Source organism: Ornithorhynchus anatinus, chromosome 4 (genome assembly GCF_004115215.2).
Source record: "Ornithorhynchus anatinus isolate Pmale09 chromosome 4, mOrnAna1.pri.v4, whole genome shotgun sequence".
In the NCBI taxonomy this organism is placed as follows: Eukaryota; Metazoa; Chordata; class Mammalia; order Monotremata; family Ornithorhynchidae; genus Ornithorhynchus; species Ornithorhynchus anatinus.
In genome coordinates this window covers 36068530-36191313 of record NC_041731.1, presented here as the reverse complement: position 1 = coordinate 36191313, position 122784 = coordinate 36068530, and the positions used below count along the sequence as shown (strand labels likewise).

At 46.6% G+C, this 122784-nt stretch overlaps 1 protein-coding gene and 1 long non-coding RNA gene across 2 annotated transcripts; one reads left to right on the top strand and one right to left on the bottom strand.

The window, feature by feature from the left end:
- Window positions 1–3233: 3233 nt before the first annotated feature.
- On the bottom strand, window positions 3234–67027 carry CFAP77 (cilia and flagella associated protein 77). Its single transcript, XM_029063561.1, has 6 exons — window positions 66995–67027; window positions 61614–61713; window positions 58963–59191; window positions 33332–33437; window positions 30641–30742; window positions 3234–4276 (listed from the first exon to the last, which is right to left on the bottom strand). Exons 1-6 carry the CDS (start codon window positions 67025–67027, stop codon window positions 4154–4156), a joined length of 693 nt encoding a protein of 230 aa, XP_028919394.1. The 3' UTR covers window positions 3234–4153.
- On the top strand, window positions 16839–23476 carry LOC114811083. The gene is made up of 3 exons (XR_003758785.2): window positions 16839–17020; window positions 19185–19366; window positions 23322–23476. It is a non-coding gene; the product is annotated as an uncharacterized LOC114811083 (long non-coding RNA).
- Window positions 67028–122784: the final 55757 nt, after the last annotated feature.

Genomic DNA, 122784 nt, shown 5'->3' with positions numbered 1-122784 from the left:
GGTGAGGAAGAGATCAACGATAAAAGGGAGTTTCCCCAATATGGATTGGGGATTCCCCATGCCGCGTCTTGATGGGAAATGGACTGCGGGGGTGGAGACAGGACAGGATGTGGGTGTAGGTGTGGTGAGCCCACAACAAGCTGCCTTATTAGTGACTGATTTCACAAACAATAAGAAAGAGACTCCGGAAAGGATGCACTCCACTGAGACAGATGATTGCTGGCCTGTGGGGGGTGGAGCACGAAGGGAGGTGGGACTTTCTCTCCCTGTTCGACCTAGTAACCGGCCTGGACCAATCAATGACTGATACATAGAGCCACAGCTGCGATGCTTAAGGCTGATACAAGGTGGTCTCGTTGAATCACGTGGAGGCACGCAGGAAGCACGGAGAGAAGAAGGTTAGGAGGGCAGCATTCAAACAGAAGCAACAGGAAAGCAGCAGAAGGCAGCAGCACTTGGAAGCAGACAGAAGAACGGGTTCCTTCGGTCAGCAGACTGGTACCGGGCCCTTGGTGGAGTGAGTGAGAGTGCGTATGTGTCACTCCCTTGCACGTCGGTAGAAGTAAGTAAGATCTTTCCACAGTAATCTTGGTGGTCCGTGGAGTGGTTTGACTCTACAAAGTGTCAGTGAGGCTCCCCAGGTCCAGGAAAGTCCCGGTCGATACAAGCTGAAGGCTCATGACAGTGGGCAGGTCGGATGGGAGTGAGCCGATGGGGTGCGATGCCGAGAGAGGAGAAGGATGTAGTGAGCTGAAAGAAGTCATGGTGAAGTCCCGAAACCTCAAGGCCTGCAGCTTCCTGTGCCTCGTCCAGAGTGATCCAAACATTCCCTGGTTTGAGTAGCTGGCCCTGGTATTCCAACATCCTGAATGGACACAGCTTCCATTCCCTGGTCCCGAGAGAGTGCGACTTCCCAAGGTTTTAACATCGATAGGAGACACAGTGCACGGTTTCGGGGTAAGCAGTCAGCGAGCCGGTGACGAGCTGGTGACATCCTACTTTCTGGGTGACTACCGTCCTCTTTGTCACGCGGACCCCCAGTCAGAAGCAGCCCGACACTGAAGTGACCCCTGCCTTTTGCCTTCTGAAGGGCTCTCTGACCGGTGGCAATCCCCCAACACCTCAACGAGGTGGCCAGCCGTCACAGATGGCCCTCAGGAAGGTCTATTTGCCATCTAGTAGGAACCAAATTAATGGACTCAAACCAGTCTGGGAGCAAGGTGAGGAAGGGGTGGGGAGGGAAGGTTAGATAGCGAAGGGGTGAGAGATTTAATAATAATAATAATAGCAACTGTGGTATTTGTTAAGCATTTACTCTATTTCAGGTATTGTACTCAGCGCCGGGGTGGATACAAGCAAATTAGGTAGGGCACAGTCCCTCCCCATGTGGGGCTCACAGTCTCAATTCCCATTTTACAGATAACGGAACTGAGGCACAGAGAAGTGAAGTGACTTGCCCAAGGTCACACAGCAGACTAATGGCAGAGCTGGGATTAGAACCCATGATGTTGTAATCAAGTTGTAGGGGTGAGCCTCCCAGCTTCACTCATCCCGGCTCTCTAACAAGCCCTGAAAGCTTCTGAGCGGGGCTGGAAAGAGCTGACAGTATCCAGATGGGGTTGAAAAAAATCCAGGCGTCTCCCTGACCCGAGGACTCTCCGAAGGCCGTTTGCTATTTCCAACTCCTGTGGTGCCAGTTTCCTCGGCGAGCCCCATTTCCTTTGATATAGAGTTGGAAGCTCTGCTGGGCTGTGAAGTAGTGTGGCCTAGTGAAAGAAGCACCGGCTTGGGAGTCAAAGAACCTGGGTTCTAGTCCAGGGTCCACCACTTGCCTGCTGTGTGACCTTAGGCAAGTCATTTCACTTCTCTGGGCCTCAGTTTCCTCAGCCGTAAACTGGGGTTTCAATACCTGTTCTCCCTTCCTCTTAGATTGGAAGCACCTGTGGGACAGGGATTGTGACTGACTTTACCTCGGAGCTTAGTACAGTGCTTGACAGAATAAGTGCTTAATAAATACCACTATTATGAGTGGGGAATGAATCATTTTAAAAGGCTTCCTGCCAAGATTTCATTTCTTTGCCAGAGGTCCTTAGTATAGTACCCTGTGGCACTCTTGGGACAGCTTCATGGTCTGGAAGAGTTAATCCACAAATTTTGGATCCATCTCTCAGATTGGGATGAAAGAGCCCCAGCTGAAACACTTTAGGTGGGAGCATTATAGCCAGCAGGATTAGGATTTCCTTGGAGCTTCCCTGAGAAGCACCGTGGTGTAGTGGATAGAGGAGGGGCCTGGGAGTCAGGTGGTCAGGAGTTCTAATTCCGGCTCCTCCACATGTCTGCTGTGTGACCTTGGGTAAGTCTCTTCACTTCTCTGTACCTCAGTTACCTCATGTAAAATGGGGATTGAGTCTGTGAGCTCCACTTGTGTCCAACCTTATTTGCTTGTATCCATTCCAGCACATAGTACGGTCCTTGGTACATAGTGCTTAACAAACACCATTATTATTATTATTAGCTGGAATTTTCATTCTTCCTGCAATCCTGGCAGTTCTGAGCACCCACACTGTGAGAGGTCAGACTAATTGAGACCACGCAGGGGTTATGGTGGATGGGAATGAATTCTAGGTAGTCAAGGAGACAGGAAGGTATGGAACTGGGCCACTTAGGAGTCGAGTCGGCATTTATTCTAGGAGCCAATACAGAAATTTCACTCCTTCCCCATTCAAATTCTCCAGTCCGCAACTCTGCCCAACTTCAAGGCCCTTTTGAAATCTTACTTCCCTCAGAAAGCTTTGACTGATTTATTATTATTCTCCCAGAGCATAAGCCTCCCAAATCTCACCTCAGCATTTATGTACTGATAGCCACTAGGAGCACCTTAACTCCTATTGGTTTATCAATCAGTGGTATTTACTGGACTACTTTGTGTGCAAAGCACTGTACTAAACGTCTGGGAGAGTACAATTCAACAAAGTTCTTAGACACGTTCACTGCCCACAAGGAGCTTACAGCCTAGACGGGGGTTTATGTACTCTACTACATCAAAACGTTCCAATCTGGTGTCCCCTTTAATATTGGGAGCTCCAGGAGGGCACAGTTGGTATTTTCTGGTTCGATCGTATTCTTCTGCCACTTAGTGCGGTCACCTGCATGCAGTAGGTGTTCAAGAAATATCGATTGATTGGTTCTCCATCCCTTCCCAACACCAAAGTATATATATGAAGACAGGAGAGAGGATTTGCAAATGAAACTGTTTTATTAAAATCGAGGGGTGAACTCTGTCTCCAGACCCGCCAGGCCGATGCACCAGAGGAGCAGAACCCTAAGGGTCGATGCCTTCATTCAGTGGCAGGAGGGTGATGAAAATGGAGAGAACCACCACCCAGTGGATGGTCCTTCAGGCTCTCCCAGGAATCGGAAATTTCTCTTTTCATGAGTGGATATGAATATCGAGAGAGTGGGTGACCGTACGGTGCTTTAGGAATGTCAACATGGATATTGAAGTCCCCAGGGACTTCAGGTGATTGGTTCAGGTAACAGCTTGGGAGAGCGGGCCAGCTCTGTCATTCCCAGAGTGCGGCATTCAGGGAAGCAGATGGGCTACTGCCTTTGGCTGGCTCACAGGAATAGATGATAAGCACTAAAATGGAACGGGCTTAGCAGGTAACATGAGGGTTATGGAGGGAAAGCAGGGAATTTCCAAACACGGCATTGACGAGCTGGTCTTTGCAAGGAAGCACGTTTGTACTTTTTGTCAGCGTGGCGGGGATGTAGGGTCTGACGGGAAGGAATATCTTTCGTCTGTCCCTGCCCTTTCACCTGTCTTCATGAGAAGCACGTCGTAAGTGAGTTTGAGGAAAATGGGGGTAAGGGAGACTAAAGGCCCAAGGGAAGATGATTCTAAACTGAATGAGGGGAGGGAAGTGATGGTCATTTGGACGGGAACATTGCAAGGACTGATGCTCGCTAAACTAAAAGCAACGGACATTGGCAGCAAAGGAAACGGTCCTTTCTAAGGGCCTTATCCAGAGAGAACCTCCACTAAGAGACCCAGGCATTGTGTCTGTGTAAGGACAGGATAGTGAGGCCTAGAGTGGTCTAATCTAAAGGAGGAAGTTCTACTGTTATAAGGATTTCTTGGAAAGGTGATTGCCTAGAGGGTGGTGAAGTTGCCTAGGCGTAGGGTGCCCCGGAGCCCTGGCATCTCGTTCCGATGGGCTTTGATCGCCCGCTGGCGAGACTTCTCATCGGGGAATGTATCAAGATGACGGCCCACCTAGGAGGAGGAGGAAAAAATGGGTTAGAATGTGAGACGGAGAGCAATGCCGACATTGGGTCAGACCAACATTTAATCTGACCCAGTGTTCTGATTCCCACTGGGGAAACAAGACATTTGGAGGATGATTTGTGATTAGTGGAATAAAGCTGTTAGTCTGTTAAGCGGTGGTCTGGTACTGAGCACCCGTTTTGAAGAGATCACTTTACTAGGCCCTTAGAGTTATAGACTCGATATGGGCAGGGAATGTGCCTGTTTATTGTTATATTGTACTCTCCCTAGTGCTTAATACAGTCCTCTGCACATAGTAAGTGCTCAGTAAATACGATTGACTGACAAGTCCTTGGCCTCTAGTTGCAACGTAATGTGGGGGGGGGGGGGGGCGGAGGGAGACTGGACATACATATTTAAATAGACATAACTCTCAGGTGGATGGAATGTAAAAGGTACTAGGAGCAAAGATATAACGTGATTGTATATTCTACACATTATTATCAGTACACCTACACAGTGTTTGGAGGACCTGAGTAATCGGACTGTTTGGAGCCAGATGGAAGCAGAAACCAGTGTGGACTAGTAGAAAGAGCATGGACCTTGTAGTCAGAACCCCTGGGTTCTAATCCCTGCTCTCCCATTACCTGTTGTACCCCTTGAGCAAGTCACTTAACTTCTCTGTGCCTCAGTTCCCTTATAAGCAAAATGGGGATTCAATACCTGTTCTCCCTTCTGCTTAGACTATGAAACCCAAGTAGGACCCCATTGTCTTGTATCTACTCCAGTGCTTGGGATAGAGTAGGTGCTTCACATGTGCCACAATTATTATCATTGTTATTAATCTGGGGAGACTTCATGGGAGAAGTGGGATTCCAGTAGAAGTCTGAGAGAGGGGTTGTGGTTTGGCTAAACGGAAGGAAGAATGCGTTCCAAGCAGGGAATAACATGAGCTCTAGTTTGGAGGTGGGAGACTTGGTCGCAGGGTGGAAATCCCACCTCTTTGGTGAAGTGATTCCCTCCTCACCCCAGTAAGGTTTGATCGCATCTCCCAATCCATCCACCACTACTGCCTCAGATTGGACAACTCACATTGTGGAAATCACTTGTTCCAAGGGCTCAGTCATCTGGCGAATAGTTTTCTTTCTCCAACTTACTGGCTAGCTGGCATTTGATGAGTTCTCTTTGGTTGTGAGCAGGGAATGTGTCTGTTATATTGTATTCCCTCAAGCACTTAGTACAGTGCTTTGCGCAGAGAAAGCGCTCAGTAAATACAACTGACGGACTGACTATAAGCTTGACTGCATCCCTGAAACACAGTAGGGATTGCCGGCTCCTAGAAAGCAGGGATCAGTTCAATCAATAATTAATCAATGATTTTTACTGAGGGCTTACTGTGTGCAGACCACTGTACTAAGCACTTGGGAGAGAACAGAGTTGTTAGACAGGGAACTTGTCTGTCTAGAGGGGGAGACAGATAAATTATGGATTTGTACATAAGTGTGTGGGGCTGAGGCTGAGGTGAATATCAAGTGCTAAAAGGGTACAGATCTAAATCCATAGACGACACAGAAGGGTGACAGAGTAGGGGAAATTTGGGCTTAGTGAGGGAAGGCCTCTTGGAGGAGGTGTGGTTTTAAATAAGGCTTCGAAGGTGGGAAGGGTGGTGGTTTACCATTTAGGAAAAGGGAGGGAGTTCCAGGCCGGAGGGAGGACTTGGTTAAGGGTCGGCAGGGAGCTAGAGGAGATCGAAGTACAGCGAGTAGGTTGGCATTAGAGGAGAAAAGTGTGTGGGCTGGATTGTAGTAGGAAATCAACAAGGTGATATAGGAGGGGGTGAGCTGACTGGGTACTTGGGAGCCAGTGGTAAGGAGTTTCTGAGGTAAAGGTGAATAGACAGCCATTAGAGGTCAGGGAGAAGTGAAATGAAGGCTTTTTAGAAAAATGATCCCGGAAGCAGCGTGAAGTAAGGACTGGAATGGGGAGAGACGGCAGGCAGACAGGTCAGCAAGGATGTTGATGCAGTCGTCGTTCTATTTATTGTCTTGATTTTATTTATTGCCATTGTCCTTGTCTGTCTGTCTCCGTCTCCCGCGATTAGACCGTAAGCCCGTCGAAGGGCAGGGACTGTCTCTATCTGTTACCGAGTTGTACGTTCCGAGCGCTTAGTCCAGTGCTCTGAACATAGTAAGCGCTCAGTAAATACTATTGAATGAATAAGTGCTTGGATCAGTGTGGTAACAGTTTGGATGGAGAGGAAGGTGTGGATTTTAGCAATTTTGTGCAGGTAGAATCAATGGGATTTGGTGACAGATTGGGAGCAGGGAACATGTCTAACAACTCTGCTGTATTGTACTCACTCCCAAGCACCTAGCACAGTAAGTGCTCAATAAATAGCATTGATTGATTGAATGACAGAGGTGAGATGAGGCTAAGGCCAAGGTTATGGGCTTGTGAGACAAGGGAAGACAATAATGCTTTCTACCGTGATGGAAAAGAGAGGGGGAGGACAGGATTTGGGTGAGAAGATGAGGAGTTCGGTTTTGGGCATAATAAGTTTGAGGTGACGGCTGGACATCCAAGTCAGGAAGCCAGAGGAGATCAAAGAGGATCAGATGGATGACCACATGTGCAGTGTGGCCTAATGAAAAGAGCACTGGCTTGGGAGTCAGTGGACCTGGGTTCTAATCCCAGCTCCTCCACTTGTCTGCGGTGTGATCTTGGACAAATCACTAAACTTCTCTGTGCCTTAGTTCCCTCTTTACAATGGAGATTAAGTCTGTGGGCCCTATATAGGACAGTGTCCCACCTGATTATCTTGTATCTCCCCCAGCGCTTAGTACAGTGCCTGGCACATAGTAAGTGTTTAACAGATACCATTTTTAAGAAGTGCTCAATAAATACCGGCTCAGTTGACTGGCTAAATTACAGCTGTAGGTCAGCTCTCTGAGAGATGGATTCTCCCAGTGCCCACAGTTTTCAAATGGATGCAAAGCACTTTGGGAAGTTATGTGACTCTTCCAGGCCCCAGGGGGGCAACTAAATTAGTTGGGGTTGGTTTATTTTCCCTCCACACTTCCCTGCTTCATTAAATTTGCAGCTTAGATTGTCAGCCTTGAATAAGTTGTTGCAACTGAAGGAGTGAACGCAGTTTCCTGGTGGCTTAACACACAACTAGGGAGGGAGTAGCTTTGGTCTGAAGAGAATTTGGCTCCAAATACACCCCATCTGAAGTCACCTTCAGTTCATCTGCATTATTGCTGGCCATGTTCAAGTACTCTCTCTGCCGTACAGGCTTGTTTGTATTTATTGAGTGCCGATTGTGTGCAGAGCCCTATTCTAAGGGGTTCTCCTTAGAACAAACCACACCAAAACAGGTAGATTCAAGGGTGAAATAAAACATTTCCCTCCCAAACCTCCGGGGCTTCGTTGTGCTTCAGAGATCTCTGTGCTCTTTTGACTCTTTGCATTTAAAAAAATACATCCAAGGGTTCATCATTCCCAAACGTAAGAGGGAAAAGAAAAAGTCCACATCCTGCATGGCAGGGTAATGCTCTACTGTCTTATGCATCCTAGGGAACAGATTTATTTTCCCTTTGACTAATGCTGGCCCTTGAATTTTACATGCCACACCATTCCCCCCGAGTACCATCATTAATTATGGAGAAGTTGTGCAGGGCTCAGGTAGGCAGTGAACAGGTATAGCTGCCCCATTAGCGACCAGTTTCAGATTGGGCTGTCCAATGAGGAACAGCTCCTAATTGGAGGAGTGCGGAACAGGGACTGTGTCCAACCCGATTTGCTTGTGTCCACTCCAACACTTAGTATAGTGACTGACTCATAGTAAGCCCTTAACAAATACCACAATTATGATGATTAATAATAATAATAATGATAATGTTGGTATTTAAGCGCTTACTATGTGCAGAGCACTGTTCCAAGCGCTGGGGTAGACACAGGGGAATCAGGTTGTCCCACGTGGGGCTCACAGTCTTAATTCCCATTTTACAGATGAGGGAACTGAGGCACAGAGAAGTGAAGTGACTTGCCCACAGTCACATAGCTGACAAGTGGCAGAGCTGGGATTCGAACTCATGACCTCTGACTCAAAGCCCGTGCTCTTTCCACTGAGCCACGCTTATCCCTCCTTGATCCCCACTCCCCTCCTTGATCACCGCTTCCTGGGCCCCCAGTGTTGTCAGCAAAATGGCAGGAAAAGGCAAGTCCTAGGGGCCTGGGAACTGTTTCCTTCCTGCCGGATGTTTGGTTCCTTTGCTCCTGGAAGGGGGTTAAGATGACTGACCACCAAACAGCCCATCTGACTCAAACTCATTTTCCCTCTGGGGCAGCAGGAAATCAAAACTCCAATCTGAAACAGACGAGCTGAAGCTCGGATACCTGGGTTGCTTCCTTTAGCTTCTGGAAGTGCTGGTTGGATGCGCAAAGGTTCATTCCCGCAGACCAAGGAAATGCAGCAGAGTAACCAGGAAGGGACTGGTCGGGAAGAACCTTCTTCCCCTTTAGAAGGCAGGCTTAATGAACCAGAGGATGCTAAATGAACCTCAGACTTAAGACGTCCAGGAGAGCTTGGCCCAAAAGATCTCAGAGCCCAAAGATAAAGCATCAACTCGATGTCATTATGGTGTGAAGGATTCTTTTCAGAGGAGTGTCTAAGTCATCTAGAGACCAGAGCTGCCTGAAGCTAAGAAACTGTAAAGGCTCAGGCATGAGGCAGGCTCACAGAGGGGCCCAGAAGCTGGAGTGAGGTCAACACAGGTAAATAGACCCAATTTCCGGCTGTCTGGGAGTGGAGTCGACAGCCAGTCTCTAATGCCTGTTGAAAGGCTGCCTTGGGCAGGGTTGACTGTACAGAGCACCCTTTGAAATTCAGGTTCTCATCAGTGGTAGTCAGTCATTTGTATTTACTGAGCACCGTACTAAGCACTTGGGAGAGTACAATATAACAATATAACAGACACATTCCCTGCCCACTGCCAGCTTACATTCTAGAAGGGGAGACAGACATTAATATGAATAAATCATAGATATGTACACAAGTGCTGTGGGGCTGCGGGGGGGAAGGGGGGTGATGAATAAAGGGAGCAAGTCAGGATAACACAGATGGGAGTGGAAGAAAAGGAAAAAAGTACTTAGTCTGGGAAGGCCTCTTGGAGGAGAATGCCTTCAATAGTGCTTTGAAGGCGAGGAGAGTAATTGTCTGTGGGCTATGAGGAAGGAGGGCATTCCAGGTCAGAGGCAGGACATGGGTGAGAGAGCAGTGGTAGGATAGATGAGATTGAGGTACAGTTAGTATTAGAGGAACAATTGCCTTTGACATGGTAGTTTGGAAAATGGCTGTGTATCCTTTGATTGCATTCAGTTGATTTGGGGGTTCTGTTTCTCAATTTTTTTTATGGTCTTTAAGCACTTACTCTGTGCCAGGCACTGTACTAAGTGCTGGGGTAGATATAAATTAATCAGGTTGGACACAGTTCATGTCCCATATGGGGTTCACAGTCTTATTTTACAGATTAGGTAACTGAGGCACAGATAAATGAGGCACAGAGTTGCCTACCAACTCTATTTAGCCCTTGGGTCCCCTCATCCCATTCGTACCACCCATATCCATAACTTTATAGTCTATTGCTTCCTCCTACCTGTTTATTAAACCTCTGCCTCCCCTGCTAAATTGTAAACTCCTTGAGGGCAGGGACCATGTCTAATTCTTTTGTAAGCTCCAAAGCGTTTAGTGAAGTGTTCTGCACACAGTCTTAATAAATACTAATACTAATTCTAATGGTACTTAACTGCTTACTATGTGCCAAGCAGTGTTCTAAATGCTGGGGTAAATGCAAGCTCATCAAGTTGGACACAGGTCGTATCCCACAAGAGGCTCACACTCTTAATCCTTATTTTCCAGATGAGGTAACTGAGTCCCATAGAAGTGAAGTGACTTGCCCAATGCCACCCAGCAGACACGTGAGATTAGAACCAGGTTCCTTCTGACTTGCAAGCAATTGCTCTATCTTCTAAGACATGCTGCACTACTGATTGATTGAGTGATGGATGGAGAGAAGGGAGGAGGGAGGACAGTTTTGCCACTCCAAATATGACTGGAGTGTGTCGCGGTGGGGCAAGGAAGGAGACAGAAGCCCTCACCACCCACCAGGCCCTGCCTTGACTAGAATTAGGGTGAGAAAGCGGAGGGCGGGGGGGGGGGGGGGGGGGGGTTGGAGGGGTGTTTGTGTGTGTGTGGTGGGGGGGCATAGAATTGGGGAAGGGCACCCATCTGCCTCCTGAGGGCTTTCCTGCCCTAGAATTAGGCGATTCCCTAATGCCCTAACCCTCCCAGCTCCTAATCTGGGGACAGTGAGGGAAGAAGGGGAAACGTGAGAGAAATTAACCAGGTAAAGAAAAAAAGTTGCCCAAAGATCTGAAAAAGCCCACACAACTGTCATCTGTGTAGATTTCAGTCAAAAAAAAAAGTGACACGATCTCTGTGGGAAACGAGAGAGAGGTGAGAGAGAAATTCCGCTTCCCGGATGGAGGGGCTGTCTCCTATAATGAGTCCTTGAAAAGTATGGATTACTCCCATGCCAGTAATTACTATCATGTTCAGGGTGTCTGGGGGTCAGAGGCCCCGCACGACACAGATCAGTCCCGGGCACCGATGTGGGTTGGGCGGCTTCCTAATCTCCGACTCGGTTGTTAAACAATTAACATTTTAAGTGATTAACCGGGGTAGCATTTTCTCCAGAGATATCTGATCGCTTAAACCGTTATTATTTCTCTGTCTGTTGCTGAACACAGCGACACTCGCCCCTGCTCTTCCGACGAACTCCCTACAAATTAGCGGGGTGCTGGAGGATTGGGTGGCTGAGGGTTAAAGCCACTGGTTTTCTCCTGTAAATTCTACAATCCTGTCAGAGCGGCACGTTGTTTAGTATGTTTCCTCACTCCTCAAGAACCACCAGTGGTTGCTCATCCACCACCACATCAGACAGAAACACCTTACCATTGGCTTTAAAGCAGTCAATCACCTTGCCCCCGCCTACCTCACCTTACTGCCCTCTTACTACAACCCAGCCCACACACTTCGCTCCTCCAGTGCCAACCTATTCCCTGTACCTCAGTCTCCTCTCTCTCGCTGCCGACCTCGCCCACATCCTGCCTCTAGCCCGGAACGCCCTCCCTTTTCACGTCCGATAGAGAGTAACACTCTCCATTTTCAAAGCCTTATTGAAGACACATCTCCTCCAAGAGGCCTTCCCTGACTAAACTGTGTTAGGTACAAGATAATCAGGTTGGATAGAGTCCCTGTCCTACACAGGGTTCACAGTCTAAGTAGAAGGGAGAATGGGAAACAAATCTCAGTTTTACAAAGGAGGAAACTGAGGCATGGAGATTACACAGCTTGTCCAAGCAGGGAAGCAGTGGATCTGGATCCGGATTGGAACCCAAGACCTTTGATTCCCAAACTATTTTTGCTAGGCCACAGCTGCTTCTCCCATAAATGCTAGGGGGGAGGGGAGAATTCCCAAGTGCTTTCGTGGCAAAGAAGTGCTCGACTGGCAGTAGTGAAGGAAATATGACGAAAGACTAATCAGAAAAGGCCTCCTGGAAGAGATGTGATTTCAGGAGGGCCTTGAAGATGGGGAGACCACTTGTCTGCCAGATTTGAAGAAGGCAATTTGTGATTACAAAGCCAGACAAATCATTCCTGCACAATGTGTCCAATTGCAGTTGATCAGTCTCCGTTAATCTGGCATTTAGAGGAAAAGAATTTGAGGAGTCACTGTCTCAGTCTGTAGGGATCTCTTTAAAGGTTCAAAATGGATTCCCAAAGAGCAAATTCAGTGTATCAATAATCTCTGGAAAATCCAGGTGGAAAGTCAAGACCATTTTGGCTTGGTGGAAAGCCAAGCACTGTCCTCATCCCACATGGGTCTCACAGTCTTAATCTTAATTTTACAGATGAGGTAACTGAGGTACAGAGAACTTGAATGACTTGCCCACGGTCACACAGCACACAAGTGGTGGAGTCAGGATTAGAACCCAGGTCCTTCTGACTTCCAGTCCTGTGCTCTGCCAACTAAGGCATACTGCTTTTTATTGCTCAGCTCCCCTGCCTCCCTAATCAGTGGCCCTTTGCAAACTACTAACACTGAAGTCAACTCCTTCCTACAGGTTTGTGGTCCCAAACTCATCGTGCCTAGGCTCAGATTAGTCTCTGTTTATTATTGGGATATTCTGCCCTCTTCATCACCCTTTTGGAGGTGAGGGGATAAGTCTTTAATCAATTAATCCAAAAATCATTGGTATTTATTGAGTGTTCAATGAATGCAAAGCACTGCACTGAGGGTTTGGGAGGATGCCTCAGAAACAAGATGCATGTTCCCTTCCCTCCAGAAAATCTACAATCTACAGAAAGGATTGGATAAAGGAACAGGGCAGCTGCTCAAACCATGAAATCTCCACAGGTGTGGGAACTGGGACAGCAAAGGAGAGGGACATACCAGATTGAGATCAAAAGTAATAAATGGCGGGTTTTAGAAAATGCTCATTTCCCCTTGGAGGAAGTGACTCGAGTGTGCTGAAGATTCCTTGTGAGTGTGGAAGCGAGTCCAAGACTGAGGCTCTCGGACCCCAAATCCCACTTCTCAACCAATCGATGCATTGATCGTATTTATTAAGTGCTTGCTGTCTACAGACTACTGTATGAAGCACTTGGGAGAGTGCTAAAATTCAAGGTTGGTAGGCACGTTCTCCTCCTAAAGTGAGCTTACAGTTTAGAGGGGAAGATGGACATTTAATATAAATAAATTTTATGGATATGCACGTAAGTGGTGTGGGGCTAAGGGAAGGGTGAATAAAGGGAGTGAATCCAAGTGCAGGCTGATGCAGAAGGGAGTGGGAGAAGAGGAAGCAGCATGGTTTAATGGATAAAGCACGGCCTGGGAGTCAGAAGGACTGGGCTTCTAATCCTGGCCCTACCTTGGGCAACTCACTTCAATTCTCTGGGCCTCAGTTCCATCTTCTGTAAAATGGGGATTAAGACTGTGAACTCCACGGGGGACAGGGACTGTTTCCAACCTGATTAACTCGTATCTACCTGAGTGGTTAGAACAGTGCTTGGTACCTAAGTGCTTAACAGGTACTATTATTATTAGGAAATGAAGGCTTGGTCAGGGCAGGCCTCTTGGAGGAGATGTGCCTTCACTGAGGCTTTACAGGTGGGAAGAGTGATTGTTGGATATGAAAAGGGAGGGTGTTCCAGAGGCAGGATGTGGGCAAGGTATTGTCAGGGAGAGAGATGAGATTGAGATACAGTGAGTAGGTTGGCATTAGAGGAGCGAAGTGTGTTGGCCGGGTTATAGTAGGAGAGTAGCGAAGTGAGGTAGGGAGCAAGGTGATTGGGTGCTTTAAAGCCTACGGTAAGGATTTTCTGTTTGATGCGGAGTTAGACGGGCAACCACTGGAATTTCTTGAGGAGTGAGGAAACATGGACTGATCGTTTTTGTAGGAAAAAACTCTCTCTCACATTCTCTTTTCTCTCAATCAGTCAATCATATTTACTGAGCACTTATTTTTTGCAGAGGATGTTACTGAGCACTTGGGAAAGTACAATACAACAATAAACAGTCACATTCCTGCCCATATGAGCTGTCATCTGCCTGCCACTTACACCTCTCCGGCCCGACCTCCGTCGTGCCGCGCTCCCTCCAGGCTTTCCCCTCAGGCTCCATTCCAGAGACTGTAAGATCATTGTGGGCAGGGATGTGTCTGTTTATTATTATGTTGTACTCTCCCAAGCACATTAGTACAGTGCTTTGGACACAGTAAGCGCTCAATAGATAGGCTTGATTGAATGAGTAAATGAACAGGGAGGGACAGAGGTAGCTCCCACCCAGCCCTAGGAGTCGGGGGCATCTCTGTTTTCCCTCACGGCATCTGCCATTCCCCCTCTAGATTGCAAGCTCACTGTGGCCAGGGAATGTGTCTTCCAACTCAGTTGTATTGTACTCCCCAAGTACTGAGAAAAGTGGTCTGCACGCATTAAGGGCTCAATTAATACTACTGATCGATGGAATGATTACCAGACTGAAAACAAACCCCAAGAGGGGAAATTCTGCTTCAAACTCCAAGGCCTCCCAAACCAGGCCAGGTTGGGCCAAACTGTTGAGGAGTCCCGTCGAATTGTGCCACTCCCCTTCTCTCTCCCTCACAAAATGGTTCTAATATCGCCACGCTTCCCACTCTGTCCTCCCCGGGACCCCGCTGAGAAGCAGCGGGGCCTAGTGGATGGAGCCCGGGCCTGGGACTAAGAAGGACCTGTGTTCTAATCCCAGCTCTGCCACATCTCTGCTGAATGACCTCAGGCAAGTCACTTCTCTAGGCCTCAGTTCCCTCATCTGTAAAATGGGGATTCTGACTTTGAGTCCCATGTGGGACGGGGACTGTGTCCAAACTGATTAGGTCACATCTTCCCCAGAGCTGATCATGGTGCCTGGCACGTAGTAAATGCTTAACAAAAACCGTAGGGGAAAAAACACCCGCCGCCCTCGCCCAACACACCCGCCCGCACCCACGCACGCACCTTCACCCAACACACACATGCACGCACACGCACATATGCACACACGCCCCGCACGCGCGCACACTCACGCGCGCAGCCCGGGATGCAAATGATAGCGGTGGTGCCATCACTTGTGAAGCTTGACAGAAAATAATGAGAAACACTAAATCTTTTATAAGGTCAACACTCGCCTTTCCCGAGCAGCTGTCAAACAAGAAAAGAATTTAGCGCGGGCGCTGCGAAACTTCCATCGGCTCATTAAACCCAACAGGGCCCGGGCCTGGCGCGGGCGAAGGAGGTGCGGGGGCCCTCCGTTTTGTGTCAGTAATTTGCGGCAGAGGAGGGAGGAAGAAACAGCCGGCGCCGAAGGGGCCAAGGGGGGAGGCCGGGGAATCGTTAGCGCGCCCAGGAGCGGCCTTGGCTCCTAATTGGAAGCATTGGGCATTATCAACGGAGGATTTGCCTCAGTTCCCTGACAGCTACTGGGTCCAGAATGATCGTCCACTTGTCAGTGTAAAAGACCATTAAAAACAAACCATTTTGATTTAATTGGAGGCGGTGCGCTGAGGAGCCAGGTGAAGAGACTCATCAGCGATCGCTCGCTGCTGCCTTTCTCCCTCGGAATTGATGGGGTGGGGGAGCCCGGGTGGGGGTGCGTGGGTATGTGTGTGTTTTCAGACTTTTTTGCCTTTCAAAACCTGTCTGGGAAAAGAGAGCAGAGAGATCCTTCACAGTCACAATGAGAGCTGTTTTCAATAGGGTTGTCAACAAATGCCATGACAAGGTAGGAGGAAGAAGGAGGTGCTTTTTTTTTTTTTCTAAATGCACAGACACAGTTTTATTCCCCTCCTTGGCTTCACTCTGAGAAGTGGACGGGTAGCAGAAGGGCGGTTTGGGTCCGGCTGAGGCTCCACCAGGAAGAAAACGGGCGACTCTCCTGGCCTCTTCTCCCTGCTCCCGTTTTAAAGAGGTTTCTGCATGGAGATTCTGGGCAATTTCAACCAGCTCCTTGTCTTGGAGCACACTTTCCAAGAGCTCTAGAAAAGGATCATTTCCCACATTTCCAAGCAACAATAGAAAGAACATGGGGCAGGGAGTCATAGGGACTGGGTTCTAATTCTGGTTCTGCCACTTGCCTGTCACGTAATATTTAGGCAAGTTAGTCAACTTCTTAACTACATCTGTAAAATGGAAATGAAATCCTACTCCCTCCTACATAGACTGTGAGTCCCATGTGTGATTAGGACTGTGTCCAACCCGATCATCTTTTGTCTACCCCAGTGCTCAGTACAGTGCTTGACACAAAGTAAGCACTTAATGGCATAATTTAATTATTCTCAACCCATTTCTTCACTGTGCTTCTGGAATTCAACTAGGTAAATATTAATGGTCCAAGGGAAATTCTCATTATGGGCAGGGAACTTTTCTATGAATTCTGTTGTATTTTACTCTCCCAAGTGCAGTGCTCTGCACACAGGAAATACTCCATAAATACAAATGATTGACCCAGAATCCTGAAGGATGATCTCTCCCAGAATCCTCTGAGAATTGGCCTCTTCTAGGAGGAGTAAGCAGATCCAGGTGGAGGTCGTTGTAGTCTGAGAGGATCACGGCCAATTAATAACTTAGGGAGAGCTCCTTTCCTCACTCAGTCCTCTGAGGTGACCCTCTGCCTCAGTAATGTTATTGCTTCCTGAGTATCGAGTTGAATACGTGTGCTGAGATCAAAGAAAGTTCATTTCATTATTAGAGTATAATGTCCAGCCAACTGGAGATGGTTGAGAACTGGCGACCTGGCTGAAGAACCCTGCAGTGATGGTTTGCAGTTTGCCCCAAGGGCAACTGATTGCCCCATTGAGCTCAGAACCTTGAGGGAATTCTGTCTCCTACAGCAGGAAGGCTGCCGTTTAGATTCGAATCGTGGAATCCTGAATTTAGCTTCCTCTCTTTGTCTGATTGAATTACATTAGAATTCCTGGGTCTATCAGTGTTTCACTGGAAATGATGTAGGGCAATTATGACGCCTCGTACGGCTCCAAGACCACCATTCGTGGTTGATTTTTCACACAGTACTCTCTGGATTGGAGTCATCCTCTCATGGTGTAGAAGCCTGACCCCAAAGATTCTGAAGATCACCCTGGTGTCCTTGAGAAACGGATGGTGAAGGAACTTCAAGGGTGGGTTTGGGGGAGAATGATGTGGTTTTGATTTCTTGAAGTTACAGCCAAAGAGGGAGAATTCTATAGAATTTTATGACTCCATGGCCCACATGGAGCTCTCTTAAGCTGGGAGTCCCATATGGGACGGGGACTCTATCCAACCTGATTATTTTGTGTCTGTCCCAGCACTTAGTACAGTGCTTGGCACACAGTAAGTACTTAGAACATGCCGTCATCATCACTGAAGGCTTAGCCACCAACTAGTATTCCAGAGGTTGTGAGTTCTAATTCCGACACTGGCTGTCATCCACTAAGTGCAAGTTATTTGCACATTTGTGTAAATAAGAGTCCCTTACGTCTCTTGTGAGGGTGAGGGAGAATATAAGTGATTGTCTCCAATTCTGGATACTCTCTAAAGAGCTACAGAAAACACCCCACCAAGGGGTTCGTTTAGAGCCACCCGCAGGTCAAATGAGCCGAAATAGATTCTTGAGGGTGGCGGTAACAGAGAGGAGACTGATTCCCGCGAAGCTGGCCAGAGTGACTTGGCCTTAGTTTCTAAGAAAGGGCCCGACGACCTCTCGAGGCCCCTTTCAGCTTTAGGAATCTGTGATTCTATGAGAATGCCGCCAGTGTCATGCAAATCCGAACTGACTGTCATGGCAGAGAGGAAGAAGGACAGAGGTGGCAAAGTCAAAGAAACCTGGGCCAGTGCTGAGAATCGTGGGAATGTGGATATGGAAGAGATAACACTGCGAACTTTCCAGTGGTTCCTTAAATATCCAAGGGACTTCAAGGAAAGAGAGCCCACTGGTTGACAATCGGACCTGCTGTGGAGGCTGATGATTCAGCCGAGATTTTAGATGTGTCTTGGCAGATTCTTTACAGAGATCGCCAACTTGGGGATAAAACAACACAAAATGAACTCACTGCAGTAGGAGGAATTTAGGCTAAAAGGTATCTAGGATTCCCATGGTCTGTAAACACCTTGAGAGCAGGGATCGTTTCTTCCACCTCTATTGTACTGAACTTCCCCAAGAGACCTTCCTTGACTACACCCTCGTAACCTCTTCTCCCACTCCCTTCTGCATTGCCCTGATTTGCTCCCATTATTCACCCCTCAGCACTTATGTGCATATCTATAATTTATTTGTATTAATGTCTGTCTCCCCCTCTAGACTCTAAGCTCAGTGTAAGTAGGGAGTGTGTCTTCCAACTCTGTTGCACTGTGTGCTTAGTACAGTGTCTTGCACACAATAAGAGCTCAATAAATTGAACTTTCTCAGGTGCTTAGTACGGTGTACTGCACACAGTAAGTGCTCCATAAATACCATTGATTGAAAGGGAGCCAGAGGGAAGTTATGGAATCTTCTTCTTCCGAGGGGTTTATCGGCAACAGAGAAGCAGCGTGGCATAATGGATAGAGCATGGCCCTGGGGGTCAGAAGACCATGGGTTCTAATCCTGATTCCACCACTGGTCTGTTGTGGGACCTTGGACAAGTCACTTTTCTTCTCTGTGCCTCAGTTACCTCATCTGGAAAATGGGGGTTGAGAATGTGAGCTCCATGTGGGACAGGGACTGAGTCCAACCTGATGATCTTTTATCTACCCCAGTGTTTAGTACAGTGCCTGGCACATAGTAAGTGCTTAACAAATACTATCATAATTATTATTATTATTTCTTGTCTGAAGGTGGGGGATGGTGGATGAGATGACCTCTGTCCTAAGGATAAGAAGAACTACTTAAACTGTGAGCCCCTTCTGGGACAGGGACTTGGTCCAACCTAATTCACTTGAATGTACCCCCGTGCTTAGAACGGTGTTTCACACATACTGAGCACTTTAACAAAAATAACTAAAAAATAACCTATCCTGAACCCGAGCAGCCGAGTTGTTCACCATAATTGAGGGTTATTGATCTGGATGTACATATTTAGAATACCTTCCTGGATCTCAGAATTTCTTAGGAGTGGAAACCCCCTAAAGGTTGGGATCCTCCCTCTGACCCGCACCATTTTTCTGTAGCATATTTACCGCTCCCTGGGTGCTCAATGCATATTCATTGCATTGGGTCAAATTGCATTGTCCCCAAAGCTACAGCTACCCACCTTTTTATATTTAATCACACATTGTGCTTCCCTCATTCACAGCTTACTGCCTTTTTTTTTTTTTTTTGACAAGGCAACAGATGCAAAACTTTCCAAGGCTTGTCAGTTCAGTACGTAAGTGAAAAGAGGAAATCAGAGCTTCTCTTCAAAAATCTCTACCGTTAATTTTTATGAAGGATCAGGCTGGGAGCAGATACCAGATCCCTGGTGGGACTCAAATTCCAGGGCCCGGAATTTTGTTGCCGAATTTATACGGTGGGGATCCTTTAATTACTTTCACTGGAAATTTACCTGACAGGGCTTTCGCGGGGAGTGCAAGGCGGCTTCGAGGAGAACTGTTCGTCGGTTGACAGAGTCTTTGATTTTGTGCTTGGTTGCAAATTAAGTCCTTTGCCAAGGTATCCTAACGGCTGCTCGTCAGTTGCTTATGGCTCATTCATATGGAGTATTGAACACAGGCTGTTTTATCTATTTAGGAAGCTAGGAATGGAGACAAATGCTTTTGTCCGTAGTTATTGTGGTGGGTTTTTGTTTTTTTTCTCCCTTTGCAAAATAAACAGGAATATTTTGTTTTGGAGGGTAAGAAACAAACAACCTCACGGTTTGCCTGGTGTTCTTGTAAAGAGTCAGAAAACCAAACAAACCACGATTAAATAGGCAAAATCCATGAAAGCAGCAGAACAGGAATTCGGTCAGCTCTTATTCACAAGTGAAATCTATTGTGAGTGGATTATCTGCGGCAGATTTTTTTTCAGCGCTCATCAGCTGGGATCCTGCCTCTCCTCTGGTCACCTCCCATGCTGGCTCAGTGGAAAGAGCACGGGCTTGGGAGTCAGAGGTCATGGGTTCTAATCCCAGCATGGTCCTTTGTCAGTTTGGGTGACCTTGAGCAAGTCACTTCACTTCTCTGGGTTTGTTCCCTCATCTGTAAAATGTGGATGAAGACTGTGAGCCCCACGTGGGACAACCTGATCACCTTGTATCCCCCCCCAGCACTTAGAACAGTGCTTTGCACAAAGTAAGCGCTTAAATGCCATTATTTATTTATTTTATTTATGCCGTCACACTCACGGTCTGCAGGAGCCGCTCTCAACAGGTGCCCCTGACCCTGGGCCGTCTACCTGCTGTCCCAGCATGTCCCAGGCTTACCTCCCCCTGGTTGCAAGCTAAGGTTCAGCTGCCTCCCCTGCTTTCTTTATTTTAAAAGATATTTGTTAAGCACTCACTATGTGCCAGGTACTATTCTAAGCTCTGGGGTAGATACAAGTTAATCCATTTAAATGGAGTCCATGTCCCAAATGGGGCTCGCAGCCTTAATCCCCATTTTACAGATGAGGGAACTGAGGCACAGAGAAGTGAAGTGACTTGGTCACGGTCACACAGCAGACAAGTGGCAGAGCAGGGTTTAGAACTCAGATCCTTCTGACTCCCAGGCCCGTGCTGTAGCCAGTAGGCCATGCTGCTTCTCTGGTTCACATGATACCCTTTTTGTATTCAGTGTGTTCTTTCTTGGGAGTGGATGGCACTGAAAAGCCAAATCCAGGCTACCACTGAATTCAAATTCCATAAAGATGGAGAGAGGATCTGGTGCTGAATTAGACGGGGCCAAAGTTTGTAGCTGTGAAGGACAAGAGGTATCATCCACCATTTTAAAAACACTGCGTGATTTTCCCTTTGGGTAGAGGGAAGGGGTCATCAGGGACATGAGTTCAAAATTGGGGGCCCACGAAAAGCCAAGCAAGGGGAGTGAGCTGGTAGGAGGCTCTGAGCCGATGCCTGCCTCCTCCCCAGCCGGAGAACTCGGAAGCAGAGAAGGCAAGAGCACATAGACTTTCTCTTCCAGTCCTTCTTCCCTCTCTCTCTTTCTCCCCTCACCCTATTTTCCTGGGAGAGTTGCTTGGGTAGAATCCAAACCCTCGTTTCCCCACCGTGGTGGTCACTGCCAGTTATGAGCTCAGAAATCAGAAAGAAAATCCATTTTTCTTTTTCCTTTTTTTTTTTTAGTCTTAGCAGCACTCACTAATCGACTGCATCTCCAGGCTGGCTGGCTGGTTGGTTGGGCTGGTATTGCTTCCCCTCTTGGGACCCAGGAGACCGGAACCAGGGTTAGTCATCCACAAAGAGACTAAGTCAAGATGCCCTGCACAGAGCATGAGAGCTTGTAAATCAAGCAGTTAGTTTAATAGCATGTGCCATTATTCTAAAGCAGTGGGGCTGAAACGCAAAGCCAAATGGAAATAGTCAATTTGTCTATCCTTTAGTGACTGAATGACTATGTAATGTCAAGGGATGTTGGTGTTGGGGAGGAGAGAGGAGGGCAATTAGGGGAGAGAGGCCTACGGTACTTTCAGGTCTCCGAGGAGGGAAAAGTAGATTCTCTGGTTGAAACTATTCCGAGGAATTCAACTGAAATGCTTAAGGACAAACGCATAAGGACCCCATGGCAGTGTAGCCGGAAGGTAGGAACTTCCTTTGTAGTAGGGATAACTTCAGCTCTTCGATTAGGAGGAAATGAATTAGTTACTGACAGGAAGTTCTTCCTCTGCCTAACTAAACCCTCTCACTGTTATTTCAGTCTGTTTCCTCTTAGAGAGTCTAGTGAGGCAGAGGAAGAGCTTCTGTCAGAGGGATTAGGCCCCGGAACAGACAATCAAGGGAGACTATGGTGTACCCTGTTTTAGAAAGCTTTAGGAAAATAATACACACCCATCGATCTGTCTGTCATTTGACTGCTTGAGGCAGGAGACTGGACCAGAGAATCCCTTGAGAGTCTTCCCAGTTTGGGGACTCCGGGATCCGAAAGAATCGATCCTGACTCTCCTCTTCTGTGCAGGTTGGGCTAAGCAGCATGCCTAGCGGAAAGGGTCCCGACCTGGTAATCAGAGTACCTGGTTTCTAAACCTGGCTCTGTCACCAGTCACTTAAAGTCGCTTAACTTCTCCGTGCCTCAGTTTCCTCATCTGTAAAATGGGGATTCAATCCTGTTGCCTCCTACTTGGACGGTGAGCTTCACGTGGGACAGGAACAATGTCCAACCTGATTATCTTCTGTCTACCTCAGTGCTTTGTATAGTGCTTGGCACATAGTAAGTGCTTAACAAGTATGGTTTAAAAAAAAAAGAGAGATAATGCTATTTAAGTGCTTACTGTGTGCAAAGCACTGTTGTAAGCACTGAAATAATAATGATGGCATTTGTTAAGTGCTTACTATGTGCCAAGCACTGATCTCAGTGCTGGGGGGGGGATACAAGGTAATCAGGTGGGATACAAGGTAATCAGGTTGTCCCACATGGGGCTCACAGTCTTAATCCCCATTTTACAGATGAGGTAACTGAGGCACAGAGAAGTGAAATGACTTGCCCAGAGTCACACAGCTGACAAGTGGCAGAGCTGGGATTAGAATCCACCACCTCTGACTCCCAAACCCGGGCTCTTTCCACTGAGCCACGCTGCTTCATGATGGCAGCTTCCTACTGCCTCTCTCTCCACTCCTTTTTCTAAGCCCTTTCCTCCATCCTAAACTCCCTGATGGCTTGAATCTAGGCTACAATCATGCATAAGTACTAATAATAATGGTGATAAATTAGTAATAACGACTAACCATCATCTCTAGCTTGCCTTGCTTTAGAAAATTTCAGTCTTATATATCCTCTTGACAATCCCTGCCCAGGGGAGAGGGTCAAGGAAGATTCCTTCCCATTGTAAAGATGGGGAATTTAAAACTTTAAAACCAGGCACTTCAAGCTCTCTTCCCTTTCAAGTTGGTGGGGGAAGCATTTATCAGCCTACCTCCTTAAGATCTTCCAAAAAAGGAACGAGCAGCTTCGCTGAGCCAGGCCTGAAAACAGCCCTGACTTCGAGATCCTGCCTGTTTCCAGTCTTACTTAGTGGCTGGTCATCCCATTTCCTCCACTCCTGGGATTTCCAACAGACCAGCTTCCAGGGGCTGGCCAGACTGACCCTGACAGCTCTCAAAAATGCCCAAAACTCCACCTGGGTCCGGCGGGGCAGAGGGCAGAAATAAACAGGCCAAGCCCCACCAAGAAAACCTTTTAGTCCTTTTTTTCTTTTTTTTCTCCTGGTCTCCATCTCCGAGCACAGGACAGGTCTTTAAGCAGGGAAGTGGAGGGGCAGGAGCGTTAAGGGGAGGGGAGACCTGCCAGTTTGTTAGGGGTTTCATAGATGGGTCTCCCTTTCTTTCGCTCTTTCAGGTTTGGAGAAGCAAGTTTGCTAACTCGCGTTGACCCAACAGAATGAGCCTGCTCCGCGTGGCCCTGCCTGCTGCTCTTCTGTTTGAAAGGTGTTTAATTATTTCTGACAGAGTTCAGCTCCGACATCTGTTCGTGAGCAGGGAAAGCCCATTTAGGTTATCCATCACCATGACAAGTTCAACTTTTTTGGAAGCGCCTTTTTTTCCCCTTCATAATGGGGGCGGCGGGGCGGAGGGGGCAGGGGAAGGGTTGGCGGCGGAGCTCTCTTCCTCGACTTAAGCACTGGTACAAAGGTCCTCCCGATGCTCAGAGCAGGGAGACAAAAGCCAACCCCCAGACCCATTAGGCAAGGCGCCGGCCGGCCAAGCCACGCTTGGGCTTGGTTGGGGATTGCGCCGGGGCCACTCCACGCTTTAACGAAGACTGGCAAAGAATGGACAAATGTTAGTGAAGAAGCTCTGTTTCTCTGGCATTTTGGGTCCACAAAGCTCTTTTCAAACCATTTCGGTGACTAAATGAAACAGGACAGGTGGCCCTAAAATTAACACTTGGCAATTGAGCTGGGAGAGTTAATCGAATACTGAAGGAATGGATTTCCACAGGACCATTTGTTAATTAAGGAATTAATAGTAATAATAACTCTGGTATTTTTAAAGTACTTACAGTGTGCCAAACAATCGATCGTATTTACTGATGCTTAGTGCGTGCAGGCCACTGTACTACGTGCTTGGGAGAGTACAAGAGAATAGAATTGTTAGGTATGCTCCCTGCCTACAGCGAACTTACAGTCTAGAGGGAGAGATGGACATTAATATAAATTAATTACAGCTCTGTACATAAGTGCTGTGGGGCTGAGAAAGGAGAATAGAGGAAGCAAATCCAAGGGCAGACGGGAGTGGGAGAAAAGGAAATGAGGGTTTAGGGAAGATGTGCTTTCAATAAGGCTTTGAAGATGGGAAGAGCAATTGTAGGATATGAAGAGGGAGGGCGTGCCAGGCCAGAGGCAGGTTGTGGGTGAAGGTCGGCAGCGAGAGTGAACGCTGGGGTAGATACAATGTACTAGGTCAGAAACGGTCCCTGTGGCACAGCCTATGTAGGAGGAAGAGCAAGTATTGAATCCCCATTTTACAGATGAGGAAACTGAGGCTTGGCAGTAGTTTGTTGGCATGAAAAATGAACTAGAAGTCATTAGACTTGAAATCCGGTTCCAGTTCTCCGCTGATTTGTGCTACCATTTGTAAATCACTAAACTTCTCTTGGGCTCAGTTTTTCTGCCTTCGGGTTCAGAAACATGGGAATCAAAACCCCTTCTTTCTTTCCCTTTCATGTTTTAAAAATGGAATTTGCTAAGCGCCTTCTATGTGTCAAACACTGTTCTAAGCACTTCCTGGTACAAAGTAGAAACAAATAATGGGAATATCTCTAAAGGTTTGGGTGTGTAGCTCCCAATAATGCCCCTCTATTTAGGTTGTTCGTCTGCTTATCTCAAATTCCTCAGACTGGAAAAATGACAGGAAATTTTCCAGGATTAGGCTCACCTGAGAGATCCAGAACTTTCCAAGTTCTGTCCATGTGGATAGGAGTAAATGAAAATTGAGACCCTGTAGGAGTCTATTACTAGCCCAGACCCTAGTAATGATAACGGAGGTATTTGTTAAGCACTGTACTGTCAAGCACTGTGGGCTGGGCAGATGTAATGCAGTCAAATCCGGCATGGTTCCTGTACCACACCAGACACAGTTCCTATCCCCCATGGGGCTCACTGTCCAAGTCTCTGTTGGGTGGATCTGGTTATATAATAATAATAATAATAATATATTAAGCGCTTACTATGTGCAGAGCACTGTTCTGGGGTATACAGGGTAATGAGGTTGTCCCACATGAGGCTCACAGTCTTAATCCCCATTTGACAGATGAGGTAACTGAGGCACAGAGAAGTGAAGTGACTTGCCCACAGTCACCCAGCTGACAAGTGGCAGAGCCGGGATTCAAACCCATGACCTCTGACTCCCAAGCCCGGGCTCTTTCCACTGAGCCATGCTGCTTCCTGAGCCCATGGCACTTCTGTTATTCCTCCTTGATCCCCAAAATACACCACTTCTCCTTCCTTCCAACCCTCACACGGCTCCCCAGCCATGAACTTAATAATAGTAATAATAATGGTATTTGTTAATCCAGGCCCTGTTCTAAATGCTGGGGTAGATACAAGCTAATCAGGTTGGACACAGTTCCTGTCCCACATGGGACTCTCAATCTTCATCCCTATTTTACAGATGAGGGAACTGAGGCCCGGAGAAGTTAAGTGACTCGCCCGAGGTCACACAGCAGACAAGTGGTGGAGCCGGGATGAAAACCCAGATCCTTGTGACGGCCGGGCCCTATCCGCTAGGCCGTGCTGCTTCCCCTGTCAGTGCTGCTTCCTCTTCTGCTGCTGCCCCACCTTTTACAAGCTCAGTATGGTCCCGCTGAGGCATCAGACCCCACGGGCTATCATTTTGAGAAGGGATAGGATAGTGGATCGGGCAAAGTCCTGGGAGTCAGAAGGTTCTGGGTTCTAATTCCTCCTCCACCACTTGTCTGCTACGTGACCTTTGGCAAGCCACTTCTCTAGGCTTCAGTTCCCTCATCTATAAAATGGGGATTAAGAGTGTGAGCCCCATATGGGACATGGACTGTGTCCAACCTGATTTTCTTGTAGTTATCCCAGCACTTAGCACAGTGTTTGGCAAATACCATTTTAAAAAATGGGTCAAACAACTCTCTACTCAGAAGTGAGGATTAATGATTTTAGAAATTCTTGGATGACAGGGGCTGTATTTGGGAAAAGGGCTGAATCGTGTCCCCCACGAGGAATTTCTTGACCACCTGTTCTTGGGACCCAGGAAATGAAGACTAATTTTTCTCTTGGCTCACTGGGGACAGAAAAGCGTAGGAAGGGTTTGGGTTTAAATGGCAGCCTGCCGGTGTTAGCACTAGAATGGGTGATGGATGGAGGGTGGAATCTCCTTCACTCAATCAGTAGTATTTATAGAGCGCTTACTGCGTTCAGTGCGCTGTACTAAGAACTGGGGAGAGGAAAGTACAATAGAGTTGGTAGACGTGATCTCAGCCCTCAAGGAGCTTACAAGCTAATCAGGGAGACAGATATTAAATTACAGAGAGGAGAAACTCTCCTTTTCTGGAGCCTTCTAGAATCAGGAGAAAGGTTAACCTATCCACAGTGGGTTAGGTGTGGTCGCGCCAGGGAGCTGGGAGTGGACTAGATGGCTTCGTAATAATGATAATTACGGTATGTTAAGGGTTTACTATGTGCCAGGCACTGTACTAAGTGCTGGGATAGATACAAGAAAATTGGGTTGGACACGGTCCCTTATTCATTCATTCGATAGTATTTATTGAGCGCCTTACTTTGTGCAGAGCACTGTACTAAGCGCTTGGAATGTACAAATCGGCAACAGATAGAGACAGTCCCTGCCCATTGACGGGCTTACAGTCTAATCGGGGGAGACAGACAGACAAAAACAATAGCAATACATAGAATCAAGGGGATGAACATCTCATTAAAACAATAGCAATAAATAGAATCAAGGTGATGTACATCTCATTAACAAAATAAATAGGGTAATGAAAATATATACAACTGAACAAACGAGCACAGTGCTGAGGGGAAGGGAGAGGGGGAGGAGCAGAGGGAAAAGGGGGAAAAGAGGGCTTAGCTGAGGGGAGGTGAAGGGGGGGTAGAGGGGGAGCAGAGGGAAAAGGAGAAACTGTCTTATTCCCCCTTTTACAGATGAGGTAACTGAGGCACAGAGAAGGTAAGTGACTCACTCAAGGTCACACAGCAGACAACTGGTAGAGCCAGAATTAGAACCCATGACCTCCTGTCTCCCAGGCCCGTGCTCTATCCATATGCCATGTTGTTTCTCAGTTGCCTTCTATCTTGAGGATTCTCTGATTAGGATATTTTGGGGCACTGGAAAGGTCAAATGTACAATGGAGTTGATTGACACTTTCCCTGTCTACAGCAAGTTTACATTCTAGAAAGGGAATCGCCTTAGGACGCGAGGAATATATCAAGCCTTCATGAAAAGCAGCTCGTCTGGGATTGGGACAAGTTATTGCTTCCTCCAAGAAGCTGGAAGGAGAACATTTTTTTAAATTTAGTATTGAGCGCTTACTATGTGCAGAGCACTATACTAAGCGCTTGGAGCATGGAGTGAAAGTAGATGTTTAAGAAACTCAGAAGGGTAACCACCAAAGAAGGAGGAACTTGTTCCAAGGGAAATATTTCACGTTCTAGGCTAAGACAGGAGGAAATATCCTATGCCCTGTGGAGAACTGTCTCTCCTGACCCAGGTTCCTCTGGATGGATCCAGGATCAGAGCTATCCCTGGGACAAAGTGATGTGCTTCCAATGAATGGTGTAAAAAATGGAAGGATTAAAGTAGTTTTGCTTCATTAAGAAAACTGACCCCACGCCAAAAGGCAACATGCTTTCAGTGGAAGAGTCCAAAGGGTAGAGGGAAAATTGGAGTAATAAGAGAGAAGGCAGAGAACAGAAATACAAAAGATAGTAAGAAGGACAAAATGAGAGGCTGGACAGAAGGAGGGGAGAGGTGAGATGTGGGAATAAGTCAGAGCCATGGATATTGGGGGCTAAAAAGAGAGTAACCCAGGCAAGGGTACGGGGTCTAGCAGAGAGTGGAAAAGAAAAATAGTGAAAAGCAGGGAAACCAAAAAATGAAGAGGGATGTAAAAGTCTAGAGTGAAGGGAGGCTATAAAGCGGGAGCTCCCCTCCATATCTCGCGTGACTGGCACAATCTGTTTAACAGCGAACGGCCGTGTTCTTTTCTCGATGCTACCTGCAGCAGTGGCTGGGTGCTGACAGGCAGCGGGAATAAATGATAACTGACATATGGTAATGAAACCGACTTAGGCAGGACATAAGAGGAATACATCAAGGTGGCGGCAAAGCATATCTCTCCAGCAAAGCTCTGCAACTTGTTCAAGTTCATTAGCTTCAGGAAGCCCCATTTCCTCTTCATTGTTTAAATTGCAGTTTCATTCAGCTGAACTGATCCCAGTTCTCAGCTTCCAGCACGGGTTGAGGAAGATTGCTATGGCTGGACTTTTTGGGGGGGCCAGAGAAGAGAGACAGGATTTGGGGTAGGTTGTCCCATCTCTTTGGCCTCTCCCTGCTCCCTGAGATGCCAAGACACCTTGGCACTCACCATTTTTTGGCTATTTTTCCCAAACCTTCCGACTATCATGTACTACAGGGAAGGGGAAACCCCGGATGCTCGGATTCATAGAGCACATTATAGAGTTTCCGGATTGGAATATGAAATCTTTAACTGGGGCTCTGATGCGGCCCAGTTAAGGTCACTGAGCGATGCTTGAAGGAATGTAGGAACGCTTGGCCAGTTCTAAGTGCTCTAGCATGGTTTTCTGAGCACATTGAATCCTCAGGATCAAGCTACTCCTGGACTCAAAGAACTGTTGGAATGATTGACTGCAAAACCCAATGAGAGGGCCTGTCCTTTGATGCCCAGAAACCAGGCCATCTTAAATCAATCCATGGTACTTATCTCCCTATCTAGACTGTAAGCTTGTTGTGGGCAGGGAGTGGGTCTACTAACTCTGTTATATTGTACTCGCCCAAGCTCATGGCATAGTGGATAGAGCTTGGGCCTGGGAGTCAGAAGATCATGGGTTCTAATCCTGGCTCTGCCACTTGTCTGCTATGTTGCCTTGGACAAGTCACTTAACTTTGCTGGTCCTCAGTTACCTCATCTGTAAAATGGGGATTGAGACTGTTGAGCCCCACATGGGAGAGGGACTGTGTTCAACTCGATCTTCTTCTATCCCCTCCAGTGCATAGTTCAGTGTTTACCATAGTAAGTGCTTAACAAATACCATAATTATTGTCTTTATTATTATTACAGTACTCTGCACACAGTAAGTGCTCAATTTTGAGCACTTACTGTGTGCAAGCCTCTGTACTAAGCACTTGGAGGAGTACAATATAATGGAGTTGGGAGACATGGTCCCTTCCTGCAAGAGAAGGAGGAAGAAAGACATGAAAGGAAACAGGGAAAAGGGGAAGGAGGAGAAATGGGTAGTGGGATGACGGGCATGGGAGAGGGAAATGTCTCACCAGCTTTCTTTTTTTTAAATGGTATTTTTTATGCACTCACTATGCCAAACACTTACAAATGAGGTAACTGAGGCCCAGAGAAGTGAAGTGACTTGCCCTAGGTCACGCAGTAGAGAGGTGGCAGAGCAGGGATTAGAACCCAGGTCCTTCTGATGCCGGGCCTGTGCTCTTTCCAGTTGGCCATGCTGCTTCCCAGCTTCCTCTGCCGCTTCTGCCCGACAGCCCCTCTAAAAACAGAGCCCAGGAGGCACCGTTCGTCCACTCTTCTGCCCGGGTTGGCATGGAGGTGGGGGCCCTGACCCAGCTCTCCTGGCCTGTCCTGGGCTGAATCTTTCGCCAAGGTATTCAGCCAGGCGCTGGAGGTGGCTGGGGCTTCCGGGCATATTACGAGCCCGTGGGTTTGAACTTGTCACAACCCCAGCCTGCTCACACTCTTAATCCCCATTTTACAGATGAGGGAACTGAGGCCTAGTGAAGTGACATTCCCAGGGTCACACAGCAGGCAACCTAGGTCCTTCCGAGTCCCAGGCCCGTACTCTATCCAAGCAGAGTTGGTAGACACGTTCCTTTTCCCCTAAGAGCTTACAGTCTAGTGTGTATATCTCAGCTGACCATTTATTCTTTCATCTGAGTTTTCAGGGCAAATGAGAGATGGGCAGACTATGAAATTTTGGGACTTACCCATCTTCAGCCGGAAGCTAGGTTATTTATTGCTGAATTGTAGTTTCCAAATGCTTAGTACAGCGCTCTGCACACAGTAAGCGCTCAATAAATACGATCGAATGAATGAATGAATCGTAGACTGCACCAGCACGCTTCTGCCAGGATGATATTGAAGATTTCTCATTCATTTCAAGGCGATGGTAAAACCCCACTGGAAACCATAATCCCATGTCTGCTGTATGACCAGGGGCAAGTCACTTCACTTTTCTGTGCCTGTTACCTCATCTATGAAACAGGGATTAAGACCGTGAGCTCCATGCGGGACTGTGTCCAATCTGATTGGTTTCCTATCTACCCCAATGCTCAGGACGGTTTGTAGAACATAGTAAATGCTTAACAAATACCGTTAAAAAAATGGGCGGGGGATGTTTTATTTGGCAAAGAGGTAGGGGAAAAAAAGTCATTTCCCTTGGAGCAGACAGAGATGTCCTCACTCACCTTCTGGAAATGTGGCATCTGCCAGAGAGGATCCAGCTTCACTGGGGGTTGATACTTCCTCAGCATGGTGGTTCGGGTCTCGTGCACCTTCCCCCGCTGTATCTATCGCAGCAAAACACAAAATGCTCACAAGGGGCCCAGAATCCCAGAGGAGGCCGGTCAGGTGGATGAGATTGGATTATCCAAGAAGCATTTTACTTCAGGAAAGGAGACGGTGGCTTCAGGAGCTTCTTATCAGGGCTTGTTCCTCCCCCTGAAACGTCTGTCCCATTCCCTTCCCGATCCGACTCCATCCAGCTTGGTATGTGAGGGCTGAGGTGATAGCAGGACCCAATGAGTACCTGATCCCTTCAGTGTGTGAATATGTCTACAGGTGACTTGCAAACATTTTTGGTTTAGGTGTTTAGTCCTCTCCTGCTGCATGAGCTCAAAATTCTATAAATCCTAACCTTGAACTGAGTTGACTAGTAATAAGAAGAGGTAATGAGAAGCAACACGGCGTAGTGGAGAGAGCACGGGCCTGGGAGTCAGAAGAGCCTGGTTTCTAATCTCGGCTCCACTAGTCTGCTGGGTGACCTTGGGCAAGTCACTTCTCTGTGCCTCAGTTACCTTATCTGTAAAATGGGGATTAAGATTCTGAGCTCCATGTGGGACAGGGAATGTGTCCAACCTGATTAGCTTGTATCTACCCCAGGGCTTAGTACAGTGCCTGGCACATAGTAAGGGCTTAACAAAATACCATTTAAAAAAAAAAAAAAAGATCCAGGACTTCCAGGACGGCAGTGAAGAATGGTTCTCCTGAAAAACCACTCCCAAATGGTGGGTGTCCTGTCTAGTTTTGCGAATGGATTGCTGGGACTTTTCAGTTGACTTTTCAGTTAATTCAGCCTTTCAAGCAAATGTCAAGACTACCAGCCCAAACCAATTGGTTAGCAGCCTGCCCTCCCTGCCAGCCTCTTGCAGGTTGTCAAAAAAGAGGTCAGAGTTCTTTCCGACTCATGAGCAATGTACTGTCACTCACTTTTGTTGTCCAGGTGAATGGTTATCTGTGAGGCTACAGTGGTGTGCATACCTAAGGATTTCTTGATAATTCCGAGGTCACCTTGACACATGATTCCCCGGTGATGAAAAATCAGTCATAAATAGATCAGGCTCCAGTGGATTTTCCAACATGCTAGCCCGAAGCTGCCGAAAAATAACCGTGAATTTCTACAAGTCTTGAGATTCTTGCACTTGGGTTATAAAACGAAGTTTGAAACAACAATTATCCCATTGAAATGGATCATTACCATATTAACGTGCCTCTTCCTCAAGCCATTAACTGATAGACCAGTCATTGGCTGCTTTGAAATGTCATTCCGGCATTGCTACATTTACAGGCTGACATTTCAGACTCTCCAGCTCTAAGAACTGGACTCAGGGAGGAAAGACCTAAAACCCAGATTTGTTCTGAGGCAGGCCAATGCCAAGAGAGGCGCCACCCTCCAGCCAGTTGAGTTGGATGCGGCCGAGTTCTGGTCAGTTGCCTACCTCAGAATTTGGCAGTCTCTCTCTTTGGGCTTTAGTCCATTGAGACTCCTCCTACGGAAGGCTGGTGGGTTAATGGCATGTATTAAGTCCTTCCTATGTGCTGAACACTGTGCTAAGTGCTGGAGTAGAGTCAAAAGGATCATATCACACATAGCCTGTGACCCACCAGGGGCTCAGCCATCTACGAGGGAGGGAGAGCAGGAATCTTATCCCCTTGTATTGATGAGGAAACTGAGGGATGGAGAGGTTGTGACTTGCTCACGTGCTTACAGTCCAGTACTGAGATCCTGTCTGCTCTGTTAAAACAATGCAACCCTGAGGTTGGTGATGGGGAGGAGGGGTCATGAGGGATGTACATTTTTTTTTCAACAATTAGAGTAAAGTAAGCTCCTTGTGCATAGGGATCGTGTCCCTTCTTTAGGTTGTAGTTTCCCAAGCACTTAGTACAGAATACTGCACTCAATAAATACTGTTACCACTATTAGAGAAGCAGCGTGGCCTAGTGGATACAGCACGAGTCTGGGAGTCGGAAGGACCTAAGTTCTAGTCCTGGCTCCTCCACTTGTCTGCTGTGTGACCTTGGAAAAGTCACTTGTCTGTTCCTCAATTATCTGTAAAATAAGGTTAAGACTGTGGGCCCTATGTGGGACAGGGACAGTGTCCAACCCGACCATCTAACCCAGTGCTTTAGTACAGTGCCTGGCACCTAGTAAGTGCTTAATAATAATTATGGTCTGTAAGCGCTTACTAGGTGAAAAACACTCTACTAAGTGCTGGGGAGGATACAGTCAAATTGGGTTGGACACAGTCCCTGTCCCGCATCCCCAAATACCACAATTACTACTGTGGTGCTATTTCATTACTACTGAAACCCCAAGCTTGCTGCTGAAACATTACATGCTTTCACACTGCTAAACCCTTTGAGTGATTGATTCTTTGTCCAGCAATAACCCCAGGCTCGTGCCTGTCACCCGAGTGACCCGAGATGCCAGTGGGAGGTGGTTGATGCCAAATGGCTCCAAACTTCCCACTCAGGGTTTTCACTGGAGTCGGTGGCTGGGCTTATGACAGGAGGGCCTGAGGAGTCTGGATTTTTGCAAACTGAGCTCCTCTACTCAAGAGGTCACCGAAGAGTTCCTCTCAGGGAGTGTCTGTTTTTACCTTCGTGTTTTTCTCCACATTCTGGGCTTTTGCAGCTTTTTTTTGTTCCTCCAACCAAAGCCGCTGGTACTTGTACTGAAGGATATCAAACAGGGGAGTGGACGGCCTGAAACGAAGCCAAAATCCAGTGTTAGAAGAGAGCAAAGGGGTGTGTCCTCTTCAGCACAGGACAGGACCGAGTAGGGCAGGGCAGAACCGTCCTCTCTGGTGAAACCCAAAAATTCTTGAAAAGCATCTCCGGTGGGCTGGAAAGTGGGACCAACTGCCTTTGGGAGTCGTCGGTAGCTTCCGATTCTGTCTTTCTCCATGCATTAGACTTTCCTGGGGAACAAATGCCTCCAAGCTGAGCCTGATTACTTTCTCCTGCTGCAGAATTCTCATGTGCAACTATCACCAGCCCTCTAGCTTGCTATGGAACAGAAGAACCCCAAGCAACTCTTTCAAACCTGGAAGGGGGCTATCCTATGGACTTGGGGTAAAATCTGAACTCGAGGAACCAGCAGAGCAGCCAGCTTAAATGTGCAGAATGGGCTGCCCCCTCCCTCTCCTAATTGTTTATTTGATCTCTTGGATAGAAAATGAGAAAATATAAATGCAGACTAAGGTCTATCTTTCCCAATCCCATGATCCCAGGGAGTCCCACTGAGCCCCCTAGCTGTCCGGAACAGGGTTCCTGAATGAGCAAATGAAAGCTGGGACTCAACAATCAATCAATCAATTGTAATTACTGAGGGCCTACTGGGTGCAGAGCACTGGGAGAGTACAATATAACAGAGTTGCTAGACACGTTGCCTGCCCACGGTGAGCTTGCTTGAAGACAAGCCACCCAGAGGAGCGCATTTGAGGCAGAAGAGGAAAGTCCTCAGTTTTTTGGTCCAGTGGAATCTCAAGTCTCCAAATGAGACTTTGCCTTGTTAGAGACAAGCTAGGGACTGGCATGCTGCATGCGGTTCCAGCAGGAGGATGATGAGGAGGATCGTGGTATTTAAGTGCTTACTGTGTGCCAGGCACTGTACGAAGCACTGGGGTGGATCAAGCAAATCAAGTTGACGTGTTCCCTGTCCTACATAGGGCTCCCGGTCTCAATCTGCACTTAACAGATGAGGGAACTGAGAAGTGCAGTGACTTACCCATGATCACACAGCAGACAAGTGGTGAAGCCTGGATCAGAACCCATGACCTTCTGACTCCCCGGGCCGTGCTCTATCCACCTCTGTTCCTTTTAGAGGAGGTGGTAGGGAAAGGCTAGATCGCCTCAACAGTAGGTGAGGGGATTGCTTTGGCATACCACCAGGCCCTGAAAGGGCCCATGTCTTGTTCAAGCCAGGGATGGGAAAACGGGGAACGATAGGGCCAAAGTGTCAGTTAATCATATTTATTGAGTGCTTACCGTGTGCAGAGTACTGTACTAAGCACTTGGGAGAGTAAAGTATAAAAATATAACAGACCCATTCCCTGCCCACAATGAGCCTAGAGGATTTTCTTGTCTCCCAGCACCCCCTGGGAAGAAGGAAGGCCCAAGAAAGGATAGATGCGAAACAGCATCAAACTAGGAGCTGGGGCTGGCCAGAGAAGGTCTGAGCTTGATCCTGGGTGGGAAGCATTCATTCAATAGTATTTATTGAGCGCTTACTATGTGCAGAGCACTGTACTAAGCGCTTGGAACATACAAATCGGTGACAGAGACAGTCCCTGCCCTTTGATGGGTTTACAGTCTAATTGGGGGAGACGGACAGACAAGAACAGTGGCAATAAATAGAATCAAGCAGGCCTGGTTCTTCAACCCGGAGAGGAAGTGAGGAAGGGGGTTTCATTCAGAGGACCCCTGAAGGGGAGGGGAGTCCCAGCAAAAAGCAAAAACAACATTCTCTCTGTGAGAAGTCAACCAGATTTGGGCTGGTCAGTTTTCCCTTATGATTGAGAAGTCTCAAGGCAAGTTAGTGAGAGAATGAGGCAGTCCAACAGTCAACAGCACTGATGGAACATACAGTGTGTGCAGTGTTTTGCACTTCCATATAGAGAACACTGGCATAGGCGCTGAAGGGAGAGTTGGAGGAAGCTCAAGACGGGGTCTCTGCCCTCAGAAAGCTCCCAGTCTAACAGGACAAACAAATATCAGACAAAAATAGGGGTAGAGACAGCTGCATTATCTAAGAACCCTAATGAAAACACATCAGAAAACAAATGACTGCTATAATTATGTTTTATAATAATATTTATGGTATTTGTTAAGCACTTAACTATGTTCCAGGCGCTATTCTAAGTACTGGTGTGGACACAAGCACATCAAGGTCTACACAGTTCCTGTCCCACGTTGGACTTAGTCTCAACCCCCATTTTATAGATGAGGTAACTGAGGCCTACAGAAATGAAATGATTTGCCCAAGGTCATGCAGCAGATAAGTGGCAGAGCCAGGATTAGAACCCATGACCTTCTGACTCCCAGGTCTGTGCTCTGTCTACTATGCCATGTTGCTTCTCTTCGCTGTATTTTATACAGCGAAGAGTCACTGCAGTGAATTGGGGTGGTGGGAATAATTCAGGGTTAATCTAGGAGACTTTCCTGGAAGAGGTGAGATTTTAGAAGAGCTTCACAGATACTGTATTTGATTCTTAAATCCTTTAATCAATCAATCATATTTATTGAGTGCTTACTGTGTGCACAGAACTGTACTTAGTGCTTGGGAGAATACAGTATCACAGAGTTGGTAGACACATTTGCTGCCCACAGCTAGGTCACATTCTAGAAGGGGAGATGGACGTTAATATAAATAAATAAATTACGGATATGTAGGTAAGTGCTGTCGGGCTGACGGAGGGTTGAATAAAGAGAGCAAATCAGAGCAACACAGAAGGGAGTGGGAAAAGAGGAAATGAGGGCTTAATGTGGGAAGGCTTTAAGGTGGGGAGAGTAATGGTCTGTTGGATATGAAGAGAGAGGGCGATTCAGGCCAGAGACAGGATGTGGGCGAGAGGTAAGTGGCGAGATAGACGAGATCAAGGTACAGTGAATAGACTGGCATTAGAGAAAAAAGTGTGCAGGCTGGGTTGTAATAGGAGAGAAGCAGGGTGAAATAGGAGGGGGCAAGGCGGTTGAGTGCTTTAAAGCCAACGGTGAGGAGTCACCGTTTGAGGTGGAGGGGCAACCACTTCAAGTTCTTGAGGAGTAGGGAAACGTGGACTGAAACGTTTTTGTAAAAAAAAAAAAGAAATGATCTGGACAGCAGAGTGAAGTATGAACGGGAGTGAGGAGACCCAGGAGACGAGGAGGCCAGCAAGGAGGTTGATACAGTAATAAAGGTGGATAGGTTGAGTGCTTGGATTAACGTGGTAACGGTTTGGATGGAGAGCAAAGGACAGATTTTGGCAGCGTTGTGAAGCTTGAACCTTTCTAGCTCTTTTCCTGATTTTAGCGTTCTTAGACCCTGTCCTCTGACCAAAACAGCAGTAATTCATTATTCATTCATTCAACAGTATTTATTGAGCGCTTACTATGTGCAGAGCACTGTACTAAGCGCTTGGAAAGGACAAATCGGTAACAGAGACAATCCCCGCCCCATTATCCGCTGCCCCGCTAGAGGCAGAAGAGCTCAGTGCCACTGCGGGGGACGCTAGTAACTAGAGGCTGACATCTCGTGGCTTTCTCCTCTTCTCTTTTCCCATCTTCTCCCTCTCCTGCAAGGTGGGATTTTCCCTCTGAGAAAGAGTGTCTGCCTTTGAACCTCTGTGTAGCTCTTCTTGGGCTTCCCGGCTTTCAGCGGGATTCTGTTTGCAGTCGAAAGCAGCCGGCTTTGAAATGCCACTCCGGCTTGGAACCCGGTTTTATAGCGGAACAGAAGCCTGCGGTGCATACACAAGTAGTTGCTCTTTTGTTTCCTCGCTCCTTCACCCCTGTGGTGACTTTTATTACTTAATTATTGCCCGCCCCATGCTTCAGAACAGCCTAATTTATAGTCGTGTTTTCTAATGATACTAGATGCGTAATCGAGCAATATGGAGCCCAAGAGGCCATTCATATCAGGAGGGGCATCCTTCTACCAGCCCACCGTGGCATACGTCACAGGCGGCAGGCCCGGCCTCGGCCTCTTCGTGCATTTCTTTGCAAACCAGCTGCTGCCTCTGACCATTCACCAACTGGCCCCAATCCCAGATGGAATTCAGCCTCGTTGCGGCTTTCGGCTCCCACTACTATTCCGACCACAGGCCAGTTGGAGAGGCTGGGGCAAGGGTGACCACAAGGGTACTAAGAAGAAAAAGAATAGTAATAATTATGGCATTTGTTAATCGCTTGCTATGTGCCAGGCACTGTACTAAGCGCTGCGTACTGTGCAAATCGTGTTGGACACCGTCCCTGTCCCATGTGGGACTCACAGTCTCGATCCCCCTTTTACAGATGAGATAACTTGGGCACTGAGAAGTGAAGTGACTTGCCCAAGTGGTGGAGCCGGAATTAGAACCCATGACCTTCTGACTCCCAGACCTGCGATCTATCCTCTACACCAGGCTGCTTCTCTTAGTGATGGGGTAGTGATGGGATGTGGGGTGGTGCAGCCACAAGGTAGATACCAGACGCTCAGGCTAGCAGTGTGGTGTAGCGTGAATCTGCTAGGCCTTAGTAGATGCTTGGCCATCATCCTTAGTATTAATGATAAAGAGCAATTTTTAAAATATCGACACTGGTGCTATTCCTGTGATTATCAAAGTTAATATTCTTTGATGGTGAGTTAGTAAATGGGTTATCTTATTATAGATGTGGCTTTGAGTTGTATTTTTTTATGGCATTTGTTAAGCGCTATGTGCCAGGTACTCTACTGAGTGCTGGGGTAAATCCAAGCTAACCAGGTTTGACACAGTCCATGTCCCACATGGGGCTCACAGTCAATCCTCATTTTACAAATGAGGTTGTATTGAGGCAGAACTGTGAAAGCATAGTCTCAACTTCTAGCCAATAGACTAAACATTCTACTCTTCGATAAACCTGATAAAGCCATATGGAATATTGGTATTGCCATCGATCAGTTATATTTATTGAGCACTTACTAGTGCAGAGCTCTGTACTAAGCGCTTGGGAGAGTACAGTGCAACAGATTTGGTTATATTCCTTGCCTACAAGAAGCTTACATTCTAGATGGGGAGACAAGCATTAATATAAATTAATAAATTGGGGATATGTAAGTTCTGTGGGACTGAGGGAGGGGTGAATAAAGGGTAGAAATCCAAGTGCAAGGACGACACAGAAGGGAGTGGGAAAAGGGTCTCATCCGAGAAGGCCTCTCGGACAAGACGTACCTTCAGTAAGGTTTTGAAGGTGGTGAGGGTGATCGTCTGTTAGATATAAAGAGGGAGGGCATTTCTGGCCAGAGGCAGGATGTGGGAGATGGCAAGGTTCGTGAGATCGAGGTACAGCGAGTTGGTTGGCATTGAAGGAGCAGAGTGTCCATCAATAAGAAAAACCAATAAAATGATAGATTGGATAGAGGAACTAAAAGTTGGAGTTAATGTTGGTATTTGTTAAGCGATTACTATGTGCAGAGCACTGTTCTAAGCGCTGGGGTAGATAGAGGGTCATCAGGTTGTCCCGGGTGAGGCTCACAGTCTTCATCCCCATTTTACAGATGAGGTAACTGAGGCACAGAGAAGTTAAGTGACTAGCCCACAGTCATACAGCTGACAAGTGGCGGAGCTGCGATTCGAACCCATGACCTCTGACTCCCAAGCCCGTGCTCTTTCCACTGAGCCACGTAACAGACAGGTCAGACCAATTAAATCAAGGCTTCTCCTTGTCCTGGTTAAACTACCAGTGAACTAGGAACTCATCACCTGATGTTCCCAGTCCAGAAGGCATTATTGCTAGATACCTGTCACAAAACCAGGATACCTTTTTTTCCCCTCAAAATAAATAATTGAAATGAGTTGGGCTGAAGTCCACCTTGTTTCTATGGGTGAAGACCAAAATAATTGGAAGAACACAGATGAATGAACACCACAACGTTAATAATTGTAAGTTATGTCTTTGTGGTCTGGATGGTGATTCCAAACCTTCTCCACATCACTTTCTGTGATACTTTCTGTAAAGCTACTCCACCAGGAAACCGTTAAGCTGTTGTGGGGGTTGCGGTGGGGCGGGGGGTCCCATCCGGGAAGGTGGGGTGTGCATATCTGTAGGGATGTGAAACCTCAGCTCTTGGGAGAGATGAGCGCCATCATCAAATGCACAACACAGAAATGTCTTCAAGGGGAGGAAATCCATCTAATCGCCTCCTTCGCTAGGACCAGGGGAACTCAATTTTGCCATATTTTCATGCTACCCCCTAGGTGCCGCATCTGCTTGGAAAAATGCTGGGATAAATCAGTAAGGAGAGGACCCTCTTTAGTCACTGAACTTCTCTAGGCCTCAGTTACCTCATCAGGAAAATGGGAATTAAGACTGTGAGCCCAATATGGGAGAGGGACTGCGTCCAACCTGATTCGCTTACATCTACCCCAGCGCTTAGTACAATGCCTGGCATGTAGTAAGCGCTAAACAAATACATAAAATAAAGGAGTCCTCAAACCACTCCGCCCAGTCAGAGGCTTGTCAAGGATCACTGGAGCCCCTTGGGAATAAATTAACTCTCCTTCCTCCCAGAAAACTCACTCGACTGAACTGTTCTTATTGGGGTTCATCAAGTCATCACTCATTCAATCAACTATATTTATTGAGCACTTACTGTGTGCAGAGCATTGTACTAAGCACTTGGAAGAGTAGAGTCCAACCGAGTTGATAGGTTTACTTCCCACAAGGACCTTACAGTCTAGAGGGGCCAGAAAGTATCTATTTAGCACCCACAGTTTGGCTCTCGCTAGACAAATTTGTATTTGTTTCCATCCTTGCTCAACTTGCCTGTTGGGTGGCAGAGAGAGCAAGTGATTTAAAATGAGTTATTCACCTAGCAGAGACTCTTCAGCTAAGAAAACATCCTCTTCATTCGTACTAACAACTTCGGCTTCCCAGCTTCTTCGGCGTGCATTGTAAACACTGGATTTGAATCCTGCTGTCTGTGCCCTCCATTTCCCTTTTTGCATCCTGGTTTTATCATGGTTTTGCAAATCAGGGAATTGTATTTGCGGGTGGATGCGTTCTTGCCTCTAAGGTCAGACAGGGCTTCCACAAGCAAGTTGTACAGATGCTTTGCTGCAAATCTGGTTAGACGCTCTGGAAAAAGTAATTTGAAACCCCGATGGGCCTGAACTCAGCAAAACTATGTTCAAACTAAGTCCGAAGCAGCCAAAATGGGGGTTTTCTTTTTTTTTTTTTTTTTCTAAATCGGTCTCTACTTCTAGGTCTGCAAGAAACTTCAAATTAGTTCAATCGGATGCATCTTCACTGTTTTGCAATTGATACCCCAGACCCGGGGTTGATCTAAAATGAAGGCACAGGGGACATGCCAGAGAAGTAGAAATTATCATTTGCAAACATTAGGCTGACACTTTGTGCGTGTGCGGGGATGAGCCCTGACAGCTCGGATTTGCGTTCTGCGTTCCTCTCCATCCAATAGCGCTCTGCCGAGATTAGGCGGGGGGGGCTCCTTTTATGGCAGGCCGTCATCATCCTCGCTGCTCATTAAAACTTTGTGGAGCAGGAGAACTTGTGGAAAAACACGAAGCTCTTGGAACCTTCTGAGGGACTTTTGGTACACATTTGTTGAAAGGTGTGGGAGAAGGGAGCCTTGGGTCTGACAAACTGGATTTTAGTACGCCTCTCCGTTTGCAGCGGGCTAAAATAATTGGTCATCAGTGACTGCTAATTCGGTTTAGTAGCCAGAGGCGATTTTTTTCTTCCAGGAAAATCAATGACAGCGCAGAGGTCTGTTCAATGTGATTCAGCTCAAGACGGGTCCTCATTTAAGCGCTTGAAGCTCCTTCCACCCGAGACGGCTATTTTGTTAAAATAAAATTCAAATCCATCTCTAATATGCCACTGGAACTCGGGTGCTGGGCCGCCCCCGCCAAAGAAGGGGAGGTGTCCGGGGAGAGCCCGCTCCTGTCGCCGGAACAATACGGTTCTCCGGGAAAGGGGACTGAGATTGATGACCGGGGAGAAAAACCCAACTGTTACGCTCCACGTGGAATTGAACGTCGGTATAATCATCATTATTATTATGGCACTTGTTAAGAATTTACTGTCTGCTAAGTGTTGGGGTAGATACAAGGTTATCGGTTCAGACACAGTCCCTGACCCCGTCGAGGCTCGCGGTTCTCTTAGACTTCGAGCTCTGTGTGTGGGGGACAGGGACTGTATCTGACCTGCTGATCTCGTCTCTACCCCACTACTTAGTACGGTAGTAAGTACTTGACAGATGCTACCACTTATTATTAGCTTATCCCAGTTTTTCAGATGAAGCAGTGTGGCCTAATGGGAGGAGATAGGGGCTGAGAGTCAGGAGATCGGGGTTCAAGTGGCTCTGCTACTTGCAAGTCGCTTTGACTTTTTGGGCCTCGGTTTCCCCCTCGGTAAGATGGATGAAAATACCTGCTCTCCCTCTTCGATTGCGAACCCCTTGCGGGCTAGGGGGTGGTGTCAGCTCTGATGATCTTGTATCTATCCCAGGACTTGGCACAGAGTAAGCATTTAATAAATACCATCAGCATCATCAGGAGGAAACTGAGGCCCGGAGAAGGGTTTCTAGGTATAGTAGTTAAGTGCTTTTTTGTCTTATGCTGTCCAATCGTCTCCGACCCATAGCGGCTCCATGGACACATCTCTCCATCTGCGATCGTTCTGGTAGCGTATCCATGGAGTTTAACCTTCCCTCTTGATGCCAGGAGTTGCAAAGAAGGCTCTACTTCCCCTCTCCCATGCTGGTATTATTAATTAGTAAGGCCCATCAATCTGCCCAGCGTTAATTTCCGTGTCTGTGTAACCCATCCCGTCAGAAATCTGGGGAGGCCTGGCGGCACTAGGGCTCTGCTTTGGAGGCGCCCATTTCAGCCATCCACCTGCACTCCCCAGTCTCCCCTTCCCTGTAATTGTTCCCCTTTGGCCCCTGGACCTGTCTGTTCTAACAAGGACAGGCGAGAGGAGGACGAAGTAATTGAGGTGCTTAGCTACTCTGGCAGGCGGGACTCCAGGCAGCTAATTAGGGAAGAGGACCGCTGGGCTTTTGGTTATTTTTTTTAATTGTTTGTGGTTTCGGCGTAAAAGCTAATGACAGAGGAGGGACTCTAGTTAGCAGCAAATTCGTGACTTCTAAATTTGTCTAAGAGGTCATTTACAATTTGTTAACATTTTCACAAGGGTGAATTCAATTAGCAATTATCACAGTGTCACCCAGCGGAACGGAAGAGCACATCCAAAGGCAGATTGAAGAGGAAGCCCCAGCCCCGGGCCCAGGCTCATCCCCCAGACCCTCCAACCACTGCCAACTGCTTTTTCTCTCCTCCCGAACAGACCGATGGATGTACGAGTCGAGTCCCCTGCAAGATCATTCTCAAGTGATACCAGTTCTAATCCCGGCTCTGCCACTTGTCTGCCGTGTGTGACCTCGGGCAAGTCACTTAACTTCTCTGTGTTTCGTTTTCCTCATCTGTAAAATGGGGATTAGTACTGTGAGCCCCACGTGGAAAAGGGACTGTGTCCAACCTGATTATCTTGTAGCTACCCCAGAGTTTAGTACCGTGCCTGGCACATAGTAAGCACTTAACAAACACCATTATTATTATTATTGTTATCATTATCGATATTTTGTTATATTGTAATCTCCCAAACTCTTAGGACAGAGCACAGTAAGTGCTCATTATTATTATTCCAACTTGTCTTCCCTTTCAATTCACGGCTGAGGAATATCTTGCAAAGGGAAAGAGCCTAGGGTTTCAAGCCCTGCTGTGTACACAGATGTCAGCCAATCATCAGTCCATTGTATTCATTGAGCACTTAATGTGTGCGGAGCACTGTACTAAACACGTGGGAGAGGACAATATAACAATAAAAGGACACATTCCCTGCCCACAACTAGCTTACAGTCTACAGGGGGAGACAGACATTAATATAAATAAATAAATTACCGGTAGATCCATCAGTGCAGTGGGGCTGAGAGGGGGCTATGAATAAAGAGAGGAAGTCAGGGCAATGCAGAAGGGGAGAAAAGGAAAGGAGGACTTAGGGAAGGCCTCTTGGAGGAGATGTGCCTTCAATAAGGCTTTGAAGGAGAGGAGAGTAATTGTCGGTCAGATATGAGGAGGGAGGATGTTCCAGGCCAGAGGCAGGACATGGGTGAGAGGTTGGTAGCGAGATAGACACGATCAAGGTACAGAGAGATGGTTAGCATTAGAGGAGTGAAGTGTACAGGCTGGGTAGTAATAGGAGACTGGTGAGGTAGGAGGGGGCAAGGTGATTGAGCGCTTTAAAGATTACCATGAGTTGCCCCCATCCAGGGAATCCTGGGAATCTAAGGAGGAAAGTGAGAAATAGAGACAGTATCTAGATTGGGGCCTTAAGGTCACTTCATTTTTGTTTGCCGTTAGAAGGCCGAGGGAGCACTGACGGCATTTTATATGGATAAGTCAAACCTGTGAGGGGCAGTTGGAGGTGGCAGCTCCTTGCCAGAGGGCTCGGAAGGGCACATTTGGGGCCCGCAGGAAAGTGTGAATTGCGGGAGATGCAAACAAGCGTACAGAATGCCCTGGGCCAGTCAAGCAGTCAATCATTTATTGAATGTTTCCGTGTGCAGAGCACTGTACTAAGTGCTCGGGAGTTGTTAGACACATTCCCTATCCACAGGGAGCTTACAGTCTAGAGGAGGGATAGTTTAAAAGGTATCCCGATGCCCACGGCCAGAACTGTTCTTGTCCAGAAGGGTGATGCTCACTGGCGTGTCAGTCTGTAACCCGTAAGTGAGGGAAAGACTGAAATTATTTTGGATGGGGCAGAAGGGGCTTGAGAGATGTTGGATCTATGCAGGGCTGGGTGAGACTGGCTTGGAGGTTTTTGGGGTTTTTTTAAGGTAATTGTTCTTCCACCTACTTTCCAGGTTGAACCAAAGGGGCACCGGTGTGCAGGGCTAAGCGAGAGGTGACTGCAAGCCAAGAGACAAATTCTTACAAAACTACACAGTTATTATCAGTCTGAATAATAATAGTAGTAACAGTTCAGTGTTGGGGCAGATAATCAGGTGAGACCCAGTCCTTATCCCACATGGAGTTCACAGTCTTTAGAGATTGTAGTTTAAAGCTGTAGTATAATAATTGTGGCATTAGTTCTTTAGTTTTTGCCAGGCACGGTATTAAGCACTGGGATGGAAAGAAGCAAACAGGGCTGGACAGAGTCCCTGTCCCATATGGGCCTCACAGTCTCAATCCCCATTTTACAGATGATTTAACTGAGGCACGGAAAAGTGAAGTGACTTGCCTGTGGCCACAGAGCAGACAAGTGGCAGAGCTGGGATTAGGATCCGGGGCCTGCTGACTGCCAGGCCTGTGCTTTATCTACCAGGCCACGCCGCTCCTCACGAAACACTGCGCTCCGACGGGGAGGGAGGCGAGGCCGGGATCCCGGACCTGGTGCCGTTGCCGGGACCCGGGGTGGACGCGCTATGCCAACAGCCGGTTGACACCACGCTGCGTGGGCAGGGATCAGAAGCGGGAGCGGGAATCCGAGCCGTCGGATTGGAGGAGGCCCCATGGGGGCGGCCGGGACCCCAACACGGCCTCGTTAGCGCTGACCTTGGCACGAGCACCGGCTGCTGATGGATAGGGTACGGTGGCGGACGTGCCCCCGGGGAACCCCTGTGTTATCTATTATTGTCCCACTTGTGCCTTCCCTGACCCGTCCCAGCTCCGCATGCCACAAGCATCGGGGAGAGAATAAATCTATGTCCGAAACCGGGAGAGAGAGAGAGAGAAGGAAAAAGAAGGATGAAAAATGTCCTTTCTCCCTCTCTTTTCACAAAAGCCAGGCTTTGGGGGAGGCGAGGAGGGGAGGAAGTCGAGTGCTCAAGCACCGAGCTTTCTGAGAAGGACAGCTTTTCTGAGGGGGGAAGGAGAGTGGGAGCCATGTTTGGGAATCATGTTTCCCGTGTGCCCTGCACCAGTCAAAACTAAAGAACTGCTTCTGGGATTCAGTCCCGGGTCAGCACCGCTAGGAAGAAACCCAGAAGTAGTGGGGATAAGAGAGACAAGCCAGAAATGTGAGGAATGTGGCTGTGCTGGAGAGAGCTTGGAGTGGGAAGTCAGGAAACCCGGGTTCTAATCTTGAACACTAAGTGGCCTTTTCATAGTCACTTAACCTTCCTGGACTTCAGCTTCCTCATCTGCAGAATGGGAATAATAACACTTACCATCTCTCCAGTTTTGTCTGAGGACAAATGAGAAGACCACTGCTCTCCCCACCTTCAAAATCCTACCCTACTTAAAACTCACCTCCTCCAAGAGGCCTTCCCAGACCGAGCTCCCCTTCTCCCTCTACTCCCTCTACCGCCCCCCCCCTTCACCTCTCCGCAGCTTAACCCTCTTCTCCCCCCGTCTCCCTCCGCTCCTCCCCCTCTCCCTTCCCATCCCCTCGGCACCGTACTCGTCTGCTCGACTGTATATATTTTCTTTGCCCTATTTATTTTGTCAATGAATTGTACATCGCCTCGATTCTATTTAGATGCCATCGTTTTTACGAGCTGTTCTTCCCCTCGACTCTATTCATCGCCATCGTTCTCGTCCGTCCGTCTCCCCCGATTAGACCGTGCGCCCGTCCGACGGCAGGGACCGTCTCTATCTGTGGCCGGCTTGTTCTTTCCGAGCGCTTAGTACAGTGGTCTGCACATAGTAAGCGCTCAATAAATACTATTGAATACTAAAATCACAACTCGTCCAGGAAGCCTTCGGTGATGAATCTATCATCTCCCTACCCAATTTCCCTTCCTACTATATCATCTAGGTACTTAGTCCTTTCCCCCTAAGAACTTAATCACCCCTCATATCTTTCAACTGGGGTGTTTCCCCCTAACTGTAATTTATTTTAGTGTCTCTCTCCCTTGCTAGATTATAAACTTCTTGGGGACAGGGAACATGCCTCCTCTCACAAGTGCTTATTACAGGGTTCTGCACAGTGCAAACACTCAATAAACCCTATCGACTGATATGAAAGCACTTCAGAAAACAATACCTACTCAAGTAGAAATATGTTTGGGTCTAAGTGGTGAAACATGGGTCTTGAAGTGACATCCATTTTGCTTCCAACTGCTGTTTCTGTACTGGTGTCTGTATTTGTTAAGCGCGTACTATGTGCAGAGCACTGTTCTGAGCGCTGGGGTAGATACAGGGGAATCAGGTTGTCCCACTTGAGGCTCACAGTTAATCCCCATTTTACAGATGAGGTAACTGAGGCCCGGAGAAGTTAAGTGACTCGCCCACAGTCACACAGCTGACAAGTGGCAGAGCCGGGAGTCGAACTCATGACCTCTGACTCCGAAGCCCAGGCTCTTTCCACCGAGCCACGCTACTGGCTATTGAGTAGCAAAGCACTAAGGCACGATACGGGAAGCAACATGGACGAGTGGATAAAACATGGGCCTGGGAGCCAGAGATTCTGGGTTCTAATTCCGGCTCTGCCACTTGCCTGCTGTGTGACTTGGCACAAGTCCCTTAACTTCTCTGGGCCTCAGTTTCAACTGCGAAATGGGGACTCGCTACCTGTTCCCCCTCCTAGTTAGTCTGTGTGCCCCGTGTGGGAGAGGGACTGTAACCAGCCTGATGAACCTGGATCCAACCGCAGCGCTTAGAATGGTGCTTGACATAGTAAGCGCTTAACAAATAGGAAAAAAAAAGCACTTGTTGAGCTGTTTTGCCATTTATTCAACTCTGGACAGCAGCAGCTGATATTTGCTCCCTCTCGTGGCTTGCCTAAATCTGCCACTGCAGGAACTGGGGGCTGGGAATAAATCTCTGCTCTCCCTCCTCCATCTTCCCTTCTCCAGGGCAGTTTCCTAAGGAGGAGTTCATTTTTACTTTAAAAAGACCTAGGTGATTTTTTTTTTTCCCCTTCTGCCCAGAGAATAGCAAAATAACCTAGAGCGACTGGTGGGTCTATTGTAAATTTGTAAAATAAATCAGTCCTGGCAGATAGGTTCGGAACATGTCAGCTTACAAGCATTCTTAACAGCCTGTAAAATTTTCTCTGGTCTTTCACATTTATCAGTGTCAGCGTGACGATGCAGCCGACGGCAGTGAGCATCGGCGCTCTGACGAAGGAGAGCGCCAGGCCAGGGTTTCCATCGGAACTGAAATCCTCACTTCCCCACATTGATTCCTTTGAAGTTCTGGGCTGATCTGTGAGACTGAAATCAATATATTCAACAGAATCGAGCTGGGTTCCTCAGACCTTAGTTCTTGTAAAGGATCTGGTTGGCTGTGTTGGGATTATTCTCTGTTGGACACCACGCTTCACTGCGGTATGTTAATCGATAAATCAATCAGTGGTATCTATTGACTGCTTACTGTGCATAGAGCACTGTACTAAACCCTTGGGACAGTACAGTATAGCAGAGTTGGCAGATACGATTCCTGCCCACAAGGAGCTAACAGTCTAGAGGGAGAGAGAGACAGTAGAATGAATTTCAGATCCGAGAAATGGCAGAGAATAAAGAAAAATATGGAACGCATCGAGAATTTGCAAGGGTCCGTATTTAGAGAAGACCCTGTTGGAATTCCCTGGAGCTTGCCATTCCAAGGTTAGGGCCAGGATTCCAGGACTCTTTAATAATAATAATAATGATGATGGTATTTGTTAAGCACTTACTATGTGCCCAGCACTGTTCTAAGCGCTGAGGTAGATACAAGATAATCAGGTTGTCCCACGTGGGGCTCATAGTCTTAATCCCCATTTTACAGATGAGGGAACTGAGGAACACAGAAGCAGCGTGGCCCAGTGGAAAGAGCCTGGGCTTCGGAGTCAGAGGTCATGGGTTCGACTCCCGGCTCTGCCACTTGTCAGCTGTGTGACTGTGGGCGAGTCGCTTCACTTCTCTGGGCCTCAGTGACCTCATCTGTAAAATGGGGACTTAACTGTGAGCCCCACGTGGGACAACCTGATGCCCCTGTATCTCCCCCAGCGCTTAGAACAGTGCTCTGCACATAGTAAGCGCTTAACAAATACCAATATTATTATTATTAAAGTGGCTTGCGCCAGTGGTGGGGATTAGAACTCATGACCTCTGACTCCCAGGCCCTTGCTCTTTCCACTAAGCCACACCACTTCCTTTATGCGATGTGAGACTAGAGTTGGACTTCCTCGGTGGGTATTTGGGCATCTGTCAGGGGAGGGGGTGCGGAGGGGTTAGGGGAGCCCACATTTTCTGAGATGGAGAAGAGGGGTCAGTGGGTCTGGCTGCTGACTCATCCTTGACCCTACCTGAGCTTCACCTGGAGGGATGTCTCACAGAAAGTCACCAATTTGCCAAGATAATGTTGGTATTTGTTAAGCGCTTACTATGTGCAGGGCCCTGTCCTAAGCACTGGGGGAGATACAGGGTAATCAGGTCGGCCCACGTGAGGCTCACAGTTAATCCCCATTTTACAGATGAGGTAACTGAGGCCCCGAGAAGTGAAGCGACTCGCCCACAGTCACACAGCTGACAAGTGGCCCAGCGGGGAGTCGAACCCATGACCTCTGACTCCGAAGCCCAGGCTCTTTCCACTGAGCCACGCTGCCAAGATGTTTGCCTCTGAGAGTTTTTTTAAATGGGATTTGTTAAATTCTTACTATGTGCTAGGCACTGTTTTAAGTGCTGGGGTAGATACAAGACAAGCAGGTTGGACACGGTCCAGGTAATAATAATAATGATAATAATGTTGGTATTTGTTAAGCGCCTACTGTGTGCCGAGCACCGTTCTAAGCGCTGGGGTAGACACAGGGGAATCAGGTTGTCCCACGTGGGGCTCACCGATTTCATCCCCGTTTTACAGATGAGGGAACTGAGGCACAGAGAAGTTAGGTGACTTGCCCCAAGTCCCCCTGCAGACAAGCGGCAGAGCCTGGGTAAGGACCCAGGCCCTTCTGACTACTAGATCTGTGCTCTGTCTGCTAGGCCACGCGGCTACTCTCCTGCCGGTGGGGCTAGCTCAACCTCTCACAGGGCAAGTGGGAATGACAGGCCAACTATCGCGGCTAGACTTCCTTTGTTAAGGACACGCTTTCAACCAGTTTGGTGGGAGGAGGAATTTGCGCTTCGTGCACATGGGTGAAGAATTCCATATTTTTACTCAGTCACCTTGTCCCCTCTCACCTCCCTACTCCCCTATTACACTATTAAGTGCTCAATAGATACAACTGACCGACTGGCTGACAGGCGGACCCACAGGCACAGGAGCTGTGGCTCAGAAGCAGGGAGATGAAGGAGTAAAATACTCCTTTTCTCTTCCTCCTCTTCCTTTTCAGTACTATTTCATGAACGCTGATTGTGTTCAGAGCACTGTACCAGGCATTTGGGAGCGTGCAATATAACAGTATAACAGAGATGATAGATACTTTCCCTGCCCACAAAGAGCTTGCAGTCCAGAGGGGCAGACAGACATTAATATAAATAAAGAAATTCTGGATATGTACATAAATGCCACGGGGCTGAGGGAGGGGTGAATATATGCCTGCTGCCACCTGATGAACTCATGATGACGTTGGTATTTGTTAAGCGCTTACTATGCGCAGAGCACCGTTCTAAGCACTGGGGTAGACACGGGGGAGTCAGGTCGTCCCACGTGGGGCTCACGGTCTTAATCCCCGTTTTACAGACGAGGGAACTGGGGCACAGAGAAGTGAAGTGACTTGCCCACACTCACACAGCTGACGAGTGGCAGAGCCGGGATTCGAACCCATGACCTCTGACTCCAAAGCCCGTGCTCTTTCCACTGAGCCGCGCTGCTTCTCCAACTCATATCTACCCAGGGCTTAGAACAGTGCTTGGCACAAGGTAAGTGCTTAACAGGCACCTTTATCATCATCATTATTATTATTACCTGAGCTACTAAGCTTTCCAGAGTAGTTCCTGGTTGGATTTCTAGTCGTGCCAGAGACCTCCAAGATACACTTGTGCTTCTGTAATGAGAGTGGCTTCCACGGTGAGATTATTTTCTCCCACCCTCTTAGACCGTGAGCCCCATGCGACCGGGACTGTGTCTGATTCGATTCTCTTGGATCTGCTCCAGTGCTTAGAATGATGTTTGACACATAGGTGCTTAACAAATACAATAATATTGATAATAGTCGCAGTGGAACTCTGCTGTAGAGATGGAAGTGATAAAAGGTGCGGTGAATTATCATAATCATGATTATTATATTAATCATGATAGTGGCATTTGTCAACCACTTACCGTGTGCCAAATATTGTGCTAAGCACTGGGGTAGATACAAAATAATGAGGTTGGACTCAGTCCCTGTCCCATATGAGGCTTACATACTAAGTGGGAGGAGGAACAGCTATTGAATCCCCATTTTATTGAATTATTTATTGAACAGCTATTGAATCGGGGAAGCAGCGTGGCTCAGTGGAAAGAGCCTGGGCTTCAGAGTCAGAGGTCATGGGTTCGACTCCCGGCTCTGCCACTTGTCAGCCGTGTGACTGTGGGCGAGTCGCTTCACTTCTCTGGGCCTCAGTGACCTCATCTGTAAAATGGGGATTAACTGTGAGCCTCACGTGGGACAACTTGATTACTCTGTATCTACCCCAGCGCTTAGAACAGTGCTCTGCACAAAATAAGCGCTTAACAAATAACCAACATTATTATTTTACAGACCAAGAAACTGAGGCATAGAAAAGTCAAATAACCTGCCCAAGGCCATAAAGCAGGCAACTGACAGTGGCAGGATCAGAACCCAGGACCTCTGACATCCAGCCCCATTCTCTTTCCGCTAGATCACACCGCTCTGTGAATTTGCGTGTGTTGTGTGCAGGTGTGTGTGTCGGGGGGGGGCGGGGGGGGGAGGGCCAGTTGTGTGTGTGTCCCTTCGGGGAAGCTCTACCCTATCCTATCTTTAAACTGCTAAAACTATGTTCAGATAAAGCCACACGTGGTAGGGGGGCTGTGTGAAGCGTTCTCAGCCAAGAAAAAATGGGGAACAGAATGGAGGATGCCTCGAGAAGCTGCAGCATTTTCTTCCCTTACATGTTCCGTTTTTTGCTTGATCTGAGCGAGATGCCTCCAAGCCTATATGGTGAAAGGTGTTAGAACTCCGAGTCCAAGAATCCACAAAGAGCACCATATGCTGTAGTTCTCCCCTCTATTCCCCTCCATGCCACACACATCTTAATTGCCGATGCTTGGCCAATTACAAGCAGTAACAATTAAGATGTGCTGGAAGATATGGGAACATTTTCAAACTGGTGCTAAAATGTATCAATAATTAAGTGTTTTTTAACAGTGCAGTTTTGGCTGCCTGACATCTCCGTTTATATAAGCAAACAGACTACGGCTTGGTCAGCGTCATCCTCACACAGACGTAACATTAGAGATCGAAAACTCCTTCTTCCCCTGGAATTCACTGAAGTCCAGAAGCAGAAGGCCTGGGTTCTCATCCCGGACCTGCCACTTGTCTGCTGTGTGACCGACTCACTTCTTTGGGCCTCAGTTACCTCGTTTGTAAAATTGGGATTAAGACTGTGAGACCGGGAGGGACAGGGACTGTGTCCAACCTGATTAGTTTGCATCTACCCCAGCGCTTAGTACAGCACTTGGCACATGGTAAGCGCTTAACAAATACCATAAAAGAGTGACACCCAGCATGTAAAGCCTTGTGGATCTGCCTTGGGACGAGCCTATCCGGGCACGGCAAATGTAGAAGTAACGTCGTTACTCGGCCGATTCAGGCTTCTTAGGGAACCACAGGTCTTTTAGGCCTAAGTACAGTAATGCAAATTGTCTCCTTTTTCATTTTTTAAACAGTGTTTTTTAAGCACTTACTATGAGCTAGGCACTGTACTAAGCCCTGGGGTGGAGACAAGCTAATCAGGTCGGACACAGTCCACGTCCCACGTGGGGCTCACGGTCTTAATCCCCATTTTACAGATGAAGTAACCGAGGCCCAGAAAAGTGACGGGACTTGCCCAAGGTCTGAGCTGTCTCCTCAACAGCTTGTAATAGTAGTACTAATAACTGTGGTATTTGTTAAGTACTTCCTATGTGATATTTAAGTGCTTACTGTGTGTCAGGCACTCTACTAAACGCTGGGGTGATAATAATAATAATAATGATGGTATTTGTTAAGCATTTACTATGTGCTGAGCACTGTTCTAAGTGCTGGGGTAGATACAGGGTAATCAGGTTGTTCCACGTGGGGCTCACACTTTTAATCCCCATTTTACAGATGAGGTTCAGAGAAGTTAAGTGACTTGCCCAAGGTCACACAGCAGACAAGTGGCAGAGACGGGATCAGAGGTAGATACAAGATCATCGGGTGCCACGTGGGGCTCACCGTGTAAATAGGAGGGAGAGCAGGTATTGAATCCCCATTTTGCAGAGGAGGAAACTGAGGCACAGAGAGGTGAAGTGACATGCCCAAGGTCAGAAAGAGGAAACGTGGTGGAGCTGGGATTAGGACCCAGATCCTCCGAGTCCCAGGCCCGTGCTCTTCCCACTAGGCCACTCTGTTATTAGTCTAATAAATCGAAAGCTTCCTGAGTGCAGTATACTGTAATGAGTGCTTGGAAGCTACAACAAAAGTGCAAAACCCTTTCCCTACCCACAGAGCACTTATAGTTTAACTGGGGAGGCACCCACAGAAATATCACATCGGGGTGGGTATATATAGAAATCCTGAGGATGGACATAAATAAATGCTCAAGGGCAGTAGGGAACTCCAGGGATGATTAGCATTGGGGTCCTGATGACTACTCTGAGAAAGCATGCTGAAGGAGGTGGGATTTAAAGCCTTGAAGGTGGGAGGGTCTGGTAATATCATTATTTATATTAACGTCTATCTCCCCCTCTCGACTGTAAGCTCGTCGTGGGCAGGGGGTGTCTGTTTATTGTTAGATTGTAATAATGTTGGTATCTGTTAAGCGCTTACTATGTGCAGAGCACTGTTCCAAGTGCTGGGGAGACACAAGGTAATTGGGTTGTCCCACGTGAGGCTCGCAGTTAATCGCCATTTTACAGATGAGGTAACTGAGGCACGGAGAAGTGAAGTGACTCGCCCACAGTCACACAGCTGACAAGTGGCAGAGCCGGAATTGGAACCCGTGACCTCTGACTCCCAAGCCCGGGCTCTTTCCACTGAGCCACGCTGCTTCTCTAACTCTAATATTGTACTCTTCCAAGGGCTTAGTCCAGTGGTCTGCACAGGGTAAGCGCTCAATAAATATGATTGACTAAGTAATATGGTGGATATGGTGGGTGGGATTGGAGAGGAGAGAGTTCTAGGCCCTGGGGCAAATATGAGCGAGGGGTTGGAGGTGGGCAGAGCGAGAGCAGCGTGGCGCAGTGGAAAGAGCACGGGCTTTGGAGTCAGGGCTCGTGAGTTCGAATCCCGGCTCTGCCACTCGTCAGCTGTGTGACTGTGGGCAAGTCCCTTCACTTCTCGGTGCCTCAGTTCCCTCATCTGTAAAATGGGGATGAAGACTGTGAGCCCCACGTGGGACAACCTGATTCCCCTGTGTCTACCCCAGCGCTTAGAACGGTGCTCGGCACATAGTAAGCGCTTAACGAATACCAACATTATTAAGGTGGGCCTTAGGGGGACTCAGAGTCCAAGCAGGGAAGGAGGGCGTGAGGAGAGCTGTTAACTACGGTGCAGATCGCTGAAGGAGAGTCTTAAAATCATGGCCCAGTGGATAGAGCATGGGCCTGGGAGTCAGAAGGACCTGGGTTCTAATCCCTGCTCCGCCATTTGTCTCCTGTCATTTAACTTCTCTGTGCCTCAGTTACCTCATCTGTAAACTCAGAGTTCCATGAGGGACAGGAACTCTTGCTTGGCACATAGTAAGCACTTAAATAGCACACTTATTACTATTATTATTAATGGTAAGGAATCTTTGCTTATTGCAGAGGGAGTTCGACCATAATAATAATAATTGTGGTATTTAAGAGCTTACTATGCGCCAGGCACCGTACTAAGCACTGGGGTGAATACACGCAAATCAGGGTGGACAAAGTCCCTGTCCCACCCCATCTAGGCTTCACAGTCTCAATCCCCATTTTACAGATGAGGTAACTGAGGCACAGCGAAGTGAAATGACTTACCCAAGGCCGCACAGCAGACAAGTGGCGGAGCCAGGATTAGACCACTGGAGGGTTTGAGAAGGGGGGAAGATAGATGAGAAGCAGCGTGGCCCAGTGGAAAGAGCACGGGCTTTGGAGTCAGGGTTCATGGGTTCGAATCCCGGCTCGGCCACTCGTCAGCTGTGTGACTTTGGGCAAGTCACTTCACTTCTCTGTGCCTCAGTTCCCTCATCTGTAAAATGGGGATGAAGACTGTGAGCCCCACGTGGGCCAACCTGATTCCCCTGTGTCTACCCCAGCGCTTAGAACGGTGGTCGGCACATAGTAAGCGCTTAACGAATACCGACATCATTATTATTATTATGTGCTGAATGATGTTTCAGGACGATTATCCAGACAGTAGCATGAAATATACCCTCTCAGAATCACACCCAAAGAGTTTCCAGTACTCTACCGGTTTCGGCTGTGGGATGGAGTCAAGCAGAGGCCTGTCCATTCCATTCCTAGCTTGGGCAGTGGCTAGCGAATGGAAGGCCATCTGCTACAGATCAAAACTCACCTGCGCTGGGTAAACAGCAGCATGGGAGAGAGCCAAGGGTGGAGACTCAAGTTTTCTGCGTGAAAAAAAGGCAGTGGGAAACCAGTTCTGTATTTTTACCAAGAAAACTCTCTGGATCCACTACCAGAACGACGGCCGATGGAGGCGGGGTGTTCTGGGAGAGTTGCGTCCACGGAGTCGCTGTGGATAGGAGATGACTCGACAGCGTAAGACAAGACAAGCACGGAATATAGACTCAGTAGGGGAGAGGTTGGAGATCAGTGAGGAAGTTGATACACTAGTCCAACCGTAATCAATCAGTCGATGGTATCTATCGAGTGCTCACTGTGTGCGAAGCCCTGGACAAAGCACTTGGGAAAGTACAACACCATAGAAAAGAGCTTACGCCTACAGGGGGAGGTTGACATTAAAATGAATTAGGGGCAGGGGAAATAGTGGAGTATAAGAATATTGATATTGTGTAGTAGGACTGGGGTGAGTATCAAAGTGCTTGAGGGAAACACACCCAGGTTTGACGCAGAAAACGGGGCAGATTGGGGAAGTACTTGGATGAAACGCACGTGCCTTTAGAAGACTACGTGTCCGTTTTGTTGCGCCCTGTATGCCGATACGTCTTTTAAGGTTAAAAACCCTGAGTATCGTGCGATATTTTGAGGCTGTGGATGGAGGGGCCGTCGAGCACTTGAACGAGGGTAGGGGCTGTATGGGAGGAGCGGAAAGGGTGGACCTGTAAAATATCCGGGAGGAAAAATCAGCAGGCTTTGCCAGTAGCTTGGGTGTGAGAGCAGAATGACAGTCGAGGAGACTAACGCGGCGCCAGGTTTGTGATCTTCAGTCACAGGGAGGATGGTGGTGAGCTCAGCAGAGATGAGGAAGTTGAGAAAAGAGGAAGATAGAGTAGAAGTTCTCAGTTATCTACTTTACATCTGTCTCCGCAAACGGACATGTTGCTCGTTTCAAGTTAGTAGAGCTCTAAGGCCCCAGTGCTGACTGAGAATCTAATGCAGGGTAGCTGAGGTAAATAAGCACAAGCCACTCAAGTAATGAGACCAATCGATCAGATTTATCGAGCGCTTCCTGTGAGCAAAGCACTGTACCAAGGGCTTGGGAGAGTATAGTAGAACAGAATTGGTAGACCCGTTCCCTGCCCCCAACGAGCTTACAGTCCAGAGGGGGGGGAACAGACGTTAATATATAAATATATAAAATACGGACATGCACATGAGTGCTGTGGGGATGAGGGAGGGGGAAATGAAGGGAGCAAAGTGCAAATGTAAGTGCAAGAGTGATGCAGAATGAAGTGGGAGAAGGCCAGAGACGGGACATGGGCGAGAGGTAGGCGGTACGTGCAGTATGACAGCGGACAAGTGACGGAAGCAGAATTAGAACCCAGGTCCTCTTACTCCCAGGCCCAGGTATACAGGCAGTACTGTATACCCAGAGTATGAATCCCATATTCTCATTAGCTGGCTGATGAGTCGAGTCACGTTAGTGGCACCGAAAAGCAGGAGGAATCCGTAAACAGTTCCCAACCCCACCGTCGGATTTTCTCCGTACGAAAATAAGCGTTTAGTTCTCCGTGCTATCTTGAACACGTCTGTCACGTGAAGTGAGTTAGATTGCCGAGTTTTGCTAAAATAGCTGTAACAACTCCTCAGTAGGCCTTCTAATTTGATTTGCTCTTTTACATGCTTTTAAAGGAAGGAAATAAACACAATCAGCTCCTGTAAGAGGTGATCATTAGAGAAGAGACCTCGAGCCCCCATATCTTCAAAGTAATAGCCCCATTATGGTGGGGGGGAATGATCATTTTCTTAAACACACCTCTTCCGTTTATGGGGTAAAGGCTGTAGTTTTTCAGGGAAAGTTGGGCATCAAGGCAAAAGCTTTCCAGCAGCCATTTAACCTCCACTTAGGAACAGATAAAGCAAAATTGATGCTGATTTGGATCTGCTTTGGGGGATATTTTTGCTCCATAAAAGCCCTTTTGCCTGCCATTTGCCAAGCTGCCCTGTCATGTCCCAAAGAGCCGGTGCTGATAAAGATAAAGCTTTATGGCTGGGGTATTTGCTGCTAACAGCAACCTAATGCAGCATTTTCATTTTGATGCAATTAATGTTAATGTCTGCTGCGAAAATTGTCATTAAATACCATTTTAAAATCCATTCAATTTGCATATGCGAAGCCCATTTACTATCATGGATGATGTCGCCAGCACTTCATCACGTCTTTGTCCTGGAATTTGCAGCTACCGGGCTTTAAAGCGATTTAAGAATTCATACCGAAAGCCAGACGATAATACACGTTCTCGCAGATAGCCCAGCTCACTTAAAAGATACAATGGGAGAGACTTTGAAAGGTTTTCCAGCTTTTGAAAACTCCTTACTTTAGCCTTTAAGGCATTCGATCATCTTGCTCCCTCCTACCTTATCTCGCTGATCTCCTCCTAAGACCCAGCACACACGCTTCGCTCCTCTAATGCCAATCTACTCACTGTACCTCAACCTTGTCTATCTCACCGCCTACCTCTCGCCCACATCCTGCCGCTGGACTGGAACACCCTCCGTCTCCGTATCCGACAGACGATTACTCTCCCCACCTTTCAAAGCCTTATTGAAGGCCCATCTCCTCCAAGAGGCCTTCCCTGACCAAGCCCTCCTTTCCTCTTCTTCCACTCCCTTCTGCATCACCTTGATTTGCTCCCTTTAGTCAGCCCCTTCCCCTCAGCCCCACAGCACTTATGTGCCTATCCATAATTCATTTATTTATATTAATGTCTGTCTCCCCCTCTAGACTGTAAGCTCACTGTGGGCCGGGACCGTGTCGACCAACTCTGTTATATTGTACTCTCCCAAGTGGTTAGTACAGTGCTTTGCACACAGTAAGCACTCAATAAACACGATTTATAGATTGATTTTGAAAACAGTACGAGTGTCATCCCTATCCCCAAGCACATCTAAATAGCACTTACTCAAACTTTTACTTGCTGGAGGAATAGCCTACTGACCTCTACTGACCTGAATGTGACGACTTTTCCAGGTTACGAGTGATGACACTTGAAAAGAAAGTCATTTGTATAAAAACCTCCAAGGACATTTTTGGTTAGTATAATGTTATATGTGTTAGATGCTCACTACGTTTCAAGTGCTGTGGTAAATACAAAAAAACTAGGTCAGACACGGTCCATTCATTCGGAAGTTCTCTGTCCAACAACTCTAAGTGAGAAAACTTTAATATGATGAACTCTTTTGAAATAGAAGTTTCTCCAAAACGTGACTTTGCAATAATAAACTTCTTTTAATCAAAAATCTCCCCAAAACGATTATTTTACATTAGCAGTGTGGCCTAGTGGACGGAGCCAGGCCTGGGAGATAGAGGACCTGGGTTCTAATCCTGGTTCTATCACTTGTCTGCTGTGTGACCTTGGGCAAGTCGCTTCACTTCTCTGTGCCTCAGTTACCTCATCTGTAAAATGGGGATTAAGATGCAAGCCCCATGTGGAACCTGGAGTGTATCCAGCCTGATTATCTGGTATCTACCCCGGGGCTTTATACAGTGCTTGGCGCATAGTAAGCTCTTAACGAAATGCCATAAAAAAAACCCCCTTCACTGGGTTAGTTGATTTTTAAAAAATCTTCATTCAGAGCACAGCCATGTGCTTAAACAAAATCACTCCCAAAGTGGCCTCTTCAGTGCAGATATCACTGAATCCCTCCTCACGGTCTGAAATATTTAGTGTGGGGGAGAACTTTGGGTGAGAGGGATTCATGAGTTATCCTCAAGTCGATAAGAAAGCCCACTGGGCCCAGCCTTGGAGAGCCTGAGATCAATTTCCCTTGGTCCGCTCCTGTTTCCTTGAAGCCACTCTTTGAAGCCCAGAGAGAGGGTTAGCTCTTACCGTGCCCGAATGCCATGGGTCGCGTCTGGAGGGACGGGTGGGGGGTCCTTCTGGAAATGCCTCTCGTCCTTTTTGCTGCAGCGGATGTCACGTAAATTGCGGAATAGCAACTGCTCATGGGCCGTCACCAGGCCGGCGTTGACAGCCTTGTAGTTCATGCTGATAAAATTTCGGGGCAGTTCACCCTCGGCGGGAGGGGCGGATTTCATAGCGTGCCAATGCCCGATCGCTGAGGGCAGAAAGGGAGGGAGACAGGACCCAAGTCAGGATGCTCCGATCAGTGGAATCAGCTGCCACCTGCTGTCAGCTCAGGAAGAAGAAATGGCACTTTGGGGAAATCCAGTCCCCTGTTACCCTGCCGAGTGGACCCCCAAGCATTCCTTTTATGTATGGTGCTTGTTAAGCACTTACTATATGCCAAACACGGATAATAATAATAATAATAATAATTGTGGTATTTGTTAAGCGCGGACTCTGTTCCAGACACTGGCCGAAGCTCTGGGGTAGATACGCGCAAATCGGGTTGGACACGGTCTCCATCCCACATGGCACTCACAGTCTTAATCCCCATTTACCAGATGAGGTAACTGAGTGACAGAGAAGTGAAGTGATTTGCCCAAGGCTACACAGCAGAGAAGTGGCAGAGCCAGAATTAGAACCCGCAACCTTCTAACTCCCAGGCCCGTGCTCTATCCACTATGCCGCTTCCCTACTTCTAAGTGCTGGGGTGGATACGAGATCGCTAGGTTGGACATAGTTCCTGTCCCGTATCCCACATGGGGCTCACAGTCTAAGTAAAAGGGAGAACAGAGAACTGAGGCATAGAGAAGTTAAGTGAAATACAATCTTAAAAATGTAGCCAGCTCCTGGAGAAGAGAGTGGAAGGGGCAGGAAATTGGGGTTGGGCGGAGAGATGGAGAGTAGCAAAATGAACCACTTTAATCCAAAAGCTGAGGGAGCAGAAATCAGAGCCCAGACAGGAGACAGTCCTACTAAGAAAATCTTTTCCTTGAGGAGCCAATGAAGTTTCGTGCTCCTGAAAAAAGAAATTGGAGGGAAAAAAACCTTCTACTTGGATTTATTATGAGTAGTGTTGACAGTACTACTGCTAATAACCATGACATTTTGAAGTGCTTATTCTGTGCCAAACCTTGGGCTAAGCAGTGGGGTAGAGACCAAAAAACCGGATCAAACGGAGTCTCTGTACGATATGGAGCTCAAAATCTAAGAAGTAGGAGAGGCAGTTTTCTGATTCCCGATGGGGAAGCTGAAACCCAGAGAGACCAGGAGGCGTGAAGTGACAAACACTAGATCACAAAGCAGTGGCAAAGGCAGATTAGACTGTGTCCTCGCTGTGGGCGGGCGGGGAACATGTCTACCAACTCTGCCTCGCTGTACTCTCCCAAGTCAGAAGGTAATGGGTTCTAATCCTGGCTCGGCCCCTTGTCTGCTGTGTGATCGTAGGCGAGTCACTTCACTTCTCTGTGCTTCAGTTAAATCATCTGTAAAATGGGGATTGAGACTGCGAGGCCCATGTGGGACAGGGACTATGTCCAACCCGATCTGCTTCTATCCATCCCAGTGCTCAGTACAGTGCCTGGCACAAACTAAGCACTTAACTAATGCCGCAATGATTATACTACAGCTTTAAACTACAATCCCTAAAGATTGTGAACTCCATGTGGGATAAGGACTGGGTCTCACCTGATTATCTACCCCAGCACTGAACTATTATTATTATTATTATTCAGACTGATAGGAACTGTGCAGTTTTGTAAGAGTTTGCCTCTTGGCTTGCATTCACCTCTTGCTTAGCCCTGCACACTGGTGCCCCTTTGGTTCCACCCGGAGAGTAGGTGGAAGAAGAAACCGATGGGGAGGATTCAAATCAACAGTTCAGTGGGGTTCACTTTTGCAAATTAGGCAACTTGGCTCCACTTCCTGACATTGGTGATGGGCAGTGCATCAGGGCCTTTAGGCCGAGCGAAGGGACTAGGAAAAACCTGAACCTTCCGACTTGAGGTAGAATGCATTGCCATACATCTGGGCATTCATCACATCAACCACTTTTTCCCTTCCTCCTTTCTTCTGTATAACTTTGAATGTAAAGATGTGAATGTAAATCTCCCCCGATTAGACCGTAAGCCCGTCAAAGGGCAGGGACTGTCTCTATCTGTTGCCGATTTGTCCATTCCAAGCGCTTGGTACAGTGCTCTGCACATAGTAAGCGCTCAATAAATACTATTGAATGAATGAATTAATGTAAAAATTTGGCACCAGACTGCTCTTCCGGTGGGAGATATCCAGGGAGTAAAATAAATGAAACTAGCATTTTTTCCACTCACTCACCATAAATTGTTAGTCAACTTGGGCTAGGAGGAAGACTCTTTGAAAGGCTTATTTCCCCCTCAGTAGCTCAGGTCCTGAATAATGACCATCTTTTTCTCCACTAATGAGGTAGGATCCGTCAATCGATCAATCAATCAATTGGTGGTATGTATTGAGCACTTAGCACAGAGCACTGTGTGAGTTTAATACTCCATGGCAGTTTAAGGGGATGTGATTGGGCATAGCCTACTTATACCCACTCTCCAAGCATTCTCTTGGCGTTACCGTACATACCATATTTTCTCTCACAGTGTCCTACTTACCTTCAGGGACCCCTCCATCCAAACCATGTATATATAATCCATAGGAAAAGTTACATCCAGGCAGACTGCTGCTTCTTTCTTGAGTCTTCCCAAGTTCTGGCTACAAAAGGAAGCAGTGGGAGAAAAGGTAAAGAGTTTTGAAAGTGGTGCTCTAAAGGGGAGGGAGAATCATTGATATAAATGGAGAAATGGCACCTTGAATCCTGAAAATTCTGGAGAAGCAGACAAGAGAAGGTCGTGGAGCTGGGGCTGGGGTAGCACTAACAATGTAGTGAATTGAGGGAAAAATGGAAAGGACATTTCACTGCTTTGTGACTTTTCTCTAGGGCAAGAGCAAGAGTTGAATTTCAGGATTGAACTTAGAACACCCCCCTCCCATGTGCCTCCCTCCCCCTGCCCCCTTCCTTCCTCCCCCCCCCCCACATTGCGTTGTGTGCCTAATTTTAGGAGTCTAGCTGCTTTGCTATTCTATCTCAATTTCTGCATTTAGGGATCTCTTTTTAGTGCCAGCTCTTCAAGGGCAGGAATCCTGTCTCTTGTAAGATTTATTCTTTTTTTTCTAGGCGCTAGTATGCTTTGGGTGCTGAATAAATATCTATGAAAGATGAAATTGGGGTTAATTTAACAATGGGAGGACTCTTTGAAGGGCTATTAATCTCGGATGTTCTCCGTCTTCTCCATAAACAGAGCATGAGGAAGTGGTTTTAAATTGTAGAAGGAAGGGCCCTAGGGTGGGACTAGGAGTAGGTGTTTTGGGGTCCCAGGGAGGTTCTGGGGAGCTCCGTTTTGGAGAAGACTCTGGCCGTCCTAGAATAACCACTGCGCAGAATGAATTGACCGTGATTGTTATAAAATCCTGGATTAGGAAGTTGAGGGAGGTTTTGGAGACACCTTTTGGAAATAGGCTAATCACCTGCCTGCTGCCTTAATCGCTGCTTGCGTGGAGATTGAGAAATAGACTATTTGACCCGTAGTCTCCCTGTCAGGCTTATGACACTGTGATTTTTTTCTCGTTCTGGGATCTTAACACATTCCAGATTCTGTGAACCACATAATTGTGATAAAAACTCTAAAACCACATTGGCGACCACATTTCTGGTTCAACATAGGCTCTGCTGTTCTGGTTTGTTTTGAATTCATTCCACATTACTCACTACCGCACTAAGACAAGGCATTTTCCTTCTCATTTGTTTATGAAAATTACCCAGTGTCTCCTGAGTCTGCAGGAAGTTAATTAAATGTGACGCTGTTGGAGACCTATCTTCACCCTTGGGGCCAGAGGGAGTTGGGGAAGAGGGGTGTTTGCATCTGGCAGCATCTCTAAATGGGAGGCAGAGGGGCTGAAGTGTGCAACTAGGTTTATGTCCATTTTAGAAGGGGGAAAAGGCAGAGCTCACCGACCAAGGTAGTTCTTGATGTGCCTAACTTTGGTCTGGTTTTTGGAGGAAAATACCATACCCACCCAGTAGAAAAAATAAAGGGGTGTTAGCACCTCCCATAAATGGGATGCAGGAGTTAGATTAACTTTTTTCTAAGGCAGAAAAGAGATGAGATGAGCGATCAAGTATTTATAAAGCATTTACTGAGTGCAGAGCGTTGTATTAAGTGCTTGGAAGTGTACAATATAACAATATAACAGAGTTGATAAACACGTTCGCTGCTCACAGCAAGCTTACAGTCTAGAGGGGGAGTCAGACCATATAAATGAATAAATTATGGATAAGGACATAAGTTCTGAGCGGGAGGTGAATATCAGGGAAGGCCTCGTGGAGGAGATGTGCTTTCACAAGACTTTGAAGATGAGGAGAGTAATTGTCTGTTCGATATGAAGAGGGAGGGCATTCTAGGCCAGAGGCAGGATGTGGGCAAGAGGTCTATGGCAAGGTAGATGAGATGAAGGTATAGTGAGTAGGTTGACACTAAAGGAGCAAAGTGTGTGGGCTGGGTTGTAGGAGGAGAGCAGCAAGATGAGGTAGGAGGGGGCAAGGGGACTGTTTTAAGGCCGGTGATAAGGAGTTTTTGTTTGATGCAGAGGTGGATGGGCAATCTCTGAGGTTCTTGAGGAGTGGGGAAACATGGACTGAACGTTTCTGTAGAAAAATGATCCATGCAGCAGAGTGAAATATGGACTGGAGTGGGGAGAGAAAGGAGTCAGGGGCGGGGGTCAAGCAAGGAGGGTCATTCGGTAATAAAGGGAACATAGGATAAGGGCTTGGATTAACACGGTAGCAGTTTGGATGGAGAGGGAAGAACTGAGACAGATTGTCAGTGTTTCATAGACATTGAGCCTCGACGATGATTACCACAGATGGATTTCTTATAAGGGGCTAAAGGGCTAGAATATGAGATTGGTTCTAATCCCGGGTCCGTCACTTGTCTGCTGTATTACCTTGGGCAGGTGACTTCACTTCTCTGAGCCTCAGTTACCTCATCTGTAAAATGGGGATTAAGGTTGTGAGCCCCATGTGGGATAAGGACGGATTATCTTGTATCCACCCCAGTGCTTAGAACGGTGCTTGGCACCTAGAAAGCTCTTAACAAATACGATACCAAATACCATGTACCCTGGTATGCTTTGGAGCTAGCAGACCGTTCTGTGACATCCACACACATGAGCAAACCCACTGGATGTTTCTTATGACAATAGAATCTTGAAGTAATTGCAGGTGAAGTTTCTTTGTCTCTTAGAAGCATGATAGGGTCAAGAGTTTTGTCAGTAATATAATGTGGAGCAGCAGTGTGGCCTGTGGAAACAGCAAGGGCCTGGGAATCAGAGGACCTGGGTTCTAATTCCAGCTCTGTCACTTACCTGCTGTGTGACCCTAGGGAAGTCATTTAACTTCTCTGTACCTCAGTTCCCTCATTTGCAAAATGGGGATTCAGTACCAGTTCTCCCTCTGACTTGGACTTGGAACCCCCATGTGGGACCTGATGAACTTGTATCTACCCCAGAGCAGTACTTGGTACGTAGTAAGCACTTAACACATACCACAATTATTATTATTATTATTGTTATCATTTATGTGTTCTCTTTTTTACAACTAAGAAAACTGGGGTATAGGAAGACGATAGGTACTTCATGTCCAAGGTCATGAACTAAAGGGTATTTTAATGCACAGTCTTATATTTTCCTCAAAACATTTTTACCAGGAAGCTGCAGTGTGCCGTGGATTTTTAAGTAAATCATGCAGTAAGAGCAGTGTCATGTCACAAACTAAACAAGTCAATAAATATTACCTGGCTTTCCTGACTTCCCTGAATCACCCGTTAGTAGGAAATGAAACCCTAACATCAGCATTCGTGTTTACCTTTGATATAAAGATGAAATTTGTTGATGCCGGGGTCTTATTTTCAGTCTCCACTAGGAGCATGGCCTAGTGGAAACAGCATGGGCCTGGGAGTCCAGGGACCTGGGTTCTAATCCCACCTCTGACATATGCCTACTGTGTGATCTTGGATAAATCACTTAACTGCTCTGTGCCTCAGTCTCCCTCCTCCTTAAATGGTGAGCCCCATATAGGTCAGGGACTATGCCTGACCAGATCAGCTTGTATCTACTCCAACGCTTAGCCCATTGCTTGGCACGTAGTAAGTGCTTAACAAATACTACAATTATTACTATTCTCCTCGCTTGTCCTTTCATCCTTCCCTCCCCCAAGCTCCCAGGCCCCAGCAGCTCCTTAGCAACCTCAAGCCTACAGCGCTTCAGTGTCTTCCCTGCACCTAAACCCTCACTCTTTCCTTTTTCTGATATCCCCGTCCGCTGACATCATTTCTGCACATGCACGAGGCTGTTTTGAGACAGCAAGACTTTAGAAGTATTTCTAAGATGTGACTGATGCCATGAAAGAATAGAAGCTAACACTGGAAGCATCGGAAAAACCCACGGAGCACAGATTGCCTGACATCAAACTACGTGACATACTTTTTCTGCGTTAGCCTAAATCAAATAAACATAAAAAGTAATAATGATTATGCTATCTGTTAAGTGCTTACGCTGTGTGGAACACTGTTCTGTGCACTAAGCAGACATTATAAACACTGTTCTGTGCACTAAGCAGACATTATACTAAAATAGCCATTCTATTATATCGTGTTACATGTCCATTTTTAGATATCTGGTTGGTCAGATATTGAACGATTTATATGCTCATACCTCTACCAGAGAGGTTCTTCACAGTCTACAAGAACTCCAGGGTAGAAATGAGGCCTGTAATCGTTGTGGTTGAAGAAGACATTTCCTATGAGTTTGTGAGGAGAGTCAGGAGCTTGAAAAACTTTTTTAATCTATTACTTTCAGTGGAGGGAAAGGGCTGAGGGAAATGGACGAAAATATCATCACCCTGTCTTTTGGCCGATGAGACAAGCCACCATCTCCGTTCACTTATTTTTATCTATTTCAATGTCTGTCTCCCCCATTAGACTGTAAGCTTCTTGTAGGCAGGGAATGTGACTACCAGCTCTGTAGCATTGAACTTTCCCAAGTGTTTAGTACACCGCTCCGTACACTGGAAGTGCTCAATAAATCCCACTGATTGATTAATCTCTGTGCCAGAGCCAGACGCTTTACTCCCAGGCCATGTTCCCATTTTTAGACTCTGGTCCCTTGCCTGTGATTTAGTCTGTCTTCTGATCACCTTTAATTAATGAGCAGGGTTGAAATATGAAAACAGATCGATGATTTCCAGAGTGGCATACTCAACCCAGAAGAAACCCGTCTGCCTGAGCAAAGTGACCAAGAGGTCTCCAGGCACGGATGACACTTTTTCAAAGCCTAACGGCTCTTAAGTTTCCTTCGGCTTGGCCTGTGAGCCTTTCATTGAAAAGTTGTGCCCTCTTTCAAAATGAGGGATTCACCCCATGAAAGGGCCTCTCCTTCTCTGTAAGGCCTCAGGACGGTGGCTAATCCCCAAGAGGCTGAATTAAAGGGACCGAAGGAAAAAGAAAAGGAGAAAATCTCTGACTGGTGTTCATGGCTTGGCTAAGAGAAATACCCCACAGGACGGATTTTTATTTAGTTTTAAAATTAACTCCCTTTCTCTCCTCCATGTGTATCGCAGCTTTGCAGGGCTCTCTGGGATTAACTGACCTCAGTTCACTCTTTTATTTTAGAATTTCAATCTCCATGGTGAAGTCACTCAGTCTGGGTGGCTTGAAGCCTTATTGGCCCTTGTGGGGGCTGGGGAGTGAGGGTCTGGAGGGAGGAGCGATCACTGGTTTCATTATGGCTCGTGTGAGGCCGGGTTCGACCTTCAGTTGGAAGCAAGTTCAAACGATGTGATTTCCCCACTCTCATGGGCTCGCCCCGCTTTTAGGCCATTTCAATAGAGAGAGACATCCCCTCCCTCCAGGGAGCTTCTCAGCCACTGCCCTTCCCTTGCCTGAAAGATGAACTCTGAGGGCAGATTCCACATCCTGGGTAGTTGTGGAAAAGGAAAGGCTGTAATGGTATAGCTGGACTGCTTGGAGTTAGGAAAAAAAAAACCAAAAAACATGTTCAGACTCCAGAGTGGGTATTAGCTGCTCCACATGAGAGTGCATCGAGGGCAGGATGCAGAATGGGTGCGTGGAGCCCTTGAACTACGGCAAGAATAGGTAAGTCACTTCACTTCTCCGAGCCTCAGTTGCCTCGTCTATAAAATGGGGATTAAGACCGTTAGAGCCCCATGTGGAAGAGGGACCGTGTCCAACCAGCTTAACTTGTATCCACCCCAGTGCTTAAAACAGTGCTTGACACATAGTAAGCGCTTAACATGTACCATAATTATTATCATTATTATTATCATTATTTGAAACATTTGCAGGTTTCTGAATCCTCGGTGACCCCCAGGGCTCTCAGGGTCCTCCTCTACTGGACCAGCACACTGCCTCCCCAGGATCCCACACTGGCTCTCTTCAGCCTCCCTGAGGAACCTCCATCCCAAACTGCCTCCCACATCCCGGTAGGACGGAGAAAAACGGCCACAGTCAGGTGTCGCTTCCACAAAACCTCGGGCAGTCTGTGGTGGCTGCCGCCATGGCGGTCACTGTGGCCGCATTTATGACTGTGGAATCTGAACTGCAAGGAGCCTGAAATTCTGCTCCTCGAGCCACAGTACCCCACTGAGCTGTGTTTTTATTCGGTGTTATCTTTACACTGTCCTGGTGTTTTGTTTCATCTCTCCTAATGGTTCCATCCCCACTCCCCTCTTCCCCCTTAATACTCTTAGACTGTAAACCCTCCGAGGACCAGGGGCGGTGTCCAATGTGCCTAATGTGTATTCTTTCCCAGCGCTTAGTACAGTACTCAGCACGTAGTAAGCACTTGATACATATTATTACTACCCCATAAGGAAACATTTATTGCTCAGGAGGTTTGTAAGCTATTAGAACAGGATATTAGATATTAGTTTTTCAAACTAGCTACCAAGGGGGATTGAAGAACCTCCTTTCAGAAAGAGCTTTTGGAATAAATACCCATTTTGGGGGGTGGGAGAAATTTTGGAGTATTTGGAGAAATTTTCTGGAGAAATTTTCCAGTACTTATTGGGATCTAACTGGCCCTTACACTATTTGTGGAAAACTGGGTCTCTCAGACACCATCTCAAGCTTGCACTTTCGCATCTTCCTGCTTGGAAATTGGGTGAGCAGGGAGAAGATATTTGTACCGCACGTCCCAGAATGCTGATGGACCTAAACCTGTCAGGTACCGAGCGGGCTACAGACCAAATGCGGCAGTTCAAACCTTTAACGTAAGAGGAGTTGAGGATCTTTGTAAAATCGGTTGAGCGATTCCTAACTTTTCTAAAATTGCCCGAGGCGACCTACCAAAATCCAGGACTATCTCAGTTGCACCGGGATGTATGGTCGGTCTAATCTTACGATTTTTTTATCTTGCCTCCTGGTGTCACAGAAGCTGCCTGTCAGTCAAAGAGGAGTCTAGGAGCCTGGCTGGTGTCTAGTAGGGGGAGTCATCTGTAGCCGTTCCTCTGATTCCTTATGGCTCTGTCTGGAATACACAGGTTTGAGTGGAGGACTGGGGTAATTCTCTACAACTGGGGAAAAAGCTGGCTCTCTGGCCCAAACTGTCCGGTTCGCCGATCAGATCCACAGGATCACTGTTGAAGTGTCCATTTTATAGACTCGGCCTCTGCTCCTTTGGCCTAGTTCCGTGTCCTCTCTGAAGCACCACCCTTGTGTATCATACCCACCCTAGAGGGCCAAGCTCAAGACGTACAGTGTAACGCGTTCTAAGAAGTGACAAACAAGCCTTCATGGCTGCTCCTTTCCTGGTATTTATAGGTTTGGGCCCAGAATGTTATTATGGATTTTTTAGATTAGTTGCCATTGTTACGCAAAGGGAATTCGGGTTCGATGGTATTTTTCAACCGCTTTCCGTAGCAACCTATCCTGGTCTTTCTGAAACAGATGGGGCAGGTCACAAATTACAGTTCCAATAACAGTCCCCAACCATAACCAGCTTATGCTGACAGCTCAGGACAGATTAGATCAACAACACGGATACAAATCCATTAAAAAAATAAGGCATTGAATGCAGGGCGGTTATAGGCTGGCAAACAGCAGAGAGAGAGGAGGAGGAGGGGCCTGGATTCTGTTTTTGGCCCGGCCCCTGACTCACAAACTGATGGCAAATGTCTCAACTCCCTGATGCCTCCCTTTCTCCCCCTGTGAAATGGGAACAGACCATTCTAACCAAACCAGACCTATAGAAAAGGAAAGTAAGAGCCTAGTAAAATGAAAGGAGAGGAAAGGTGACAGGAATGGGCTACCTGCATTACACGTTACTACCAAGCCCTTCGCTTCCCTGAACTGCTGGCAGATGCAAGCCTGTGCTGGAGGAGCCTAGGGTAGCTTAGTGGAAAGAGCGTGGGCCTGGGAGTCAGAGGTCCCGGGTTCTAATCCCGGCCCCACCACCTGTCTGCTGTGTGACCTTGGGTAAGTCATTCAGCTTCTCGGAGCCTCAGTTACCTCATCTGTAAAATGGGGCTCAGACAGCGCGTCCCATGTGGGACTTAGACTGTGTCCAACGTGATTAGTTTGGATCTACCCCAGCGCTTTGTATGGGGCTTGGCACATAGACAAAGCTCAACAAATATCATTAAAAACTATATATGTGTGTGTGTGTGTGTGTGTGTGTGTGTGTGTGTGTGTATAGTCAATTATACTACTGAGCACTTACTCTGTGCAGAGTACTGTTTGGGTGAGTACAGTGTAATAGTAAAGAGACACATTCCCTGCCCACAACGAGCTTACGGTCTAGAGGGATTAATTTATATATCTATATGGATCTATATACTTTTAATGGTATTTGTTAAGTGCTTTCTATGTGCCAGGCACTGTATACGTATGTAAATCTACTCAGTAGGTAGGAAGCAGAATTAGTTGAGGTGGAAAGGTGAGCTGGTCACCCCAATAAACTGGGGTGGTTGTCCTGAAGGGTTCGGGTGTTGGGCCATCTTCTTTAAGCCCACGACAGTAGCGTTCACAGTCACCATCCCTGAAGCACCCTCTGCCTGCTGCTCTCATCTCTGGGTTCTGGGTAGGAATAGTCCAGGAGAGTCAGGAAAAGGAGTAATGGTAGAGGTAGAGAGTGTGTGTGTTCTCTGGAGGGGAAGAGGGGCCAGCTGGCCTAGAAGCGGCAGCAGGTTCAGTGTGGCTTAGTGGTTGGAGCAAAGGCCTGGGAGGAGGACCTGGGTTCTAATCCCCGCTCCACCACATGTCTGCGGGGTGACCTGGGGCAAGTTGCTTCATTTCTCTGTGCCTCAGTTACCACTCTGTAAAAAAGAAAAAAAGGCGATTAAGAGTGTGAGCCCAATGTGGGACAGGGACTAGGTCACTCTTGATTAACTTATATCTACTTGTATTTAATGCAACATCGTCCCTGTACCTCGATCACATCTATCTCGCCACTGACCTCTCGCCCACATCCTACCTCTGGCCTGGAATGCCCTCCTTCCTCATATCCGACGGATAATTGCTCTCCCCACTTTAAAACTTGACCGAAGGCACATCTCCTCCAAGAAGCCTTCCCCTTCTCAGCCCTCCTCTCCTCTTTTCCCACTCCCTACTGCACTGCTCTTACTTGCTCCTTCATTCATCCTCCCTCCCATCCTCACAGCACATACGTAGATATCCGTAATTTATTCATTTATATTAAAGTCTGTCTCCCCCTCTAGATTGTGAGCTCACTGTAGGCAGGGGAGGATCTGTTTGTTGTGATATTGAACTCTCGCAAGCACTTAGAACGGTGCTTTGCGTCCAGTGAGTGCTCAGTAAATGCAGCTGAATGAATACCCCCGCGCTTAGAAAACTACTTGGCACACAGTAAGCACTTAAGTACCATAATTATTATTATGAGAAGCCTATCCGATGTAGTCCGCCTTTGGTCTGCCACTTTAATCTGGCCCTGCAAATCCAGGGGGAGACACAATCCCATACCGAATGCCTCAACTCCTTCCTCTCTCTGCACGCAGCAGGTACAAACTGGCATATCTCTTTTAGGGACATGTGACCGGGAGAGAGAGAGAGAGAGAGAGACCCCAGGCTGGCAAGAACAGAATAGCTCAGGCCTGCAATACATCTTAAATCCACAGAATAATGGGCACGCGTTCTACCTGAAAACCCAACCCTTCTGGTGAAATATTCTTTATGAGAGTCAAGAGCTATCAATAAGAATGCAGAGAAATGACATCATTTTTCACTCTGCTATGTACAACGGTGACTGGTTGTTCTCGGTCTCCCTAGGGAGAGAATAAAAAGGAAGTGCAGTAGGAGGGATTTAAGGAAGAAGAAAAACTGCCCGACCGTGAACATTGGTAGACAAAATAATTTGTTCTCGAGGGAGATAGTAAAATTTCCTTTCCTGGCCTCCTTTGAAAACAAGAGACACCCCCTCTGTTTGGGGTGATCGGGTGTATCCCTGCCTGGAGGCAGAAGTATAGGCTAAATGACCTCTCAAGGTCTCTTTCAGTATGAAGAGCCAACGGATTTCTAATTTTCCGAGAAAGATCCTCCGTACTTTTAGAAACCGTCATGAATTTTACCACGGGATTGAGTGAAAGATATGGGAAGCTGTGTTAAAACGTTGCCTGCTCGTTTGAATCACTTGTCACCAAATGGCTAGAGGTGCTGCTTACCTCTAACTGCTTGAGCAAAATCTCTCCAACTTGATGTCATGACCCACCTACCCACAGTCCCTCTAAACCCAACTCTTTTCAGATTTACTCTGACATAAAGCTGCTTGGCTAGAATACAGATCTGGATGACAGCTGTCCCCATCAGCAGACAGCTTCATTAAACCTCATTAAGATGTCATCTCTCCGTCTTATTGCCCAACTCCCGGCTCTAATTAAAACCATCTCTCTAGGGGTTCCAGGTGGTCCCAATTTTCTCTGGGCACCTCTCGCAAGTTCATCTCCCCTCACCACCTAGTGAGGAAAACCAGGTGTCGGAAATATCGTCTACCAGATCTAGTCACAAAAGGCAGCCCCAGCTTTCCGGAAGCTGGATTTGTCCGAGTCACCTTGGGGAGACTGCTGGCTTTCTGGACCCGGCGAGGAGAGGGAGAATGGACTAACTCGGGTTGCAAGTGACTCTTGCAGGGGGCTGGAACGAAGCCAGAGCTGGCTGGAACTTGGCTTTCCTCTAAGAGAGAGTCTCGGCAAGGCCGTTGAAGAGCAGCAGGGGAGATGTGATAGCAGCGGGGGGCAACGGTAATGACAGTGGGGGACACTTCCCCTACCCACGTGGGGCCGGGCAGAAGCACCATCTCTTGGACTTTACTCCACCATGAGGCCCAGGACCGTGTGCCTGATTGGCTGTTTGGCCACCTGCCTAGTTGTACCATCAAAGGAAGTTGGAGTAGGACCAAAAGATGATAATGATAATGTTGGTATTTGTTAAACACTCAGCGTCAAGCACTGTTCTAAGCACTGGGGTAGGTACAAGCTAATCAGGTTGGACACAGGCCCTGTCCCACAAGAGCCTAACAGTCCTAATCCCCATCTTACAGATGAGGTAACTGAGGCACAGAGAAGTGAAGCGGCTTGCCCGAGGTCACCCAGCAGACACGCGGCAGAGGAGGCGTTAGAACCCAGGTCCTTCTGACTACCAGGCCCATGCTCTATCCACGAGGCTGTGCTGCTTCCCTAAAGATTTGACTGGGTAGAGTTCACACTTCACACCCCAGGTACAGGCTGAGCTGTCCCTTGCCCTCCTTCCCTCTTTCATCCCCCGTGCGGGGCAGGGACTGCGTCAATCAGTGGTATTTGAGTGCTTATTTAGTGCAGAACACTGTACTGAGCGCTTGGGAGAATACACTAGAATTGGTAGACATGAACTCTGCCTTTATAAAGTTTATAGTCTAGTGGGAGTGACTGACATTAAAATAAAGTATAGATAGGGGAAGATAAGTGTCCAAACTGATTATCTTATATCTACCCCTGTGAGTTCACTGTGGGCAGGGAATGTGCCTGTTCACTGTTGTATTGTGCTCTCTCAAGTGCTTACTACAGCGCTCTGCATGAAATAAGCGCCCAATAAATATGATTGAAGGAATGCTCAGCTGTTGCTTGGTATGCAGCCAGTGCTTAACAAATACCATTAAAAAAAAAAATCCCTGTGGGCGGGAAATGTGTCCGTTACATTGAACTCTCCCAAGTGCTTAGTACAGTGCTCTGGACACAGTAAGTGCTCGATAAATGCAACTGACTGACTGTGGCTGCCACCCACTTCCCCATCTCACTCCCTATTTGTATCAATGCCGCCCTTCCCCTCCCTCTCCCCCAAGCTCACCTCTTTGGTTTCTGCCACTGTTTGGAATTTTTTTTTTATTATTATCTCAGCACCACTCTTGCAGGTACTGGCTCCTGAAATTATCTAGAACCCAGAGATGGCTAATGCCTCAGGGCACAGTAGATTTCGATTTCAGTGGCAAAGTTCCCATTTAATAGCAGATGCCAGCCCCATAGCTCCATCAAATGAGGGGGTGGCGGGAGCCGTGACCAGGGTGAGCCGCCCACCGCAGTGTTGGGGAAGAGACAAAGCGACGAAAGGGTGTGGGAGGTACCTGATGAGGTTTATCAGAAACCACCTGTCCCCCTTCTCCACCAACCCCTCTGTCCTTCCCCAAACGTCCTTCCTGGCCCTCTCCCTGGCGCTTTGTCACTAAATGTTGGATGATTGGTCAAAACTTTATGTGCACTCAGAGGTTTATGATAACCCGCATCCTGGATGTAATAATACCTTAGTGTGTGTGTGTGTGTGTGTGTGTGTGTACGCGCCTAACCCTGTAATTAAGGACAAGTAATTTGCTAGGCCATGCGTTGTTGATCAGTTTACCTCTTTCCCGGAAGTTCACCCGCAGTGAGTGAATGGCAATCCACTTTCCTAACCTGAATTGGTACTCTACCTGAGTAAATAGATGTGTGGTGATTTCCAAGGCTCTGAGAGTTTACAGTTGGGATCAGAGTAATGGGAAGCTGGGGACCTGAGTTCTCCTAAGCTTAACTCTACCACCGTCTCGGTGGTGAGGAGACTGCTTCACCTCGCTGAAGAGCAGGAGTAGGTCTGTTCTGGGTAGTGTTTGCTAAGCAACTGGAGACCCCGGGTTCACACAGCCTTTCCATAAATGCATCGTGGTGCATCAAGTTGAGTTACTGCGCTTTAGATTCTAAGTAAATATTTGAATTATACATATAGACATGCATGCCTAGGCACCTACCAAACCATTATGTGCCTGCAATGTATAATTATTGGAAAACAACTTAAGGTTTTTGAATGAAAAGCACACTATAAATGCAAATTTGAATCATGATTAGCATAGTGGATATTTATTTATTTCCACGGTAAGGGCCTCAGATAAACATCATAAGATTCCCCTGAAATCAGAGGATTCTGGTAGCATCTTCAGGGACAAATTTTTTGTAACCTGTTTTTCCATCTGTGTTATTTTGCTACTGTTTGGCATTGCCAAGTGGTAGTAAAACGGTTTAGCACATGGATACCCTTTCAGCAACCAGACCGAGGCTCGGGATGATTTCTGGTTAGTACAAGGATTTAAAAAACAGATCCTACCCCTCCATTTTCTTCTGAAGACTTAAACCGAGGAAGGACAAGCGAATAGACCGAGAATGGATACACAGTTCGAGAGAGGGAAGTCATTCTGGTTTATGGCATGGTGGATAGAGCACGGGCCTGGGAGTCAGAAGGTCAGGGGTTCTAAGCACCACTCTGCCAGCTGTCTGCTCTGTGGCCTTGGGCAAGTCTCTTCACTTCTCTGTGCCTCAGTTACCTCATCTGTAAAACAGGGATCGAAGCTGCGAGCCCCACGTTAGCCAGGGACTGTGCCCAACACTATTTGCTCGTATCCACTCCAGGACTTGGTACAGTGCCTAGCACATAGTAAGCACTTAACCAATACCGCAAATATTATTATTATTATTATCATCTTCCCTCCTGCTTCTTTGCCAAGTCTTTTCCTGGCGGGGCTCTAGAAATTCTCTGCAGGCCCAGAAACGAACGGAAAAGGCCATTTCCACTCCCTGAGGTTCCGATGACCATCGGAAATCGGAAACCTAGTGCCACACTCCTGGTTCTTATCCTTCAGCCCCCCAACCCTCCCCCCCACCCCACCTTCTGTTCCACTTTTCATCGCCCTCCCTTGTACAGTAAAACCTCCCGTCACGCTGCCGGTGCTATTATTATTGCTGATTTATGGCTCTTGCCGCTTGAAGTGATCGTAGCCACAACGCCTGGCATCTTCCCTCTCTGCTTCCCCTATCCCCCTCCTCCCCGCCCCCCGCGACAGCTTGAAATCAAGTCCTTCATTTGCATTTACATGATCTCGCTGTGCAGCTTATGAGATCGAGAGATTTATTTGCTACTTAGCTTGATGTTTGATTACACTCTGAGAAGGCGGTGAGCTACAAAGTGCAGGGATGCATCAGGGTTGAGCTCCCGTGGGCCTCTTGGGGACGGTAACTCCGCCTCGGGTTTAGGTAGATGAGGGAAGAACGTGTGGCATTTTGAAGGAGGCAAATGGCAGGAAATGGGAAGAGGCAAAATCCTGGGATCCGGTTAATAAATAAGTAATCAAATAAACGGATGGTGGGTGAGAGACAAAAAAAAAAAAAAGGAGCAAATTCTGTTTGCCTTTGAGGGATAGCTTAATGCCCCTGGAGAGCAAACTCTTTAAATTATTCTTTGAGGGCAGGGATCATGTCTACCAACTCTATTATACTGTATTTTCCCACCAAAGGGTTAGTACAGTGCTCTGAGCAGAGTAAGCGCTCAATAAATACTATTGATTGAGAAAGAAGTGGCGTGGCCAGTGGCGAGAGCACGGGCTTGGGAATCAGAGGACGTGGGTTTTAATCCCGGATCTGCCACTTGTCTGCCGTGTGACCTTGGGCAAGTCGCTTCATTTATTTGGGCCTCAGTTCCCTCATCGGTAAAAGGGGGATGAAGACTGTGAGCCCCGTGTGGGACAGGAACTGTGTCCATCCTAATTACCTTGTATCTATCCCGGTGCTTAGAACAGTGTGCAACACATAGTAAGGGCTTAACAAATACTGTAGTGATTATAATAATTATTATTATTCCATGGGGCCTTGGCTGCTTTGCATTCCAGGCACTGGTAAGTCCCTGCTCATGTACAGCAGGTGGACACCGTTTGGGTCTCACGTCTCCTCCTCGGTGGTCACCGGGTTGGCGGTCCTGGCTTTTTTACACTGGGGAAACCGGTATAAGGTCTCACATCTGACCTCTTGGGAAGAGGGTCTGCAGACCTTGGGACTCAAGACAGCCAAATATACTATGTTTAAAGGGGTCACTGGTCCTGTATTTATAAAACTATTAGGTTGGTCCTTTTGCAAATCAGAAGCAGCGTGGCCCAGTGTATAGAGCATGGGCCTGGGAGTCCGAAGGACCTGGTTTCTAATTTGGGCTCTGCCACTTGTCTGCTATGTGATTTGGGGTGAGTCACTTCACTTCTCTGTGCCTCAGTTCCCTTTTCTGTAAAATAGGAATTAAGGCTGGGAGTCCTATGTGGGACAGGGACTGTGTCCAACCCGATTAGCTTGTGTCTACCCTAGCATTTCATTCATTCAATAGTATTTATTGAGCGCTTGCTCTGTGCAGAGCACTGTACTAAGTGCTTGGAATGTACAATTTGGCCACTGATTTAAAACATTTAGAACAGTGCCTGACACAGAGTAAGCACATAACATGTACCACAATTATTGTTGTTGTTATTAATAAATCAAGCTTTGGGAAAGTGTTTTTTTTATTAAAAATTGAAATGTGTTCCACAGCACCGGTGCTGTACTTCTTCAAGCTGTTGATGTTCTCTGCTGCCATCCTGGCTCTCACTCTCTGACATTACTGCATCATTGTTATGACAGTGGTGAAGGGGGCCGGAGAAAGAATCAGTCGATCAGTTGTATTTACTGAGCGCTTACTGTGTGCAGAGGACTGTAGTAAGCGCTTAGTAAGTACTACCGAACGTCTCGCAGGCTGGTCAACTTTGAGAAGGGTTGATGGAGTCTGTGGACCCTACTCCCTGGCTCGGGGAGGGGACCCTGTTGAGTCTCTGCCGAGTCTCCCCTCTGGTTTCCTGCCGAGGATTAAATAATCCAAGTAAGAAGGTATTTTAATTATTCACATCAAATGATCAATCCCTGGGTTTGCAGAGATTTATAAAATCAATGTGGAGGCTTTGCTAGGCCCATTAGAGGATCTCAACTTATAGCCAGAAAAACAGACATGGTGCGATGAGTACTATAGTGGTATTTGTTAAGATCTTACTGTGTGCCAGGCACTGGGGTAGATACAAGATAATCAGGTCTCACGCTGTCCCGGTCCCACATAGGGCTCCCACTATAAACAGGAGGGAGAACTGTATTGAATCCTTGTTTTAAAGTGAGAAAACTGAGGCCCAAAGAAGTTAAATACTTTCCCTAGGTCACTCAGCAGGCAAATGGCAATAAATACGATTGACTGACATTCTTGGGAACATAATAATAATAATGTTGGTATTTGTTAAGCGCTTACTATGTGCAGAGCACTGTTCTAAGCGCCGGAGGAGATACAGAGTAATCGGGGTGTCCCACATGAGGCTCACAGTCTTAATCCCCATTTTACAGTTGAGGTAACTGAGGCACAGAGAAGTGAAGTGGCTTGCCCACAGTCACACAGCTGACAAGGGGCAGAGGCGGGAATCGAACCCCATGACCTCTGACTCCCAAGCCCGGGCTCTTTCCACTCAGCCACGAACATCCAGAAGGTCTTCCTGTGGGTTATGGTACTGCCATCATTTGGCATCGACGTTCAAGTGGGAAAAAAGTTGAATTCAAATACTCAGGGAGTGGGTTGAATTGAAAAAAGTGACACCCTTTGTTTGGGATGGAACATAAAAGCATCCTTAAAAAGGATGTAGTGACCGCTCACAGGACAATCAACATTGTACTGAGCACAGGGGACCCACTTACAAACTTCATTCACTCAATCGTATTTACTGAGCGCTTACTGTGTACAGAGTACTGTACTAAGCGCTTAGGAGAGTACAATATAACAATAAACAGACACACTCCCTACCCACATTGAGCTTACTGACACCTAATCTCTGTTCTCAAAGAATTTATAATATTAGAGGTCAGTCAAACATGCAAACAGTAGACATAATATATGGATACAATAATAATGGTATTTGTTAAGTATTTACTATGTGCCAGGCACTACACGGGGCTTGGGAGTCGGGGGTCACGAGTTCAAATCCCGGCTCTGCCACTTGTCAGCTGTGTGACTGTGGGCAAGTCACTTAACCTCTCTGGGCCTCAGTTACCTCATCTGTAAAATGGGGATGAAGACTGCGAGCCCCACGTGGGACAACCCTGTTTCTACCCAGCGGTTGAACAGTGCTCTGCACATAGTAAGCGCTTAACAAATACCAACATTATTATTACTGGGGTGGATACAAGCAAATTAGGTTGGACACGGTCCCAGTCTCAGGTGGGGCTCGCGGTCTCGATTCCCATTTTACAGCCAAAGTAACTGAGGAACAGAGAAGTTAAGCGACTTGTCCCACATCACACAGCAGACGAGACAAGCACAAGACAGATATGTACTTTGATTCCTAAAATAATCAATAAGCAGGAGTTGAGGGCAGGAGGGCATTAAAGATTATACAAGGTGGGAAAAGGCTAGAGGGTTTAGTCAGAGAGAACTTTCTGGAAAAGGAAGCTTAGTGCTGCCTTGAAAAGGAGGGGAGGGTGGTGGTAGGTTTCATATACGAGGGATGCTTTGGGCCGAGGCATACGGAACAATGATCCTCATTGTTCAGTTGATCAGGTCAGCCGAAGAGGGCCAAAAAATCGCAGACCACGAAGTTAGTAGACTAGGGATGAAGCTCCGAAAAAGAAAAAGGCAGAGGGATGATCTATGTACTTCTCGAAACTTAAAACAGAAATCAAAGGAGCACTGAACTGTTTTAAGTTTTGACAGCTGCAGGGATCATTCTCTTTGGTTACTTTATTTATGTTTTCATTTTCTTTTGAGTTTCATTGAAAATCACATCAGGTAATAGGGAAGAAAAATGTTCAGTGTGTTATTTTCCCCGATAAACCCTTGTTCCTTCCAGGGAACAGATGAAAACACCAGCTCCAATGACTTCTGTTTTGATGTATATTTCATACCACCTCATTGATTGTAAGTTTTATTTCCATGTCAATAAAAAAGTTATATTGTAAGAAATGGAAAGGAGTTTAACACGAAATGGCAGCTGACCCATTAGCACAGAAGGAAGGGGAGCGAGTGATGTAATCCCAAAATGAAGCCTTGGATGAGGAGACACGGAGGAGCGTTACTGTGCTGGCTGAGGAGGTTCTTTGCCTTCCTTCTAGAGTGACGCTGGATTCATTCCAGGACTGTTTTTACACGAGCAAACCGTCGTGGAGAGTTGGGGCAACTCTCCGGGTTATTCAGACCGACACTCCGTGACTGAGGAAAAGGTGGTTTGGGGATCTGCTTTACTCGGGTTGGGAAACTCTCGCTTGTACATAGAGGCCGTGGAGATGGCCAAGGCAAGACAGCTTTGAGACCCATTTTTACAGCTCAGCTTGCCTGCGGAGACGTCGCTCAAGCTTGTTCATGGTGACGTGATTCCTTAAGTGGCCCAGCGTATTTACTGAGTGCTTACAGTACGCAGAGCACTGTACTAAGCGTTTGGGAGACTACAATGTAACAGAGTTGGAGGGCACGATCCCTGCCTGTTGTTAGTTCTTAGTCCTATTCTTAGAGGACCCAGGCAGTATAGGATTTAACTTGCTTAGCCCAGGACCAAATGCGTAGTACGGTGCTCAGCAACATAGTAGGTGCTTAATAAATATTACTAAGCACAAGCTTAAATATAGCTAATCGATATTGTCTAGGCGGGGAATGTATCTGTTTATTGTTAAATTGTACTCTCCTAACCGTTTAGTGCGGTGCTCTGCCCACAGTAAGTGCTCAATAAATATGACTGAATGAATAAATCATTATGGTAATAATACTTATGATACTTGGTAAGCACTTACTGTGTACCGAGCACTGTTCTAAGTGCCGGCGTAGGTACAGGTTATCGGTTGGACACAGTCCCTGTCCCACGTGGTGCTCCCATTCTTAATCCCCATTTTACAGATGAGGGAACTGAGGCCCAGAAAAGTGAAATGACTTGCCTAAGGTCACACAGGCAGACATATGGCAGAGCCAGGATTAAGACCCAGATCCTTCTGACTCCCAGGCCCTTACTCTATCCACTAGGCCACGCTGCTTCTGAATAAATGAAAGGATGATCTTGAAGGCAACCTTGGATCTGACCCCTCCCCTGTCTCAGTTTCCCCAGCTTTAAACCAGAGCCTGGCAAACTGTAGATCAACGGGGAAAGTAGAGCTGATTGCTTCCTAGAGCAAAAAGTGGCAGAGAGATATTAACTGGGAAAGAGAGGGATGTACTATAAATGATTTAACGGGAAATTTCTTAGGTGGAATGGGACTGCGTAACCAAGCTAAAGATTTCAAATATATAGTATAATTGCTCCAGGTGAGATCTGTTTGTACTTAGCTTTTCATCTTGAAAATTACCTAGCTCTATGCCGCCACTACAGTTAATCACTAAAGAATAAAGAAAGGGGGATAGCCATTATTGTAAAAGACTCCAGTGGTGATCTTGATCCAACTTATAAAATAGCTAGATTTGGTGCAACTGAATAATTATTCCCGCCTCTGCACAGAATCACGAATGTGAGTCATACTTGGGATCTGAAGTGAATGCTCACAGACTGGTATAGACCTGCCTATAATTACCAAAATAGAAAAAGAACAGCATTTTGTAATGAATGACAAGCCACTAGGCGGAAATCTAATTTGGTCTAATTAAGCAGCCTTTTGTGAGGATTTGTCTTTAGATGAAAAGAGGGAGCCAAAGAGATCTAAATGCAAATGAACTCTATCATTTTGGTCTTAAAGGGCCAGCCTGATATGAAAGTATTTTTATCAAGCATTTTCCTTCTTCTTCATTAGATTAGCAGCCTTTTCGTTGCTGCCTCTAACCCGCGTCCCACCCAACCCTGCCGGGAATTTTCAGGTTATTTATGCCCTGCTTCTTCTATCCCTTCAGAATGGAAGATTCAGAGGCAAGTAACCTTCTTGTGGGCCAGGGACGTATCTACCAACTGCATTCATTCAGTCGTATTTATTGAACGCTTACTCTGTGCAGAGCACTGTACTAAGCGTTTGGGAGAGTTCAGTATAACAGTAAACAGACACATTCCCTGCCCACAGTGAGCTCTGTTGTATTGTTCTCTACCAAGCTCTTACCACGGTGCTCTGCGCACAGTAAGCGCTCAGTAGATACCACTGAATGAATGATTGTGGGGACACCTTTTCAGGACCTCATTTGTAACGAAAGAGGTGCTGGGTTCAAACAGTGATGTAAACCTGAATTTTAAGTTATAGTGACTTTGAAACCCAGAAGCGATGGAGCTAAAAACTGCTGCCTGGGATTGCAGAGCTAAACCCCAGCAAGGCCCAACGCAAATGAACCTGGGAAAATGTTACTTTACTAGACTGTGGGTTTGCAGGCTTGGTTATTGAGAGAAGGTCTATCCTATACACTGTAAAATTCCAAGGGGCTCAGCCTACCTATCCCCAGCATTGTCAGCATCACCGTGGTAACTCATTTAGTTAAAATGAGCCCACTTGGTGAAGTCTGGCTTTGAGGGGGGACAGGTTTAAATGGCCCATCCTATATTTAGCTGTCATCCTCAACATCCTGACCAGTTGTGATGATGATGATGGTGGTGGTATTTGCTAAGTATGTGTCAAGCACGCTTCTAAGTGCTGGGGTACCTACAAGTTAACTGGGTTGGGCACAGTCCCTGACCCACATGGGGCTCACAGTCTTCATCCCCATTTTACAGATGAGGTAACCGAGGCACAGGGAAGTGAAGTGACTTGCCCAAGGCCACCCAGCAGACAAGTGGCGGTGCCGAGATTAGAACCAAGGTCCTTCTGACTCACAGGCCCACACTCTACCCCCTAGTCCAAGTGCCTCACCTAATGGAGTTTATATCCATTCCACCAAAGATAATCCTCGTTCCCTTTTAAAAGCAAAGTCCGACCAAAATAGAAATGACAAACATTTGCTTCCCCATCTCATTCAGTCTGCCCATGGAAAAAGGGTCAGGGTGATCTGCTGATCTTCTCTTTCCAAAACCTAAAGATCATGAGGTTGTTCACCGTCATTGTTGATGCAAGTTTGGGGTTTTGACTGCAGTGATGCTTCCTTCCCTCTCTGATCTCTGTTACCTTGCCTCCTGGTTGTTCCCATTTTTGAAATATAGCATGGCATAGAAATAGGCTCGTTGGCTCTGAAGTCCTCCAAAACTGGTGGACCAAAATTGCATGGCTCAGAATGGTTTGGCACTTCTTTCCTCTAGGTGGTTTTCACTACCATTTTCATCACCTTTTTCATCCATTTAGCTACTGACTTCCCTCCGTGCTGCATTTCTGCACGTCCTTCTGAGTTGTAGGTCACTGTTTGGATTTGCGTGGTCCCATTTTAGGTTTTGTGCGTCTCTTTTCCTAGTCTATGTGAAGTGGTCAGTGGGGAGAGAGAGTTATCTTGGAGAGCTTTGGTGGTTTTACAGAGAGGTTTTTTTTCCATTTCCTTTTGGAGGTTGTTAAAAAGGCGGTAGAGAAATGAGCCAAAAGGGTGGACGTGTGCTAAAATAATAATAATTGTGATATCTGTTAAGTGCTTACTATGTGCCAATCACTGTTGTAAGCACTGGGATAGATACCAGATAATCAGGTTGGACATAGTCCCTGACCCACATAGGGCTCACAGTCTTAATCTCCATTTTACGGATGAGAGAACTGAGTCACGGAAGTGAAGTGAGTTGCCCAAGATCACCCAGCAGACAAGTGGCAGAGCCAGGATTGGAACTCAGTTCCTTCTAACTCCCAAGGCTGTGCTCTACCCGCTAGGTGATGTTTTCGAATGAAACTTGGTACCCAACCGCACCCTGAAGCAGGGTCTTATTCTCTTGTACCTTGTACTCAATCCATGGAAATTCCAGAGAGCTGCTGGCACGATTTAAAAATATGAGTTCCTTGCTCTTCTTCCCTGTCCCTTAGCAATTCTGCCTTTCTCTCTTGGGTGAATGAGGAAGAACCAGAGGTTTTGGATAGTCTCACCTGTCTTGAAATGATCCTACCTAGTCTACCGTTTGATGGGAAGCCATATGCTTAGTTACATCAATGCCTTTGTCTAGATTTACATAAGATAAATTTATGAAGAAGGACTATAGGTCCTGGCCTGATATTTTAGTGATTGTCTCCCTCTAAGGAGTGTCAAGTTGCTTCAGGACAAGGGTCAGGTCTACTAACTCTAGTGTACCCTCACAAGCACTTACTCCAATGTTCTGCAAACCCTCTCTTGGTGCTACTGATCACTATTATATTTTCCTGGCCAATCATGCAAGAGATTCTCTCTCAAAGACACTTTTAACTGAGAGGCAGTCTCTCTGTTGACAAAAGCAAACCAAAGGACAACTGTGTTAATGAGCTGCATTTGAAAAATCCAAGATGGCCCACCTGTCCCTTTTTAGTGCTCTCTTTTTGGTAGGTTTCTTTCCAGAAGCACCCCTTGGGATTAAACTCTGGTATCGGATTTTTGGAACACTAGTGATCCAGCATTCCAGCTGATACTGATAAATCCTAGGCAGGTGAATTTATGCCAGACTTGAATTCTAGCTCTACACATTCTGGTAGCTGACTGCACTTTTTTCAGGTTAAAAAAAAATCAGAATGAAAGCGATTAGGAAATCATTTGTTAAATGAAGGCACAAATCTTACCGCGGTCTCCAAAATGCTGTCATTGCCACTGAAAACTATGAGACTATGTTCATTTATCCTGTAGATAACAAAAGACTTCTTGGACCAAATCTCCATTTTAATAGCAAAACTGTTATAGTTTTTTTTTGCCATAAAAAAGGATGCTGTTGCTTTAATGTAATACAACTGCAGAAGGACAGAACATCTTTACTACACTACACCCCAGAATTCCCTCAAGAAATCAAATATAATCCTCTTTAAGAAGCTTTAAATAATTTTGAGCTTTCATATTGACTTATTAAAATGCAGCTTATAAAACGCCTTCATTGCAATCCTTTTACAAGGGTCAGGGATATAAAATTTGAAGAAATATGATTAGTAGAGCAGATGGAAAGACTTAGGAGCCAGGTCCAATTTCACTATTTTAGATAAAACTTCAATAGGCATTTCAACACCTTCCCTTTCCTCCCATCCATCAGTTTCCTGAAGCTGGCTGTCCAGATGAAGAAATACTGTATGAACAATTGACACGATTTGTAAGGCTGGGAGTGTAAACTTTAAACCCTCTAGGTCCATCAATAACTGACTTGAAAACCATCAGTCTGATGCCAGACCTCGCATGAATGCACGGGAGAAGATTCTCACGGCTAGTCACTCCAATTCTATTCATGCCAATTTAAAATTTGGGCTCCCTCTCTGCCCTAATGGTTTCTATTTTATCAGCTCTGGTGCGTTCTAAGCATTCCCAGTTTGCCCTTTGAACCCGATGAACTTTTATGATCCAAACAGGACAGAATGTCCTGATCCAATATCCAAACTCCAATGCTTGTCATATTTACTTTGATCACGTCTAGGTTCAGTCTTGCTCCAGGAATGAATGAATCAGAACATTCCTCATAAAAATTCTCTTCCTTACTTGTTTGTGAATAGAAAATGAGATACCAGCTACAAATTCCTTCCAGAGAAAGTGTCCAGCAGTCCCCTGGCTTATATTAAGTCCTCATGTATGCAGATGGCAAAGCTATTGTGTACAGAAAAATTTATTTTAACTTTTTGGCCAAAGCAGGAGCAATATTAACAAGGAGAAATCTAATGAGAAGCAAAGCCCGCAGCTCTAAGTAGTTTTGAGTTATTTATAAAAACTCAACTAGGGTTCCCAAAAATATCTAAATTGAAAAAAACTGACAGATTAAATCCATCAATCAATTTATTGAGTGCTTACTGTGTGCAGGACACTGCATTAAGTGCTTGGGAGAGCACAATACAGCAGAGTTGGTAGACCTATTCCCTGCTCATCAAGAGCTCACATTCTAAAGGGGAAAACAGACATTAATATACGCAAATTACAGATTTGTACATAGATGCTGCAGGGCGGAGAGTGGGGTAAATATGATGTGCTTAAAGGGTACAAATCCAAGTGTGAGGGGGATGCAGAAGGAAGAGGGAGTAAGGAAAAAAAGGGGTGTAAACGAGAAAGGCCTCTTCGCAGAGATGTGACTTTTAATAAGGTTCTGAAAGTGGGAAGAGTGGCGGTCGGCAATCACTACTGGAATCCTGCTCTCTTTAATTTGCATGACAATCTTGTCCCCGAGAAGATATAAAGGAGCAATACTCAAGTACGGTTCAAATATTTTCACATTCACAGACAACCTGGACATACGGCGATATGCTTAATATAAAACCATCCAACAACCTAGTCTCTATGAGTTAAATGATAGAAAAATGTGCCTTTATCATCTTGTAGGAGTCGAACACAGAATTGCAAACAGTTTCCTAGCCCACGCAATGTTACTGCACCTGAATTTCCCCCAGCTGTCCAAATGGAGTGAAATAAAATGAAATTAGCACGCACTTCTTACCTAACCTAAAGCCCATACTCTCATCTTGGGGAAATTTGCTGGGCTCTTCGATTAGGAAAGGAAGTGATCACGTCATTAATTGGAGAAGATGGGCATCATGGGGGAGATGGTGTTAGAAGCTCTTGCCATGGGTTAGTATTAACCTTTTGTTGGAGAGCTAGAAATGGGTCTCGCTGAGTTGCAGGAGAAACAGGGTGGTTATAGCAAAGGAGGACTCTGGATTAGCAATTCATGGGAAGAGATGTAAGGGAGATTCCTACAGATAGTAAAAGTGGAAACATGTTAATTTGCCCGTCATGGGTTTTACTCCCAGCTCGGCCACTTGTCTGTTGTGTGACCTTGGGCAAGTCACTTTACTTCTGTGTGCCTCAGTTCTCTCATCTGTAAAATGGGGAGACTGTGAGCCCTACGTGGGTCAGGGACTGCATCCAATTTGCTTTGCTTGTATCCACTCCAGCGCTTAGAACAGTGTCTTTCACATAATAAGCGCTTAGCAACCGCCGCCATCATCATCATGTGGAGCCATGTCTATGACATACGGATTTCATGGTATCTTTCAGCACCTTTCGCCCATTCAGAATTGGCGTGGTGTCTTAGTGGCTTTTTGTCTGAGGGGGCTTGCCCAAACCGCAGCGAGACCTTTTGCTTTCTGAATTGATGCAAATCACCAACATTCTTTCTCGTCCTGTTAGGGTATGCTTCTTGCCATTCCTACTTATTCAAGTACCTCAAAGCCCTTAACCCACCAGTTTTCACCCTTTGCCGTTTTTTTCCCAAATGGGTGGAGGCACAGCGATCGAAATGATTGGCCCACAGTTGCACGCCGAGGTACTCTTGGTGCGATCCCTTCCCGAGTCTGTTCATTTTCTGTTCTAGCCAAGATATCAAGCAAAGGTATTTACTGAGAGCTTACTATATGCAGAGCACTGAACAGAACTCTTGGGAGAGTACAATACAACAGAGTTGGCAGACAAGTTCCCTGCCCACGACGAGTTTACAGTCTCACCCATTCTCCTTTGCCAACACTCACGGGCTCCTTGAAGACCGGCCAGGTCCAGGAACCAGGTCAAAATTCTCTTCCTTGGCCATTTGCCATTATTTGTGGCCTTAAGAAATAAGTGCCACTTCCTCTTTCCCCAAATGTAACAAGAATCCAGCTATCAGCAGCCCAGTTTTAGCCCAGATTTCTGACTCATATTCTGAAAACTCCAGTTCAGAAGAGTTTACTAGAGATAAATGAGTGTGTCTACACTACCCAGTTGGATTAGATCTTGTTGTGGAATCCGTGGCTGAGCCTGTTCTGTGTCTGCATCTTCACTACCTGCCCCTCAGCCAATTCATTTAGAGGAATTGGTTGGATTCTACATGACAAATCACAATAAAGTGCTTTATTGTTCAGAAGCTGCCCCTCATTTCACTTAGATCTGCACTGAAATGGGATTGCATCTCCACACCACCTATTCATGTCCCTATGAACACATATTTTTTCCAAATATACACTGAGCACAATAATAAACCTCTAAAAATAATGTGCACTGGTATTGCAGAAGCAAATAAAAAGTCATGTTATTTGCGAATAACGCACAGTTTCTGGCTAATAGAGATGCTCCAATATGTCGCCTCCGTCTTCCCCAAACCCCTGTTCAGCTGCTGTGGTATTTTCCTTCATTATGCTGCTGCCTCACAAGTAAACCTCTCTAATTTCCTACATCGCAGCTATTTATTTAAATGCTAACTCGCATTATGAAGTGATAATCCACAAGCGCAGGAGATAATTTATGAAGCATTTAAATTAAGAGGAGCAGCTAATTGGGAGCATGTGTCTTGTAAGCCTTGCTAACACCAGAAAACTACAAATTAGGGCGAAAAATGGAAGATATTTTTATCTTGCTTTTATCTTCTTTTGGGTGGGGGAGAAAAAGGCCCCAGGATTGCCTATCCTGCTTCCTCACAAGTCCACTAGTTTCTGCTTCTTACCGTGCTCCCACGTAGCCTGAAACCCAGGTCTAGTCCACAGAGCTCATTATAACACAAGAAATGGGTAGAATGCTGGGGTTTTTCTGGTTCTTTTTCTCATTCAAAATGAAGTAGAATCATTCCCTCCACCCCTCAATCCATGCGCAACAAGGCCCGCACAGCGGTGAAGTCTCCCTCTCTATCTAGGGCCGTTGAGGCACAGCGGAGGGTCCGCCACAACTTTGCGGTGAAGAGGCTAAGAGAAAAATGCCATGAACTATAATTGCAGTTGTTAAAGAAGTTTTGGACTTTAGAGGGAGTTGTTTGAGATAAAAGTCATGAGCTTAGAGGTTTTCATCCACACCACACCTGAGAAGGGCAGGCGGGGATGGGCGGTGCTACTCATTTTGTGACTTCCATCAGAATCTGTAGATCCATGGAGACTGGCGGTGCTCCTAGGGGTGGGAGGGAGAGAGGAGGAGAGGCACAGGTCGGGGAGGAGGGAAAGTCCCCGGGATTTACTCTGCGATTTGGCACAGATTGCTTAATCTCTCTGTACTTCCATTTCCTCACCTGATAAATGGGGAAAGCTTATACCTGGTCCTGCCTCCCTCCCAGGGAGATTGTGACATTCAAAGAGAACTTATCTGGAAAAACGCTTCGAGGATTTTGACATAAAGGTGATCTATCTGCTGGTTTGATGGTATTTAAGAGTTCATTCATTCAATCGTATTTATTGAGCGCTTACTGTGTCCAAAGCACTAAGTGCTTGGGAGAGTACAATAAAACAATAGGCATATTCCCTGCTGACAAGGAACTCAGTCTAGAGGGGGAGACAGACATTGATATAAATAAATAAATTATAGATCTATACGTAAGTGCCCTGGGGCTGGGAGGGGAGATGAATGAAGGGAGCCAATCAGGGCGACGCAGAAGAGAGTGGGAGAAGAGAAAAGGAGGGCTTAGTCAGGGAAGACCTCTTGGAGGAGATGTGCCTTCAATAAGGCTTTGAAGTCGGGAAGAGCAAATACTATGTGCCGGTCACTGGGATAGATATAAGCTAACCAGGTTGTACACAGTCCATGTTCCCCACGGGGCTCACGGACTGAATGCCCATTTTCCAGATAAGGTAGCTGAGACACAGAAAGTCAACTGAATAGCCCGTGGTCACATTAGAGACAAGTGGCAGAGTTGGGGTTAGAACCCACGTCCTTCAGACTTGGAACTACTCTATCGATCGATAGACATTTGTATCTATCCAACAGGTGATAGATAGCTCCCTGATCAATCAATCAATGGGATTTATGGAGCACTTAATGCGTGCAAAGCACTGTACTAAGCACTTGGGAGAGCACAATTGTAGGCAGGGAATATGCCTGTTTATTGTTATCTTGTAATAATGATAACAACAATGATGGCATTTGTTAAGTGCTTACTATAATAATAATAATGATGTTGGTATTTGTTAAGCACCTACTATGTGCAGAGCACTGTTCTAAGCGCTGGGGTAGATACAGGGTGATCAGGTTGTCCCACGTGGGGCTCACGGGTTTAATCCCCATTTTACAGATGAGGGAACTGAGGCATAGAGAAGTGAAGTGACTGGCCCACAGTCACACAGCTGACAAGTAGCAGAGCTGGGATTCGAACCCATGACCTCTGACTCCCAAGCCCGTGCTTTTCCACTGAGCCACGCTGCTAATTATGTACCAAGCACTGTTCTAAGCGCTGATAGCAATGATGGTATTTGTTAAACGTTTACTATGTGCCAGGCACTGTTCCAAGTACTGGGGTAGATAGAAAGTAATCAGTTTGTCCCAGGTAGGGCTCACAGTCTTAATCCCCATTTTACAGATGAGGGAACTGAGGCCCAGAGAAGTGAAGTGACTTGCTCCAAGTCACACAGTTGATAAGTGGCGGAGCGCGGATTAGAACGCATGACCTCTGGCTCCCAAGCCCGTGCTCTTTCCACAAAGCCACGCTACTTCTACTCTCCCAAACGCTTAGCACGGCGCTGTGGACGCAGTCAGCACTTAATGAATACGACTGACTGACTGACTGACTGACTGAGACAATCATCAGAGGTGGTACCCACATTCCCTGCCCATAACAAGCTTGCAGTCAAGAGGGGGGACGGATGGGATGCTTACTTTTTTCCTCCTCCTCATTATTGTATAATATAAGGAAAATTCTAGGTTCTTGGTCACGTGGGGGTCTGTGGACCTCTGCCGACAGCCCCACCTAGGAGTCACGCCAAAGTTTCGCGGCAGTGCCCGATCCGGAGTTACGCTTTATCGATCTTCTGTGTGGAAATGTCAACAGCTGAGACAGAATCTCACCCAAACAGCAATTTTTATTTTGGCAACCTGGGTGACCTAGAACTCAGTCAAGAGCAGGTCTATCCCTGGGTAACAGAACTCCTAGTATCCTTTCCGGAGTATCCCAGCCACACTGGTTTGGGCACTCGTCCCCTCTCTTACCAGAACCGCTTGTCCGCTCCCCGTTAAAATCCCAGGAGCGGCATGGGGCATCTTTGTGTTTAAAAGCTAGGAGGGAATAGTTTCCCTGGAGTCGAATTGCTCAATGCCGGATCAGTCCATATATCAGTGATATTTATTGATCAGCAGCCTACTGAATGCTGACTATTATACTAAACCCTGGGGAGACTACAACTGCATAAAAAACACTCTCAATCAATCAGCTCTCCCCCCACCCCGAATAGTCTCTTGTAAAAGCCCATCCCATTCATTTAACTCTTCTAACCAATCAACTCTCTGTACCAGCAGCGTGGCTCAGTGGAAAAGAGCCTGGGTTTCGGAGTCAGAGGTCATGGGTTCGACTCCCGGCTCTGCCACTTGTCAGCTGTGTGACTGTGGGCGAGTCACTTAACTTCTCTGTGCCTCAGTTACCTCCTCTGTAAAATGGGGATTAAGACTGGGAGCCTCACGTGGGACGACCTGATTACCCTGTATCTACCCCAGCGCTTAGAACGGTGCTCTGCACAGAGTAAGCGCTTAACAAATACCAACATTATTATTATTATTGTTATCTCATCTGTCTAGTTACCAACCCCTTGCCCACATCCTCCTTCCGGCCTGCAACTCGCTTCCCCCTCATATCCAACAGACCGCCATCCTCCCCGATTTTCAAAGCCCTGCCAAAATCACATCTCCCGTGGTTTCTGTTTTTATATTGTTCTCTCCCAAGCGCCTAGTACAGTACTCTGCACACAGTAAGCTCTCAATAAATACGATTGAATGAATGAACGCTCCAAGAGACCGTTCCTGACTAGCCCTTAGTTTCCCAACCCTATTTGCCCTCCCCTCTATGTCATCTAGGATCTCGGGTGGGTACCCCTTAATTCCTTTAATGCTCTCCACCAACCCCCCTTCAGCCTCCCAGCACTTATGTACCTATCCATCAGTGGTGTTTATTGAATTCTTACTGTGTGCAGAGCGCTTATCTTTATACTCTGCATTTCCCCTCTCTCTAATTTATTTTAACGTTGTCTCCCCCTCTTGACTGTAAGCTCCTTGTGGGAAGGGATCATGTCCACCAACTCACTACGTAGTACCCTCCCAAGCACTTAGTGCTGTGCTCTGCACACGGTAGGAGCTCAATAAATACCACTGCTTGATGGATTTCTGCAGGCGAAGCACACTTGCTTCCTCCCTTCGAGGAGCTTACATCCTAAAGGAGGGGACAGACCAAAACTATTTACAGATACTGGCATGGTGAGGAAGAATAAAGTTGGAACAGGGTGCAGCACGAGTATGTCAAGGATGACATTAATTTGGGGCTGAATTTAGAGCTCTTCCGGTGAGTCAAGTAAGTCCTTTTCTCCTTCCCTTTAATGAGCACCTTTTGGCAGCCCTCTTTCCAGATGACGGGAAAGGCAGTGAAAGCCACATCCCGAATCTGACAAAGAGCGTTCCTTTCAGAGCTGCGATGGCGGGGGTTTGTTCGGCTCGGGCCTTGAAAGTAACTTTTTGTTTCCTCTTAAGTGGCGCAAATACATTCTCATTCACAGGCCAAGTCTCACACATCTCTGCAGATCTGGTGTGTCTTCCACCTGCTGTATAATATGACATATCTGTGTCGCTGTCAGTCCCATAGGCTGGATAATCTTAATAGAAACTGGCTCCTTCTCTCTTGGTTTTACCTTCTCAACCAGAACCATAAATCCCCAAGTGAAGGTGCTTTTTCTTCTTCTTTCTGTAATTAGGTGCTCTTTGACCCCTGGTTATGATACCTTTGGCTAGATCCCGGTAGATGAATAAGCGAGGTACCCTTACCGCTATTTTAACGCTTCTTGGTCCCTAAAGGGTCACACCTATCAACCGTCAGTGGGGAGGAAGCTCGTGTTGAACAAGATCAGCGTTTTGAATGAGAAAAGCGGCATGGCATAGCGGATAGAGCATGGCCCGGGGAGTCAGAAGGTCATGGGTTCTAATCCCAGCTCTGCCATTTGTCGGCTGTGCGACCTCGGGCGAGTCACCTAACTTCTCATTGCCGTAGTTACCTCATCTGTAAAATGGGGATTCAGTTCTTCTTCCTCCAGTTTAAACTGCGAGCCCCGTGTCGGACGGGGACCTTGTCCAATCTGATAAACTTGTATCTACGCCAGCGCTTAGAAGAGTGCCTGGTACATAGTAAGTGCGGTAAGTGCTTAACAAATACCATTAAAAAAAGTCCTCTGACTCTCAGGCCTGTGTTCTTTCCTTTAGGCCACGCTGCTTCTCTTTTACTTGATACCTGATCTTCTATTTTCTAATAATTCCAGGGAGGTGGCCGAGATTGTTCCACAGATTCACATTTCACCCCAATCTTTCTCAGCCCTATTAAATCTTGGGCTAAGTCAATCTTGCAAAGAGAGCTAAAACATAGGGAAGCCCCTCCTACCTCACCTTGCTACTCTCCTTCTACAACCCGGGCCGCACACTTCGCTTCTCTAGTGTTAACCTTCTCGTTGTGCCTCGATCCCGCCTATCTCGTCACCAACATCTAGTTCATGTCTCGTCTCTGGCCTGGAACACCCTCCCTCCTCAGATCTGACACATAATTATACTCTCCTCCTTCAAAGCCTTACTGAAGGCACATCTCCTCCACGAAGCCTTCCCAGACTAAACACCCCCTTTTTTCTTCTCCCACTCCCTTCAGTTTCACCCTGACTTGCTCCCTTTCCTCTTCCCCCCCTCTCTGCCCCACAGCAGCCCCCTCTAGATGCTAAGCTCGTTGTGGGCAGGGTATATGCCTGTTCATTGTATCCGTTTATTGTCGTACTAAGTGCTCTCCCAAGCATTTAGTACGGTGCTCCGTACCCAGTAAGCGCTCAGTAATTGTGATCGAATGAGTAGGGAAGCAGCGCGGCATAGTGGATAGAGCATGGGCCTGGGAGTCAAAAGGTTATGGGTTCTAATCCCAGCTGTCCCACTTGTCTGCTGTGTGACCTTAAGCAAGTCGCCTCACTTCTCTGTGCCTCGGTTACCTCATCTGTAAAGTGAGGATTGAGACTGTGACTTGGGACGGGGAATATATCCAACCCAATTTGCTTCTATCCACCCCAGCGCTTAGTACGGTGCCCGGCACATAGTGTTTAACAAATACCATTATTATTATTATCGCCGGCCGGGAAGCATCTCTACCCCTCCCCACCCGCCCCCCCCCCCCCCCCCCCCAGTAGGCCATACTCCCCTCGTGTCTGACCCCCTCTCCCCCGCCCCCACCCCTTCACAACTTCCACCCCGTGACAGACACATTCCCACGGAAAACTGACAGATAGCAGGAACGGATGTGGATCTCATCACAGTCACTGCTGGCCCACCTCCTCACTTCTTTTCAGTCTTCCTAATTTCTCTTAAGCACTGGGATGCAAACTTGCAAGACTGAGTCTCATTCTGCCCTAGATGCTTAAAAGCCGAGACCCACTGACGTTTGGGGACAACGCTCATGAAGGCCGACGCTACTTTGTCCAAAAGGAAATGAATGAATCGTTTTCTAAAACAGGCGCATATCCCTCCGAGGAGTATCTGGAAGCCTGCTGGAAAATGTATCATTTTGCCACTGCGGCAAGCGGCAGGGACTCTAGAATTTTGAAGCGGTGCGGTCTAGTGGAAAGAGTACAGTCCTGGGGCTCTGAGGACCTGAGAATCAGCGTAGCCTAGTGGATAGAGCACGGATCTGGGAGTCAGAAGGACGTGGGTTCTAATCCCGGCTCCGCTACTTGCCTGCTGTGTGACCTTGGCCAGGTCACTTCACTTCTCTGTGCCTCAGTTACCTCATCTGTAAAATGGGAATTAAGACTGTGCATCCCATGTGGGACAGAGACTGTGTCCAACCTGATTAACTTTTATCTACCCCAGTGCTTAGATCAGTGCTGGACACCTAGTTAAGTCCTTAACAAATGCTACTGTTACTATTGTTATTACCTGGGTTCCAATCCTGACTCTACCACTTGCCTGCTGCGTGATCTTGGGCAAATCACATAATTTCTCTGTGCCTCAGTTTCCTCAGTTGTCACCCTTCTACTTAGACTGTGACCTGTGTCCAACCTAACTGAGTGATATCTACCCCAGTGCTTGACGTGTCGTAAGCATTTAACAAATACCATTAAAACGGAATAAATGATGCTTCTCTGCCAGTAGAACGACAGTCCTAGTGTCTGGAAGCAGAATTCAGGTCCTTGAATATTTGGGTAAGTCCTGAGCATGGGGGGGCTGAACAAGTTTTTCCCAGACCTCTGGGGAAGCTCTCAGGAACAGGCAAAGCTCAGAGGCAGCCACTGGGGCAATACTTTAAAAGTCGCCCGGTGAAGACGTTGCCTAAGATGTAGGTAAGAAACCACATCAAATCCAAGCGATGTGTTGGATAAGGATGTTGAATTGGAGTGGGGGTCTAACTTCTGACTGCTTGACCTAAAGGTTGGATGAGTTAAAGATGCTTCGTGCCCCACTCTCTGCAGCGGAAGCAGCTTTGCAAATGGGTTAATTGCATTTACTTCAACATTCCCTCCCCTGGCTGCCAGAGTTCCCCGATCCCTTGTCAGGAGCAGCCAGGGAAGCTGGCCTCAACAGCAGGAAGGACGGGATTCTTCAAGCCCAAGGAAGCCATAAATCTGAAGCTTTAATCATGTCTTCATGATCATTCAGCAAACAGAGATGGAGAATTTATTCAGCGAGGGAACAGCCAAGAGAAAACTGCAGGGAGCTGCCCGGGGAGATATTGGTTTAGCTAAGGCAGAATGGGTCCCCTGGGTCCTCCGGGGTCCAGAGGATGAACAATGACACCAATGACAATAACAGACAATTACTGGGATGAGGAAACTGAATGCTTTGTTAAAGATAAGCAGTGCGCTCCAGAGAAGGCTAGGGTGGGCTCCTCTTACAGACTGCGGGTGAGCCCTTCGGTTACTGTTAACTTTTTCAATCCTGCCTGACAGGTTTTCCAGTGAGCTGTTGAAAAGCGATGGCGGGGGTGGGGGATTCTGGGAATTTCTCCTTTACAATTTAGGGTGACTCTCGTTTGGCCGCCGAGCGATAGTCAGGAGGGATGGCAGTACCCCCCTCGATTAGTCCTCTAGACTGTAAGCTCATTATGGGCAGGGAATGCGTCCCTAGTGGATAGAGCCCGGGCCCGGGAGTCAGAGGGACCTGGGTTCTAAACCCGGCTCCACCACTTGTCTGCTGCATGACCTTGGGTAAGTCATTTAGCTTCTCTGTGCCTCAGTTACCTCATCTGCGGTATGAGGATTAAGACTGTGAGCCCCATGTGGGACTTGTAAATATCCCAGCACTTAGTACAGGGCCTGAGACATGGTAAGCCCCTAACAAATACCATAATTACCATAATTCTGTTGTATTGGACTCTCCCGAGTGCTTACTAACAGTGCTCTGCACATAAGTAAGTGCTCGATAAATACTATTGATTGACTGATTGATTATGTGAGCAAGGCACTCATGTCGGCAGGCTTTCAGATAGCCACTAGCCAACTAATCGAAGACAGGAAATGATCCATAAAGGGCAGGTATGTGCTTTCCTTTGTGCCTCCTCAAGGTTTGGTGGGTTGCCAGGCATTTTATACTTTGTTAGCAAGTCTGAACACCAGGAATGAAACCGGAGAAAGAGGAGCCATCTTCCAGGTGAAGGAAGACAATAGATCTGAAACTCCTGGAGCATCGATTCCTTATTATGTACTTTTTAAATGGTATTTATTAGGTGCTTACTACATGCCAGGCACTCTACTAAGCTCTGAGGTAGGTACAAGATAATCAGTTTGGACCCAACTGGGGCTCACAGTCTAAATCCCCATTTTACAGATGAGGTAACTGAGACACAGAGGAGTTAGCGATTTGCCCAAGGTCACATAGCAGACAAGTGGCAGAGATGGGATTAGAACCCAGATCCTTCTGATTCCCAGGCCCGGGCTCTAGCCATTAGGCCATTTGTTTGTACCCTTATTTATTGCTACGTACACCACGCCCCATTAACAGTGCTGTGCTCCCTATAGTCCTGAATAAGTAGTTGTTGTCTGATGGATGAAAAGGAGCAAGTGGCAAAAACCTGCAGGTAAAGGAAAATTGGATCCTCTCTCTCTGTTTCTTTCTCATCCCGGAGATATCTGCAGCAACTTTTGAATCTCTTTGGCAAGGAAAGGCTCCAGATTCTGAGCTGAAAGTCTTGAATGATCAAGGGAGATTGGAATCAATTTTCTCGGAAGTCTGTAAGGATGGAGGAGACATGTATGATTTCAGAGCAGGATTGTCTGGAGGCAGGGAGGTGGATTCGATGATTCTGGGGTCGCTAGCTGGAAGAATATTGAGCAGGGGCAAAGCATTCTGTTAACAGAATATGGAACATTGCATTATCAATTGTTAGCTTTTACTTATCACCAAGAAAGAGGCCATTCTTTCCTCATGTAGCTCGATCACTCTAGTTCATCACTGAACCTACAGCAGAGTCGCTCTATCACTTGTTCTAACTTAGTCCATCTTTTTGCTTTAGTTTTGGCCCTCTTCAAGCATCGATTGTTAGGCATATAAGAATGCTGAGAGAATATTATCTTTTCCTGACCAAATCCCCTGGATAATTGCTGCCAACTGGCAACTTCACCTTGTGTAGTATGTACTTGACCTGTGAAAGGAAAGTTTACAGGCCCAAGAACATGCCTAAAATTAACCAGAAACAAAACTGTGGTCAAAAAGAAAATGGAAGCTCGACTTGTAAGGACGCATTTTGGGGCTGAATTTGTGGGCCAAGGGTTCTGGGGTGACTAAGGGCCCCTGAGATGGTGGAATTGCTGTTAGTTTCTCAATCTGTTGGATCAGCCTCCGAATTCCAATTTAAGGCAAAGAACAACAGCAGTGTGCCCTAATGGAAAGAGCACAGGCCCGGGAGTCAGAAGGACCTGGGTTCTAATCTCAACACTTCCACTTGTCTGCCGTGTGGCTCTAGACAAGTCACGTCACTTCTCTGTGCCTCAGTTACCCCATCTGTAAAATGGGAATTAAGACAATAAGCCCCATTGGGTGGGACAGGGACTGAGTTCAACCCTATTTGCTTGTCTCCACCCCAGCACTTAGTACAGTGCTGGGCCCATAGTAAGGCCTTAACAAATACCATTAAAAAAAAAAATTTCCACCGCTGAATCCCAAGCCCAGCTCAGAAGGGCCCACCATCAGCTGGGTGTCAGGGCCCCTGGGCCTCTCTCAAAAGGCACACAAAACAGAGAAAATAGAAGAACTTAAAAAAATACGGGGGCCGGGGGACCAGGACTGCCAAAGGAAGGGATCAAAGCCGTTAGGCTCGTAACCAGCCCTGGGAGAGTTAAACTTAACAAATCGGAAAGCCCCGATTCATTAGGAGGAATCTACATGGGGAGGAATTTTCCGGTGAGTCGCAAGAAGCCGGAGAAAGATGGGGATGTTTAAGAGACGGTGTCGTTAGAGAGAGACCACGCTCTTCCCCTCCCCGATTCCCACTTCTTTCACGCGCCCTCCTTCCCTCCTCTTGTCTGGGTGCTTTTTTTCCTTTTCCTCTCCCTCTCTGCTTCTTTGCCAGCCAGGAGCAGTTTGTTTTAGGCTGCAGAAGGAGGTTTGAAATATTACAAAGGTGGTGCACGGAACGGTCCCGGCGGCCCTGCCCCCGATGGCACGCATGCAGACATAAAAAACCAATACCATCAGTAACCTGTCGCCAAAGCCCCACAATGAGGCGAGAGTTTTCTTCCCTGCCGGGGCTGTTAGCTGCAATGTATTTCTCCCTGCACTAAGCACCATCTTTCCCGGGGCTGCATTACAATGATTTATAAACCCTATTTCTGGGGAAAACTAATAGATCAAAGCAAAGAGAAGGAAAAGGAGACGTGAGCAGCTGGAGGAAGATATTGAAGCATGAAACAACAACAACAAAAAACAAATGAAAAACTAGGCGGTGACACAATTGAGGTGTTTCTCGTTGCACTTTTATCAGAGGAAAATAATAGCGGGATCTCTATTTTAATCCACTTTTTTAAAGTAGCCTGTCAGTTAAATCCACTTTTTGAAAGATGCCGTAGCCTGTCAGCTAAGCTTGTTCTACATCTTTTTCCGGCTACACATGTCCACCTGATGGTGAGGACTTCAAAGAAAGTGGCAAAACCCTCAGCTTCTCCGTCACAACCATTTCTCTCTAGGCTTTAAGCAATGGGCAATCCTTTCAGAGGCTTCATTTGGTCTCCTTGTAAACTTTATTTGGAAAACCAGGGCATGTGTATGTCTCCCCTTCCTCACCCACCACTCCTTTAATGGGACACGCAGCTGGCAGAATTGGGTTCAGAATGTTTAGATTCAATTCTTGGTCTCCAGTTCGGGCTTAATGACACACGGCGAGTCTATAGTTTGGGAGGGACGGTGGTAGAACCAAGCGATTCCTTTGTCCTTCCCGTGTGCCTCATGGTAGCCCTCCTCTTCATTGCCACCGAGGGCGGGATAGAGAAAATGTCTTTATGCTGCAGCATGAGAGATTTAGGTTAGGCAAAAGGAGGAACTATCTGATGGGAGAGTTTCTCAGTGGAAAGAGCCCGAGCTTGGGAGTCAGAGGCCATGGGTTCGGATCCCAGCTCCGCCACTTGTCAGCTGTGTGACTGTGGGCGAGTCACTTCACTTCTCTGGGCCTAGGTTCCCTCATCTGTAAAATGGGGGTTAACTGTGAGCCTCAGGTGGGACAACTTGATTACCCTGTATCTACCTCAGTGCTTAGAACAGTGCTCTGCCCATAGTAAGTGCTTAACAAATACCAGCATTATTATTTTAAACACCGGAATGGGTAGCCGAGGGCTCTTGTCCGGAGGTCTTGGAAAATAACCTCATGCTTCATCTGTACTGGGTGTGCTCATCCATGGAAGCTTGAGGAATAACCTATGTGCTATTTGTTAAACTCTTACTGCGTGCCAGGCACATAAAGGGCTGTGAGCCCTTTATTGGGCAGGGATTGTCTCTATCTGTTGCCGAATTGTACATTCCAGGCGCTTAGTACAGTGCTCTGTACATAGTAAGCGTTCAATAAATACTATTGAATGAATGAGTGGGGCTCACTGTCTGAATCCCCATTTTAGAGATGAAATAACTGAGGCACAGAGAAGTGAAGCGACTTGCCCAAGGTCGCACAGCAGACTAATGGCAGTGATTCCTAGGTCCCTCTCAGCCCTAAAATTCTTTGACTCTTTGATTTCTCCAGGATTTTACCAATTAAGGAACAAAGCAGAGTATACAGCAAAATGCGTGAGGAGGGACAATTGCGAAAACGAGCTATGTCTTCATTGCAGCTGCCGTTTAGAGCAAGAAAATGTTTTTGCAGACTGATGGGCAGAGCCAACTTGATAAATATTTTTTAGAAACATTTCTAACTGGGAACATAGTTCTCAACCAGCGTTTGCCAAGTGGATTTAAACAAAATAAACCTTTCGAACGAGTGAGAGTAGAGTTAGGGCTGTTCGGATGTCCCCAACTTGTTGTATTTGAACCGTATCTAGCATTGTAGATGGGATGTGTATCTATTCTTTTCGAATAAAATTTTAATTTTATTCAAAGTCTCCTTTCCCTCCCTAGTGAACCATATGCCTGTTTACTGGCCTGGCAAATGGGTTTGACAATATCTACCATTCTACAGAAATTTAATTATAAGCTCCCTGTGGGCAGGGAATGTGTCTGCTACTTCTGTTGCATTATACTCTCCCAGAAGCCTAGTAAAGTGCTCTGCAAGTAGTAAGCACTCAATAGGTACTATTGACTGATTGATATTGGGACGTAAAATGTTTACCAGTTCACCCCATTTTGACCGATACCTCGCCAATGCTGCAGTATCCCGAAAACTACAGTACAGTCTAAAAACAAAATATTCAACTGGGGGGCAGAGCTTTCACCCTCCAATTGAATATTTCGTTTTCGGACAGATGAATCCTCTGAGTGGCACAGAAAAAAAGCCCATAGGTTGGGCGATGCATACCCGTTCTCCCTCCTACCAGGAGTGTGAAGTCCCACATAAAACAGGGACTATGTCTGATCTGATTATCTTGTACTCCCATGCTCAGCACAGTGCTTGGCTCATAGTAAGTGCTAAACAATACCATTATCATTAATAATGGGAATTATTCATCATTATCATTAATATGTTATCATACAGTCACATATGATATATATCATATAATCATAATTGATTATATCAATCATTTATATCAATCAATCATGATTGATTATATCTAATTTATTGTCATATAATCATTATCATGTAATGAATGATGGTTATTATTAATAATGGTAATCATTATAATAATAATCATAATGTTAATGGTATTTGTTAAGTGCTTTATTATGTGCCAGCCCCCGAACTAAGAGTGGGATGGATATAAGCAAATCAGGGTGGACACAGTCTCTGTCTCATGTAGGGCTCACAGTCTTAATCCCCATTTTACAGATGAGGTAACTGATGCCCAGAGAAGTGAAATGACTTGCCCAAGTTCACACGGCAGGCAAGTGGTGGAACTGGGATTAGAACTCATGACCTTTTTGACTCCCAGGCCCATGCTGTATCTATGACAAGCTTATTTATGCCGGGAACGTATTTAGTCAGTCAGTTGTATTTACTGAGCGCTTCCTCTTTGCAGAGCATCAGCGTGGTGCATCTCAATGAGGCCCTGGGAAAGCACGCAGTATCCTCCGCAACGCGCTAGGCAAGATCGGCATCTGGCACCTCTTCATCGTGCCTAAAAAGCCGGTGAGGCAAGAACTCAAAGGAGTCGGAGCTACGCCCTGCATTCCTGCACCACTGTCCAGGAAAGTCCCTAACGCACACGCGTGAGTCTTCCACATTCAGCGTTGACCGTCGGTTATTCCCATCGACTCGGGTGGTAGGAGGGGTCCGAGGATGAAGGTAATTCTCACCGGATCCCTGCTCTTCTGCCTGTCTCGGGGGGCTGCTCGTCACTTGTGTGAGTGGACCGGAGGCCCCCGGTAATTAGCAGTCTCCTTTGCGCTTGCCAAAAGTCCTCAGGGACAAACCCGCAGCCATTTTGGGGCTAAGCGTGGCGTAGTGGACGGAGCACGGGCCTGGAAGTCAGAAAGGCGTGGGTTCTAATCCCAGCTCCTCCACTTGTCTGCTGTGTGATCATGGGCGAGTCACTTCGCTTCTCTGTGCCTCAGTTTCCTCCTCTGTCAAATGGGGATCGAGACTGCGCGCCTCGTGTGGGACAGGGGCTGTGTTCAACCTGATTTGCATGTATCCATCCCAGAGCTTAGTACAGAGCCTGGCACAAAGTAAGTGCTTAACAAATACCACTGTAACCATTATTATTATTATTATTATTATTAATAAGCACAGTCTGGTGCAGAAAAAGGAAGACCCGCTGGAAGGAAAATCGTTCCAGGGGAAACCCAGCATAACCAAGTGCTCAGCAAAGATGAAGGGCCTTGGCTCTAGCAAGACTTCTACCTTAATAAGGTTTAATCAGGGTTGCAGGTCAGAACCCGAGCCTGGAATGAAGGGTCAGCTCTTCCTTCGGAGGGCCGCTGCTCAGCTTAGCAGAAACGGTGGGGATTTTGCATGCAGCTTAATTTATTGTTTTCCCCATTAAATGCCAAAACAACAAAGCAAAATCTATTCTCAGCTCTAAATGACAGGTCATTTGCACGCGGTCATGTGTTATTCCGACTGTTGCCTTCACTCCCAGTGGAGGCCCGGATTCTGTTATGAACAATGGCTTCGGCATGTTTTCAAGGTGCTAAACTGGGCAACTTAGCAGGAAGCCCTCGGGTGGGTTGATTAAAAGGGAAAAGGCGGGGAAAAGGCGGTTCAGGTGGTGGTCAGGCAGAGCTGATCCTCCATCGTAAGGATTTCAAAAGAGCATCGCCCTCTCTAAACATGGATGATGTTCACCGCATTGTTGCTTGGGGCTTGCAACCCAGAAATTTAACTTAACTCTTTGTCCAAATGAAAGAAAGCTAGAATAGAGGATTTTACCCAGAAACCTGAAACAAGTAGAAGTGATTTGCCCTGTTTTTTCATGTTTAAAAGGCAGGTGCCTGGGATGGCGAGCCGCCTCCTATAATTCAACCTGATGTGATTTTAAAAGAGAAGAGTTATAGACCCTGGAAAATTGGGGTTTATAATAGAAATACTGACAAACCTTTCACAGAGCAGAAGATGCCAGCCCCCGCTGTAATAATTGGAAACACAGAAAAAAAAATAATAATAATAATGCTTTTCTCTGCTTACCTAAGAAATACAACAAGAGAGTTTATTGCTTGCAAAACACAGCTGCTCTCCTCAAATTGGATAGAAAAACGAACCCCGATAAATTATGATGCCCCTAAACTCCAAAGAATGTACATCAATTATTGGGGAGAGGAAACGAGAGCGTCACTGTACTCCTTCTGGATAGCCTACTTATTAGTATTGTAATTTATTATTATTATGCTTTGGTGCAAATACACAGGCTGATAAAATTCAAATCTATTAAAACAACAGCTCCACTTTCTCTGAATCACTGAGGGACACCATTCCAAAGGAAAATGATATAAATTACGAAGACGAATGGATTTTACATGCCCGTAGGCACGTGCAGGAAGATAATTGAACCAAAAACCAAGGGTTGTGTTAATCCTGCTGTTCTACACTCCACCCTAAGATCCAGAAACAGCTTCAAAACGGCCAAAAAGATCCATTTAGCTAGGCATTATATATAGAATTTTGAAAGGCAAAAACTTCTGCCCTCCAGGAGCTCACAGCTCAAGGAGATGGGGTGTATGTGCAGACATTTAAAGGTGTTTGCCTTCATAACTCCTGGAAAAAAAATTGCATTTTTCCTCTTTTTTCTCTCTGATAATTATTGGTTAAAGAGCTCGTCTGAAACCTCCAATGACTATATGTTGCAGGAGGAAGATTGGGTTGGGTAGCAGAGAAGCAGCTTGGCCTAGTGGGAAAGAGCATGGGTCTGGGAGTCAGAGGTCCTGGGTTTTAATCTTGATTCTGCCACTTGTCTGCTGTGTGATCTTGAGCAAGTCACTGAACTTCACGGTGCCACAGTTCCCTCATTTGTAAAATGGAGATTAGACTGTGAACCAACATGGGACACGGACTGTGTCCAACCTGACGAAGGCACAGTTCCTCCAAAAAGCCTCCCCTGACAAGCCCTCATTTTCTCTTCTCCCACTCCCTTCTGTGGCGCCCTGATTTACTCCCTATATTCATTCCCCCTCCCAGCCCCAAAGCCCTTATATACATATCTAGAATTCATTTATTTATATTAACGTCTCTCTCCCCCTCTAGACTGTGAGTTCATTGCGGGCAGGGAATGTCACTTTATTGTCCTGTTGTACTCTCCCAAGTGCTTGGTACAGTGTTTTGCACAAGTAAGCACTCAATCAATACGATTGAACTGAACTGTTTGATTGTACTCTCTCAAGCATTTAGTACAGTGTTCTGCACATAATAAGCGCTCAATCAATACTGTTGAAGGAATGAATAATAAGTGCTCAATAAATGTGACTGATTGATAGGTTAATAGGTATCCCAGATTTTAGTACAGTGCCTGGTATGTAGTAAGCTCCTTAGAGAAGCAGCATGGCTCAGTGGAAAGAGCCCGGGCTTGGGATTCACAGGTCATGGGTTTGAATCCCGGCTCCGCCACTTGTCAGCTGGGTGACTGTGGGCAAGTCACTTCACTTCTCTTTGCCTCAGTTACCTCATCTGTAAAATGGGGATTAACTGTGAGCCACACGTGGGACGACCTGATGACCCTGTATGTACCCCAGCGCTTAGAACTGTGCTCCGCGCATAGTAAGCGCTTAACAAATACCAACATTATAGAGAAGCAGTGTGGCTCAGTGGAAAGAGCCCGGTCTTGGGAGTCAGAGATCATGGGTTCGAATCCCGGCTCCGACACTTGTCAGCTGTGTGACTGTGGGCAAGTCATTTCACTTCTCTGCACCTCAGTTCCCTCATCTGTAAAATGGGGATTAACTGTGAGCCTCATGTGGGACAACCTGATTCCCCTGTGTCTACCCCAGCGCTTAGAACAGTGCTCTGCACATAGTAAGCGCTTAACAAATACCAACGTTATTATTATTATTATAATACCATTCAAAAAAAAAAAAAAAAGGTAGCCCCAGACAGTGCTCAAGAATATGGGACGCTGTGATACATGTGACATCACATGCTTTACGCCGGGCATACAATAATAATAATTGTGGTATTCGTTAAGTGCCCACTTTGTGCCAGGGACTGTACTAAGTGCTGAGGTGGACGCGAGCAAATCGAGTTAGACTCAGTCCCTGTCCCAAAGAGGGTGCACAGTCTCAGTCCCCATTTTACAGATGAGATCACTGAGCTGCAGAGAAGTAAAGTGACTTGCGTGAGGTCACACGGCGGCAAGTGGCGGATCCAGGATTAGAACCCATGACCGTGGGCATCTGGATTAAGCATGATGGTGTCCGTCAGAGGTGCCATTTTAAGGAAGTGCATGGAGCTCACCCAAACCCAGAACATTTCTGCAGGAGGATTCCTGACACTCCTTCTTCTTCTTCTTCTAGAGCCTTGCTTTTTCAGGGGCCTGAGAACGAGGGTGCGGCATCCAGGCCAGGGGTAGGAGACAAGGCGGAGGGTGGTTGGGTGGTGAAAATTAAAATTCATTCAGTCAATCATATTTATTGAGTATCTACTGAGCACTGTACTAAGCTTTTGGGAGAGTACAATACAACAGTAAAGGCAACCGAGGCGTTATCCTCACCAGACATCTGAAAACTACTGCCTAATATAAAACTAGATGAACAGTCGTGCTGATTCATTCAATCATTCAATCGACCGTATTTACTTAATGGGTGCAGAACACCGCACTAAGCACTTGGGAGAGTACAATACAACAATAAATGGACTCATTCCCTGCCCTCAGTGAGCTGATGGATGCCAGCTGAATAATGTCTCTCGGGACGGTTGTCCGTGAACAACAGGGGGCTACCCCAGACCCCCACCCAACCGCCCCAATTTTGGGAGGATCAGAGAATAGGGTGAGCAGCGTGGCAGTTTTTCCCTGAGGTCCTGCCACTCTTCCCAGACCCAGGGTACCAGGGCCAAGGCTGGACTGGCCGCTGAGAAACTGGAAAAATCATTTCTGGGTCAATTCCCTAATGGACCAGTGGTGATCACATTGGCCTTGCCCGGCTCTGAGGGCTTCGCTGTTTGCCTCAAGCTCCGAGCAAGCAAGTTCACTTGACTCCCGTTAGAAAAGCTCCACGGACGGAAATCAAAGGTGCTCTTCCTCAAAATACCTCTCCTCTCCCACTCTCTACCGGGATGTACATGACTCCCCTTTTCCTTCTTTCTCTTGCCTGTAATTTATTTTAGCGCTCGTCTCCCCTGCTAAATTGTAAGCTCCTCGAGGGCAGGGAATTTGTCTACTAATTCTACCTCCCTCTCCTGAGCACTGAATTCTGTGCCCTGCATACAGCAGGTGCTCAATTAATACCAATGACTGATTGATTGGGATTTCCTTGTCAGACTCTCTAGCCAGTGGGGCCTGAACTGCATCTGGGGGCGGGAGCCAGGATCTTAGGCTGCCACTATTTGAGGAGGCTACTGTGTCAGAGAGGCTGCTTTAGGGTTGGTCTGACAGCCAGAAGAGGCATCACCGTAGCCTCCTCCCCTACCTCAGCTTCCTGAGCCTCCTCAGTCTCAACTTGCTCCGCCTCCTCTGCTGCCTCAGTCTCCTCAGCCGCCTCAGCCTCCTCAATTGCCTCAGTCTCCTCATCCACCTCAGCCTCCTCAGCCTCTTCAGCTGCCTCAGCCTCGGTTCCCGGCCCAGCACAGTTTCTCCCGTCATCCTCCCCCATTCCACCACTCTGGCACTAAGGCGGCGGAAATAATCAGGCCGCCGAAAAGGAAATGTGGACTCATCTCTGTGAGAGCAATGCATCGTCTTAATTTTAAAAAAAACCCCTTGTCTGAGCCATTTTAGCTCCATCGATAGTTCAGGCATTTTAAGAGCCACTGCTGTGGCTAGATTTTAAAAATGCTCATTTGGGGACTTTTTAATGGAGACCCAAAACCGGCTTGGCAAAAGGCACTTTTTTTGCAATAAAGGAGCATTTTTGCCTGCGGTGCGAAAGCATTTGCCTGCAAGTGTGGATGTAGAGATAGAGAGTATGTTAACTCTTTCCAGCCCCCAAGGAAACATTTAGTGCAAGAAAGCGATGACTTAACTACCTTTCAGGGCATTATTCCACCTAGTGCTCAGAAAGAGTTAACGTAGCTTCCGAGGTGCTTAGCATCCTCCTAGGGAGTAGTTTTCTCTTTGGGAGTATATAGCAACATAAAATTAAAGATTCAAGAATCGTAGAGCCGAGAGAGAGACTTTGAGAACTCATTTAGTCCAGCCCCCTGCCTCTAGGCAGGTGAATTTCTAAACCATTTGGGGGCCTCACCACACTGAGTAACAAATGATGACTGACATCTCATTTCCTGCCAGTGACAAGGAAAACCTAAAACGGGGGAAACTGGCTCAAGTGTTGGGATAGAGAATTAAAGTTAGATGAAGAGGGCTTTTGGTAACCTCTAGTGTGATTTAGAGCCCTAGAGTTGAATTTGTCCAGGAGACAGATTGCTACCTTACCAGCAGCAACTACCTTCAAGTTGTCCTCTAATTAAGCCTCACTTCTGAACCAAGCACATAACAGAGTCATTACCTTAACAATGCCAGCCTCCCCCAAGAGGAGTTTTAACAGCATAATGCAATGAGTAGTTGGTAAACAAATAACCTCTCTGCATCCAATTCCAACTCTTTAAGGAGGTCTTTTCGTTTAACAGATATTCCTTTGAATGTTGGTCTTGCTGAAATTTATCCCGGCCAAGTTCAGGGAAAATGTAGCAGGCTTATTCTTTTATCAGACAGGTTTTCTGCCGTATGGTATCTCTGTGTTATCTGGAAATATATTATTTAAGGAAATGTTCTCTGTACTCTGTGTTGAGGAATATTAGATAGAAAAATAAATATTTAGAATGCAACAAATTTGGCATTTTCTGTTATTTTGACTTTGATTCAGGGGAACGCACGGACTGTTTTAATCCGTACGATAGTGCTTTGTGCTGAGAGGTTTTAAGTAGACGGCATTACAATTTATTGTCACTTGGAGAGTGGGGTGGAGAGGTGAGGAAAAAGCACAGCCTAGTTTACTTCTAAGAAAAATTATATTCAATCTCGGATATTGTTTAGAAAGCAAAGGGAATTCGAAGGATTTGAACTAGCTCCTAGTAGGTGGTCTCTTCCATAGAAAGCAGCCACATGATTTGATCTAATTGGCTGTTTCCACACCAGAAAGACATAGATTTTGAGTGACGTGGACTTCATCATGTCTATCTTTGCGGTTATCGCCTATCCCGATTCCCCTTTCAACATCTTTGGCCTTAAGGCCATTCAGGTGATTTATTTTAAAATAAGCAGCAATAAGCCAGGATAGCGTGAATTCTTGCTCTGCAACCTTCATGTTGTAGGCAACAAGACCTAGTGACATTTGTGAGGACAGACCTTTGCTTTCATTATCAGAGATGACTTATGGTCAAATTCAAGAGGAAAAAGATCCAGTTAAACCCAGGAAGCAAAACTTGAATCAGATCAGCAGGTCTCATCTGTCCCATCACACCAGTACATTCACTGTTTTTTTTAAATGGTATTTGTTAAGTGCTTACTATGTACCAGGGACTATACTAAGTGCTGGGATAGATACAAGATAATCAGCTTGGACTCAGTCCGTGTCCCCTATGGGACTCACAATTCTTAAAGGAGGAGTCATTGTGCCATATTATTTTTTATAGTATTTGTAAAACCCTTACTACGTGTCAGGCACTGGGGTAGATATAAGCTGATCAGGTTGGACACAGTCCATGTCCCATATAGGGCTCACAGTCTTAATTCCCATTTTACAGATGAGATAAGAGTAGCATAGAGAAGTGAAGTGACTTACCCAAGGTCATACAGCAGACAAGTGGAGGAGCCAGCATTAGAACCTAGGTCCTTCTGACTCCTAGGCTCGTGCTCTATCCACTAGGACATACTATTTCTCACTAGGCTTCGCTGTTTCTCCTGTCACCCTGGACAAACACATGGCCTTCCCACTGTCAGTATCCTCGACAATATTTATTTACTAGACCATTTAGAGACTTGGATTTATACCCTTTATCCACCCCCTCCCTCAGCCCCACAGCACTTATGAACATATCTGTAATTTATTTATATTAATATGTCTTCCCCTCCAGACTGTAAGCTCATTTATATAGTAAGTGCTTAACAAATACTATTATTATTATTATGTGCTTACTTTGTGCCAGGCACTGTACTGAGCATTGAGGTAGATACAAGTTAATCAGGTTGGACACAGTCCTAGCCCCAGATGGGGCTCAGTCTTAATCCCCATTTTACAGAGAAGTAAGTGAGGCACAGAGGAATGAAGTGACTTGCCCAAGGTCATACAGCAGATAAAGGGCAGAGGTGGGATTAGAACCCAGGTCCTTCTGACTCCTATATGTGTGCTCTATCCTCTAGGCCATGCTGCTCCTCTCAATAAGCACTCAATAAAGTAATTGATCGATTGATTGACCGACATCCTGAAGGAGGTGCCGTTCCCCACCTCCAAAGCTTTTGCAGTGGAAGACAAGCAGACGCTGATGAAGAGACAGTCGTTAAAAGAGGGTGGACATGGATAGCAATAATAAACGCAAGTGGCTAAATCAATCAGTAGTGAATAAATGTACAGAAAAGTGAGGTGATCGAAGGGATGGAATATCTGGAAAGATGGAGTGATTTTTCAGCAATCCTTCTTGGACAAGGTGGCTTTCTGGAAGGGCTGTTAGAGCCACAGCAATTAGGGACAAGAGAAGGGTTCATTTTTGAACCCCTGCGTCTGAACACCCCGCTCTGCCAACCCAATAGCTGGATTCTGACCTGGTTTCCATGTCTGGCAAGGATTCGAATCATAATTAGCCGAGTTCTCCAAGGAGAAAGAATTTATCCTGATCAAATGACAAGTTCCAGATTAAGCAGAAATCTTTCCAGAAGTAGTATTTGCCTTCCTGGCAGTTCTTCAGGTGGCTTTTGGGCCACTTGGTGGTAATGTTCTCCCTGAGCTGCTTTCAACCTCACAGAAAAATCCTCTTGATTTGGAGCATTCATTTTTAATGTACCTTACAAGTAAATTCCGTCTAAGGTCCTGAGATGGCCCATCCGAGGGATATCAGTAGGGTAAGGAGGCAGGAGAAGGGGGCGGCTGGTGGCTTTCTCCATCAAGAAGGAGAGTGAGGTTTAGTTCCATGCATAATAACTCTTATGGTACTTGTTGAGCCCTTACTATGTGCCAAGCAGTGTTCTAAGCACTGGGGTTAATCAGGTCGGACACAGTCCCTATCCCACTTGGAGCTCACTTTCCTAATCCCCATTTTACAGTTGAGGTAACTGAGGTCCAGAGAAGTGCACAAGATCACACAGCAGACATGTGGTGGATCAGGATTAGAACCCAGGACCTCCCGATGCCCAGGCCTGTGCTCTACCCACTAAACCACGAATAAACCCGGACCATTCCCCCACTGAACCAGAACAATGGCCCATCCAGTCCAGTACTCTGCCTCCAGCAGCACCCTCTAAACATCCCGAATTTTTCCCTTTAGTAGTACTAGTAGAAATTACGATACTTGTTAAACACTTACAATGTGCTAAGCACTGTTCCAAACTCTGGGCTAGAGCGAAATTAAGTAGCTTGCCCCAGGTCACACAGCGAGCAACTGGCAGAGCCGGGATTAGAACCCAGGTCCTCTGACTCACGGCCCACACTCTTTCCGCTAGGTCGTGCGGCTTCTCTAATTGGAGGGTGGATGCACTGAGGTTTGTTGAATGAGATATGAAGGCATAGTTGAAGATTAGAAAATCATGTTGGTTGGGACAGGGTACGCATGGAATCGTTCACCAAACTCCACAGTCCCAAGAGGAGGAACCACTGACAGAAGCTTGAAGAGGGTAGATTCAAAACAAGCGAAAGGAAACACTTCTTTGCACAGCGGGTGGTAAACATATGGAAATCATTCCCACGGAAAGTTGAACAGATTGAAAATATCATTGCCCCAAGAAAACTTGGAATAACTCGAAATACATTCACAGGTAAGGATTCCGTAATGGGTGATAATTTAAAGAGGTAGAAGCCACGTTGTCCCGTGGAAACGACACGGGCCTTGGAGTCAGAGGACCTGGGTTCTAATTCCGATTCTGCCACTTGCCTGATGTGTGACAAGTCATTTCACTTGCCCGTGTTTCTATTTTCTCATCTGTAAAATGCAGAGTCAATACCTATGAAGCAGCGTGACTTAGTGGAAAGAGCTCGGGCTTGGGAGTCAGAGTCTGTGGGTTCTAATCCCAGCTCCGCCTCTCGTCAGCTGTGTGACTTTGGACAAGTCACTTCACTTCTCTAGGCCTCAGATACCTCATCTGCAAAATGGGGATTAAGACTGTGAGCCCCATGTGGGGCAATCCGATAACCTTGTATCTATCCCAGCATTAAGAACGGGCCTTGGCATATAGTAAGCGCTTAACAAGTACCATTATATATAAGTATACATAGTGTTTATATACATATATAGTGTATATATGTATAAATATGTATGTATACATATATATTCTCATTCCTACTTAGACTGTGAGCCCCACTGTGATTGTCCAGCCTCAATCAATCAATAGAAATTATTGAGCACTTACTGTGTGCAGAGCACTGTACTAAGCACTTGGAAGAGTACAATACAAAAATAATCAGACATGGACCCTGCCCACAAAGAGCTTACAGTCTAGTGGAGGGGAGACCGATATCTAAACCGATAAATAAATTACAGATATGTACACAAGTGGTATTGAGATGTACATCACCCTGATTCTATTTATTTGCCATTGTTTTTACGAGATGTTCTTCTCCTCGACTCTATTTATCACCATCGTTCTCGTCTGCCCGTCTCCCCCGATTAGACCGTAGGCCCGTCAAAGGGCAGGGACTGTCTCTATCTGTTGCCGCTTTGTACATTCCAAGCGCTTAGTACAGTGCTCTGCACATAGTAAGCGCTCAATAAATACTCTTGAATGAGTGAATGAATGGTATGGGGCTAAGAGAGGGGAAGAACAAAGGGAGCAAGTCGGGGTGACACAGAAGGGAGTGGGAGTAGAGGAAAAGGGGGCTTAGTCTGCGAAGGCCTCTTGGCGGAGATGTGCCCTCACCAAGGCTTTGAAGAAGGGGAGAGTAATTGTCCGATTTGAAGAGGGAGGGTGTTCCAGGCCAAAGGCAGGACGTGGGCGAGGGGTTAGCGGCAAGATAGGTGAGGTTGAGGCAAGGGGAGAAGGTTGGCATTAGAGGAGCCAAGTGTGCAGGCTGGGCTGTAGAAGGAAAGTAGTGAGGTAAGGTGGGGCGGGGCAAGGTGGTGGAGTTTTCGTTTGATGCAGAAGTGGATGGGCAACGACTGGAGTTTTTTAAGCCGGGTGACACGTCCTGAACATCTCTGTAGAAAAATGATCCGGGCAGCCGAGTGGGGAGTATGGACAGGAGGCTGGGAGGTCAGCAAGTAGGATGATGCAGTAATCCAGGAGTGACTGGATGAGTAATTGTATTGACCTGGTAGCAGTTTGCGTGGAGAGGAAAGCCGGGATTTAATGATGGATTGAATATGTGTTTTAAATGCTTAGGAAAATGCTACGTAACAGAGTTGGTAGACATATTCCCTTCCCACGGCAAATTTACAGTCTGGAGGGGGAGACGGAAATTAATATAAATTACCGATCTGTACATAAATGCTGTGGGGGTGAGTAAAGGGTGCAAATCCAAGTACAAGGCTGGTGCAGAAGGGAGTGAGAGAACCTAGGTGGGGAAGGCTTTTCGGAGGAGCCGTGTTTTCAGTAAGGTGGGGAGAGTGATCATCTGTCCGATATGAAGAGGGAAGGAGTTCCAGGCCAGAGGCAGGACATGAGAGAGAGGTCAGCGGCGAGATAGATGAGATCGAGGTACGGCGAGTAGGTCGGCATTAAATAAGTGAAGTGTGTGGCCTTTGTTGTAGTAGGAAACCGGGGAGGTAAGGTAGGAGGGTACAAGGTGGTTGAGTGCTTTCAAGCTGATGGGAAGGAGTTTCTGTCTGATGTGGAGCTGGATGGGCAACCACCGGAGGTTCTTGAGGAGGGGGGAAACATGGACTGAACATTTTCGCAGCAAGGAGGCTGATGCAGTAATCAAGGTGGGTTAGGATAAATACTTGGATTACCATTACTTGGAGAGGAAAGGGAAGATTTTTGTGATGTTGTGAACGGACAGGATTTGGTCACATTGAATATACATTCAATTGTATTTATTGAGTGCTTACTGTATGCAGAGCGAGGTTCTAAGCACTTGGGAAAGTACAATACAACAAAAAACAGACAAATTCCCTGCCCACAATGAGTTTACAGCCTGAGGTGGGGGGTCGGCGGTGAGGGAGGAGGCAGACATCAGTGAGAGAGGAGAGTGGAAGATAATCCCAAATTTATGGGTTTGGGTGACAGGAAGGATGGTGGCACTGTTTACTGTGATGGGAAAGTCGGGGAAAGGACAGGGTTTGGGTGGGAAGATAAAAGATTTCTGTTTTGGACTTGAAGTGTCAGTGGGACCTCCAATCTGGCTTCCGTCCCCTCCACTCTACCGAGACTGCTCTCTCTAAGGTCACCCGTGACCTCCCTCTTGCCAAATCCAATGGCTCCTACTCCATTCTGATCCTCCCTGACCTCTCTGCTGCCTTTGACACTGTCGACCATCCCCTCCTCCTCCATACCTTATCTCACCTCGGCTTCACGGACTCTGTCCTCTCCCGGTTCTCCTCTTACCTCTCTGGCCGGTCATTCTCGGTCTCCTTCGCCGGAGCCTCCTCCCCCTCCCATCCTTTAACTGTCGGAGTTCCTCAAGGGTCAGTTCTCGGCCCTCTTCTGTTCTCCATTCGCACTCACTCCCTCGGTGAACTCATCCGCTCTCACGGCTTCGACTACCATCTCTACGCAGATGACACGCAGATCTACATCTCCGCCCCCGTCCTCTCCCCCTCCCTTCGGGCTCGCATCTCCTCCCGCCTCCGGAACGTCTCCGCCTGGATGTCGGCCCGCCACCTAAAACTCAACATGAGCGAGACCGAGCTCCTCATCTTCCCTCTCGAACCCGGTCCTCTCCCAGACTTCTCTATCACCGTGGATGGCACGACCATCCTTCCCGTCTCTCGGGCCCGCGATCTCGGTGTCATCCTTGACTCGTCCCTCTCGTTCACCCCACACGTCCTATCCGTTACCGAGACCTGCCGGTTTCACCTCTACGATATCGCCAAGATCCGCCCTTTCCTCTCCACCCAAACGGCTACCTTACTGTTACGGGCTCTCGTTATATCCCGGCTAGACTACTGTGTCTGCCTTCTCTCTGACCTCCCTTGCTCCTCTCTCGCCCCGCTCCGGTCTATTCTTCACTCCGCTGCCCGGCTCATCTTCCCGCAGAAACGATCTGGGCATGTCACTCCCCTTCTTAAACAACTCCAGTGGTTGCCTATCGACCTCCGCTCCAAACAAAAACTCCTCACTCTAGGCTTCGAGGCTCTCCGTCACCTCGCCCCTTCCTACCTCTCCTCCCTTCTCTCTTTCTACCGCCCACCCCGCACGCTCCGCTCCTCCGCCGCCCACCTCCTCGCCGTCCCTCGGTCTCGCCCGTCCCGCCGTCGACCCCCGGGTCGCGTCCTCCCGCGGTCCCGGAACGCCCTCCCTCCTCACCTCCGCCAAACCGATTCTCTTTCCCTCTTCAAAACCTTACTTAAAAATCACCTCCTCCAAGAGGCCTTCCCGGACTGAGCTCCTCTTCCCCCTCTACTCCCTCTGCCATCCCCCCTTTACCTCTCCGCAGCTAAAGCCTCATTTTCCCCTTTTCCCTCTGCTCCTCCCCCTCTCCCTTCCCATCCCCACAGCGCTGTACTCGTCCGCTCGACTGTATATATTTTCGTTACCCTATTTATTTTGTTAATGAATTGTACATCGCCTCGATTCTATTTAGTTGCCATCGGTTTTTACGAGATGTTCTTCCCCATGACGCTGTTTATCGCCATTGTTCTCGTCTGTCCGTCTCCCCCGATTAGACCGTAAGCCCGTCAAACGGCAGGGACCGTCTCTATCTGTTGCCGACTTGTTCATCCCAAGCGCTTAGTACAGTGCTCTGCACATAGTAAGCGCTCAATAAATACTATTGAATGAATGAAGATCCAAGTAGAGATGTTCTGAAGGAAACGTGAGACTGGAAAGAAGGAGAGAGATCAGGGCTGGAGATGTAGATTTGGGAAACATCCACAAAGAGGTGGTAATAGAAGCCCTGGGAGTGGATGAGTCCTCCATCCTCTTCATTCCATACTTCACTCTGCTGCCCATATCATTGTTCTTATACGTCATTCTGCGCACATCTCCCCACTCCTCAAAAACCTCCAGTGGTTGCCCAGCCAGCTACACGTCAAAAAAAAAAAACTCCCAACCATTTTTTATAAGGCATCTAATCCGATCTCTCCTCCTTACTCAGCCTCACTCCTCTCCAGTTTGCAAACCCAGTCTGCAGACTTGGCTCCTCTAATACCCACCACCGGTCTTCTTTCTCCTCTCTCTCTTGCTGACCCCTTGCTCATAACCTCTCTTCTGCCCGAACTCTGGCAAACCACTACTCCCCCGTCTTCAAAGCTCTACTAAAATCACACCTCCTTTGGGAAGCCTTCTCTGTCTAATCTTTTATCTTCCCACCCTCTTTCCCTCCCTATTGCATTTCTTTTTCACTAAGTCCTTACCCCTCAAGTGCTTAGGTACTCACCCCACCCACACGGCAGCTGCATGCACATGTCTTTATATTCTATAGCTTCCTCTACCTGTAATTTATGTGTCTATCTCCCTGGTTAAATTGTAAACTCCTTGAGGGCATTGAAGCTTGTCTACATATTATTCTCTCCCAAGTCCTTAGTAATAATATTTGTATATATTTTTATTACCCTATTTATTTTGTTAATGAGGTGTACATCCCCTTGATTCTATTTATCGTGATTATGTTGTCTTTTTTTTGTCCGTCTCCCCCGATTAGACCGTAAACCCGTCATTGGGCGGGGATTGTCTCTGTCTGTTGCCGAATGGTACATTCCAAGCGCTTAGGACAGTGCTCTGCACATAGTAAGCGCTCAATAAATACTATTGAATGAATAATAATAATAATAACTGTGACATTTGTTAAGCACTTACTATAATACCAACATTATTATTATTATTATTATTATTTTATGCCAGGCACTGTCCTGAGAGCTAGGCTGGATGCTCTGCCCAGCATAAGCACTCAATGAATACCACTGATTGATTAATTAAAAAAAGATCTTGAGCCCACCTAAACAAAATGAAGAGTTGAGGGGACTATCTGAAAACTTCAAGCCCAAACTCCTGCTCTACAGAAGAAAAGACAAGAAAGAGAAGCAGCATGGCTAGTGGAAAGAACACGGGCCTGGGATTCAAAAGACCTGGGTTCTAATTCTGTTTCTGCCACTTGCTTCCTGTGTGACCTTGGGCAAATTACATAACTTCTCTGTGCCTCAGTTTCCTCAATTGTAAAATAGAGGTTAAATACCCGTTCTCCTTCCTACCTAGACTGTGAGTGCCATGTGGGGCAGGGACTGTATCCAACCTCATTACCTCATATCAACCCCATTATTTAGAATCATGTTTGACACATAGTAAGCACTTAAAAAATACCATGAAAAAGAGAGCGCTGAACTGAATGATCCAAAATGTAAGTCTAAACAGCTCAAAATCACTTTCATTTTACACTAGCAATATAGACAATTATCTAACCCAATTATCGTTCCTTTCCCAGTAATTAGCAAGATGTAATGAAGGAACTTTCCTTTCAGTGCAAATGGTTTTAGTTTCTGCAATATTCTTAATTCAAATGTGTTTTCGTGTTCTGGAAAAGTAGGTGGGGAAACCTGAAAGACCTAGAAGGATGATGTTATTCTTTCTTATTTATGTCTCTTGATATGTAAATTTTGTTTTGAAATACCGCTAATAAGTAGGTCATTGTCTCCTTTCAAAATGCCATTGCACAATAGTTCTGTGGAAAAGCAATTCTGCCTTACACTGTAAACGTCATTACAATTTTCCTCCACCTTTACCTATTAGAAAGGCACTTTTCATTTATGTCTGAGTACAGTTTTACTGAAACTATCTCCCTTTCTAAATTAGTAATGAGTAAGGCCGCAGGAAAATGTCCATCTTGACAAAAATCTCTTTCTCCTTTTCTCCCAAGTACACTGAATTAATTGGTCAGTATTTTCCACTTTACCTCACTGAATCCAAGGTGGGTCAGTCATGCCTGACCTGCTACCCCAGGCTTATATAGTCAACTCCTGATTATTCAGGGACTGCTTATTTAAATAGCAGGTTATCCAGCTCCTTTGCTTTTCTTATTTTCCCTCCAGTCACCCATTTTTTGGTCTTTTCATTGATCATCGGTTTCCCCAGCTGGCTTAAGGCCTCCTGTCTGGTCTCCTTGCCTCCAGTTTCTGTCCCCTCCAGTTCATACTTCGCTCTGCTCGCTGGATCATTTTTCTAAAATGATATTCTGTGTGTCCTCAAATAGTTGCCCAAACCCTCTCTGCTTTAAAGAGAAACTCCTAACCTTTGAATTCAAGTCACTCCATCAGATGTCTCCTGTTTGTTTAACCACTCTTCTTCCCCACTACACCCCAGCTGGTACTCTTGGTTCCTCTCCATGGCTAGAGAAGTAGCATTGCCTAATGGAAAGAGCCCGGATCTGGGTTCTATTTCCGGCTCTGCCACTTGTCTGCATTGTGACCTTGGGCAAGTCACTTAACTTCTCTGTGCATCAGTTCCCCCATCTGCAAAATGGGAATTCAATACCTATTCTCCTTCCTAGAAGACTATGTCACCTGATTCTCTTGTATTTACCCCATTGCTTAGTACAGTGCTTGGCACATAGTAAGTGTTTAACGAATACCACTATTATTATTGTTATTGCTAACCTGTCCACTCTGACTTGTTGTTGTCTCTCTCACCTCTGACCCTTCCTTAGTGACACCCTTTCTCCTGACTGGAACTCCCTTCCACCTCAGATCTACCAAGCCCACAATGCTCCCCCTCGGCAAAATCCTAACTGTAAGCTCACTGAGGGCAGAGAGTCTGTCTGATATATTGTTATACTGAGTAGTGAGGAGAGTATGGGGCTGGGAGCCAGAAGGTCATGGGTTCTAATTGCACATCTGTCATTTGTCTGCTGTGTGACCTTGGGTAAGTCACTTTACTTCTCTGTTGCCTCAGTTACCTCATCTGTAAAATGTGGATTGAGACTGTGAGCCCCATGTAGGACAGGGACCGTGACCACCCTGATTTGCTGGTATCTACCCCTGTGCTTACATTGCCTGGCACATAGTAAGCACTTAACCAATACCACAATTATTATTATAACAAACTAGTATAGTGCTCTGCACAATAAGCACTCAGTAAATATGATTGATTGATTGATTGAAATGACATCTATTCCAGGAGACCTATGTCAATTAATGATCTTCCTCTCCAGGTTATATCCTCCTTCTACCAGTTCAAAACCTCTGCACAAATTAACCATTTCTACTTTCATACCTTGCTATTTAAGCACACACATCCAAATATTCATGTTTTCTTCCTTCTCTCCTTTTTTATGGTATTTATTAAATGAACACTCTGTGCCAGGGACTGTACTAAGCAATGGGATAGACACAAGATAATCAGGTTGGACACAGTCTCTGTCCCACATGGGGCTCACAGTCTTTATCCCCATTTTACAGATGAGAGAAGTGACATGACTTGCCCAAGGACACACAGGAGATGGATGGCAGAGTTAGGATCCGAACCCAGGTCTTCCTGACTCCTAGGCCTGTGCTGTAGCCACTAGGCCAAGCTGTTTCTTCTCACTAAATTAATTTTTGTCTGTCTTCCCTGATGGACTACAAACTCCTTAAAGGCAGGTATTGTATCTTGATCTCTATTTCCCTCTCCCAAGGACTAATTCCAGTGCACTGCTCACAGAATGTGCTCAATAAATACTATTAATCCAATGCAGGGAAAAAAGTTAAAAGGAGATGAAAACCAAATTTTTCAATCAAGTTAATAGTTGCAGCCCTGTTTAAATGTTTAGGTAAGAAGGATGGCGAAGCCGTTTTCTTAAAGGTGCTTTTTAAAATATCTTTGGACTTCACTTATTCATTCTCTGTCAGTCCTTCGTGATGACTGTCCTTCGTGATGTTGATTCATCAAGAGTTGGCTTGAGTTTAATCTAACCCCTCATTTTTTATGGTTGTTTTTTTTTTTAAGGATTTACTATTCCACTCTTTACTATGTGCCACATACTGTACTAAATGCTTGGGTAAATATAAAATAATCAGGTTGGACACAGTCCTTGTCCCACAAAGAGCTCAAAAAGTCTTAAACCTCATCTTTCAGGTGAGGTAACTGAGGCCCAGAGAAGTTAAATGATTTGTCTAAGGTCACACAGCATACAAGTGTAAAAGTCAGGATTAGAACCCAGGTCCCCCGACTCTGGGGTCTGGGTTCATTTCACTAGGGCCTTCTGCTTCTTGATTATTGTTTTTTATGGTCTTTGTTAAGTGCTTACTGTGTGCCAGGCTTTCTACTAAGTCCTGGGGTAGATAGAAGATAGGTCGGACACAGTCCGTGACCCGCATGGAGCTCACAATTCCTATTTTACAGATGAGGTAACTGAGGCACAGAGAAGTGAAGTGACTTGCCCAAGGTCACAGAGCAGACAAGTGGCAGAGCCAGGATAAGAACCCAAGTCCTTCTGACTCCCAGGCCTGGACTCTGTCCGCGAAGCCATGTCTGCTTCTAACCAACTTTAATATTACCTCCAATGCTGTTTCTTTATGTTAGGCTCTCAAAGCCTACCTGGGCAAGTTTGTTCATTTATTTTGATTCTATTTTTGTAAATAGTTTCATGTTTGTTGGGCAGAGGTTTCTGGACTCTTCTATACCATAAAGAATCGATTAGGCTGATTTCACAAATACAGAAGCAAACACTAAATACCGACGTTTTGTTTATCAACAGGCTTCTTTGATGTAGGTATTTCAAGATGTTTTCCTTTCCTCCATTTCTCAAGAGTAGTTGGATCTTTCCTGCAAGTAGGTTGGCCTGAACTCACCCTTTCTTAGGAAAATGATTTGGTAGCTGAAAAAGCAGAGGGTTTATCACTCTGGAGAGAATTTGGTGATTGAAATCATCTAGCCTATAAGCTCGTTGTGGGCAGGGAATGTGTCTATTTTTCTTTTGTACTCTCTCAAGGGCCCGGTACAGTGCTCTGGACACAGTAAGTGCTCAATAAATTTAGATAAAAAAAAAAGATTGAATGAATGAATCTCTTAAACCATGATCTAAATGAGGGAAAATGCTCGATTGGTTGATTACTTTAGGGTTTACCCTATCCCAAAACTCTGAACCAGTTTCCAAACCCGAAACACCGTTTTTGGGCAGGGATTGTCTCTATCTGTTGCCCAGTGGTACATTCCACGCACTTACCACAGTGCTCTGCACACAGTAAGCGCTCAATAAATACGACTGAATGAATAAATGAAACAACACCGAATTCTCCCCACCCACTAGTGACACTTGGCTCCACTTTATCTCATCTGAAAACAACCACACCAATGTGATAGGCAATCAATCCGTGAATGCTATTCCTCCAGCGCTTACTGAGTGCAGAACACTGTACTAAGCACTTCAGAGAGGCCTCTGCCACCCAGCTGGTGATTAATCATCAAGACAACTCATTATCAATAAGCATAAAAATCCCATTTTGCCATGTCCCGCTCTAAGTTAAATCCCGCCTTTATTTTGCTAATCTAAAGTCCCAGTTGGTGTTGAAGGATTCATTAGCTGAAATCATCCAGCATTTCAGTGAGCGTGAAGTGCCTGGATGGAAACTGAGGTGGAGGGGATCTGGACTCTGATGGTATTAAAAGGTTAGGTCATGCTGGGGAGGGTCTATTAAATACAATATTAATTGAATTCTTGACATTCTAGCTGAACTGGAAAGCATTCATGGGATAAATATTGCATCTAATAGGGCACCATGACCTCACTTTTGAGCATCATACTGCTTCTTCAGAGTGGACTGGGAGGAGCTCTGGGGCAAAGACATCCGGAAGGAGGATCCTTAGAATAATGGAGAAATATCCTGACAGAGAATCCCACTTCGTTTTACCCTCCCCCTGCTGCAAAGGCAAAACGAGCCGTGCTGACATCTATCATTCTCAGAAACCGCTCGGTAAAGATGCATATTAAGACCGCAACCGGAGCGTTTAAAAAAACAATCTTCAAAATCTTTCTCCATGGCCCTAAGAATAAAAGCACTAAAAAGATATATTTTTTTTTTCAAAATGAGGAACTTCATGGCAACATTTTCCTTAACCTCCCTCCTTCTCGCTTTCTTCTCATTAGCCATCACAGGGAGAGGAAGGATTGTTTTAATTAGCCGTTCAGTGAAGCTTTATTTAAGCAGCAGTCCCCCCTGCTGCTCCCTGGATTAAGGCTTATAAATACAATACCAAATCATTATGGGCCCAACGACCTCACTTGGAAGGGGGAGAAGAAAGGGATCCACTGCCGTCAGTGTTAAGAGTCCTTTTAAAATCGTCCTTTCTCAGCATTCGGGCATAATTCAAGCGGAATATTGGACTTTATCAAACAACTCAATATTCTCTCCGGAAAAAGCTCTTTCTGGTGAGGCTCGGCCATGTGTTCACTTTCCATCCTTTTTGTGTTCTCGGCCTGGAGAGGAGAGAGCCGCAGCTGATAGGCTAGACATGCTATTCAGGATCAAGAATTTTCAAGTCCCAATTTGGAATTACTTGTTAAATTCTCAAATCAAAGGGCTGAGGCAAATAAATGGGTCCCTCTAGCTTCCTTCCCCTCTCCTCATCATTCTCAACACACAGGTTCAACCCCACACTCTGGCCGCGGGGTTTGCCACCTCACAGGTTTTTGACAAACAAAAGAAAGCAAAATCCAGTTATACGAAGTTGGACAACAGAGAATTCTTTTTCTCTAAATAATGATAATAATGGTATTTGTAAAGTGCTTACTATGTGCCAGGTAATGCACTAAGCTCTGGGGTGGATACAAGCAAATCCAACTGGACACGGTCCATGTCCCACGCTGGGCTCACATTCTTCATCCCCATTTTACAGATGTGGTAACTGAGGCACAGAGAAGTGAAATGGGTTGCCCAAGGCCACACAGCAGGCAAGTGGCAGAGCCGGGATTAAAATACATGTCTTCCTGACTTCCATCATGTTGAATAATCAAGTGAGTGGATTTTGAAATGTGTACCAAGCATTGTTCTAAGCACTGGGGTAGATACAAGTTAATCGGGTTGGACACAGTCCCTGTCCCACATGGAGCTCACAGTTTCGTCCTCATTTTACAGTTGAGGTAACTGAGTCACAGAGGAAGTGAAATGACTTGCCCAAGGTCACACAGCAGACAAGTAGCAGAGCTGGGATTAGAAGCCAAATCCCTCTGACTCCCGGGCCTGTGCACTACCCACTAGGCCACACCGCTTCTCCTGCAACAGAGACACACGATCATTCTCTCAGACTTCAGGGAGGAAATCTTGGCCGGAAATGTCAAATGAAAGTGTCCTAAATCTGAACTGAAAACAAATCCGGAAGCTCACTGAAACAGTAAACCTGTTTACGAGAAAATCAATGAAAGCCCCGGCCATGTGGAAGAACTCCTCTCTTCATTTTCAGATCAAGGTCCTTCATCATCGAGGTTCAGGGGAAGGACCAAGAGTTGCACAGGTCCATTTAAAGCATTACAGTGTGATGGGAAGAAATCAAACATGCTCTAAGGTTTCACATAGCCCTGAAGTTGCATTTCTGCACAACATGGTGTCCTAAAATGGCATTTTCTAAGAATGCTACATAGTGAGCCTGAAGAAGATACTCTCCTATGGTGTATTTGTTAAGCACTTGCTTTGTGCCGAGCACAGCATTAACAATAATAATAATAATAATAATGGTATTTGTTAAGTGCCTACTATGCGTCAAGCACTGTTCTAAGCGCTGGAGTAGATACAAGGTAATCAGGTTGTCCCACTTGGGGCTCATGTTCTTAATCCCCATTTTACAGACGAGGCAACTGAGGCACGGAGAAATTAAGGGACTTGCCCAAGGTCATACGGCGGACAAGTGACGGGGTCAGAATTAGAACCCAGGGCCTCCTGACTCCCAGACCCATTCTCTCTCCACTACACTATTCTCGTCAGAGTTACCCATAATGGAAAGGCCTAAACCGAAGTGTCAGACAAAGTTGGTTTACCTGTGCTGGGCGGCAGCAGCATGGGGAAGAGTCCCAGGCGGAT

Coding starts and splice junctions, on each gene's coding strand:
- CFAP77 (XM_029063561.1), bottom strand. CDS start 67,027: ATGTGGAATCTGCCCTCAGAGTTCATCTTTCAG. Junction 61,714..66,994: donor CCTCAGAGTTCATCTTTCAG/GCAAGGGAAGGG, acceptor TTCCTTTTGTAG/CCAGAACTTGGGAAGACTCA. Junction 59,192..61,613: donor GGATGGAGGGGTCCCTGAAG/GTAAGTAGGACA, acceptor TTCTGCCCTCAG/CGATCGGGCATTGGCACGCT.